At 38.6% G+C, this 144,179-nt stretch overlaps 1 pseudogene; it reads right to left on the bottom strand.

The window, feature by feature from the left end:
* Positions 1 to 3,431: 3,431 nt before the first annotated feature.
* Positions 3,432 to 3,722, bottom strand: LOC134486697 (ubiquitin-ribosomal protein eL40 fusion protein-like; annotated as a pseudogene).
* Between the last annotated feature and the right edge of the window lie 140,457 nt (positions 3,723 to 144,179).

Genomic DNA, 144,179 nt, shown 5'->3' on the forward strand with positions numbered 1-144,179 from the left:
ACATACACAGCAGAGAACATTTTTGGATTTGTCAAAGAAGGTCAGGAAAGGGCCATAATTGTCAGTCTAGAAAGGGTATCACTGAATTACCCCTTTGTGTTGGTTGCCTCTTATACCAGCTCTATCTACTCTTCCTGGGTCTAGTCTCTGGAATGAATGAGTAATTTGTCTTGTGGGTTGGTGAAGATATCTGGAAATTTTAATTTTTATATAGTTTTAGCTATGAACTCCCTGACTGAAGACTTATCTGCTGTGATGATTTGAATAGGAATGACCACCATAGGCTCATATGCTTGAATGCTTGTCCTATAAGGAGTGGCACTATTAGGAAGTGGGGCCTTGTTGGAGTATGTGTGGCCATGTTGGAGGAAGTAGGTCACTGGGAAAGTGGGCTGTGAGGTCTTTATATTCAAGCTATGACCAGTGTCGACACAGTCTCCTGCTCCTGCCTTCAGATGAAGATGTAGAACTCTCAGCCCCTTCTCCAGCACGATGCCTCCCTGAATGCTGCCGTGCTTCCCACCATGGTGATAACGGACTAAATTTCTGAGAGTGTAAGCCAGTCCAATGTCAGTTTTCCTTATCAAAGTTGACTCAGTAACAGTGTCTCTTCACAGCAATAAAACTGTAAGACACCTACTCACCTACTTTTGTCTTGCCCAGTGAGATTGTTCCATCTGTTTCTGGCCCCCAATTATTTATTTATTTAATTAATTTTATTTTCCTTTTTTTTTGATACCAAATAATTTCTTTCTGAGTTTTCATTTACCCAATCTAGATTTATTCCTTTCTGAACATTTTAGCACTTGCCTTTCTTTATTGAGTACTACTACCCAAATCTTTCTTAATTTTGAGTCTTCTTGATGGTCATAGTTGTGTATGTTTGCCCCCAATTGACAGCAAATTGCTGTCAATATGTATGTCCGTGTCATTTTTTTAACCCGTGCAGTTGACTGATACATATTTGTCACTTAACATCTCTTCATATATCACTGTGCTTGATTGCCTGGTTGTCTTCATACTGGTTTAGATGATTTCACCTTGTTTCTCTGGGTCCATGGCTAATTAATTAATTAATTAGTTAATTAATCAATTAACATGAGTACACTGTAGCTGTCTTCAGACACATCAGGATAGGGCATCAGATCCCATTACAGATGGTTGTGAGCCACCATGTGGTTGTTGGGAATTGAACTCAGGACCTCTTATCCACTGAGCTCTCTCTCCTGCCCAGGTCCATGCCTCTTAAGGTATGTGCAATATTAGCCCTCTTTAGTCCTTACTATAGTTCCTTGTTATATAGACACAAGGTAAAGCTACATTTTCATTACTGTATTAATTGTACTGTTGTTGTCTCTGTGATGACTGAATCTAACTATTTTATTTATTCGTTGAGTTAAAGTTAAGTACTAATCAATCAAGATATTTGATTAACGAGAGCAGATCATACTGTTTATAATTACACGTTTTGCTGGTAAAGTGTTACTTCAGAGTGGATCCTGGTACAGCTTTTAGAGTTAGCCTATAGAAAATGCAAAAATTTTCCTCAACATACCTTGGCAAATTTAATTTCTTAGACTTTGGTCATATATACTCTGAGAAGCTAAGAATGTTAAAAACAAAATCACCGCTTTTTATATTCACTACTTAAAAAACTCCTCAATTCTCTATAGCACCTTATGTGGGAAAAAGCAAAGGAGATAAAGAGTACAGTGGTACTATTTTAATTCTTATATTTGGTCTGAAGTTTCTTTTATTTTTGTTTCCTTCTGGTGTTTGATTTAGGACATTAAGGTCCTTTCAGATTCTTTCACTAGTAGGGAGGGGCTGACTGTACAAAGACCCTTGGCTTTTGTATTTTGAGCCCTTTAGGTCTTTTGACTGTCCTGTATAGCCTTCAGCCTGTGTATTGATCTTACACAGCCTGCAGTGTAAGCAGTTGAGAGAGCTGGTCTTGCTGCCTGTGCTCCCTGTTTAGAAGTGGAGGGATGTCGGAAATCAAAGTGTGCACAGGAAGGTTGACTTGGGAGAGAGATGCCTAGATCAGCCCATGGTTATCTGTGAGAAAGCTTTGGAAAGATACCTGCTGTGTTTTCAGTTGCTAATTTTAAGTTGTGAAGGCCTCATCTCAGGCAACCTTGACTTCCTGTCCTTTTTTTTCTCTCAGACTCAGGGAACCCCAAATATGTTGTGGCATTGGCGCCACCTTGTGTCCCAGCTCAGGGCTGGTGTGCTACCTCTGGTTGCCTAGGTTTGCTTGGGGCTTGGGCAGGGAGCCTCTCAGTTAGCTCTCTGTACACCCTTTAGACTCATGCTTAATTTCCACCCTGAAGCAGCTTTAGAGTGAAGCCCTAGTTGTTAATATTGAGTGGATGGGGTTGGATTTCCGTATCAGGTTATTTCGGTTCTAAGCCAGACATGGGTTTGTCAATTTGTTACTAAAATTTCCAACCCTAACAGCCCATGTAAAAGACACACAATTCAAATATTTTAATTATAAGTTATATGCCTAGATTGGCCATATCTAATACAATACTAACTTATTTCCCAATTCTAAGACTTCTTATTACTTCTGGTTTCTCCCAGCCACATATTCTGGTGCATAGGAGCTTCCTTCTCTCCTCTTCCTTCTCTCTTTTTCTCCTTCTACCTGCCACCCCCTCCTGAGCCTCCAGTCCCACCTTTCCTATCCACTACCCAATCATAGGCTCTAACCTTTTATTGACCTATTAAAGTGGAGAGAAGGTTCACATAGCATCACCTAAGTACATGATGCTCTGCTTGTGGGGTGGGGGCAACCCCTCTTGAGGAACCAATATGAACAATAATATACAAGCAGCATCAAGCCAAACCACTACAGTTTACTCGTAAGATCTCAGTTTTTAGTACAAAATCCAATAATGTTAGTTGTTTAAATGTGTGTCTTACTATATTTCTTACACAGCTGTTTTCCAAATGTGGGTTTGTCTGGTGTGCTGTACCAGCATAGAGTATTCATAGTTAACAGTGTATTTTCTTGCCACCAATACATGAATTTTTGTTGGATATGCTAAAGAGTCATAATGGTTTTACACAGGAAAGCTAATTGTCAGAATTTTGTTTTGTTTTACAGTCAGGGTTTTCTGTATAGCCCTGGCTGTCCTGGAACTCACTTTGTAAACCAGGCTGCCTTCAGACTTACAGAGATGTGCCTGCCCTCTCTCTCTGAATGCTAGGGTTTAAGTCCTGTGCCCAGCTTGATATTTTTCTTTATTTCTTTCATATTCTCTCTCTCTCTCTCTCTCTCTCTCTCTCTCTCTCTCTCTCTTTTGCCCCAGTCAATGGATTTTATTTGGTCACAGGGTCACAGGCCAGGTATGGCCTCAGCTTTATTTGACCTTCTTCTGTGGGGCTCAGGTTGTTGGTGTGGCTGAACTTCTTGTAGCAGTTGACTACACTGTGTGCAGGCATGAGTAGCACTTGTGGCAGATCATCTTGTCACAATTGTAAGTCTGGACAAGGTTACAAAGGGATGACTCGATGATGCCACTGTGCAGACGCAGCAGCAGGTGCAAGGTGGACTCTTTCTGGATATTGTAGTTGGACAGGGTGTGGTCAGCGAATATCAGCTCTGCTGGTTGGTGGGATGCCTTCCTTGTCTTGGATCATTATTGATGGTGTCACTGGGCTCGATCTCAAGAGTAATGGGTCTTGCCCATTAGGGTCTTCATGAAGATCTGCATGCTGGCATCTGCCACTTGGCCACCTTGTTGAAGAGAAAGAGTGGTTTGGGGTTTTTGGGGTTTTTTGTTTGTTTTGTTTTTTCTTTTTAATACTTAGATCATTTTGTTGACTTCTCGGTGTTTGTTGAGGGCTGGTATAATTTGCATTTTAAATATATTTACCTGGATCTTCACTGCTTGCTCTGTCCTTTATCTTAACAGGCAGGTGTCCTTTGATTTGGGACTGAATAGACTTTCTTTTAATTGTTTCCAGTCTGTGTTCTTTCACTGGCCTTTTATGAGTCAGTTGTTCACAGAATTGGCTGTCACAGTGCACGAAAGATTCGGCCAGAGCTTGAGACAAGTAGTAATGGGTGGCAGTTTTAGGACCTGTACTATCATATTTTGGAACACCAGGGGGATTATTAGAAGTAATATTATTATAAAGTAGTGTTATCCTAATAGTTGGGTTATAATAATCCTTATTAACAATCTCTGGTTATTCTAAGTCAGTAATTTTCCTTATGAGATAATATTTACTTTCATCTCCATAAATATAATAGTCATGCGGCAGAACTAGTAACAGCTAATGATGAAAGAAAAATTCCCTGTGTATATAGACTTTGGTTTTTTTTTTTTTTTTGTGAACTACTTTTTGAAATATGTCGAATTATAACAGCAGTATTGTTGGTATCAGGAATTGCTTTGAGCAGCGACACCATTTGGTAATTGTTGACATGGCAACAGCCCTACATTCCCAGTATTCCTTTGGTCCAAATCCCAACTCCACCTAGGAGTAGTTATGTCGTATTCCAAATGAAAGGCAGACTTCTTCTGCCCTCATGCTCTCTCTTCTCTTCATTCTTTTCTCTTCTTTCTCTCGCCCCTTTCCCTTGTCTTGTTCTCCCATTAAATCTCACCAAGTGGAACTGTGTTAGTTTTGTGTGCTCTATTTGGATGGGTGTGGTGGGTATTTTATTACAATGAGATTTTAATAACAACAAGTATGATAATTTAAGAGCTTGGAAATCAGACTGACTGGAAATAAATTCCAATTTGGGCACTCACCAACTGTTGAACATATATTACTAATATAAAAGGTGTGGGTGATAGTAATTTTTCCCTATAGTGTTGTGAGAATTAATCGAACTCCTTGTAAACCTCTTGTGTTTTATTACTTATCAGGAACATTGGGTAGTAGTAGCCATTGTAATTGTTTCATTAAATAAAGTTTGTAGAGTTGTGCAGAATGGAGTTTATCAAAGCTAAATAGGTGAAACTACACATAACTAAATTGTATAATGTATGGCGTACAGTCCATAATATATTCTATATTATGTTAACATTATTCTTAAATGTGATTTTTTAAAAATTGACAACATATGTTTCTAATGAGAATTAGTTTGGGTTTGAATGCTCTTTTTTTCCGTTTAGGCAATATGTCAGTATTGAGGGCACCCAGACATCAGAGCTCTGGAAGGCATGTTGATACTGTTTTCTGCTTTGTCTCCTGGGTGTAAGAAGTGTAACAGATCTTAAAAATCTGTATTTTTGTTTGTTTAAAAAAATTGATACATAAGAGTGTGTGTGTGTGTGTGTGTGTGTATGTGTCTGTGTGTACGTCTGTGTGTGTGTGTGTGTGTATCTGAATTGATAACAATATATTCTTTGGAAAGTATTTTGTTTTTTCTCAATTAAATTTATTCATTTGTTCAAATTGGCTACCCTTTATTATCACAGGTATAGGGAAATTAGAACACTACTGCTTTAGTGTAAGTTGAAATATACAGAGAAGGGTATCTTAAATTGAGGACTCTGTTATCTCACATAGATGAGAGTTTCTGGATATTTTCTATATCTTTTTATTGCTCATTAAGGGGAATTTTCTGCTATACTGTGTCTTCAGACTTTCTCTTCTGCTCAAATAACTCTCCTCCCTTAATGTAGGTAAACATACTAACTTCTGGGTTTTGAATAATTCTGTATCATTGAGTTGAGTCAACTGGGCAGTCTGTTTTGCAAATGAAATTTCAGGTTTATGTGTGTACTACTTACTAGTATTAGAAGCATTTGTTTAGCATTTTATTTAGTTCTTTCTGGACAAGATACCTACATTTGCAGTTTCATTTGAAAGTCAGTTTTTCTCTTATGTGAAAATACTAGAAAATTCTAGATTCCCAACAAGGCTTTATTTTTGTTTTGTAGTTTTGACTCAGCTCTGAAAGGGATTTTTTTTGAATGTAAAGGAATTGATTTTAGGCTAGGGACACTTACCTTCTGGTCTATTGTTCTATTGTCTGGCTTATGTAGTGAGGCAGGAGAGCTTGTGTGTTATGTGTTTCTTTGTTTTGAGCCTCCTCCTCTCTAAACCTATTTATACCTACTTATACCAGAATTACAAAAGTCTGATTGTAGTTTTTTGTCTCATTTTCTTCTCCTACAATCTGAACCTAATATCTGAGTTGCCTGTTTTTCATTGTAAGAAATCAAAGGCCACAGAAAACTGACTCTGCTGCTGTTAGATTGAGTTAGTTCATCAGAGCCTTGTTTGGTGGAGCAAGCTTTTAATCCTAGCAGGTGAACCTCTACGAGTTCCCGGCCAGCCTGATCTACATAGAACACCTTTTCATCCTGATGCTAACACCCAGCTGGAGTGGCATTATTACCAGAATAAACTGAAAGGAAAAGCAGGTGCACATAAGTTCTTTAAACCAATAGTCCTCCCATGGATGGCCTCTGAAGGTTGTTGTTGGTGTAGGTGCATTAGAAGTAAAAGTAGAATTGGAATAATTAGCTCTTTGAAGGCTTTAAGAATGCTAGTGACTGTAGAGAGAGTATCTTGTGTATTTGTATGGATATATCACCTTTCAGTTAAAAAAAATTATGGCCTATAGGAAAGGGTAGAACAGAAGGTGGGACATCCAGGAGGCAGAAAGAATTCTGGGATAGAGCCAGGTCGGAGAGATTTGCCCTGGAAAATGTGACCAGACAGACCCGTGGTTCCTGGGCACAGGTAATGAGCCACATCGCGGAATGTAGATTTGAGTAAGTGGGTTAGAATTTGTCAGAAAAGAGTCTAGCTCTATGGCCAAGGTATTTGTTAATATATTTTGAGTCTCCGTCTTATTTCTGGGATCATGGGGCTGGGAGGAAGAACCAGGTCCAAACTTCCACAAGTGACAACATGAATCCAAACAAAATCTAAATCTGAGCAATGACCAGTGTATACTTTTGATTTCTGGAACTGGATGATGATGTTCACCTGGAACTTAATCCCAACTTAGGTTGGGAGTGAAAGCATGATTTTTTCATATTAACTAGATGAGCTATTAGCGATGTGGCTTATGTCACCGTGCAGACACTGAAGTTTATGTTCTTCAGTATTTTTTAGAACTTAAAAGCAGACACCATGGTACCTAATCTCGGCTTTCAGGAGATGACACCAAGAGAACAGAACTTTCAAGGGAAGGCTACAGAGCAGGGAACCCTGACTCAAGGAAGGACACAACCACTATAGGAACCAGAGTCTAAATGCCTCATTTGAGTGAGCTGGTTTCTTAGAAAAAATATTTCCATAACTGTGTTGGAAAATTAGTCTCTTTACAATCACAAGATCTTCATTTGTTTTACTACCCTGCATTACAGTTCCAAAGAAATTGGCAAGTCTTTCCCATTGGTTTCCTTGTAGAATAAATTGTAAAACCACAAATATTAAAAAAAAATAATTGTTTTAGGAACACATTAACAAGAAGAAAGACATATAGCACAGTAGAAAGTATCTAGATTTTGGTTTTATCCCAGTTACTTCTGTTTCCTGTTTTGTCAGATTTTAAAAAAAAACAATGGTTATTTTAGAAACGACCCTGTTGAGGCAGAACAGAATCTGGCCATCTGGATTTCTTTTCTGGAATTAGTCTTTCTTGGTTGCCATCATCTGCTTACACGGTGCACCAGGAAGGGTGATTGTAGACACACATTTATATTTTATATGTGTATCAGTTTTTCAAGTTTTCTAGGGTCTTATTAGCTGCTAAATGTTTTCAGAAGATTTTGAGTTTAGTGATTTGTGTTAGTAGATCTTGGGATAACTTCCTGAGCTTGTTGAGTCTTTGTTTCATTGTCTCTGGTCAGTTTCTTCCTCATACTTGTGTACCAGGTTGCTTTTTCTTTCTGAATTTCCTACTTCGTATTATTAAACAGATAGAAATTTAAGTTCTAGAAGGCAAGGGATGTGTAACTGAAGGAAGTACACAGTACGTGTCCCATGCTGAACACTAAGAAAATACTTAGTGAACATCTGTCAAAATGAGGGAAAAAAAAACAGTTGTGCATGTTTGTTGGTGTTTCTAAGTTCCTTTGTTGCTCAGTCCGGTGGGTAGACTCAGTGTCAGCTGCTTGTTTTAGTAGTCTGCATCTAGATTTTGACCTGGGTAGGTGCTTGTTCTTTGAAAGTAGCAGGGAACTAATCTTCCTTTGTCTTGCTTACCATCACTGGCTGGCCAAGCCTGGTTTTGCAGCAGAATATTTTCTTTGCTTACTTCATTAGCTGCATCTTACTAGCCACTGGATTTTTAAAATATTTAACATCCTTTTATAATCCACATCTTCATTTCTTTTGGATGGGCCACCAGAAGTCACATATTAGAGGAAATGTTTAAGTTCCACTTGCTATTGAAAAGTGACAAAATGAAATATTCCTTTCCTTTAAAAAACTGGTCATAATACCTTGATACTATATTCTTGTTTTAACTTTATGACATTGACTTTTGTATCTTAAGGTCTTTGACCCATTTGGAGCCTGTAAAAGTATTTGCTAGATGTAAAAGGACTAGATTGTCTTTTACTAAATTTACAGCCAAACCTGTGCCTAAAACTCCTTTTCCAATGCCTTTCTTCTACTTTTTTCCAATATCACATTCTCTGAGTCATTATTAGACGTCGCACAAAAATTAAATGTACTAAGAGTCATTTTAGAAGTTAGTATCTTTGGCTTCTACACATTAGCTCTATAAAAATCAGGTCTAATATTGACTTGTATTGTTAGACGAAGCATCTTTCGTGTTTTTTGGAAACTGATTTCTTGTTCCTTATATTAAGAAATTAGGTCAATGTAACCAGAGCATTTGATCCATCTGTGACTTCCTTTGTGTGCTGTTTCCTGAATCATCTCTTTGATGATTCCGTTTAGAGATATTTAATCTCTGCACATGTTTGGGGCCTTTTACAAACCCTTCCTGAATTCCCAGGATGCAGATGTTTTCTACCCTGTTAGCCACTTTACTTTTCATTCTACAAGAGCAACAGTTTAAAAATTCTATTAGTCACAGACTGACTCTCAGCGATTTCTCTTTCACTATCTTGTGTCCTGGTCTCTGATTTCTCCAACTATTCCTCCACATCCTTTCTCCATGTGCTTCTCTAGTTTGCCCTCCAGTGAGGACCGTGTATCCTTGCATTTCCATGAAGCTCACATGGAGTAGCTCACTCTGCTTGTGGAGAGACCCATGCACTCTGCTGCACTGTGGAGCAGGTCAGCTAGCCCAGTGAAGAGGAACACTCTGGTGTTGCCTCTCAGGCCAGGGCAGTGAGGGTGCATGGCCCACACTCAGTGGTCAAAGATGAACTTTGCATAATTTCCAAGTGAGACTCTTATTTTAAAAGTCCTTAAAATATAAAGGTTATGTAACTTCCTTTTAAAGCTTAATTCATGGTTGTAACTTTGGAATATAATATATCATGGCTGTTGTCTTTGTTTAGTGGCATTTTCTGTTGGTTTGTTATTGATGACCCTTAAATTCTTGCAGACTAAATAGTGGACTGTTGTGGAAACACTGGATAATTTGCTCACTTTGTCTCGAGTTTGTAAGAATGTGACACATACATTTTACCAGAAGCCATAGCTATGGGTGCTAGGATCTGAAAATATCTGTATGGGCTGTGTATGAGGTAAAGATGTTGATGGTTATTGGTCAGATAAGGAAAAGTTATTGGTGGGGTTGGCGTGGTGCTGCTTGTATTTAAATGCTCCCTACATACTGGCTCCCAAGATCTGGAAGCCCTGAGGAGCAGATCCTCAAGTACCCCAAGTGATGCTTTGTAAACTTTGCTTCTTAGTTTAACTCATCAAAAATGGATAGAGTCTGTGATTAGGCAATAGAAGAAGAAAGGTGGGAATTGAGGATGGAGTGGAGGGTCTCAAGAGAGAGGAGAAGGGGGAACAAGAGAGGAGACCAAGGGAGGAGGAAGCCACCATGTGAGGAGATGGACCCTGAGCATATGGCCTGGAAAAAGAGCAAGTAACAAGGGACATTATGGCATGGAAATAGGTTAGTATAGCTGTAAACCTGCCCAATTAGGCTTATGACTTGTAAATAAAGTACCTGGACTGTGTGTCTTTTATTTGGACTAGTTAGAGTGTTTAATTCCTTTTATAATTGGTGCCCTTGACCCTGAGATTAAGTCTCATGCTCTACTGAAATGAAGTTAGATATTGTACTGTGTATTTTTGGTGGTGCAATAACTTTGCTGTTTTTCATAGAGCATTGAGGTGTTTCAATATGTGTGAAAAAGAGGCAGTGAGTAGTTTTTTAAACTATGTGCTACTGCAGTGTACACAGAATAGCTTTGTTTGGAATTAGCTAAAGTGATAGGTTTGGGTCTTGCTTTACTAACAGTGTTTTTTGTAGCAGAAAAAGTTCTATAACAGCACACATCATGCTTAACCTAATAGTATTATCCAGAGACAATGACCAATTTCTTTAATATACTTATCCATTATTAATGGACTTCTTTATGGTTCAGGTGCCGGGCACATTTATACATCTGGGTGAGATTGCAAATTTGGTTTGGATATTACAAATGCTGGTAAGCTGTTTTTCTATCGAAACTGGAATTATGTTCTGTAAAGCAGTTACTACTGAATAAAATTGAGCTCAGGTTTTTTAGTTGAAGGTGCACTTGTTTCATGACGAGTAGAAAATAATGCTGTTAGACTGTTTTTACCTGTGTGTAAAAGAAAAACCTTAATGTTTAAGATAAAGTGTCATTATAGTATATAAAATATTTATATGTGTATATATATTTGTGTGTGTGTGTGTGTGTGTGTGTGTATGCACGCATGTATGTATGGATGTAGTGTATAGATGAGATCATCTAGTTACACTGACTTAGTTTCTGGATATGGGAAACAGGAAACCAAACTTTCTAAAAAGTATTAGTAAGTTTTTGTTTAATCAAATGGCTGGCAGAAACTTGAAATTTCTTTAACATATTAGTTTTAAGTTCTATAGAAAGTTCTTTTAGGAAAGAAAAAATAACCATTCCAAGAAACTTCTTTTCTGTTTTTCCTATTATAGTGAACTGCAGAGTTCTCCTAAGCAAGGAGGTGGACTTTATCCTCCTTACCACTTTCATCCTTGCCTACCCCAGGGACTGTGTTACAAGGTAGCAGAATGGTTTACATTTATTAAAACATGATACCGTGAGTTTATTGTGACGCGTTTTTGTCTGAACACTGCTGAAGAATAAAAAAACAATTTTACTAGTTTTTGTACTAAGTATAGAAATAATGGCCATTCATGCAGGTGTTTGGAACCTAAATATTTGCACCTGAAAATAATAGAAACCATATTTCCTTAATAAAACTTAAGGAAAATATATTTTAACATAATGATTAAATCTTATTTTAATGCAGACCTAATATCAGATTCATCAGTGAGTAAGTATCCTGATTCTATGCAAAGAAATTGAATTGATTCTGTTTTTTTCAAGAGATGAAATTGCTTCTTGTGGCTATGAAGGCAGGTATGGAGAAGCTAAGCGAGTTCTATTTCTTAATGGATAGTTGATTTTTTTTAATATTTTTAGAAAGATTCAGCCTCACAAGTCAGTTCTACAATTTCCACATATGAAATATATATTACAAAAGGAAATATTTTAGTCTGAGTCCTTCATCTATACTACCATGCAAAGAATTTTAAATAACATAATAATCCCGAGTGATCCTCCAGTGAAAACCAAAATAATAATAATAATAATAATAATAATAATAATAATAATAATAGGCATTGTCATGTTTATCTTCCTTCAGGTATAAAATGGTAAGAAATTGAAAGCTACATTTTCCTTTTTCTTTTTCTTTTTTTAATTGAATGGCATTGACGGGGCCTTATTTGTCAGTCTTTACAAATAAGAAAAACTCGCCTCACAACTGTTCATAACTGCAGTTCTGGGCAGTCCGTCTCTTCACGGACACGGTCATATACATTCAAGAAAACACACAGAAAATTAAGCTGAAAGTCGATTTCCTTCTAAATTAAAAGTAAACTATTTTCTACCATTGCTGATGACCAATGTTGGCATCTGAGTGGTGGGTAAAATGAGGCAGGCAGCCGTTGGGGTCAGTGCTTAAAGCTATTGATGGGGGCGGATCCAGACTCCTATGGGGATGCTGCCACAGGCAGCCAGCCACTAGAGATGTTACTCAACAGACAGTTTTCTGAGGGAGCAAAGCTTAAGTTACTGGGGGGTTGGCACTCTCTATGATCAGCGAAAATCTATGAACTCTTAACTCTTTGGGGTCAGTGAGAAAGACCAGGGAAGAGAGAAAATTCACACACACACACACACACACACACACACACACACACACACACACACACACACACAGAGTTGATGGTAGAAGGAACAGTGTTCCAGCCCATCATACACAAGCCTTAACAGATACACATAGTTGATGGATGCCCTAACCCTTGTGCTTTATTCTTTGTTCCATCACTTATATATCCCAGCCAAATCTTTCAAGCAGCATTAAATTACAATGTAATTGTTTTAGTTTTCTTCTAGACAAAGACAGGAGTAATTATTTCATTATTTATCCTTAAAAAGTATTCTTAAAAGACTCATAGATCTAACCACTTATATAAAAATCAGTCATATCTACTTTAAATCCTCAGAATGAGTATCTACTCAAGAGCAACTCTTAATAAATCTCATCAGGAAGCTGAGGGCAAAAATTTGTATAAGAAATCAATTGTTAGTGCCAGAGATGTTGGCCAGTGATTTGAGGCCCCTTAGAGTTTTCCCATAATTCTTAGATTATGAGGAACATGCTGGCAGTGAACAGAGCAGAACTCCATAACAGCATCAAGTCCTCAGGACACATAGCTCTCGGGACACATAGTCCTTGGAGCTGTCACACTGAGTCGCACCCACACGACTATGGTAATCGGGGGGGGGTGCACACTAGATCCTATCTCCATTTTAAACTTGATACTTAAATGGTTTATTTTATTTACATGAAAAATGCATGAAGCTTGGGATTTGCTTCTCAATAACTTAAGAGGTTTCTTATTTGTTTGTAGTTCTCTGTGGTGATGTGTATGTTAAGAAAATCCCAGAAGCCACTGAGTACTAACAGAGTATTATTTATTCTGCTCTGAGCAAGAGGGCAAGAAACACCTGTAGCTGTTTCTTAAGCAGGAATATGTTCAGTGAATTTCTTTAGTGTTTTACAGTTTTCATGGCACACATTCCTTTGTCATATTTATTTCAAGTATTTTGTTGTTGTTTTGTTTTGTTTTAGTTTATTGAGAATAGTATTGTCCCCTTGCTTTCTGTGTTTGTCTTTTGTACATAAAAACTGGTCCTGCTAACACTGAACCCCCAGTAAACGTGATTGTTGGGGGGAGGGCGGCAATGGGGGGAGGATGGGGAGGGGAACACCCATAAGGAAGGGGAGGGGGAGGGATTAGGGGGATGTTTGCCCAGAAACCGGGAAAGGGAATAACATTTGAAATGTAAATAAGAAATACTCAAGTTAATAAAAAAAATAATAAAATAAAATAAAAAAAAGAAAAAAAAAGGATACTGATTCCTGTGCTTTAACTTTGTGTTTTTCAACTTTTATCAATATTTATCAGCTCTAGGAGTTTTTTTTTATGATTTAGTTTTTATGTATAGAATCTTAAAACCTGAAAATAAACATATATTGATTTCTTCCCTTCTCATTTGTATTTGCTTCATTACCTTGACTTGTTTAATTGCTTGACCTAACACTGTAAGAAGTTTGTTGAGAAGTGAGAAGAGTGAGCATCCTTGTCTTGGTCCTGATTCCAACACAAATACTTTGAATTCTTCTCTCTTTTGGATGACTTTTGCTGTATATTGCCTTTATCAAGTTGAGCTAAATCCCTTGTATCCCTATTCTCTGCAAGACTTTCATCACAAACGGAGGCTGTATTTTATCAAAGGTCTTTTATGTATGCAATAGGGTGATACTTGTACTTATGTGGTAGATTATGTTAATTCTCATGTATTGACGCTTTCCTCCATCTCTGGGATGAAGTGGCCTTAAGCCTAATGGGAAATGTGTTTGTGTTATTGCACATGGTTTACATGTATTTTATTAATGCCTTGTGCACGTATGGTCATCAGAGATGTTGGTGTATGACTTTCTTTTCCGATTGTTTGGTTTTAGCATCAGGATTTGACTCCCAATAAATGTTTTCTACCTGTTTTTGGAATATCTTACCTTTTCAACTGTGAGAATGTGGTGGCCGCCCTTTTCATACTTTTCTTCCCCTACCTTTATGTCGACTCAAATAGGATTCAGGAAGTAATATTGACTTATTTTCAATACAGATTACAGTACTGTGCACACTCAAAAGGTATACTTCTTGGTTCTGAACCATGTATGAGCTTGGTTCCATTACTATAGGCGGAAATATTTTCAGAACGAAATCTGCTTCCTAAATGTCATAGTTTAGGGCTCACCTGCTTTGTTTTGCAACATACCCTGTTTTTGCTTTTTGTTTGTTTGTTTTGTTTTGTTTTTTGAAAAACTGCTTTTATTTGTTGTAGCACAAAACTGTTATTTAGCCTATTAATTTAAAGTTAATATTTTGTAATCACATCCTTGATTTATATGAAAACAAGTCACTAGACCATTTATTTCACTTCTTAGTGTGTTTTTATTGAATTTCACCAGGTCCATTAATGAACATAAGAGGAAGGACCATGGAAAGGAGTATATCTCTTACATATTCACAGAAGATTATGCCAAGCAGGAATACTGCGTATAAGACCTAAATTTCATTAGAAGAACCTGACTGAGGAAGTGAAAAGGAAAGGATGGGAAATAGGAAAACATTTGAAAATAAGGCTGTTGACAGGCTGGAGAGGAAGGAGGAGATTGAAAATTTAAATTGTGCTACCTGAAACAATGTATTTTCATGGATACAAATATGTCTTTGCCTATTTAAAAAAGTACTAGTTACTATGAGGTAGGATTTATCCATGTCAGTTATGGCACAATATGCTTTAGGAATTTAATTCCTGGGGACTTAAATTGAAAGTTAGTGGTATGGTTATTTAAAAACTCATTAAAAACAATTTAAAAAGAGATAATTTCTCACTATAATTGTGTACTTTTCTCCATTTCCATTGCTTATATAGATACGTATTACTTCTTCTTACCATCTTTTAAATGATGTTTAGTTACTTATAATAGTTTTTCTTTATGTGAGCATAGTTATAAATACACATGATAGTATAAAATAATACCAAGAATAGTGAATAGTGTACTCTATCTTACTTATCTGTTTGTAAATACTCATTTGTGTGTGTGTGTGAATATGTGTGTGTGTGTGTGTGTGTGTGTGTATTTTTAATGTGAGTGTGTGTGTATTTTTAATGTGAGTGAGGCATGTGCCTTGAGAGTGTGGCGGTTGCTGTGGCAACAGAAGCGAGCAGGTCTTTGTTACCTAAGGATGATGTCATTGCTGGATTCAGAGGCTAGCTGTAAACCACTTCTGATGATAACATACCTCCCTTTTTCTTATCATAGAAAGAAGAAAAAAGGGAAAAAGGGGAAGCCGATGCTAAAAGGGAAATAGGGGCTTTAGACCTCTTAAACTGCTCCCTGCTGTCTAGGAGCATTATCAGTTTTGGGGAGTAGCTGACTTTCACCATCCGGGCCCACTTGATAGTTGTGTAAAAGGAACTGTTCGACTTTTTGGTTAGAAAATTTTGAATTTGTCTTTGAAGGAATGTGGAAACAAGATTCATGAGGCAGGGAGGAAATAGTAGGTCCAGGAAAATGGGGAGAAGAGGCATTAAGAAGGGCAGTATCCTATTTCCATGTAGGGTTTTGAGAAACCCAGGAATTGGAAGCCTCATGCTATTCCCTGCATTTCTGGATGTCTGATTGCAGCTGATGGAATGTATTTCATACTGCCCCAGATTCGTTGACATAGAAACAGCATTCTTCCTGGAGAAACAGACAAAGACCACCTTCTTTAACTGTCAGGACATCTAGTCCCTGTCAGTTCTGAAGCACAACTGCTGCCAAAGAATCAACCTTTTTCTGGATGATGAGCATGGTTTCATACATTCCTTGGAAACTGTTGTAAAGCTGGGATAAGAACTTCTTGTATAGGGTTAGGGAAGTCGTCGGCCCTGCTGTTCCAGTGACAGCACCTGTAGCTACTCCTGCAGCAACCAGGAATGGCACAACCTGCAGTGCCCTCTTATGCTGGACAGGTATATGACAAAAACTGGAATTGGTAGAGATTCTTTGCCATGTATTACTCCTAGCTCAGGGAAGGAACACCAGTCTGCAAACTCCTCCTGACCAGCTGGCAGGTAGGTGATGATATATACCAGTGCCACAGAGAATTGATGTGTTTTGGACTGCAGGGCACTGCGGCAGAGATGGGGTATCAAGGATTGTGGTTCTATTGCAGTCTAGGGAACTGAGTTTTCCTTCAGAACATGTCGTGGATGTCATAAAACTGCCACACCAAAAAGAGGGATGTAAAAAAGTATGGGGCAATGGCAGCATCAGAGTCAGGGCAGCTGATAAAAGCTGAGGTAAGGTTATTGGGCAGTATCACTAAAGAGGCTGTAATTGGCAATTGTGAATTAGTTTCAGGGGGGTACTGCGTAGCTAGCAGTCTTTAAAGTGACCAGGTTGGGTGCCAAAAGGAGTTGGTACACCAAGGTCAGGGTCTGAATCAAAAGGCTGAATGACAAGTTAGTACCATTTGTGAGGGGGGATGTCAAGGACGTAAGGACCTTGGAGGAGTGTTTGATTATTTCTCCTATTTTTCCGATATCTAGAGTTTGGGAAATTGGACAAAATTTCTCTGGATGTGGATAGTACTCACTGGAGTCCCTGCTTGGTTTTTACATTAGAGCTTACCAACAACTCCTGTTTTCTACTTGGGATTCCATGGGTCTGGTATATAGAAGAACAGGGTCTTGCATTGCTGACAGAAGTGATTGGTCCTTGATCCTAACATATGTATCTGGAACGACCAATGTGGGCAGCCCCCATATTTGTCTGGCCATTTTTTGCAATCATCTTTTGTCTGGTCAAAGAGGAAGCAGACAAAGAGAACATAATATGTAGAAGGAATGACAGATATAGGGATGACAGCAATTTGGATTGGCTCCCAGCATGGAGCGGTTTCCTGATCCTATTGGGAAAGTCTGTTTGTTATCAGTGGGGATTCCTTGAACCTCGAATCGCTAGATGTAAGTGATACCATGGATGGAAACGATCAGATGAGAAGCCCAGGTCTAATCCAGTGGAGTGGAGCGCAGATGCTAGAGTGGAGTCTCATTCTTCTGGGATTGGGGACAAGGTGGGTGGTCTCAACATCTTGTGGAGCTTAAGAGAGCAGGGTCCATGAAGGGCCCTACCATTTAGGAGAGACAGCTAAGAGATGCTGATCTGGAGGGGACAAAAGAACTTGGTCTCAAATGTTGATAGGTAGTGGAAGGAGACAGCGTGTGGTCTTAGTCAGTGTTGGTCAGTAAAGTTCCATAGGAGAGAAAGGGGGTGACAAAGTAATGGGGTAAGTAAATGGTCTAGGAGGGGAGCACATTTAGTTGAAAGACCAGGAGTTAGTACTGACATCCGTACATGAGTTTGAAAGGTGAGACAAAGAGAGGTCACTTGGGGAGAGCTTGTAGCCTAAAATGAGCCAGAGGTAGGAGTTTTGCCCAATCGAAGTTCCTGTGACAGTTTGACAAGAGTGGTTTTTAGGGAGCAGTTAGTTCTTTCTATTTTACCTGAAGATTGAGGGTGGTATGGAATATGAAAATGTGAGGTGATGTCTAGGGCCTTAGACAGAATTTGAGAAATTTGGGAAGTAAATTCGGAACCATTGTCTCACTGAAGGGAGGCTGAGATACCAAATTGGGGATGATCTCTTGGAAGAGGAGCTCAGAAACTGTCTGAACCCTTTTGTTAGTTGTGGGATATGCCTTCCCCCACCCCGAGAATGTGTCAATCAAAACTAGGAAGTACTTGGCACATTTGGCTTGTGGGTAAAGACAAGTTGCCAGTCAGTTCCAGGAAGGGAACCTCTGGCCTGATGGGTAGAAAAAGGGGTGCTACAATACCAGAGGTTGAAGTCTGACATTTGACAGACTTTGGAAGAGGCAGTGATGGATTTTAAGAAACTTAAGTCCTTAGGAGTAGGCTTCAGATGGGTTTTAACAAAATAAAACAATGCCTTGCTGTTAGGATGAAAGATGTGGTGAAGATAGGACAGAATTTGATGAGTGTTAGGAAGTGAGAGTGGGGATGTGGGTTGCAGTGTAAGAATGTCCTGGGGAGGGTGCTACATGTGTAGGCCCCTAAGGGCCTCAACTCTGGCTGCCTCTTCAGCTCCCTTGTTTCCCTTGGAGACAATAGAGTCATTCGTCAGGTGGGATCGGCAGTGGACAAACCCAATAGCTGTGTGGAGATGGGAGGCCTTTAGCATGGCCATAATTTGGTTTGCATTAGTTACTGATCCTCCTTTAGTCATAAGTACCCCATGCCCCTTCCAGTTAATGGCATGGGTCAGGATGATATGGAAAGCATGTTTAGAATCTGTGTAGATGTTGAGGGATTGTCCCTGTGCCAGTTGAAAGGCATGGATAAGGACTACTACTTCAGCCTGTTGATTGGTGGTATGAGCAGGAAGGGCCTGTGCCTCAGTGTCTGACACTATGGGGCAGCTGGCTCTTATGGCTCCTTCACGTAGAAAGGAGCTTCCATCTTGTATACCAGGTATAGATGGTCTGAGGCAAATTGCCCTCCTGTATGTGTGAAGGGTGACGTAATAATTCCTCTAAGGTTTTAGTGCAAGGGGTGAGATAAGGAGTGGTTAGTATTTGGTGGAGAAAGAAGATTGGAAAGGCAGGTGTGACTGAAAGGTTAGTGTGGAGTCTTCAATTAGTGCTACCTGAAGAGAAAGAACCTTGGAGGGAGGTAGATTCTGTAAACCTTTGAAAGGTAGGAGCTGTGACATGGTATAAGAGGAGAAGACCATTATAGGCAACCCAAATGTTAGGTTTTCTTATTCTTGAATAAGGAGTTCAGCAGCTGCTAAGGTACAAACACAAGGTGCCATCCCTGCATAGTTAGATATAGTTTTTTTGACAGGTATGCTACAGGTACAAAGGAGGGTCCCAGTTTGTGACCTAAATTTCCAAATGTTGGTATCAGGAACTGCTTTTGCCTCCAGCAATGATGTCATCTGGTCACCTGAGCATCTGTTGTCAAGGCAACAGTCATCCATTTCCAGCATACATTTCATGTTACAGTCACACCACATTTCACATAAAAGGCAGATCCTTTCTGCCCTCTTCCATTCTCTCTCTTCTCTTCCCTTTTTCTCCTCTCTTTCTCTCCTACCCCTCTTCATCCCTTGGCCTTTGTCTCTACCATTCCAATAAACCTCTCCACGTGGAGCCCTGTTGGCCTGGTGTGGTTTGTCCAGACGTGAGCCATAGAGCCTCTCTGTAAAAGACAATGTAAAAGGTGGTATGTGTATGGCTACTTAAAAAGACAACCAAAAGCCATTAGTGGCTGAACAAAGAGGAAAGTGAAAGGAAATGGATTCATTGGATTTCAATCAACCTGATAACATTTTACATTTTATGCCTAGGTTTGGTGCCATAGGAGAACAGCCTATAGTATAGTTGGTGACCTCCAAAGGAGCTGGGAGTTGGGTTGAATCTTGTGAAAAGATCAAATACAGAGAACTCATTCTGAACCATACAGATCCCATAGGATGCTTTATGCTAAGAAATATAATGTCAGTGCTGGAATATTGTTATTGGTTAAAACTTAGGCTTTAATACCAAAGTACTCATTTTGGTTCAAACTGAATTTGAACACCTGCAGCATGAAATACCGAAGAGGGCACCATCCCATATTACCCCATGTACCAGCAGGTCACATGGCACCAATGGGTCATTTGGCCCTGGTGGGCTGTTCTCATCTTGACAGACTTTCTGGCCTGTAGCTCCAGCAATCTCTTCCCCCAATTTGCTAAGTAACCTTAGAAATTCACTACCATGACAAACCTCAGACTCGAGCATCCAAATTTATCGGCTGGCTGGGGGGTGGGGTGGGTGGGAGTGGGGCTGTACCTATCTCTGGAAATCAGTTGAGAAGCTGTGTGAAGGCAAACACCACACAAACTTAGTTTAGAATCAACAGGTAATTCAATCACTGGGTACAACTACTAACATCCTTATTAGTAAGCCATAGTAAATGAAATCCTTCAGTGGCTGATCCTGAGTGATCGGAAATCTAAGTGGGAGGCTCTAGTTCATTATATCACCTACCCCAAGTTCTCCCACAATCCAACAATCCCAAGTCCCTTTTCTCATCCTCTCTTTCTCCCTCCAACCTGGAAGTCTAACCTGGAAGTATATGTCCAGTGATTGGTGCCCTGAAACCTTTATTCATTAAGGAAAAGACCTTGCTGCAAACACCCACCATATCAAAAACTAATCCATATGAAATAAGCATGGGCATGGTTGATGTGGATACCACAGGTCACATGGTAAGGTGGAAAGAGAAAAGAAGATAAGTCTTGGATGCTTCTGATCAAGGTAGCCTTGACTACTCAGTGGTAGTAGTAATAGAGCCTGCCCAGGACAAGGTAAGGGGTGAGAACCTACACATGACCTTTTCCTCTGACTTTCACATGTGTTTCCACACAAAAGGGTGTGCATTCACACATAAATACATACACATCACACACATGCCACCCCCCCACAGACCACATACATTTATAAAGACAGATGTGCAAAAAAGACACCTAACCTGTGGGTATATACCAGGCACACTTGTATATGTGTATATGTGTAGGCATGTGTGTACATATGTCTACTTGAATATTGTAAAATGTTTTTGAGTAATTTAGTAAATATGTAATTTATTTACATGGGTATATAGATGTCTGTCTGACACACAGTTAGATACACATAATAAATGCATAGGTTCTTTGTATATTTGGTTTTGTCATGGAGTATATTGGTTTCTCCATCTTTGTTAATTGACAGTTTTGCTGGATAGAGTAGCCTAGATTTGTGTTCTCTTAGGGTCTGTATGACATCTGCCAAGGATCTTCTGGCTTTAATAGTCTCTGGTGAAAAGTCTGGTGTAATTCTGATAGGTCTGCCTTTATATGTTACTTGGTATTTTCCCTTACTGCTTTTAATATTCTTTCTTTGTTTTGTGCATTTGGTGTTTTGACTATTATGTGATGGGACAGATTTCCTTTCTGGTCAATCTATTTGGAGTTCTGTAAACTTCTTGTATGTTTATGGGCATGTCTTTCTTTTCTTTAGGGAAGTTTCCTTCTATAATTTTGTTGAAGATATTTACTGGACATTTATTTTGGAAATCTTAGCTCTCTTCTATACCTACTATCCTTAGGGTTGATCTTTTCATTGTGTCTTGGATTTCCTCAATGTTTTGGGTTAGGAGCTTTTTGCGTTTTACATTATCTTTGATGGTTGTGTCAGTGTTTTCTGTTATCTTCTGCCGATGAGATTCTCTCCTCTATCTCTTGATTTCTGATTGAAAATACTTGTGTTTCTGACTCCTGATCTCCTTCCTTCTTTTTCCATCTCCAGGGTTGTCATCCTTTGTGCTTTCTTTATTGTCTCTATTTCCATTTTTAATTCCTGGATGACTTTGTTCAATTCCTTTACCTGTTAGTTTGTGCTTTCCTGTAGTTCTTCAGGAGATTTCTGTGTTTCCTTTTTAAGGGCTTCTATTCCTTACCTGTGTTGTGCTGTATTTCTTTAAGATAGGTATTTATGTCCTACAAAGAATAATAGATCGAAAACTCAAACACAAGGAGGAAAACTAACCCTAGAAAAAGCACAAAAGTAATCTTCTTGCAACAAAACCAAAGGAAGAGAAATACACAAATATAATTCCACCTCTAACAACAAAAAATAACAGGAAACAACAATCCTTCTTTAATATCTCTTAATATCAATGGACTCACTTCTCTAATAAAAAGACATGGACAGAGTGGATACTTAAAGAGGACTCAGTATTTGCTGCAAACAGGAAACCCACATAAGTGACAATGACAGGCATTACCTCAGAGTAAATTGCTGGAAAATAATTTCCCAAGCAAATGGTCCAAAGAAAAAAGCTGGAGTAGCCATTCTCATATCGAATAAAATCAACTTTCAACTAAAAGTTTTCAGAAAAGATAAGGAAGGACACTTCATATTCATTGAAGGAAAAGTCCAACAAGATGAACTCTCAGTCCTGAATATCTATGCTCCAAATGCAAGGGCACTTGCATTCATAAAAGAAACCTTACTAAAGCTCAAAGCATATATTGCATGTCACACAATAAGAGTGGGAGATTTCAACACCCCACTTTCATCAATGGACAGCTCATAGAAACAGAAATTAAACAGAGACACAGAGAAACTAACCTAAGTTATGAACCAAATGGACTTAACAGATATTAATAGGACATTTCATCCTAAAACAAAAGAATATACCTTCTTCTTACAACCTCATGGTACCTTCTCCAGAACTGACCATATAATTGATCACAAAACAGACCTCAACAGATATAAGATTGACATTGCATGCATCCTATCAGATTACCAAGGACTAAGGCTTGTTTTCAATAACAACAATAGTGACAGAAAGCTCACATATACATGGAAGCTGAAAAACACTCTACTCAATGATAACTTGGTCATGGAAGAAATAAAGAAATAAATTAAAGACTTTTTAGGATTTAATGAAAATAAATGTACAATGTACCCAAACTTATGGAACACAATGAAAGCAGTGCTAAGAGGAAAACTCACAGCTCAAAAAGAAATTGGAGCGAGCATACATTAGCACCTTGACAGAACACCTAAAACCTCTAGAACTAAAAGAATCAAATGCACCCAAGAAGAGTAGAAGGTAGGAAATTGTATTAAACTCAGGGCTGAAATCAACCAAGTAGAAACCAAAAAGGAATATACAAAGAATCAACAAAAGTGGGAGTTGATTTCTTGAGAAAATCAACAAGATAGATAATAAACCCTTAGCCTGGCTAACCAGAGGGCACAGGGTATCCAAATTAACAAATCAGAAATGAAAAGTAAGATATAACAAGAGAATCTGAGGAAATTCAGAAAATAATCAGATCCTACTACAAAAGCTTATATTCAACAATACTGGAAAATCTGTATTCAATGGATAATTTTCTAGACAGATACCAGGTACCAAAGTTAAGTCAGGATCACACAAAGCATCTAAACAGTCCCATAACTACTAAAGAAATAGAAGCGGTTATTAAAAGTCTCCCAACAAAATAAAGCCCAGGACCAGATGTGTTTAATGCAGAATTCTATCAGATCTTCATAGAAGATATCATACCAATATGGTGCAAACTATTCCACAAAATAGAAAAAGAAGGAACATTACCCAATTCCTTCTATGAAACCATCATTATGCTTGTTGCTATTAAATATTGGCTGCGCCCGTCCAGAAAGAACACACCAAACCAATACCAACACGGTTCCATGTGGTGAGATTTAATAATTCCCTTATTAAATACAAGGGGAAGGGGCCAGAGAAAGAACAGAAAAGAGAGTGAGGGTGGAGGGAGTCTGCTTTTATTTGTACTGTGAGGTAAAGATGCCCATGTGGAGGTGAGACTTGAGCCAAAATGTCTTCTGGGAATGTATGGTGTTACTGCTAAAGGCAACACTTGATACCAACAATGCTTATACCTAAACCACACAAAAAACCAAGAAAGAGAACTTCAGAACAATTTCCCTTATGAATATCAAAGCAAAAATACTCAATAAAATTCTTACAAACCAAATCAAAGCAACCATCAAAATGATAATCCATCATGATGAAGTAGATTTCATCCCAAGTATGCAGAGATGGTTCAATATATGGAAATCCATCAATGTAATTCACTAGAGGGGCAGGCAGTGAAAGGTACCCTGATTCCTGCTAGAGATAGATTGAATCCCCAGGACACTTAAAGGGGACTGTCGGTGCCTTCCCAATTTCCCAGGATATCAGGTCCCCCCAAAGACCCCTTTACAGAGGTTTGAGACAGACCAGTCATGTAGGGCAATGCTGCAAGCCCCTTCACCACAGATCAGAGGTAGAAGCAGGACCACACCTACAAATAAGTATATGAGGAGGTCTTCCCAAGCTCTCAGGACAAACCAATAGGAAGTACCTTCTGTCAGACACTGACCCATTCACAAAACTATTTAAGCACAGTGAAAGGCGTGCAGGAATTATTCCATTGTCTACGAGCTTCTGTTATAAGAGCTGTTACTCTGCCACTTGGAGATGAGATCTGCTCTCCGGAAATCATCACTGCCAGAATCTCCCTTGCACTCCTCACTGCTAGTCAGTCCCCTGCTGGTTCAGCCCAGCCCAGGTAACCAAAGTGGCAGGCAGTTGGGGTGGCAAAAAAATGTTCCCCCTCCCTGCCTGAGATCTTTTTCCCTTTACCTGTACCCACACAACTAGCCAGCCTGGTAAGAGATCACTGCGGAGAGCACTCTGGCACCAGAGCCCTACAATGTAGTGCTCTAACAATGATCAACAAAACTGCAGTGCGGGAAGGCGAGTCACCTCCCCCAACTCTGGAGACTAGCAACCTATCTTTTCCTGCTGAGTTTTCAGTCAGCACCATCTCAAGCTTAGGTCAAGCTGAAGGGGCAACTGAAGGCTCCTGGCCAGAGCTACTCTCTGGGGTTGGCTGAAGGTACCTCTAGTCCCTGTCTAAATCCTGATAGCCTGCAAAACAGCCTGCAATCGGTTTTGGCAGACTCCCTGCCTTACCTCTAACCTTGTAACGCAGCAGACACATAAAGCCACAGGGCACCTGCTCCTTCTTTAATCTTCAGGAAGTCTTAACCTTTTGGACTTCTGTGGAATCCCCCAAGGCTGATAGGCCAAGGGAATGTTCCCATTGGACAAACCGTTTCTCCTCTTTTCTGTAACAGTCAGTACACTGACACACACAAAAACACAACATTAAAAAAAAATTCCTCAGTTCCTGCACCCCCCCTCCAGGGCAGTGTTCTTGCAGCTTTCCACAGCCCAACACCCACCCTGTGGCAGTGTGGGATAAGTGTGGTCAAACTTCCAAGTCCTGTATCACCTAGGGGATGTGCCCTGTGGCTGAGCTGATGCAGAAAACCCCCAAGGCTTCAAAGGAGACACTAAACAGACTGTCTGCTCCTCCCTCTCCCACCCAGGGCAGGACTCCACTAAAAAAAACAAAGGAGCTTCCACCTACCTCTCCCCTTATTCCACCTCCCCGCATCCAAGTAAGGAGACCTCTCCTTAGAGGTAGGTGTTAAAACAGCCAACCAGATAAAGACCACATTAGGACAGAAGATATCACCTATAAGGACAATGGAATACCCAAGGAGACCCAGAACCCCCCCTCCAAATCACCCCCAATTCTAAGGGCCACTGTTGACAGCACACCTAAAAGCTCTAGAACAAAAAGAAATAAATAAACCCAAGAGGAGTAGAAGGCAGGGAATAATCAAAATCAGAGCTGAAATCAACCAAGTACAAACAAAAATGAGTATACAAAGAATCAGCAAAACCAGGAGCTGGTTCTTTGAGAAAATCAACATGATAGATAAACCCTTAGACTAACCAGAGGTCACAGAGGGTGTATTCAAATTAACAAAATCAGAAATGAATAGGGAGGCATAACAGCAGCATGTGAAGAAATTAAAAAAAAAATAGATCCTACTAAAAAGCCTATATTCAACAAAACTGGAAAATCTGGAGGAAATGGACAATTTTCTAGACAGATACCATGTACCAAAGCTAAATCAGGAACAAATAAACCATTTAAACACCATAACTCCTAAAGAAATGGAAGCAGTTATTGTTATTAAGAGTCTCCCAACCAAAAAGAGCCCAGGTCCAGATGGATTCACAGAAGACCACATACTTACACTGTTCAAACTGTTCTACAGAATTGAAACAGATGGAACACACCTGCATTCCTTCTATGAATTAATAATTGTATAATAAGATTATACAATTAATCTTATACTGAAACCACACAAAGACCCAACAAAGAAAAAGAAGTTCAGACCAATTTCCCTTCTGATTATTGATGCAAAAATACATTTGTCTTACAAACGGAATCCAAGAACACATCGAAATGATCATCCATCATAATCAAGTAGGCTTCATTCCAGGGATGCAGGGATTGTTTAATATACGAAAATCCATCAATGTAATCCACTATATAAACTAACCCAAAGATAAGAATGACATGGTCATTTGATTAGATGCTGTAAAAGCATTTGACAAAGTTCAACACCCCTTCATGATAAAAGTCCTGGAAAAATCAGGAATTCAAGGCCCATATCTGTACATAGTAAAAGCAATATACAGCAAACCAGTAGCTAACATCAAACTAAATGGAGAGAAAATTGAAGCAATCCAACTAAATTGAAGCAATCAGGAACTAAACAAGACTGCCCACACTCTCCCTACTTATTCAATCTAATAGTTGAAGTCATAGCCAGGGCAATCAGACAGTGAAAAGAGGAAAAAGGGATACAAAATTGAAAGGAAGAAATCAAATTATCACTATTTGCAGATGATACGATAGTATAGTTAAGTGACCCCAAAAGTTCTACCAGAGAACTACTTAACCTGATAAACAACTTCAGCAAAGTGCCGGGGTATAAAATTAACTCAGACAATTCAGTAGCCTTCTTCTACTCAAAGGATAAACAGGCTGAGAAAAAAATTAAGGAAATGACACCCTTCACAATATTCCCAAGTAATATAAAATATTAACCTGATAAACAACTTCAGCAAAGTGCCGGGGTATAAAATTAACTCAAACAATTCAGTAGCCTTCTTCTACTCAAAGGATAAACAGGCTGAGAAAAAAATTAAGGAAATGACACCCTTCACAATATTCCCAAGTAATATAAAATATTAACCTGATAAACAACTTCAGCAAAGTGCCGGGGTATAAAATTAACTCAAACAATTCAGTAGCCTTCTTCTACTCAAAGGATAAACAGGCTGAGAAAAAATTAAGGAAATGACACCCTTCACAATATTCCCAAGTAATATAAAATATCTTGGTGTGACTTTAACCAAGCAAATGAAAGCTCTGTATGACAATAAGTTCAAGTCTCTTAAGAAAAAAATTGAGGAAGAACTGAGAAGATGGAAAGATCTTCCATGCTCATGGATTGGCAGGATTAATATAGTAAAGATGGCCATTTTGCCAAAAGCAATCTAGAGATTCAATACAATCTCCATCAATATCCCTACTCAATTCTTTATAGAGATAAAAAGAGCAATTTGCAAAACCCAGGATAGCGAAAACTATACTCAACATTAAAAGAACTTCTGTGAGAATCACCATCCCTGACTTCAAGCAGTATTACAGAGGAATCGTCATAAAAACTGTAAGGGATTGGTACAGAGACAGACAGATAGATCAGTGGAATAGAATTGAAGACCCAGAAATAAACCCACACATCTATAGTCACTTGATCTTTGACAAAGGAGCTAAAACCATCCAATGGCAGAAAGATAACATTTTCAACAAATGGTGCTGGTACAATTGGAGGTCAGCATGAAGAAGAATGCAAATTGATCCATTCTTATTACCATGTACAAAGCTTAAGTCCAAGTGGATCAAGGCCCTCCACATCAAACCAGATACACTCATACTAAGAGAAGAAAAAATGGGGAAGTGCCTGGAACACATGGGCACTGGGCAAAATTTCCTGAACAAAATGCCAATGGCTCATGCTCTAATATAAAGAATCGACAAATGGGACCTCATAAAGCTGCAAAGCTTTTGTAAAGCAAAAGACACTGTCAATAGGATGAAATGGCAACCAACAGATGGGGAAAAGATCTTTACCAATCCTCCATCTGATACAGGGCTAATATCTAAAACATACAAAGAACTCAAGAAGTTAGAATCCAGAGAGTGAAATAACCCTATTAAAAATGGGGTACAGGATCCAGCTATATCTCTCTTGGGCATATACCCAAAAGATGCCCCAACATATAAAAAAGACACGTGCTCCACTATGTTCATCGCAGCCTTATTTATAATAGCCAGAAGCTGGAAAGAATCCAGATGGCCTTCAACAGAGGAATGGATACAGAAAATGTGGTACATCTACACAATGGAATATTACTCAGCTATCAAAAACAATGACTTTATGAAATTCATAGGCAAATGGATGGAACTGGAAAATATCATCTTGAGTGAGGTAACCCACTCACAGAAAAACACACGTGGTATGTACTCATTGATAAGTGGATATTAGCCCAAATGCTCGAATTACCCTAGATGCACAGAACACATGAAACTCAAGACGGATGATCAAAATGCAAATGCTTCACTCCTTCTTTAAAAGTGGAACAAGAATACCCTTGGGAGGGAATAGGGAGGCAAAGTTTAGAACAGAGGCAGAAGGAACACCCATTGAGGGCCTGCCCCACATGTGACCCATACATATACAGCCACCAAACTAGATAAGATGGATGAAGCAAAGAAGTGCAGGCCTACAGGAACCAGATGTAGATCTCTTCTGAGAGAAACAGCCAGAATAGAGCAAATACATAGGCAAATGCCATCATTAAACCACTGAACTGAGAATGGGACCCCTGTTGAAGGAATCAGTGAAAGGACTGGAAGAGCTTGAAGGGGCTCGAGACCCCATATGTACAACAATGCCAAGCAACCAGAGCTTCCAGGGACTAAGCCACTACCTAAAGACTATACATGGACTGACCCTGGACTCTGACCTCATAGGTAGCAATGAATATCCTAGTAAGAGCACCATTGGAAGGGGAAGCCCTGGGTCCTGCTAAGACTGAACCCCCAGTGAACTAGATTGTGGGGGGAGAGTGGCAATGGGGGGAGGATGGGGAGGGGAACACCCATAAAGAAGGAGAGGGGGAGGAATTAGGGGGATGTTTGCCCAGAAACCGGGAAAGGGAATAACACTCGAAATGTATATAAGAAATACTCAAGTTAATAAAAAAAAGGGGTACAGAGCTAAACAAATCATTCTCAGCTGAAGATTATCAAATGGCCAAAAAAACATCTAAAGAAATGTTCAACATCCTTAGTCATCAGGGAAATGCAAATCAAAACAACCCTGAAATTCTACCTCACACCATTCAGAAAAGCTAATATAAAAAACTCAGTTGACAGCAGATGCTGGGGAGGATGTGGAAAAAGAAGAACACTCTTCCATTGTTGGTGGGATTGCAAACTGGTACAACCACTTTGGAAATCAGTCTGGAGTTTCCTCAGAAAATTGGAGATTGCACTACCTGAGAACCCAGCTATACCTCTCTTGAGCATATACCCAAAAGGTGCTCCAACATACAACAAAGACACATGCTCCACTATGTTCATATCAGCCTTATTAATAATAGCCAGAAACTGGAAAGAACCCATATGCCCTTCGACAGAGGAATGGATTCAAAAAAGTGATACTTCTACACAGTGGCGTACTACTCAGCTATCAAAAACAATGACTTCATGAAATTCATAGGCAAATGGAATGAACTAGAAAATATCATCCTGTGTGAGGTTACTCAATCACAGGAAAACACACTTGGTATGCACTCATTGATAAGTGGATATTAGCCAAAAAGCTCGAATTACCCAAGATGCAATCCACAGACCACAGGAAGCTCAAGAAGAAGGATGACCAAAATTCACTCCTTCTTAAAAGGGGATATATATATATATATGTATATATATATGTATATATGTAAGTGTATATATATGTATACTAGATAAAATTGATGAAGTTATAAAATGCATTTTGAAAGTAACCGGATATAGATCTCTCCTGAGAGGCACATCTAGAGCATGTCCAATACAGAAGTCAATGCTAGCAGCAAACCACTGACATGAGAACAAGACCCTTGGAGGGAATTAGACGAAATATTGAAAGAGTTGAAGGAGCATGTAACCCCATCAAAACAACAATGCCAACCAAACAGAGCTTCCAGTGCCCAAACCAGTACCAAAAGACTATACATGGAATAATCCAGGGCTCCAACTGCATATATAGCAGAGAACAGATTTGTTGGGGCACCAGGGGAAGGGGAAGCCCCTTGTCTTGCCAAGGTTGGACCACCAGTGCAGGGGAATATGGGGGGGAATAAAGTGGATGTACAGGGGGAATACCTGTATGGGGGAGGGGGATGGGAGGGAATAGGGGCTTATATACAGGAAATTGGGAAGGGGAATAATGTTTGACATGTAAGTAAAGAAATATATCTAATAAAAATTTTTTAAAAATTAAAATTTAGGAACGAAGAAGATGCCAATGTCAGTTCTGGCTATAATGTTTAGGTCCTGAAATGGAGAAGGGGAGTTAACAAAAGTGAAGACACTGACCACCTTTTGATTTTCAGGCAAGTGGCCACAAATAACTTGAGCCTTTTATATTTATGCAATGACAATTGTGCTTACCCAAGCAGTGATATCATTGCTTATATTATTAAAAGAAATCATAATATCCACATTTCAAAAGATCTATCTTTACACAAAACCCCCAATAGTTCCCCTTCCTCCTTCTCCCATTCCTTGGATCAGTTACCACCTAAACTTATTTCCATTAAAAAGCGCAATTTCAGCAAGACAAAAGAGATGTCTGGCCAGGCATGTCCTGTAAACAGGAAGACATACCCGTCTGGTAGCAAACATGGTTACATAGTTATGCATGGTGAGAGGCCGAATTAAACATTTGTTGATAAACTATCTTTAGTTATTATCTCCTATCTTAATTCCCTTTTAATTGCAGACAAACAAGTTCATTTTACAAAGCAGATCTTCTAGACATCTTTCTAATATATAGATCTTTGTAAGATGTAATCATTCTAAGAGCCATTTTCAAGTCTGTATCAATCCAACATAATCTCTGCATTTTCCATGTCTCTATTGATCAGATATAGCTTCTTAAAAACAGTTATGTAAGCAGGACCTACCTCTCTCCACAACTGACACAGACTTGCTCAGTGTGACTGGGTACTTCTTATCATATAATAATAGAGATATGATTATAAGTCTCAAATTCCCAGGATTTATGGTAACATCTGGAGGATTGATACATACAAAAAGAGGTGAAAAACATTTTATCCCTTGAAAGAGTTTTGAGAAAAATGTAGAATCATCCACAGGGACTTAGCCTGTGTGACTCCAGATGGCCTTGTCCATGACTGATGAAGTGATACAATTTTGATAATGACTATATGCAGTACAATGAAGGAAAGGAGAGCTTGTAGGGCATGCAAACTTGGTACTAAATATAAAGACCACCAAATTTACCTTGTCAACTGAGAAGCGGTTTCCATGGACTTGCCACAGTAGAATCCTGTCACTGAAGCACTCATATGCTATTCCCTGCAGCAGCTACATGGCCACTGCCAGAAAGAGGTAGCACCTCTGCTAAATTATTTCTGATACATGCATGAGGATCTGGGTGCAGTCTCCAGAGAACATGTAAAAACTCATGGGACTGTGTTCCAAGCTAATCATCCTGGTGCCTGTGAAATGAAGAAGAAAGAAACCCTGTGGCTTGACAGAGCCCCAGTCTAGCTATATTGGTAATTCCATGGTCAGCTGGAGACCATGTCACAAAATCAATACAGTAGACAGTGACTGAGAATGATACCCAGTATTGACCTTTGACCTCCTTATTCACACCTGTGGACATGCACCTGCAGACACATGAACCCCCACACAAACATGTACACACAAAGTACTGCGACCTTATAAGCAGACTCAAGCCTCTTTAGAAAGTTTCATGTCATTTTTTACCCTGTAACATCTCTCATACAGCACACTGTTCCTTATTGTTTGCACTTTATCTTTTCTTAGTTTTAGACATATTATGCCCATTGTCTATCATAATGAATTTCATCTTTAAAAATAACCTCAGAATCATGATATTCATTCAGCTTCCTTGTCTTTAGGCAACAGAAATCATTTTTTTAAACTTATTTTTACAGGAAACTGGAGAGATGATGGAGAAGTTAAGAACATGTACTACTTTTGAAGAAGACCCATGTTAGATTCAAAGAACAAGATGATTCATAATCACTGGTAATTTCAGTTTCAGGCACCCAATATCCTTCCTTTTCTAGCCTTCACAGGCAACCCTATGCAGGCAAATACTCACACATAATTTAATAAAGACACACACCCCCACATACACACGTTTACAATTTAAATTATTTTCTGGCCTTATTTTTTTTCTAGGACAAAGAGGGTAAAATTATTCAATCTACTTCAAATTTCTGAAGGGGAACAACATTTTGCCTTCTCAATAGGAGACAAACCCCTCCAGATTTAGAGGCATCTAAATCCAAGTTGACACAAGTGTCCATCATATACATTAATGTGCCTTTTGAATTGTCTTTTACTTTTCCGTAATGGGTATTGCTTACAATTGTGTTGCTGCAGATTTGGTTTTACTACAGGCTTCTTTGATGCTCTGAGCTGCTTTGATTTTAATTTCTGCTCCTCTCTCAATTAGCTTCTTTCCCTACAATGTTATTCTATCTTATCATTCATTTTATAACATCCATGCTCCATAAATTTGAAGAAGATAACAATTGCTGCTTAAAGTGTACTTCTTTTCCTTATAGTCACTCTATTGAAAAACATAGACTTTTGCCTTTAATTGTTGTTTTGTTTCTTTGACACAAGCTTTTTCTTTGAGTATAATAATATTGTTTTACTCTTTTAAATTTATCCTTTCCAAGTAAGACAATAGAAAACTTGTGGGGGTGCTTTGTAAATGAATATGAGGATGATCCCTCTTGTCTATATTTTGATGTCTTCTAAATTTGAAAAATGAGTGCTGATTCCCAACTAAATCCTGCACAGGCAACCACTGCGGAGAGACCAGTGGAAGTATTCCATGACTCCTGATGGATGTCAGATCCCCTTGGACTCATACACTTGACATTTTTAACTAATTTATTACCCTAAACCGAGGTTGTTGGGGTATTTTCTTTCATCCTCTACCTCATATCTCAGAAAGAATGAAGAATATCATATTGGAACAAGGTCACTTGATTCTATTTCACGATGTGAGTAAGAAACCTGGAATCTCCTAGTAGTATTCCTGATTTGGTTATAAAGGAGAACATTTTGTTTTATTTCTCTAGTTATATATAGTACATTTCAGTGTAGATGCCTATTCCTCCACCATGCAAGGAAAGGTCCCTATAAATCTAAGTGATACAAATACAAGTGCTATTGTCTGGTCACCCTGGTTACACAATTCCACTGTGGAAAAGTCTCTGGAATCTACATGCCCCATATTTAAGTTTTTTGATTCACCAGTCTGAGTAATACATGTTCATGAGTCTGAACTTATAGTATCCAGGAGTTGTTTAACTTATCTCTGCAAGACCAAGTTGCCTTCATATGAACTATATATGTATTCTTTTTAAAATTCTCAATAATATGTTCTGTTGCTCTGTAATACTAGGCAGAAATTCCATGTATGTAATTTTTTTCTTGCTTCAGAAATGGGAGAAATGGAAGACACATATGTATAGGGATACTTTCTCTAAGTTTGGGTATTTATCAGCTTTACAGAATTCTTACCATCTCTCATGTCAATCTATTTCCTTACTTTAATTTATGCATATATTTTAAGTCCTATATTTATAGAATTCTAATTTTCTGATTCTTTTAGTTGAGTATTTGCTTGTTTCTGCATGTGATTGCACACATGTGGATGACGGAGTACAATTTATGGCATTCATTTCCTCCTTCCATTGTGTATGTTCCAAGGTTAACAGCCTTGGCAACAAATATCTTTACCTACTGAGCTATTTCACTCTTCCTAGTATATTTCATAATTTATTGTTGCAAGCCCAATTGCTACCCCATGCCAAAAAAGGAATGTTTTCTTGCTGGTGTGTGCTATAATCTAAAGCATTTCTTTAGATTAAATATTTGTCCTCTTTAATACCCTATTATGATACATATTATCTGTGGGCATGTAGAAACACATATACACACATAATTTCACTGACATACACTGTCGGTGCCCAATGCCTGCACCGACACGGTACCGAGAATCGGGCGAAAGCCTGCGGAATTAAAGAAACACACACACACACACACACACACACACACACACACACACACACACAGAGGTTATTATTAGCCACTCTTTTGTAAAATTTTTAATGATATCACTTCAATACACAAACTTAGAGATATACACCCACAAACTCTCACCTACAAACTATATAGGAAGGTTTTTTTATCAATGTGATATAAAACTAGAGATAACTTGGAAGAAGAAATCGTTTTTTTTTTCATTATGTATATTTACCCATTGACACAGGGTTCCATACTCTTTTTTTTTTTTATTAACTTGAGTATTTCTTATATACATTTCGAGTGTTATTCCCTTTCCCAGTATCCGGGCAAACATCCCCCTCCCCCCTCCCCTTCCTTATGGGTGTTCCCCTCCCAACCCTCCCCCCATTGCCGCCCTCCCCCCACCAGTCTAGTTCACTGGGGGTTCAGTCTTAGCAGGACCCAGGGCTTCCCCTTCCACTGGTGCTCTTACTAGGATATTCATTGCTACCTATGGGGTCAGAGTCCAGGGTCAGTCCATGTATAGTCTTTAGGTAGTGGCTTAGTCCCTGGAAGCTCTGGTTGCTGGGCATTGTTGTACTTTTGGGGTCTCGAGCCCCTTCAAGCTCTTCCAGTTCTTTCTCTGATTCCTTCAATAGGGGACCTATTGTCAGTTCAGTGGTTTGCTGCTGGCATTCGCCTCTGTATTTGCTGTATTCTGGCTGTGTCTCTCAGGAGAGATCTACATCCGGCTCCTGTCGGTCTGCACTTCTTTGCTTCATCCATCTTGTCTAATTGGGTGGCTGTATATGTATGGGCCGCATGTGGGGCAGGCTCTGAATGGGTGTTCCTTCAGTCTCTGTTTTAATCTTTGCCTCTCCCTTCCCTGCCAAGGGTATTCTTTTTCCTCATTTAAAGAAGGAGTGAAGCATTCACATTTTGATCATCCGTCTTGAGTTTCGTTTGTTCTAGGGATCTAGGGTAATTCAAGCATTTGGTCTAATAGCCACTTATCAATGAGTGCATACCATGTATGTCTTTCTGTGATTGGGTTAGCTCACTCAGGATGATATTTTCCAGTTCCAACCATTTGCCTACGAATTTCATAAACTCGTTGTTTTTGATAGCTGAGTAATATTCCATTGTGTAGATGTACCACATTTTCTGTATCCATTCCTCTGTTGAAGGGCATCTGGGTTCTTTCCATTTTCTGGCTATTATAAATAAGGCTGCGATGAACATAGTGGAGCACGTGTCTCTTTTATATGTTGAGGCATCTTTTGGGTATATGCCCAAGAGAGGTATAGCTGGATCCTCAGGCAGTTCAATGTCCAATTTTCTGAGGAACCTCCAGACTGACTTCCAGAATGGTTTTACCAGTCTGTAATCCCACCAACAATGGAGGAGTGTTCCTCTTTCTCCACATCCTCGCCAGCATCTGCTGTCACCTGAGTTTTTGATCTTAGCCATTCTCACTGGTGTGAGGTGAAATCTCAGGGTTGTTTTGATTTGCATTTCCCTTATGACTAAAGATGTTGAACATTTCTTTAGGTGTTTCTCAGCCATTCGGCATTCCTCAGCTGTGAATTCTTTGTTTAGCTCTGAACCCCATTTTTTAATAGGGTTATTTGTTTCCCTGCGGTCTAACTTCTTGAGTTCTTTGTATATTTTGGATATAAGGCCTCTATCTGTTGTAGGATTGGTAAAGATCTTTTCCCAATCTGTTGGTTACCGTTTTGTCCTAACCACAGTGTCCTTTGCCTTACAGAAGCTTTGCAGTTTTATGAGATCCCATTTGTCGATTCTTGATCTTAGAGCATAAGCCATTGGTGTTTTGTTCAGGAAATTTTTGACAGTGTCCATGTGTTCCAGATGCTTCCCTAGTTTTTCTTCTATTAGTTTGAGTGTGTCTGGTTTGATGTGGAGGTCCTTGATCCACTTGGACTTAAGCTTTGTACAGGGTGATAAGCATGGATCGATCTGCATTCTTCTACATGTTGCCCTCCAGTTGAACCAGCACCATTTGCTGAAAATGCTATCTTTTTTCCATTGGATGGTTTTGGCTCCTTTGTCAAAAATCAAGTGACCATAGGTGTGTGGGTTCATTTCTGGGTCTTCAATTCTATTCCATTGGTCTATCTGTCTGTCTCTGTACCAATACCATGCAGTTTTTATCACTATTGCTCTGTAATACTGCTTGAGTTCAGGGATAGTGATTCCCCCTGAAGTCCTTTTATTGTTGAGGATAGCTTTAGCTATCCTGGGTTTTTTGTTATTCCAGATGAATTTGCAAATTGTTCTGTCTAACTCTTTGAAGAATTGGATTGGTATTTTGATGGGGATTGCATTGAATCTGTAGATTGCTTTTGGTAAAATGGCCATTTTTACTATATTAATCCTGCCAATCCATGAGCATGGGAGATCTTTCCATCTTCTGAGGTCTTCTTCAATTTCTTTCCTCAGTGTCTTGAAGTTCTTATTGTACAGATCTTTTACTTGCTTGGTTAAAGTCACACCGAGGTACTTTATATTATTTGGGTCTATTATGAAGGGTGTCGTTTCCCTAATTTCTTTCTCGGCTTGTTTCTCTTTTGTATAGAGGAAGGCAACTGATTTATTTGAGTTAATTTTATACCCAGCCACTTTGCTGAAGTTGTTTATCAGCTTTAGTAGTTCTCTGGTGCAACTTTTGGGATCACTTAAATATACTATCATGTCATCTGCAAATAGTGATATTTTGACCTCTTCTTTTCCGATCTGTATCCCCTTGATCTCCTTTTGTTGTCTGATTGCTCTGGCTAGAACTTCAAGAACTATATTGAATAAGTAGGGAGAGAGTGGGCAGCCTTGTCTAGTCCCTGATTTTAGTGGGATTGCTTCAAGTTTCTCTCCATTTAGTTTAATGTTAGCAACTGGTTTGCTGTATATGGCTTTTACTATGTTTAGGTCTGGGCCTTGAATTCCTATTCTTTCCAGGACTTTTATCATGAAGGGGTGTTGAATTTTGTCAAATGCTTTCTCAGCATCTAATGAAATGATCATGTGGTTCTGTTCTTTCAGTTTGTTTATATAATGGATCACGTTGATGGTTTTCCGTATATTAAACCATCCCTGCATGCCTGGGATGAAGCCTACTTGATCATGGTGGATGATTGTTTTGATGTGCTCTTGAATTCGGTTTGCCAGAATTTTATTGAGTATTTTTGCGTTGATATTCATAAGGGAAATTGGTCTGAAGTTCTCTTTCTTTGTTGTGTCTTTATGTGGTTTAGGTATAAGAGTAATTGTGGCTTCGTAGAAGGAATTTGGTAGTGCTCCATCTGTTTCAATTTTGTGGAATAGTTTGGATAATATTGGTATGAGGTCTTCTATGAAGGTTTGATAGAATTCTGCACTAAACCCGTCTGGACCTGGGCTCTTTTTGGTTGGGAGACCTTTAATGACTGCTTCTATTTCCTTAGGAGTTATGGGTTGTTTAACTGGTTTATCTGTTCCTGATTTAACTTCGATACCTGGTATCTGTCTAGGAAATTGTCCATTTCCTGAAGATTTTCAAATTTTGTTGAATATAGGTTTTTATAGTACGATCTGATGATTTTTTAATTTCCTCTGAATCTGTAGTTATGTCTCCCTTTTCATTTCTGATTTTGTTAATTTGGACACACTCTCTGTGTCCTCTCGTTAGTCTGGCTAATGGTTTATCTATCTTGTTGATTTTCTCAAAGAACCAACTTTTGGTTCTGTTGATTCTTTCTATGGTCCTTTTTGTTTCTACTTGGTTGATTTCAGCTCTGAGTTTGATTATTTCCTGCCTTCTACTCCTCCTGGGTGTATTTGCTTCTTTTTGTTCTAGAGCTTTTAGGTGTGCTGTCAAGCTGCTGACATATGCTCTTTCCTGTTTCTTTCTGCAGGCACTCAGCGCTATGAGTTTTCCTCTTAGCACAGCTTTCATTGTGTCCCATAAGTTTGGGTATGTTGTACCTTCATTTTCATTAAATTCTAAAAAGTTTTTAATTTCTTTCTTTATTTCTTCCTTGACCAGGTTACCATTGAGTAGAGCATTGTTCAATTTCCAAGTATATGTGGGCATTCTTCCTTGATTGTTATTGAAGACCAGTTTTAGGCCGTGGTGGTCCGATAGCACGCATGGGATTATTTCTATCTTTCTGTACCTGTTGAGGCCCGTTTTTTGACCAATTATATGGTCAAATTTGGAGAAGGTACCATGAGGAGCTGAGAAGAAGGTATATCCTTTTGCTTTAGGATAGAATGTTCTATAAATATCCGTTAAGTCCATTTGGCTCATGACTTCTCTTAGTCTGTCTACATCTCTGTTTAATTTCTGTTTCCATGATCTGTCCATTGATGAGAGTGGGGTGTTGAAATCTCCCACTATTATTGTGTGAGGTGCAATGGGTGTTTTGAGCTTTAGTAAGGTTTCTTTTACATATGTAGTTGCCCTTGTATTTGGGGCATAGATATTTAGGATTGAGAGTTCATCTTGGTGGATTTTTCCTTTGATGAATATGAAGTGTCCTTCCTTATCTTTTTTGATGACTTTTAGTTGAAAATTGATTTTATTTGATATTAGAATGGCTACTCCAGCTTGCTTCTTCTGACCATTTGCTTGGAAATTTGTTTTCCAGCCTTTCACTCTGAGGTAGTGTCTGTCTTTGTCTCTGAGGTGTGTTTCCTGTAGGCAGCAGAATGCAGGGTCCTCGTTGCGTATCCAGTTTGTTAATCTATGTCTTTTTCTTAGGGAGTTGAGGCCATTGATGTTGAGAGATATTAAGGAATCGTGATTATTGCTTCCCGTTATATTCATATTTGGATGTGAGGTTATGTTTGTGTGCTTTCATTCTCTTTGTTTTGTTGCCAAGACGATTAGTTTCTTGCCTCTTCTAGGGTATAGTTTGCCTCCTTATGTTGGGCTTTACCATTTATTATCCTTTGTAGTGCTGGATTTGTAGAAAGATATTGTGTAAATTTGGTTTTGTCATTTAATATCTTGGTTTCTCCATCTATGTTAATTGAGAGTTTTGCAGGATACAGTAACCTGGGCTGGCATTTGTGTTCTCTTAGGGTCTGTATGACATCAGTCCAGGATCTTCTGGCCTTCATAGTTTCTGGCGAGAAGTCTGGTGTGATTCTGATAGGTCTGCCTTTATATGTTACTTGACATTTTCCCTTACTGCTTTTATATTCTTTCTTTATTTTGTGCATTTGGTGTTTTGACAATTATGTGACGGGAGGTGTTTCTTTTCTGGTCTAATCTATTTGGAGTTCTGTAGGCATCTTGTATGCCTATGGGTATCTCTTTTTTTAGGTTAGGGAAGTTTTCTTCTATGATTTTGTTGAAGATATTTACTGGTCCTTTGAGCTGGGAGTCTTCACTCTCTTCTATACCTGTTATCCTTAGGTTTGATCTTCTCATTGAGTCCTGGATTTCCTGTATGTTTTGGACCAGTAGCTTTTTCCGCTTTACATTATCTTTGACAGTTGAGTCAACGATTTCTATGGAATCTTCTGCTCCTGAGATTCTCTCTTCCATCTCTTGAATTCTGTTGGTGAGGCTTGTATCTACAGCTCCTTGTCTCTTCTTTTGGTTTTCTATATCCAGGGTTGTTTCCATGTGTTCTTTCTTGATTGCTTCTATTTCCATTTTTAATTCCTTCAACTGTTTGATTGTGTTTTCCTGGAATTCTTTCAGGGATTTTTGCGATTCTTCTCTGTAGGCTTCTACTTGTTTATTAATGTTTTCCTGTGTTTCCTTAAGTGAGTTCATGTCTTTCTTGAAGTCCTCCAGCATCATGATCAAATATGATTTTGAAACTAGATCTTGCTTTTCTGGTGTGTTTGGATATTCCATGTTTGTTTTGGTGGGAGAATTGGGCTCCGATGATGGCATGTAGTCTTGGTTTCTGTTGCTTGGGTTCCTGCGCTTGCCTCTCGCCATCAGATTATCTCTAGTGTTACTTTGTTCTGCTATTTCTGACAGTGGCTAGACTGTCCTATAAGCCTGTGTGTCAGGAGTGTTGTAGACCTGTTTTCCTCTCTTTCAGTCAGTTATGGGGACAGAGTGTTCTGCTTTCGGGCGTGTAGTTTTTCCTCTCTACAGGTCTTCAGCTGTTCCTGTGGGCCTGTGTCTTGAGTTCACCAGGCAGCTTTCTTGCAGCAGAAAATTTGGTCTTACCTGTGGTCCCGAGGCTCAAGTTTGCTCGCGGGGTGCTGCCCAAGGGCTCTCTGCACCTTCAGCTACCAGGAAGACCTGTGCTGCCCCTTCCGGGAGCTTCAGTGCACCAGGGTTCCAGATGGCCTTTGGTGTTTTCCTCTGGCGTCCGAGATGTATGTACAGAGAGCAGTCTCTTCTGGTTTCCCAGGCTTGTCTGCCTCTCTGAAGGTTCAGCTCTCCCTCCCACGGGATTTGGGTGCAGAGAACTGTTATCCGGTCTGTTTCCCTCAGGTTCCGGCGGTGTCTCAGGCAGGGGTCCTGTCGCTCCTGGGCCCTCCCCCACGGGAGCCCAGAGGCCTTATACAGTTTCCTCTTGGGCCAGGGATGTGGGCAGGGGTGGGCAGTGTTGGTGGTCTCTTCCGCTCTGCAGCCTCAGGAGTGCCCACCTGATCAGGCGGTGAGGTCTCTTTCCCACAGGGTCTGGGAGCAGAGAGCTGCTGCGGGCCGGGATCCGCGGGTGTGGGACCTCCGGCAAACACAGGACGTGCCCGGTCCTAGATGAACTCTGCCTCTGTGTGTCCCGATCTCACCAGGCAGCTCTCTTGCAGCAGACAAGTTGGTCTTACCTGTGGTCCCGAGGCTCAAGTTTGCTCGCGGGGTGCTGCCCATGGGCTCTCTGCGGTGGCAGCAACCTCTCTGTCACTTTCTGTCTCTCTTCTCTCCTTCCCTCCCTCCTCTCTCAGACCTGAATGAACATTGGAACTAAAGTAAATGTACAGTGAAAAGAAGCCAGGTGTGGTGCTGCATGTCTTTAATTGCATCACATGAAAGGTGGAGGTGGTTAGAACTCTGTGAGCATGCTGCAGACCTGATCCAGGTAGTGATTTCCAGGGCTTATGTGCAAAGACCCCTGACTCAACTAAAGAAATGAAGAGGAAATTAAAGAAACAGATACAATTAACTTGGAATAAACCAAACAAACTAGGAAAAGGAAAGGCAGTAATGGGGTGGCCTGGCTTACAGAGGAGGGGCAAACATTTATTTGCCAGTGCCTCCTCAGTTGAACACACACACACACAGACACACACACACACAGACACACACACACACACACACACACACACACACACAGAGAGAGAGAGAGAGAGAGAGAGAGAGAGAGAGAGAGAGTGATCTGTTAATCTGTTTGTCTCCCTCCCCTAGTTTTTCAGACAGGGTTTCTCTATGAATTCCTCTGTAGACTGGTGGCTCAGAGGGCAAAGCTGCTGGCTCTTAAAGGTCTAGGTAAAACATGAAGGCCTAGATGCAATATGAAGTCCTGAGGGAACTGTTAAGGCCTAGATGCCCTGTGAAGGAGGCCTACATCATGTATACATATATACACACATATTCATATATATGAATGTGTATACTCTCAGGTATCCTTTATTTTATTAGCTTATTTTGAATATAATTTTCATGCTAAGCAAAAAGAGGACATTTTCTTTGGCATCGGATTCTTCTTGAACAAAAAATGGATATAAATAATCACATATTCAGATGTTATGTCTAATATTGAGAAGATATTCCCAGATATGGTGTTAATCCATCATTGTCCATGTGTGAACACAAAACAGACTTTGTAAGAATTTTGACAAATGGATTTTAAAAACTTATATAGGGTTATTAAGAGCAGTGGTAGCATTTTTTAACTTGATATTTTATATATTTACATTGCAAATGTTATTCCCTTGCCGAGTTACCCACTCTCCCACACCCCACCCCCTGCTTCCATGAGGATGTTTTTCCTCCCATCCACCCATTCGCACCTCAATAGCATGCCATTCCCCTGCACTGGAGAAAGGAACATTCACAAGACCAAGGGCTTCTCCTCCTATTGATGACAGACAATGCCATCCTCTGCTCCATATGCAACTGAAGCAATAGGCTTTTACATGGGTACTATTTGGTTAGTAGTTTAATCCCTGGGAGCACTGGTTAGTCTAGTTGGTTGATATTGTTGTTCTTCCTATGGGTTTGCAAACCGATTCAGCTCTTCCTTCACTCCTTCATTGGAGTCCCCATGGAGTCCGATGGTTAGCTTCAAGCATGCTTGTCTAAATCAGTGAGGTTCTGGCAGAGTCTCTCAGGAGACATCCACATCAAGCTCCCATCAATAAGGACTTCTTGGCATCAGCAATACTGCCTAAGTTTGGTGGCTGCATATGTGATAGATCCCCAGATGGGGCAGTATCTAGATGGCCTTTCCTTAAGTGTCTGCTCCATGCTGTGTCCCTATATTCCCCTCCCTCTTGAGTATTTTGTTTCCCCTTCTAGGAAGGACTGAAGTGTACACATTTTGTTCTTCCTCCTTTTTCAGCATCATATGGTCTATGAATTGTATCTTGGGTATTCCAAGCTTTAGACTAGTATCTACTAACTGTGTTAATTCACTCAGGATGATATTTCCTAGTTCTATCCATTTATCTAGGAATTTCATGAAGTCATTGTTTTTAAAAGCTGAGTAGTACTTCATTGTGCAAATATGCCACATTTTCTGTATCCATTCCTCTGTTGAAGGGCATCTGGGTTCCAGGTTCTGGCTGGAGGGCCTTTGCACTAGAACTCTTCCAGTCTGATGTCTCTCTCTCAGACATGCTCAAAAGTTTTTGTCCTGGGTGATTCTAGAATCCCATAAATCTGGATATAATATTTTGTGTAAAATTACAAAAGCATTTTAATTAAATTAAAATAAAGCAAAAGTTAAAACTATGGATAAACTCTCTTCCAGCTTAATCTTTTCTTGGTTATTGTCAGTATCTAAGATACATGCTGGGTGACAACAGCAAATTAAGAATTACCCTGCAGTCCCTTAACCGTTTTCTATGTATCTGTGGTGTTGTGTGTTGTATGAATGTTGGTGGACGTGAGTGTGTAGTGCATGTCTGTAACTGTGTGGCTTTACCCATCTGTGCATGTGTTTTTGGAGTTCTGAGAAGGATTTCAAGCGTCTTCTTTAGTGCTGTTCACTGGTCTTGACATAAGTTCTCTTGTTGAACTAGAAATTAAGTGTGGGATTGGAGAATTGGTCAGTGAGCCCTCAGGATTCAGAGGTAATAGTTATGTGTAGCTATCCCTTATGCCTGGCATTATGTATACATGCTGAATATTCACACCCAGGTCCATATATTTCTACCCACTGAGCAATTTTCTAGTCCTAGAGTGGTGAATGTTTGCTTAAGATTTGATCACAGACCTTAATTGTTTTCTGTTTTTGCTTTTGTTTCTAATTTTCCATAGGTAATTCTGTAGGTGGATATTATAAAACACACCTGAATAGACCAGAAGATAAAAATAGGAGTAGATGCACTATAAGCAATTCTATAAAACCGTATTTTGCATACTTACCTTGTGAAGCACAGTTGATATTTCTGGGTTTGCCTGTTATATACACAGCATAGTTTGATATAAAGACAGTTGAGACTCTATAAATAGAAAAGGAATAAGAGAGATACATCTCTTGAAATAGTATAGAGAATTTGATACTTTATCACATGAGAATTAAAATTGAGCCACATAGCCTTCAGTAGAGGAAATGACGGAGAAGTGTGTATATACCTTTAGCAGCACCGTCTCTGGAATAAAACAAACAAGGACATTTAAATAAATATATAGCAGTGTTTAAGACTTCATTTCTCTTCCAATGTTTGCAATTACATAGTCAAACATTATATCTTGGAGTCATAGATCACTGTGCTATCTAGGATTGCACAATGAGGATGGCATAGTGGCAGTAGAGCAAAATAACTGATAGGAAAAGCAGAGCATTCATATTAGGATTCATATGAATTGCATTTCCTCCCTGCTGGGAACTAAGCAAAAATGGGTGAAACTGTACAAGTACATCTGTAGTAATTTGGTGTCTTGGGGTTATGTCCCGAGGATATACAGCTGGAGCACATGGTGTTCTATTTATTTTTAGTTTGTCTGATTTAAAATGTGACTGCTGTTAGTAAACATTTTTGTGATGATTGCTTGAAATTTATTTGCTCTTTATTAGAAATTGTCGAATCATATTTATAATTTGCAGTCCTGGGGGTACTGCTGGTTGTACATGGGGAACAACTAAGTCAGCAAATGATTAAGTCAGGCAATGCTGACGAAAAGAACATGGATACCACAGTTACAGCTGCCTAAGAACTGATAACCACAACCTAAGGGAAGAGTCTCTTCCCTCAACCTTGACTCCTTTAAGACATTGGCTTCAGCATCAGACAGGCCTTGACAAGTGTGATCCTGGGTAAGGGCACAGAACTAGTGTTCCAGTTATTCTTTTGTCCAGGTCTTTCAGACAGCCTTGGGCAGTCCTGGCTCCCCACATTAATAGGTACTTCATAGTATTCATAAGACTTTCCAGCTGGATGTGACTTTTGAATTTTCTTTCATAAGCAGGGAAGTGTTAGATCACAGTCCTGTCTAACTGGCTGCTTTCCTCAGACCTGCCATCCCTTTGTAACCTCTCAATATAATTGATAAGCAACATATTCTGTGGTCTTGTAGTCTCTCTGTCCCTTGCATCTGATTCCCAGGCCCCAAAAACCTTTAATGGTAACTCTGCTTCCACCTTTTTTCTTTCTGTGATTCATCTATTATTCTAGATCACAAGATATATATCCTACACCAAAAAATCATATGATTGAGAAACACCAAAATCCTATAATTTCTTGGAAATTAAAAATCCTCACTCTCCTATCTTTGTCTTTAGTATCTCATCATGGTTATATGTGGCCATGATGCAATAAATCACTTCATACTCAAGGATTTAAGCATGTTTTCCCTTCAGGACACTCGACACATAGTATATGTGCTGCAGTAAAAATAAAAACAACAAAACAAAACAAAAAACCCAACAGAACTGGTTCCCAGGTATACCCTAGCTGTCTCACTCCCTTAATATTTCTGGTGCCATTGGAAATAGCAATAACTTATCTCAGTGGCTCCATGCTGCCCCATCTACTTTCTGACACACTGTTCTTCCCAGCACAGCACCCTGTCAGGCTGCTCCTCCCTCATTCACAGCCCTCTTTGTTGGGTTTCCACCACACCAGGCATACACATCCCAATTCTTTGGTAGGCCCATGCATCTGGCCACCATGCACTCTCTTAAACTCAGTTAAGTTGCCTTATGAAAGAACACATCAAGCAATATTTTCTGATCCAATTGATAAGATATAATTTGCCAATCTAGATGGCACAAAATCCTGTACACACCCATCCCTTGAGAATAGTCATAACAGCCTGTAATATGTACAGAGAGACATCTAAACATCTACTGCCATGTTCTCTGTGCTCTCACTTTCTCACTCTGGCTTCCTCAGCCTCTCTAAAACTTTTCTCCCACCCATCCTTCCTTCTTATCCAATGACAGGCCTGGTCCTATCCTGTACCTCCCTTCACCTTAATAATGACATCCATCTACTCTTTTACCCTTTTAATTAAAAAAAAAAAACAGAAACTTTTCTCTCAAATATAAGTTGAGCACAACCATTATCATTTTGTAATTTAAAAGTATAAGATGTACCTAACACCCAGCCCAACTTTTATCAGTTAAACAGAACATTTAGTTATATATTTTAGCTTTTAAAAGGCTTAAAATCTGTTATATCCTGGCTAGCTTATGTATTATCTGATAACTAGCTAATTAAATATGTATTCTCAAAGTTAAATAGTCTGAGTGGGTTATAAGATTATACTAAGTTTTCAACCCCGCCAGTAATCTGAGAATGACCCACATATCTGTAAATATAGGAAGCCTAGCATGGCTTCTAGAACTGAGACAGGTTATAGAGACAATTTTCTATTTGCACAGTCCCCTGTGAGCAACACGTGAGAGCAAGTCTTCAGACTTCTGGCCTAGGATCATCAGACAGACTTTTGAAACACTGAATTTGAACGGCTAATAATTCTGGCTTGGCAGAAATTTTCACCCCACTTATTCTGCAATGTTTCCTTTTCTGGACAGTAATTAGTCTGTAGAAGAATTGGAGCAATTTTTGCATAGCGCCTGTCTGTCACAATAAATCACCTCACCTGGAGGTGGAGATTTTCAGTTTCTTCTTTGAATATACCAAAGGGGAGCTGGTGGGAGCGGACATGTCTCAATAAAAGTTAAAGAACATTAAATGTCATATTTTGTGGACTTCTGGTGTTTTTTAGAAACCATCTAACTATATAAGTAATCTGGACTGTTGTCCATTAATTATCTTAATAAATTATCTTGAAAGCATTTTAACAATAAACTTAGAGACATGAATTTGCTATTTTACCTTAAACTCACGTGCTTAATCATCTCAGCTTCATTTTTTAATAGCAGAAAAGGACTGGGTATAAGCCATCTATGCTGAAATGTGTTGTATAGGCACAATACGTGTACATCAGAGTAACAATATTAATTTTAAATCAGTGAGAAATTTATATTAAAGAAAATCTTAAAAATCTAAATTTGTATCAAAAAATTCTGTGCCAATGTAAAAGATTGTAATTTTAGTTTAGTAATAAATATAAAAATAATTATGTACAGCTTGAAGAAACCATTGAAGAGTTTTTGCCCCAATTCCCGGGAATTTGCGGGACTAAAGGTAGTTATTCTAAGGTTGTTTTTCTGAGGAATTTAGAAATGTTTATAATTTAACAGGGAGGAATAGCTCAAACTGATTATACATAATCTCAGTCGGTGGAAAACCTTGTATTTATTACTAAGCTAAAGTTATAATCTTTTACATTTGAAAGTATATTATAATACATTACATTCTCTCTCATGATCTTTTAAGGTGATCTCTTAAACAGTGAAGAAAATTTGTACATCTTTTAAACTCATCTATTATTTCTAGCTATATGCTTATAAGCTATTTAGAATTTGTCTATAGAGATATTCTCTCTTCTGTAAACATTTCTTAAGTAAACATTTGTTCTTTCGTATTTTTCTTTATTTTTTATGTAAAGAAATATACTTGTATACACTCTACATTCTCTTTACCAAATCTCACCAGATTTCCTATAATACATCTCCTGACACCCTGTCTTCATCTGTTTACCTTTTAGATCTCATCAAAGAATCAGAATCTAGTGTCACTCGTGAAGGGAATCTATTAAAACACAAGCAAATTACCAAGGCAATACCCCCCCAAAATGAATGATTCTTCATTCACCAGTAGCCATCAAACGCCAAAAGTCCCTCAATATGGCATTGGCAAGGGTTGGTCACCCCATCTAAGCCCTGACTCTAGCTGGCTTGATCATGTGAAAGTATTGTGTTAACACAGGTGCTGTGGGTTCATGAGTGTGATAACCATGAGCTGTCCAGAGGACAGCTTTTCATTCTCTGTACCTAACAGCTATCACAATTTTCTTGATACAATAGAGATCAATTCAATGTTCATTGCAAGAAGGCAGGAACATACCCATCTAATTATGATGGAGATGCTATTAAAAATTTTAGTTTCTAAATGCCTTTTATTTATGTAAAATTCCAGAAAATTTTATTTCTGTTTATGGTCTGAAACATCTTCCTTTCATTCATAACAAACACAATAATAGTTCTAACTTTTGAAATTACATTATAATATAATGTATATGTATCAAACTTTTCTAAATTTGTGTGCATGTGTATCCCATTTTTAAGAGTATAAATTTTTTTCTTAATGTTTTCTAGCTGTATTAATACATCATAAAATTTTCTTTTTAAGTAAAATAACTTATGCATTATTTTACTAACATAAGTCTTTTTTTTTTTTTTTTTTTTTTTATTAACTTGAGTATTTCTTATATACATTTCGAGTGTTATTCCCTTTCCCGGTTTCCGGGCAAAATCCCCCTCCCCCCTCCCCTTCCTTATGGGTGTTCCCCTCTCAACCCTCCCCCCATTGCCGCCCTCCCCCCCACAATCTAGTTCACTGGGGGTTCAGTCTTAGCAGGACCCAGGGCTTCCCCTTCCACTGATGCTCTTACTAGGATATTCATTGCTACCTATGGGGTCAGAGTCCAGGGTCAGTCCATGTATAGTCTTTAGGTAGTGGCTTAGTCCCTGGAAGCTCTGGTTGCTTGGCATTGTTGTACTTTTGGAGTCTCGAGCCCCTTCAAGCTCTTCCAGTTCTTTCTCTGATTCCTTCAATAGGGGACCTATTCTCAGTTCAGTGGTTTGCTGCTGGCATTCGCCTCTATATTTGCTGTATTCTGGCTGTGTCTCTCAGGAGCGATCTACATCCGGCTCCTGTCGGTCTGCACTTCTTTGCTTCATCCATCTTGTCTAATTGGGTGGCCTAACATAAGTCTTAATTTTATATCTTAAATATTATTTTCTATTGCATACATAGATGAATTTTAGTTGTTAACATTTGGTTGATCAATTAGTTCCTTGTTTATTAAATTGTAAATTTATACTTTTGTGTTGAAACTAACTTTTGTAAAGTTTGCATACATAATTTTCATATTTATTCAGTTGATATCACATTATTCATAAAATTCTTTCTCTTCAAATAACTACAAAATAAATTTTGATTAGTTTAATGAACAAAGACTATTAAGTGCACCTGTAGAAATTATTGATTTGAAAACTATAGAGAATAATTTGATATTAAATACTGGATAGGAGTGTGGGACTGCATTTTAACTATCTGAATTATGCTGTTTCACGGTTATGTTAAATGACTTTTTTATAGATATGTACAGTATTAACATGAATTGCATTCAAATCATTGTTCTTTGTCCTTCATTTTCTTTTTGACTTTTTTTAGTTTTTCATATTTAAAAGCGGTTTTAAATATTTACTTCATGCATCTGTACATGTGTGCACAAATGAGTACAGGTACTTGCAAAATGTAAGAGAGGGTACCCAATTTCCAGAGCTAGATTGACAAGTAGTAATGACCCACCAAGTATAGATACTGGACACTGAACTTAGGTTCTCTACTAGAGACCAAGGAAAACCCATGAGCCTTTTCTATAGGTCCTGATTTTAATTTTTGTTAAGGGTTTAGTTCTGTGTGCCTTTCTTTTTTTTTATTATTTTTGTTTTTATTAACTTGAGTATTTCTTATATACCTTTCGAGTGTTATTCCCTTTCCCGGTTTCTGGGCAAACATCCCCCTAATCCCTCCCCTTCCCCTTCCTTATGGGTGTTCCCCTCCCCACCCTCCCCCCATTGCCGCCCTCTCCCCAACAGTCTAGTTCACTGGGGGTTCAGTCTTAGCAAGACCCAGGGCTTCCCCTTCCACTGGTGCTCTTACTAGGATATTCATTGCTACCTATGAGGTCAGAGTCCAGGGTCAGTCCATGTATAGTCTTTAGGTAGTGGCTTAGTCCCTGGAAGCTCTGGTTGCTTGGCATTGTTGTACATATGGGGTCTCGAGCCCTTTCAAGCTCTTCCAGTTTTTCTCTGATTCCTTCAACGGGGGTCCCGTTCTCAGTTCAGTGGTTTGCTGCTGGCATTCGCCTCTGTGTTTGCTGTATTCTGGCTGTGTCTATCAAAGAGATCTACATCCGGCACCTGTCGGCCTGCACTTCTTTGCTTCATCCATCTTGTATAATTGGATGGCTGTATATGTATGGGCCACATGTGGGGCAGGCTCTGAATGGGTGTTCCTTCTGTGTCTGTTTTAATCTTTGCCTCTCTATTCCCTGCCAAGGGTATTCTTGTTCCCCTTTTAAAGAAGGAGTGAAGCATTCACATTTTGATCATCCGCCTTGAGTTTCATTTGTTCTAGGCATCTAGGGTAATTCAAGCATTTGGGCTGATAGCCACTTATCAATGAGTGCATACCATGTGTGTTTTTCTGTGATTGGGTTACCTCACTCAGGATGATAGTTTCCAGTTCCATACAATTGGCTACGAATTTCATAAAGCCATTGTTTTTGAGAGCTGAGTAATATTACATTGTGTAGATGTACCACATTTTCTGTATCCATTGCTCTGTTGAAGGGCATCTGGGTTCTTTCCAGTTTCTGGCTATTATAAATAAGGCTGTGATGAACATAGTGGAGCACGTGTCTTTTTTATATGTTGGAGCATCTTTTGGGTATATGCCCAAGAGAGGTATAGCTGTATGCTCAGGCAGTTCAATGTCCAATTTTCTGAGGAACCTCCAGACTGATTTCCAGAATGGTTGTACCAGTCTGCAACCCCACCAACAATGGAGGAGTGTTCCTCTTTTTCTGCATCCTCGCCAGCATCTGCTGTCACCAGAGTTTTTGATCTTAGCCATTCTCACTGGTGTGAGGTGAAATCTCAGGGTTGTTTTGATTTGCATTTCCCTTATGACTAAAGATGTTGAACAATTTTTTAGGTGTTTCTCAGCCATTTGTCATTCCTCAGCTGTGAATTCTTTGTTTAGCTCTGAACCCCATTTTTTAACAGGGTTATTTGTCTCCCTGCGGTCTAACGTCTTGAGTTTTTTGTATATTTTGGATATAAGCCCTCTATCTGTTGTAGGATTGGTAAAGATCTTTTCCCAATCTGTTGGTTACCGTTTTGTCCTAACCACAGTGTCCTTTGCCTTACAGAAGCTTTGCAGTTTTATGAGATCCCATTTGTCGATTCTTGATCTTAGAGCATAAGCCATTGGTGTTTTGTTCAGGAAAATTTTTTCCAGTGCCCATGTGTTCCAGATGCTTCCCTAGTTTTTCTTCTATTAGTTTGAGTGTGTCTGGTTTGATGTGGAGGTCCTTGATCCACTTGGACTTAAGCTTTGTACAGGGTGATAAGCATGGATCGATCTGCATTCTTCTACATGTTGACCTCCAGTTGGACCAGCACCATTTGCTGAAAATGCTATCTTTTTTCCATTTGAAGGTTTTGGCTCCTTTGTCAAAAATCAAGTGCCCATAGGTGTGTGGGTTCATTTCTGGGTCTTCAATTCTGTTTCATTGGTCCATCTGTCTGTCTCTGTACCAATACCATGCAGTTTTTATCAGTATTGCTCTGTAATACTGCTTGAGTTCAGGGATAGTGATTCCCCCTGAAGTCCTTTTATTGTTGAGGATAGCTTTAGCTATCCTGGGTTTTTTGTTATTCCAGATGAATTTGCAAATTGTTCTGTCTAACTCTTTGAAGAATTGGATTGGTATTTTGATGGGGATTGCATTGAATCTGTAGATTGCTTTTGGTAAAATGGCCATTTTTACTATATTAATCCTGCCAATCCATGAGCATGGGAGATCTTTCCATCTTCTGAGGTCTTCTTCAATTTCTTTCTTCAGAGTCTTGAAGTTCTTATTGTACACATCTTTTACTTGCTTGGTTAAAGTCACACCGAGGTACTTTATATTATTTGGGTCTATTATGAATGGTGTTGTTTCCCTAATTTCTTTCTCGGCTTTTTTTTCTTTTGTGTAGAGGAAGGCTACTGATTTATTTGAGTTAATTTTATACCCAGCCACTTTGTTGAAGTTGTTTATCAGCTTTAGTAGTTCTCTGGTGGAACTTTTGGGATCACTTAAATATACTATCATATCATCTGCAACTAATGATATTTTGACTTCTTCTTTACCAATCTGTATCCCCTTGTCCTCCTTTTGTTGTCTGATTGCTCTGACTAGGACTTCAAGAACTATATTGAATAAGTAGGGAGAGAGTGGGCAGCCTTGTCTAGTCCCTGATTTTAGTGAGATTGCTTCAAGTTTCTCTCCATTTAGTTTAATGTTAGCAACCGGTTTGCTGTATATGGCTTTTACTATGTTTAGGTATGGGCCTTGAATTCCTATTCTTTCTAGAACTTTTATCATGAAGGGGTGTTGAATTTTGTCAAATGCTTTCTCAGCATCTAATGAAATGATCATATGGTTTTGTTCTTTCAATTTGTTTATATAATGGATCACATTGATGGTTTTCCATATATTAAACCATCCCTGCATGCCTGGGACGAAGCCTTCTTGATTATGGTGGATGATTGTTTTGATGTGCTCTTGGATTCGGTTTTCCAGAATTATATTGAGTATTTTTGTGTTAATATTCATAAGGTAAATTGGTCTGAAGTTCTCTTTCTTTGTTGGGTCTTTGTGTGGTTTAGGTATAAGAGTAATTGTGACTTCATAGAAGGAATTTGGTAGTGCTCCATCTGTTTCAATTGTGTGGAATAGTTTAGATAATATTGGTATGAGGTCTATGAAGGTCTGATCGAATTTCGCACTAAACCCTTCTGGACCTGGGCTCTTTTCGGTTGGGAGACCTTCAATGACGTCTATTCCCTTAGGAGTTATGGAGTTGTTTAACTGGTTTATCTGTTCCTGATTTAACTTCGGTACCTGGTATCTGTCTAGGAAATTGTCCATTTCCTGCAGATTTTCAAGTTTGTTCAATATAGGCTTTTATAGTAAGATCTGATGACTTTTTGAATTTCCTCTGAATCTGTAGTTATGTCTCCCTTTTCATTTCTGATTTTGTTAATTTGGACGCACTCTCTGTGTCCTCTCGTTAGTCTGGCTAAGGGTTTATCTATCTTGTTGATTTTCTCAAAGAACCAACTTTTGGTTCTGTTGATTCTTTCTATGGTCCTTTTTGTTTCTACTTGGTTGATTTCAGCTCTGAGTTTCCTGCCTTCTACTCCTCCTGGGTGTATTTGCTTCATTTTGTTCTAGAGCTTTTAGGTGTGCTGTCAAGCAGGTGACATATGCTGTTTCCTGTTTCTTTCTGCAGGCACTCAGCGCTATGAGTTTTCCTCTTAGCACAGCTTTCATTGTGTCCCATAAGTTTGGGTATGCTGTACCTTCATTTTCATTAAATTCTAAAAAGTCTTTAATTTCTTTCACTATTTCTTCCTTGACCAGGTTATCGTTGAGTAGAGCATTGTTCAACTTCCACGTATATGTGGGCATTCTTCCCTTATTGTTATTGAAGACCAGCTTTAGGCCGTGGTTGTCTGATAGCAGGCATGGGAATATTTCTATCTTTCTGTACCTGTTGAGACCCATTTTTTACCAATTATATGGTCAATTTTGGAGAAAGTACCATGAGGAGCTGAGAAGAAGGTATATCCTTTTGCTTTAGGATAGAATGTTCTATAAATATCTGTTAAGTCCATTTGGCTCATGACTTCTCTTAGTCTGTCTACGTCTCTGTTTAATTTCTGTTTCCATGATCTGTCCATTGATGAGAGTGGGGTGTTGAAATCTCCTACTCTTATTGTGTGAGGTGCAATGGGTGTTTTGAGCTTTAGTAAGGTTTCTTTTACGTATGTAGGTGCCCTTGTATTTGGGGCATAGGTATTTAGGATTGAGAGTTCATCTTGGTGGATTTTTCCTTTGATGAATATGAAGTGTCCTTCTTTATCTTTTTTGATGACTTTTAGTTGAAAATTGATTTTATTTGATATTAGAATGGCTACTCCAGCTTGCTTCTTCTGACCATTTGCTTTGAACGTTGTTTTCCAGCCTTTCACTCTGAAGTAGTGTCTGCCTTTGTCTCTGAGGTATGTTTCCTGTAGGCAGCAGAATGCAAGGTCCTCATTGCGTATCCAGTTTGTTAATCTATGTCTTTTTATTGGGGAGTTGAGACCATTGATGTTGAGAGATATTAAGGAATAGTGATTATTGCTTCCTGTTATATTCATATTTGGATGTGAGGTTATGTTTGTGTGCTTTTCTTCTCTTTGTTTTGTTGCCAAGACGATTAGTTTCTTGCTTCTTCTAGGGTGTAGCTTGCCTCCTTATGTTGGGCTTTACCATTTATTATCCTTTGTAGTGCTGGATTTGTAGAAAGATATTGTGTAAATTTGGTTTTGTCATGGAATATCTTGGTTTCTCCATCTATGTTAATTGAGAGTTTTGCAGGATACAGTAACCTGGGCTGGCATTTGTGTTCTCTGTCATGTCTGTATGACATCTGTCCAGGATCTCCTGGCTTTCATAGTTTCTGGCGAAAAGTCTGGTGTGATTCTGATAGGTCTGCCTTTATATATTACTTGGCCTTTTTCCCTTACTGCTTTTAATATTCTTTCTTTATATTGTGCGTTTGGTGTTTTGAATATTATGTGACGGGAAGTGTTTCTTTTCTGGTCCAATCTATTTGGAGTTCTGTAGGCATCTTGTATGCCTCTGGGTATCTCTTTTTTTAGGTTAGGGAAGTTTTCTTCTATGATTTTGTTGAAGATATTTACTGGTACTTTGAGCTGGGAGTCTTCACTCTCTTCTATACCTATTATCCTTAGGTTTGATCTTCTCATTGAGTCCTGGATTTCCTGTATGTTTTGGACCAGTAGCTTTTTCTGCTTTACATTATCTTTGACAGTTGTGTCGATGATTTTTATGGAATCTTCTGCTCCTAAGATTCTCTCTTCCATCTCTTGTATTCTCTTGGTGAAGCTCATATCTACAGCTCCTTGTCTCTTCTTTGGTTTTCTATATCCAGGGTTGTTTCCATGTGTTCTTTCTTGATTGCTTCTATTTCCATTTTTAATTCCTTCAACTGTTTGATTGTGTTTTCCTGGAATTCTTTCAGGGATTTTTGTGACTCCTCTCTATGGCCTTCTACTTGTTTATTTATGTTTTCCTGGAATTCTTTCAGGCATTTTTGTGATTCCTGTCTGTAGGCTTCTACTTGTTTATTAATGTTTTCCTGTGTTTCTGTAACGGAGTTCTTCATGTCTTTTTTGGAAGTCCTCCAGCATCATTATCAAATATGATTTTGAAACTAGATCTTGCTTTTCTGGTGTGTTTGGATATTCCGTGTTTGCTTTGGTGGGAGAATTGGGCTCCGATGATGCCATGTAGTCTTGGTTTCTGTAGCTTGGGTTCCTGCGCTTGCCTCTCGCCATCATATTATCTCTAGTGTTACTTTGTTCTGATATTTCTGACAGTGGCTAGACTTTCTTATAAGCCTGTGTGTCAGGAGTGCTATAGACCTGTTTTCCTGTTTTCTTTCAGCCAGTTATGGGGACAGAGTGTTCTGCTTTTGGGCGTGTAGTTTTTCATATCTACAGGTCTTCAGCTGTTCCTGTGGGCCTGTCTCTTGAGTTCACCAGGCAGGTCACTTGCAGTAGAAAAGTTGGTCTTACCTGTGGTTATGAGGCTCAAGTTTGCTCATGCGGTGTTGCTTACGAGCTCTCCGTGGTGGCAGCAACCAGGAAGATCTGCGCCGCCCTTTCCGGGAGCTTCTGTGCACCAGGGTTCCAGATGGCGTTTGGTGTTTTCCTCAGGCGTCAGAGATATGTGCAGAGTGCATTCTCTTCTGGTTTCCCAGGCGTGTCTGCCTCTCTAAAGGTTTAGCTCTCCCTCCCATGGGATTTGGGTGCAGAGAACTGTTTATCCGGTAGGTCCCTTCATGTTCTGGTGGTGTCTCAGACGCAGCAGACCCGCTGCTCCTGGGCCCTCCTCTACGGGAACCCAGAGGCCGTATACAGTTTCCTCTTGGGCGAGAGATGTGAGCAGGGGTGGGCAGTGTTGGTGGTCTCTTCCGCTCTGCAGCCTCGGGAGTGCCCACCTGACCAGGCGGTGAGGTCTCTCTCCCAGGGGGTTTGGGAGCAGAGAGCTGCTTCTGGCAGGGATCCACGGGTTTGGGACTCCGGCTAACCTCTGTGTGCCTTTCTTATTCACGAAAACAACTTTGTCCAATTTGATACAAATAATTTTGCATAAATATTCATCTTTAATTAATTGGGATTAAAAATTTGGACTGTATTTCCTATTGATTTTAGTAAGTTGATATCATACTTATATATACTATCAGAAAATCCTGCATGAAGTCACCATGACTGAAAATAGGAATAGAGAAGGCTTAAAAAATTGTACTTCATTAAAGGTTGACATGTCCACCATTCCTCTCATTAAAGTAAGCTCATATGTGGGAAAAGATACTTCAAATCAATCAGTTGAGGATTTGCGTTATTCTTATGCTATCAACTCAGCTCATTTACATTCTACCACTGTGAGCAAATTCCCTCCCCAGGTGACTGCCATGTGGTTATTATCACTGTCTTTTTGAATTTTGCTGTACATATGGCTAGCTTGAAAAATTTGAAACTTAATGAGGCTTGAATGGACTAAGAAAGAATCACCAGTGTTTCATTTGCTCAGTCCTTTTTTTTTTCCCTCTTTGCAACACCTCGAATTGCCTTTATTTCTGTATGCATCCACATTTCAATATTTAGTGGTCCTGAACAGAGTGGGGAGCTTGTCAATGAGCCAGGAACCAGGCCCACCTATCTGCAAACGATCTGTGAGCATGTAACAGGAACTACTATCACTCATACAAAAATCATTTGGCCTGCAAGTGGGGGACTTGAAGTTTCTGCTTAAAAGTTTATGACATATATTAAAACACGTTGCTGCTGTTTTTTTTTTTAAAATCTGTCTAGTTAGGAAATGATTTAGAAACAAAGATATCTCAATGCCAGTTAGTTCCCTTAGACTCCAGATTGTACATTCTAAATTTCCAATCTCTTTAAAAGCAAATATCTGTTGTTATAACAAGGAAAGATGGACCCTAAGCATTGCTCTGTTTGTTTGTCTCATCTTCACTTTCTATGTCCTGCTCTTGTTGCCAAGCATTGTTGACATTCTCAGAAAAGAACCATCACACTGAATTTCTATGTACATGTGTAATTCTTACTTTGTACTACAATTATGATTCAGTGCATATATGGGTAGACAGTTAAATCAGCTAAGATCATCGCTAACGCAACCCCATACTCCTCCATTTATTTTCTTTCTGTTTTGACAGTTTAGAGAGAGAATTTATTTCCTAATCTGTAGGGAAATACTTATATTTCACTATTAGGGCTGGTTTCTCCTTCTAGTTGACATTCTTTGTGTTTTAAAGAATAATTTCCCTCCACCTGATATTCTAAGATATTTTATCATGAATGGATTTCCTCCTTTACTTCACACTTTGCAGTATGCACTGAAGTGACTTTTCTCCTTCCTTCTTTACTATACAGAATTACTAACAACTAATTTTCAAATATTAGCCTAACATCAAAATTCTTCAATAAATAAAATAATAATAAATTATCATTTTATTCTTGAAATAGTAGTTTACTCCAAAGACTAATCTCTTCTAATGAACAGCTTCAGAACTGAGTAATTAGCTTTAGATTTTAATAATGAAAATAGGTTTTATCTTTTCCCCAAATTTAGCTCATTTCCTAAGTACTTTTATGGGTCTCAGCTCTCCTGAGGAAAAAATATGTTAGTAAGTTTAGAGGCAAATGGGTATTGACACCAAGGCTCTATTGGAGCACAGTAAGAGACTGCTATTTCCTATGGATCTAAAGAATAAAAACTCTTTCTGGCCCTCTGTGAACATATTGTATTCTGATCTCTTCCAAAGGTTAGTACATTGTATATCATTATCTCCATAATTAAGAGTTAATGAAGCTAGGCCTATCAATTATCTAACCAGGTGTCTACATCCTTATAAAACTGATTTACCTAATATTAAGGAGATGGGAGGAATAATTATTTAATTTATTAAATCATGTATTTAGTCTTCCCTTGCAGAGCTTAGTTCATGCACCACTGAAGCCTGTTTTCATTCTTCTACCCTTTGTCTTTTCATTCTGCCTCAAACCTGGGCATGGCTTTGCTGGTACTGTGGGGGATTTCTCATGATCTTTTGGAAGTTATCCTCCCTGTCTGCCATTCTTTTTTATTTGTATTCTTATTTTCATTTTTATTGTTCTTGCTGAACTTGCAGGCCTAACTTATTTTTTTCTTCTCCATTTTCCTCATTTCTTACAGTACCAAAGTTTATAGCTTCTTTTCACTGTTCTCCTTAGAATCTAATAATATTGTCTTCCAGCCTTCTTCCCAACCCGTTTATGAATTTATTTAAAAAATTAAGGACTCTAAAGAGGGAGCTGCTTATAACATTTACAACAGATATGTGATTAAATTTCATAAGGGCCTATGTTATTTTGATAATTTTATATTTTATAATGAGAGTGTGTGCTGTTCTCTATATATCAATCGCACCAAAATTTCTGATTTTCTGAAATATACCTCATTTGATGATAGCAAAGGGCAACATTAACTCTATGAGACTATCTCAAAACACCTTTTTCCCCTATAATAAACAAACCTCTTTCATTATTTTTGTTTGTTTTGCCAGTTACATAGTTATTAAAAGGCACTGCTATAATAGTATTTCACTTACTACAAATTAAAGTTTTTTCTTGTTTTGCGTATTGTATTTTCAAGTCATATTCATGTTACAAATAGTTCTTGATACATAAGTTTGTTTTTTTCCCCCCGCCCAACAAGGTTTCTGAGGGCTGTTTTGAACTAAGCTTCTTCAGGAAACCCCAAAGGATTGGACCAAATCAGAATGTAGTCACTGGTGTTAATTTATGCACAAGGAAAATTGAACTCATTTGTGTAGTGATTAAAACAATAACAAAGAAAAAAACCCCAAAACATGAAATTTTAACAAACAATCACAAAAGGCCTTTCTTCTTGACTAAACAAGAAAAGAGATTTAAAAACAAATCCTTTTTGTTCTTTTTTTCTGCATTTGTAACTGAGTGCAATGGATCTGTATCTTGAGTGTACAAAGCCGGAACAATCATAGTCAGGACATGAATGAGTGGAGTAGAATTTTTTCCTTCAGTACACAAGGAGACCTTCAGAATCATTTCCAGAGAGATGTGTTCTGTGAAAAAAATGGAACGGTAAGGGATTTGTTAGGGAAGCCCAAACATATTCATACGTGGGAGATATTTTGGGAAAGAACATTCCTCTTCTATAACCAGTCCCAATAAGTTAGTTGGTTCACCAATGTGTACTTTGGTGGAAACATGTTATTTTGTCATCACCACCTATCTGACACCCTATGAGCCCTGCTTAGTTGATTCTATGGACCCTGTTATTATGTTTTGGTATAGAGTTCTTTGTACTTTGCTCCTCTGGCTCATACAATCTTTCCCCACCTACTGCAGTGTTCCCCTGGCTCACCTAATGTTTGGCTGTGTCTCTGCCTTCTGTTTCCATCAGTTACTTGGTAAAGTCTGTCTAATGACAATGGGGCTTGGCAGTGATCTATGAGCATAGCAGAATATTACTAAAAATCATTTCATTGATTTTTTTTTGCCAGTTATATTTGATTCTATCCTAGGTCTCTAGGCTGACCTGTCTGGGTTACTGGAAATCCAAGCCATATCAGCCACAGATCCCTTTTATACCATGGACTACAAGCAGAACAGTCATTAGTTGGCAACTCCCACAAGTGTCTGAACAGATTGTTGATTGAAGGTATTGATGGTAGGTTGACGTTACAGTTTAGTTCCTAGTATGCTTGTCTGGTTATAGAAGATGGCCAGTTCAGGCTCCGTATCTCCCATTAGAAGGTGACTTCACTGGGGTTCTCTGATAGATTCCAAGGATTTTTCAGTGCACCCAATGCTAGTCATCTCTTGCAGTACTCTCTCTCCAGTCATTCTACCACCCCACCTCATCCTTATCTACCCCAGTCCACCTGCAAATTTGTTTTATTTCCCCTTTCCATGGAGGAATTTGTATCACCCATTGAATCCTCCTTATTATTAAGCCTCTTTGAGTCTCTTGATCATAGCACAAGTATCCTTTACATAGTGGTTAATATTCTCTTAAGTGAGTGCATATCATGTTTGTCTTTTTGGGTCTGAATGACTTCACTCAGGATGATTGTCCATTGTCTAGTTCCATCCACTTGCTTGTAAATGTCATGATGTCATTGTTTGTAACAGTTGATTAATGTTCCACTGTGCAAAGATGCCACATTGTTTTTAATCCATTTCTTAACTGAGGGACACCTAGGTTGCTTTTAGTTTAAGACCATTATGAATAAAGCCAAAATTAACTTGGTTGAGCTTGTGTCCTTGTTTTAAGCTGGAGGATCCTTTGGGTATATGTTCAAGAGTAGCATAGCTGGGACTTGAGATACCAGTTTTATAAGGAAACTACAGTATTTATTTCCATAGTGCCTGTATAAATTTGCACTCCCACCAGCAACAGAGGGGTATTCCCTTTGCTCCACATCCTCACCAGCATGAGCTGTCACTTATGTTTTTGACCTTTGACCTTCTGACAGGTGTAAGATGGAGTCTCATAACAGTTTTGATTTGCATTTTCAAGATTATTAAGGTTGCTGAACATTTTTCACGTGTCTCAGCCATTAGAGATTCCTCTAATAAGAATTCTCTCATTGTATCTGTACCCCATTTTTAATTGGATTGTTTGGTTTGTTAATGTCTAGTTACTTAAATTCTTCATATATATTCAATCTTAGCTCTCTATTCAATGTGAAGTTGGTTAAAACATTTTCCTATTCTGTAGGCTGTCATTTTGTACTACTAGTGCTGTCCTTTTTCCTTATAGAAGTGGGTCAGTTTCATGAGGTTGCATTTATTGATTGATGTTCTAAGTGTCCTGTTCAGAAAGCTGTCATCTGTGACAGTATGTTCAAAGCCACTACATCCTTAGTCTGTTATTAGATTCAATGTATTTGCTTTTATTCTGAGGTACTTGATCCACTTGGACTTGAATTTTGTACAGTAGAATAAATATGGACCAATTTTCATTCTTCTATATGGTGAAATCTAGGTAATGACTTGGGGGAGTCCGATTCATCAATTCCTTTGTCAGAGTCATTCTATTTGAAAGCAAAATAATCTTGACTTTTGGGGACTAAATGGATGCTAAAGAAAACATCCTTTAAGTCTAGTACTATAGACCAAACATGGTCTGGTAGCAGAGCACTCCGCATTAGGGTGAATGGCCATCATCCGTTTGTTAACTTCTCTCAGATCTTCCACTTGAGTGTAGTCAATGGAATTAGGCTTGCAGACCAGTAACAGGTGTATTCCAGGTTGAATGGCAAATTGGTAAGATCCGAAATCTAATAGCCATCTGATGTGAGGTGTGACCCCTTCTTGGGTTTCCTTAGATAATGGGGTACTGCCAGACCCACACTAGAGTTGCCCCTTGTTTGAACTCAGTGAACACAAGGTGAGTAGAGTCATTGTTTAGCTAGTCACCTCCATCCTGTTTTAGTCCAGACAGACAGAAATTGCAGTAGTCAGACCTTGACATCATGGCTTGGTTCTCTGGGAGTTTCAAGCAATCTGTATTGATCAATCAATTTCACAATCAGCACAGGAATTTAATATTTTGGCTCTTTCAAGGGTAAAATGTATCTGTGCCCCCATTTTGGTAAATAAATTCTGCCCTAATAGTGGGTGTGGACAGTTAGGGATTACTAAAAAGCCCTCTCCCCAGGGATTCATCTAATTGACAAACATAATGGTAAATAAATGTTAAAGAGGCAAGTGTTATGTAAATGTCCTCAATTCAGTGCTTCCCAGCCACCTCCCAGGCTCCTGTTTGCCTCTTTTAATTAATTCAGCTGTTCATACATTTATTTCCAATGCTGTGTCTATGATGTAATTATCCACATGTATGTAATTTTGGCATACAAGAGAATTTGAAGTTCTCTGACCTGAGCTCATTGTTATACACTAAGTAATTATTTCTTGTTTTGTATACTTGTCAGAACCCATAGCAACCTTCCTCTGACCTTCTGACCTTTCTCACTTTTTCACTGACTTCATGTTTGTCTTTTTTATAGTTTTTTCTTTTATCGAATATTTTTTAATTTACATTTCAAATGTTATTCCCTTTCCTGGTTTCCTTGACATAAGCCCATCCCCCTTCCCTTCTTCTATAAGGGTGTTCCCCTCCCTAGACTCCCCCTGTTACACACACACACACACACACACACACACACACACACACACATTTCCCTATATTGGGGGTTCAACCTTGGCAGGACCAAGGTCTTTTCCTTCCATTGGTGCCCAACCATGCCATCCTCTGCTACATATGCAGCTGGAGTCATGGGTCAGTCCATGTTTATTTTAAAATACAACACCTTCTCACTATCTTGTTCCTTCTCCAAGCTGCTGGAATCTACATCTTGTTTACACTGCTGAAGTTTCTCTCAAATATGGATAGAATTGGGCTTGAGCTTTTTTTGAAATCTGTTTTGAAATATTTTTTATGAAGAAGACTAAAGGTCCAAAGGTGAATTCAGAATTCCATTGATAATAAACCATAAATTTATCAGACTTTTTTACAAAGTACTGGGGAGAAGCTTCTTACAGAAGCATAGGACATACAAACAGCTACATCACCACAGAGTACTACCATGGAGGATGACCTTAAGGAAGCTGCATGTTGGAATTTCTTTTAGTCAACTTTTCATTTTTTTATATTTTCTAACATTTTTTCTAACATATTTTCTAACAATTACCAAGATTACCGGTAGTTGAAGTAGTGGCCAGAAACCCAGGTGAGCGTCCTGTTGTTCTGCTCTATCTGCTTCTGCTAGAGATTGTGGACAGTTTTTACTACCATCATAGACTTAGCTACATCTATATTGTTTTGTGTAATTAGTTAGCCTAGCTAGGGGACCAAGGAAGTTTTTTTTCTCTAAAATGGCAATGAGTTAAAAGGTTATGCCTAACAGGAAAAAAAAAATCTCATGCAATACTGTGTAAGATTATATAATGCTAGGTTTCTTAAGAGATATCATTTAATATTTGTGTATTTTAAGAGAGCTCTGAAACAAACGTTGAATAATTCCTTTCTTTCACTTAATGCCATATATGATGGTACAGGAAGTTGGAAGTTGGAGAGAGTGAGGAGGTTTTCTCACATCAGGTTCATCAGTAGCTGGGGGGACTCTCAAAAATCAATGTCTCAAAACACCATGGGGCTGTAACTTTCAGGACTTTTGTCTCATGGACTTAAACAATGACTTTCTTGGACATCCTGGATGGTAATCTTTTAGAAAAAACTTAAAAGCTGATAGTGAAGAGAGAGGAACAAGTAGAGTTCCTGTATAGCAAAGACATGTTCTAAGCATGATGCCATTGGGATTCTAGCCTAGGTGCTTTCTATAGGACTTATGAAAAATAGTGAGTAGGGAATAGGTGGATAGGTGATCACTCCACTTGGCCCACATGTGAGGAGTCAATGCACTCAGGTGTTTGAAATGAAAATTTGTTTAAACCCTGATATACATCTTCCACTAATCTGTGCTATGAAAAACAAGACGACACTGTTAGACCATGGGTCTGAACCATTGGCCTGATCTCATAGCCTGAACCAAGCCACACCTCCTTGTTGTTGCTGTTCTTTCAAGAACACACTCTTAAGAAGTAGTCTGAGCTGTGAATGGATATCTCAATTTAAGGTACTTGACTCATCCATGCTCTCTGTCATGTATATTTTCCATTCTCAATAATTATGTTACAGCAAGCTTTCCACAATTCGCAATGTTATGAAAATGTCAGCCATTTTCTTTTTCTGGGCTTTTAGTTCAGGGGGACTCCTCATGCATATTTTATGGGAAAGATTTCTGAAGGCTGCTCTCTGGCTTTCCTCTCCTTCTCATCCTTTGCATAAGAGTTTCTAGCCCGCCCATATCTATCTATCTATCTATCTATCTATCTATCTATCTATCTATCTATCTATCTAGATATAGATATAGATATAGATATAGATATAGATATAGATATAGATATAGATATAGATATAGATATAGATAGATATACTAGTTTTTGTGCAATCATCTTCCTCTGAACTCAAGGTCCAATCATGGTCTCAAGGTCCTCTCCTTCCAATAAATCTCACTGAACAACGATTTTCATGGACAGCCTTGTTTTCTGGTACCTTTTTTATTTTTATTTTTTTGATTACTGATTTTTTTTATCTTTATTAACTTGAGTATTTCTTATTTACAGTTCAATTGTTATTCCCCTTCCCGGTTTCCGGGCCAACATCTCACTTACCCCTCCCCCTCCCCTTCTATATGGGTGTTCCCCTCCCCATCCTCCCCCCATTAACGCCCTCTCCCCAACAATCAAGTTCACTGGGTGTTCAGTCTTGTCAGGATCAAGGGCTTCCCCTTCCACTGCTGCTCTTACTAGGATATTCATTGCTACCTATGAGGTTGGAGCCCAGGGGCAGTCTGTGTATAGTCTTTGGGTAGTGGCTTAGTCCCTGGAAGTGCTGGTTTCTTGGCATTGTTGTTCATATGGGGTCTCGAGCCCCTTCAAGCTCTTCCAGTCCTTTCTCTGATTCCTTCAACAGGGGTCCCTTTTCAGTTCAGTGGTTTGCTGCTGGCATTCACCTATGTATTTGCTGTATTCTGGCTTTGTCTCTCAGGAGAGATCTACATCTGGTTCCTGTCAGCCTGCACTTCTTTGCTTCATTCATCTTATCTAATTGGGTGGCTGTATATGTAAGGGCCATATGTGGGACAGGCACTGAATGGGTGTTCCTTCTGCCTCTGTTCTAAACTTTGCCTCCCTATTCTCTGCCAAGGGTATTCTTGTTCCCCTTTTAGAGAAGGAATGAAGAATTCTCATTTTGGTCATCCTTGAGTTTCATGTGTTCTGTGCATCTAGGGTAATTTGAGCATTTGGGCTAATAGCCACTTATCAATGAGTGCATACCATGTGTGTTTTTCTGTGGTTGGGTTACCTCACTCAGGATGATATTTTCTAGTTCCATCCATTTGCTTATGAATTTCATAAAGTCATTGTTTTTGATAGCTGAGTAATATTCCATTGTGTAGATGTACCACATTTTCTGTATCCATTGCTCTGTTGAAAAGCATCTGGGTTCTTTCAAGCTTCTTGCTATTATAAATAAGGCTGCTATGAACATAGTGGAGCATGTGTCTTTGTTATATGTTGGGGCATCTTTTGGGTATATGCCCAAGAGAGGTATAGCTGGGTCCTCAGGTAGTTCAATGTCCAATTTAATGAGGAACCTCCAGACTGATTTCCAGAATGGTTGTACCAGTCTGCAATCCCACCAACAATGGAGGAGTGTTCCTCTTTTTCTACATCCTCGCCAGCATTTGCTGTCACCTGAGTTTTTGATCTTAGCCATTCTCACTGGTGTGAGGTGAAATCTCAGGGTTGTTTTGATTTCCATTTCTCTTATGACTAAGGATGTTGAACATTTCTTTAGGTGTTTCTCAGCCATTCAGCATTCCTCAGCTGTGAATTCTTTGTTTAGCTCTGAACCCCATTTTTAATGGGGTTATTTGTCTCCTTGCAGTCTAACTTCTTGAGTTCTTTGTATATTTTGGATATAAGCCCTCTATTATAGGATTTGTTAAAATCTTTTCCAAATTAGTGTTTTGCCATTTTGTTCTATTGACTATTGTGTGATGGGAGGAGTTTCTTTTCTGGACCAATCTATTTGGAGTTCTGTAGGTTTCTTGTATGTTTATGGGTTTTTCTTTCTTTAGTTTAGGGAAGTTTTCTTCTTTGATTTTGTTGAAGGTATTTACTGGTCCTTTGAGCTGGGAGTCTTCACTGTCTTCTATACCTATTATCTTAGGTTTGATCTTCTCATTGAGTCCTGGATTTCCTGTATGTTTTGGACCAGTAGTCTTTTCTGTTTTACATTATCTTTGACAGTTGAGTCGATGATTTTTATGGAATCTTCTGCTCCTGAGATTCTCTCTTCTATCTCTTGTATTCTGCTGGTGATGCTTTGTATCTGCGGCTCCTTGTCTCTTCCTTTGTTTTTCTATATCCAAGGTTGTTTCCCTGTGTTCTTTCTTTATTGCTTCTATTTCCACCTTTATTTCCTTCAACTGTTTGATTGTGTTTTCCTGGAATTCTTTCATGGATTTTTGTGATTCCTCTCTATAGGCTTCTTTTTGCTTATGTATGTTTTCCTGGAGTTCTTTCAGGGATTTTTGTGTCTCCTCTCTATAGGCTTCTACTTGTTTATTTATGTTTTCCTGTTTTTCTCTAAGGGAGTTCTTCATGTCTTCCTTGAAGTCCTCCAGGATCATGATCAAATATGATTTTAAATCTAGATCTTGCTTTTCTGGTGTGTTTGGATATTCAGTGTTTGCTTTGGTGGGAGAATTGGGCTCCAATGATGCCATGTAGTCTTGGTTTCTGTTGCTTGGTTTCCTGCACTTGCCTCCTGCCATCAGATTTTCTCTGGTGTTACTTTGTTCTGCTATTTCTGACAGTGGCTAGACACTCCTATAGGCCTGTATGTCAGGAGTGTTGAAGACCTGTTTTCCTGTTTTCTTTCAGTCAGTTATGGGAACAGAGTGTTCTGCTTTCGGGCATGTAGTATTCCCTGTCTACTGGTCTTCAGCTGTTCCTGTGGGCCTGTGTCCTGTTTCCAACAAGCAAGTCGCTAGGAGCAGAAAGGTTGTTCTTGCCTGTGGTCCCGTGGCTCATGTTTGCTCATGTGGAATTGCTTTTGAGCTCTCTGTGATTGCGGCAACCAGGAGGGCCTGTACCGCCTTTTCCGGGAGCCCTGGTGCACCAGTGTACCAGATGATGTCAGGTGTTTTCCTCTGGAGTCATAAATATGGGCAGTGAAGTTCTGGCTTCCCAGGCATGTCTGCCCCTCTGAAGGTTTAGCTCTCCCTCCCACAGGATTTTGACGAATAGAACTGTTGATCAGGTCCCTTCAGGTCCCAGTGGTGTCTGGAGCGCAGGAGACCTGCAGCTCCAGTGCCCCTATCTTCCAGGTAGCAGAGGCTGTATACAGTTTCCTCTTGGGCCAGGGATGTGGGCAGGGGTGGGTAGTATTGGTGGTCTCTCCTGCTCTGCAGTCTCAGGAGTGCCCACCTGTCTGGGCTGTGAGCTCTCTCTCTCAAGGGGTTTGGGAGCAGTGAGCTGTGGGCCGGGATCAGCGAGGTTGGGGCTTCAGCTAAAAACCGGAAGTGTCCAGTCCCAGAGGAATTTTGCCTCTGTGTGTTGTGAGACCACCAGGCAGGTCGCTTGGAGCAGAAAAGTTGGTCCTACCTGTGGTCCCGAGGTTCAAGTTTGCTCGTGTGGGGTTCCTTTTGAGCTCTCCTTTTGAGAGTGGCAAACAGGAGGGCCTGTGCAGCCTTTTCCGGGAGCCCCCGTGCACCAGGGTCCCAGATGGCATTAGGTGTTTTCCTCTGGAGTCAGAAATGTGGGCAGAGTGTAGTCTCTTCTGGCTTCCCAAGCATGTCTGCCCCTCTGAAGGTTTAGCTCTCCTTCCCACGGGATTTGGGTGCAGAGAACTGTTAATAGATCCAGTCCTTTCAGGTCTGGTCAGTGTCTGGAGCGCCCTGTTAGCTTCTTTAAAGGTTGGCCTAGGCTACTCGTTTCCCAGTACGAAAATGTTGTTGTAAAAATATAAAAAAATAAATAAAGTATTGATTGTCTTTGATCCCGCTAGGTCCACACCATAGTGCTCCAAGATATCTGCTAGATATCTTGGCGACAACACATCCCAACTCTGAGGCAGCCCAGTGTCTCCTGTCGCCACACATTTTCCTACACTCAAACCGTCACATAAAAGAACACACAACACAGTAATCTTTGACCAAATTGATAAGATATAATTACCCACTTAAACCTACCAAGCCCAGTGCCATCCATCCCTTAAGAACAATAATAACAACCTGTAAATACACAGAGCAGAATCTTAATGTTAGCCTCCATTGTCCTACCATGGCTTCTCTCTTCTCCCTCCTCTCTCCTCCGTTCCATTCCAATCTCCTCCTCTTCCTTCAAACTTCTCTCCTGCCCATCCTTCTTTCTCCTCCAATGACAGGCCTCCTTCTATCTTGTACCTTCCCCTTACTTATATTTTACAAATTCAACTGGAAGAAGGTTCTGGTGAAGTCACCTGATTCCTGAGTACATGACTAGGCAGATGTCCTTGGGGCAGTGGAATTAGCATCAAAATACAGATAACTCCAGGGCAAACCACAACAGGAAAACTAGTATATAAATCATTAGGAACATTTAACATTTCTTACCTCAAGAAAGGCCAGAACAAAGGACATTTGAGGGTTGACAATAAGAAGAATTAAACTGCTCACTTTTTTTTAGAGATTTCTCTTTAAGATTGCCTTTCCTGCCTCTGTTTCCAGTTTCTGTGACTACTAACTATGCTCAAATATTTCTACTAGTTTTGAGTTTGTTTAGATTTCAGCTTATATTATAAATGATGGTGAATTGAGAGAGAAAAACTTTGTATTTAAATTTTTTTAATCTTTACTACTGGGAAGCTTAACCCTTTAATGAAATTGAGTAATAGTATTGCCATTAACAGAGTATGTTTCTAATGGATCCCAGTCACATCTTGCCTTGTAGTCCAAAACTCTCAGCAATAGCTGTGCATTTGCTAAGGGACTAAGTGCTCATCATTGAACCTGGTTACAGATGATTCATGTAGAATACTCTATCATCTTACACTCATTCTTCTCACACTTTCCCTTCAGCAATTCTGCTTCACTCTCAGAGAACTATGAGTTTCTCAAAGCACACTGTTTGACTCCTTTGTTTTATTTTTTTGCTAGAAACAGAGAATATATTTCTCATAAGCAATAGAGAAGCATTTTATACTTCCCAAAATATCATACACAGAGTCTGAGTGTACTTTAATGCAGGTAAATATTATCTAGTCAATAGGATGTTGGTAAAGAATGGCTGAGAAGCTATATTACACCTATGGCCAGTCAGGTTTTGTGATACAGGTTTTGTGATTATTGTTAGACAGAGAAGTAGCAGAGGAGTTTGTTCCATAAAGAAACTCTCATAAAATGACCTTTTGGGAATGATTATTACTGGGAGAAAGGGACATGAGACCATGGCAGGCATGATCAGACTTTGAGGAAGTAGATCATTGAAATAGGCAAAACATCACATCAGAGAAAACATGTGTGGATCCTGAAGCAGAGAGACAGGTTTTTCAATTAAACAAAAATCTAGGATATCTTGGTTAATAGGCATAGCTTAAAGTAAAACAAAGATAATAGCCATGAAATACATGACAACAGAATCCCAGAAGAGCAGAGAAACCAAACAAGAGAAAATATGTAGTTTTAATATCCTCTCGGGGAGTGGAGGAAAATGGTTACTTTCACTTTCCTATGTATGATTTATCTTGGGGAAGCAAACATGAGAAAGAACATGTATGAGCCAAATACTGGGTAGAATCATACACTAACCACAGCCCAGAAAGACTTCTCTACTCACTGTCTCAGAAAGAAAGCTGTTGGTGGATATGGTCTTTATTCTTGGGCTACAGAATCTGGATACTTACAATTACCAGTGTTTTAAAGGGGAAGACCTGTGTTTCCCAGCTATCACTCATAAAAGTGACATGATTTTGCCAAGAAATCATGTGCACTGAAAAGAAGCAAGACATCTTTTCTTTTAGCCTTCAACTGTTTGTCCTTCTTCCTTGGAAGATATGGAAAGGCCATGGGGACTGGAGACTACAACATCAAAACTAACAATGAAATGAATAAGCAAAGACAGAAAAAAGACAGAGAAAGTCCACAAAGGAGACATGTAACTTTTATACCTCTTTAATGGGTAGCAGGAGGAAGTTCCATGCTATGTGAGATAGCCTGAGATATCCTACATCACATAGAGCATGAAAGACGCTACTACTGAATAGGATCATAAATTAGGGGCTGCTTCTTATCTGTCTCAGTGACTGAGTTGAGGTGGGACAAGTTCTGATTTCTTAAGTCATGGACTTTGTACACTTGGACTTATCACTAGTGTAAAAGGCCAGCTTGTAACCTAACAGACAATACTTTCTCGTTCTTAGTAAATGGTATTTCTAACCACATGTGGCCATTGTCTAAGGAGAATCTGGATAATTCTAGAGGTTAAATTTATAACAGGGAACATTGCTATTCTGCTGTTCACAATGTGAATGTAATTTATGGAGAAAAAAACAAATGAGGGGTTGGGGATTTGGCTCAGTGGTAGAGCGCTTACCTAGGAAGCGCAAGGTCCTGGGTTCGGTCCCCAGCCCCGGGGGGGAAAAAAAACAAATGAAATAGATCACTTCACTACCACACATGGAGCAGGGCACATTACTCTACATTAGTCTTTCTAAATCCTAACTAATGTCAGCTTTTTATTGACTTTGTTTGGCTTTACTTGCTGCATTATGCATCATTACTTGTCTATATTACTAATTCTTTTTCTAACAGCACTTTCTCTAGTGCTGAGAAAGGAGTTTGAAAGTCATTGGTTGTAGGATGATGCCATTATGCAGGTGAAGGCAGGAACAAGAGAGGGGCCTGTCATTGGAAGAAAAGGAAGGATGGATGGGAGAAAAGTTTTATAGAGGAGGAGGAGACTGGATCAAGAGAAAGGGAGGAGCAGCTGAGAGAACATGGAGGCAGATGTTAAGATTCTTCTCTGCATATTTACAGATTGTTATGAATATTCTTAAGGGATGGATGTGTACAGAGTTTTGTATGTCTAGGTGGGCAATTATATATTATCAATTGGATCAGAGGTTATTGTGTTGTATGTCCTTTCGTGTGGAGATTTAATTGAATTCAAGACAGTATGTGGTAGCTGGAGACACTAGGCCTCCATAGAGTTGGGATGTGTTTGCCTGGCATGGTGGCAACCTGCGTTTGGAAATAGATGGATAAAGAGATTGTTGCCAGCTCAGAGAGTAGCCATCGGCAGTGTGGCATGGGACAGAGCAAAGCAGGTGATACACTTTGCTGACTGGGATGAAGATATCTACCAGATATCTTGGAACACTGTGGTGCCAGACCTAGAGCAGAATAAAAGGCAGCATTTTTTATAATTTTACAGCAACAATATGTCATTTCACTTACAGTATCAGCAGCAAGCTTTTGAAGAGGTGTTTTTGAAGCCTTCATTAATGGTAAAGCAATGTTTAGCTCTTTGTCTTTTAAGATAACCATGTAATTTCTCACAATTATCTTGATGTGTTAATGAAGACAGAAGAGAAGGGTACCACTGTAGGTTAACACAATGACAGTTTATATCACATTGCCCATTTTGAGGTATTTACAGTAGCTTCAATGACTAATATTTTACATTTTCTTCCTTCAGGTGTCCTTGAACATCAAGATTAAAAGAAGAGGTTTTGGAAAGAGCTCTACTGGTAACATGCTTACTACATAATCTGGGGACTTGAATTTGATCCCTAGAGCCTGTGTAAACAGCCAGGCATGGTGGTGGTGCACGTTTTTAATCCAAGTACTAGAAAGGTAGCTGCAGAAAGATTCCTCTGGGATGGCTTGCCAGACATGCTAGGATAATAGGTAAGCCACAGACTAAAGACAGACCCTGTTTTATTGGAAGTAGAGAGTATTCATGAAGATTATGCCAGAGTGTGAACTTTGTTCTCTGGGAACGCATATATACACACACACAAACATACACACAAATACACACACATTCTCATGTGAGCTTATTTATCCACACACACACCATGAATGCATAAAGATTTATTAATTGTTCAACTTACTTGATATTGTATTTATATACTATGTTATTGTTGAGAGTTCATCCAGTCACATGTAAGAATGCTTGTGTCATTGCACACATATTGTTGTCAGAAGACAACTCTGGGTATCAGTTCTTTCCTTTCACCAACTGAGTCTCAAGGCTCAATCTCAAATTGTGAGGCTTCTTGGCACACAATTTTCCTAACTGGGCCATCTCATATCACTTATAATGATGAGTTTACAAATACACGGAATATAGAGCTGGCTCTACTAAGTTTTTAGTTCAAGATCCAGCTAGGAATAATTATAAATGTTTTACTCTGATGGCCCAGCTTCAAATCGTGGGTTTTGTATTAATTAACTTTGTGGTTTAAATCCAAATTATTAGTCCATTTTAAACATACTAGTACAATCTGAAATCTATTAGAATTGTGCAAATGTGATGTAACTTGTCATAGTACTTGTTTCCTTTTTTTCTTCCATCTTTATTAACTTGAGTATTTCTTATTTACATTTCAATTGTTATTCCCCTTCCCGATTTCCTGGCCAATATCCCCCTAACCCCTCCCCCTACCCTTTTATATGGGTGTTCCTCTCCCCATCTTCCCCCATTACCGACCTCCCCTCGACAATCACATTCACAGGGCGTTCAGTCTTGGCAGAACCAAGGGCTTCCCCTTCCCCTGGTGCTCTTACTAGGGTATTCATTGCTACCTATGAGGTTGGAGCCCAGGGGCAATCCATGTATAGTCTTTGGGTAGTGGCTTAGTCCCTGGAGGCTCTGGTTGCTTGGCATAGTTGTTCATATGGGGTCCCAAGCCCCTTCAAGCTCTTCCGGTCCTTTCTCTGATTCCTTCAACGGAGGTCCCGTTCTCAGGTCAGTGGTTTGCTGCTGGCATTCGCCTACGTATTTGCTGTATTCTGGCTTTGTTTCTCAGGAGAGATCTACATCTGGTTCCTGTCGGCCTGCACTTCTTTTCTTCATCAATTTTGTCTAATTGGGTGGCTGAATATGTATGGGCCAAATGTGGGGCAGGGTGTTCCTTCTGCCTCTGTTCTAAACTTTGCCTCCCTATTCCCTGCCAAGGGTATTCTTGTTCCCCTTTAAAGAAGTAGTCAAGCATTCGCATTTTGATCATCACTCTAGACTTTCCTGTGTTCTGTGCATCTAGGGCAATTCAAGCATTTGGGCTAATATCCACTTAACAATGAGTGCATACCATGTGTGTTTTTCTGTGATTGCGTTACCTCACTCAGGATGATATTTTCCAGTTCCATCCGTTTGCTTGTGAATTTCATAAAGTCATTGTTATTGACAGCTGAGTAATTGTGTAGATGTACCACATTTTCTGTATCCATTGCTCTGTTGAAGGGCATCTGGGTTCTTTCCAGCTTCTTGCTATTATAAATAAGGCTGCTATGAACATAGTGGAGCATGTGTCTTTGTTATATGTTGGGGCATCTTTTGGGTATATGCCCAAGAGAGGTATAGCTGGATCCTCAGGTAGTTCAATGTCCAATTTAATGAGGAACCTACAGACTGATCTCCAGAATGGTTGTACCAGTCTGCAATCCCACCAACAATTGAGGAGTGTTCCTCTTTTTCCACAACCTCGCCAGCATTTGCTGTCACATGAGTTTTTGATCTTAGCCATTCTCTCTGGTGTAAGGTGAAATCTCAGGGTTGTTTTGATTTGCATTTCCCTATGACTAAAGATGTTGAACATTTCTTTAGGTGTTTCTCAGCCATTCGGCATTCCTCAGCTGTGAATTCTTTGTTTAGCTCTGAACCCTATTTTTTAATAGGGTTATTTGTCTCCCTGCGGTCTTACTTCTTGAGTTCTTTGTATATTTTGGATATAAGGCCTCTATCTGTTGTAGGATTGGTAAAGATCTTTTCCCAATCTGTTGGTTGCTGTTTTGTCCTAACCACAGTGTCTTTTGCCTTACAGAAGCTTTGCAGTTTTCTGAGATCCCATTTGTTGATTCTTGATCTTAGAGCATAAGCCATTGATGTTTTGTTCAGGAAATTTTCTCCAGTGCCCATGTGCTCGAGATGCTGCCCTAGTTTTTCTTCTATTAGTTTGAGTGTATCTGGTTTGATGTGGAGGTCCTTTATCCACTTAGACTTAAGCTTTGTACAGGGTGATAAGCATGAATCGATCTGCATTCTTCTACATGTTGACCTCCAGTTGAACCAGCACCATTTGCTGAAAATGCTATCTTTTTTCCATTTGATGGTTTTGGCTCCTTTGTCAAAAATGAAGTGCCCGTAGGTATGTGGGTTCATTTCTGGGTCTTCAATTCTATTCCACTGGTCTATCTGTCTGTCTCTGTACCACTATTGCTCTGTAATACTGCTTGAGTTCAGGGATAGTGATTCCCCTGGAAGTCCTTTTATTGTTGAGGATAGTTTTAGATATCCTGGGTTTTTTATTATTCCAGATGAATTTCCAAATTGTTCTGTCTAACTTTCTGAAGAATTGGATTGGTATTTTGATGGGTATTGCATTGAATCTATACATCATTTTTCGTAAAATGGCCATTTTTACTATGGTAAGTCTGCTAATTGTGTAGAGGAAGGCTACTGATTTATTTGAGTTAATTTTATGCCCAGTCACTTTGCTGAGGTGTTTATTAGGTTTAGTAGTTCTCTGGTGGAACTTTTGGGATCACTTAAACATACTATCATATCATCTGAAAATAGTGATATTTTGAATTCTTCCTTGCCAATCTGTATCCCCTTGATCTCCTTTTGTTGTCTGATTGCTCTGGCTAGAACTTCAAGAACTTTATTGAATAAGTAGGGAGAGAGTGGGCAGCCTTGTCTAGTCCCTGATTTTCATGGGATTGCTTCAAGTTTCTCTCCATTTAGTTTAATGTTAGCTACTGATTTGCTGTACATGGCTTTTCCTATGTTTAGGTATGGGCCTTGAATTCCTATTCTTTCCATGACCTTTATCATGCAGGGGTTTTGAATTTTGTCATATGCTTTCTCGGCATGTAATTAAATGATCATGTGGTTTTTATCTTTCAGTTTATGTATATAATGGATTACGTTGGTGGTTTTCAATATATTTAACCATCCCTGGATGCCTGGGATGAAGCCTACTTGGTCATGGTGGATGATTGTTTTGATGTGCTCTTGGATTCGGTTTGCCAGAATTTTATTGCGTATTTTTGTGTCGATATTCATAAGGGAAATTGTTCTGAAATTCTCTTTCTTTGTTGGTTCTTTGTGTGGTTTAGGTATAAAAGTAATTATGGCTTCATAGGAGGAATTCAGTAGTGCTCCATGTGTTTCAATATTGTGGAATAGTTTGGATGGTATTGGTATGAGGTCTTCTATGAAGATCTGATAGAATTCTGTACTGAACTCATCTGGACCTGGGCTCTTTTTGGTTGGGAGACCTTTAATGACTGCTTCTATTTCTTTAGGAGTTATGGGGTTGTTTAAATGGTTTATCTGTTCCTGATTTAACTTCAGTACCTGGTATTTGTCTCAGAAATTGTCCATTTCCTGCAGATTTTCAAGATTTGTGATATATAGGCTTTTGTAGTAGGATGTGATGATTTTTTGAATTTTCTCTGATTCCCTTTTCATTTTTGATTTTGTTAATTTGGGCACACTCCCAGTATCCTCTTATTAACCTGGCTAAGGGTTCATCTGTTTTGTTGATTTTCTCAAAGAACCAGCTTTTGGTTCTGTTAATTCTTTGTATAGTACATTTTTTTTTCTACTTGATTGATTTCAGCTCTGGGTTTGATTATTTCCTGCCTTCTCCTCCTCCTGGGTGTATTTGCTTCTTTTTATTCTAGAGCTTTTAGATGAGCTGTCAAGCTGCTGGTATATGCTCTCTCCTGTTTCTTTCAGCAGGCACTCAGAGCTATGAATTTTCTTCTTAGCATAACTTTTATTGAGTCCCATAAGTTTGGGTATGTTGTACCTTCATTTTCATTAAATTCTAAGAGGTCTTTAATTTCTTTCTTTATTTCTTCCTTGATCAGGTTATCGTTGAGTAGAGCATTGTTCAACTTCCACGTATATGTGGGCATTCTTCCCTTATTGTTATTGAAGACCAGTTTTAGGCCGTGGTGGTCTGATAGCACACATGGGATTATTTCTATCATTCTGTACCTGTTGAGGCCTGTTTTTTGAACAATTATATGGTCAATTTTGGAGAAAGGACCATGAGGTGATGAGAAGAATGTATATCCTTTTGCTTTAGGATAGAATGTTCTATAAATATTTGTTAAGTCCATTTGATTCATGACTTCTCTTAGTCTGTCTATGTCTCTGTTTAATTTCTGTTTCCATGGTCTTTCCATTGATGAGAGTGGGGTGTTGAAATCTCCCACTATTATTGTGTGAGGTGCAATTTGTGTTTTGAGCTTTAGTAAGGTTTCTTTTACATATGTAGGTGCCCTTGTATTTGGGGCATAGGTATTTAGGATTGAGAGTTCATCTTGGTGGATTTTTCCTTTGATGAATATGAAGTGTCCTTCCTTATCTTTTTTGATGACTTTTAGTTGAAAATTGATTTTATTTGATATTAGAATGGCTACTCCAGCTTGCTTCTTCTGACCATTTGCTTGGAGAGTTGTTTTCCAGCCTTTCACTCTGAGGTAGTGTCTGTCTATGTCTCTGAGGTGTGTTTCCTGTAGGCAGCAGAATGCAGGGTCCTCCTTGCGTATCCAGTTTGTTAATCTATGTTTTTTATTGGGGAGTTGAGACCACTGATGTTGAGAGATATTAAGGAATAGTGATTATTGCTTCCTCTTATATTTATATTTGGATATGAGGTTATGTTTCTGTGCTTTCTTCTCCTTGTTTTGTTGCCCAGACGATTAGTTTCTTGCTTTTTCTAGGGTGTTGCTTGCCTCCTTATGTTGGGCTTTACCATTTATTATTCTTTGTAGTGCTGGATTTGTAGAAAGATATTGTGTAAATTTGGTTTTGTCATGGAATATCTTGGTTTCTCCATCTATGTTAATTGAGAGTTTTTCAGGACACAGTAACCTGGGCTGGCATTTGTGTTCTCTTAGGGTCTGTATCACATCTGACCAGGATCTTCTGGCTTTCATAGTCTCTGGCGAAAAGTCTGGTTTGATTCTGATAGGTCTGCCTTTATGTTACTTGACCTTTTTACCTTACTGCTTTTAATATTCTTTCTTTATTTTGTGCATTTGGTGTTTTGACTATTATGTGTCGGGAGGTGTTTCTTTTCTGGTCCAATCTATTCGAAGCTCTGTAGGCTCTTGTATGCCTATGGGTATCTCTTTTTTTTAGGTTAGGGAAGTTTTCTTCTATGATTTTGTTGAAGATATTTACTGGTCCTTTGAGCTGCGATTCTTCACTTTATTCTATATCTGTTATCCTTAGGTTTGATCTTCTCATCGTGTCCTGCATTTCCTGTATGTTTTGGACCAATAGCTTTTTCCACTTTACATTTTTTTGACTGTTGGGTCGATGATTTCTATGGAATCTTCTGCTCCTGAGATTCTCTCTTCTATCTCTTGTATTCTGTTGATGATGCTTGTATCTACAGTTCCTTGTGTCTTCCTTTGGTTTTCTATATCCAGGGTTGTTTCCATGTGTTCTTTCTTGATTGGTCCTATTTCCATTTTTAATTCCTTCACTTGTTTGATTGTGTTTTTCTGGAATTCTTTCAGGGATTTTTGTGACTCCTCTCTATAGGCTTCTACTTGTTTATTTATGTTTTCCTGGAATTGTTTCAGGAATTTTTGTGATTCCTCTCTGTAGGCTTCTACTTGTTTATTTATGTTTTCCTGTGTTTCTCTAAGGGAGTTCTTCATGTCTTTCTTGAAGTCCTCCAGCATCATGATCAAATATGATTTTGAAACCTGATCTTGCTTTTCTGGTGTGTTTGGATATTCCGTGTTTGCTTTGGTGGGAGAAATGGACTCTGATGATGCCATGTAGTCTTGGTTTCTGTTGCTTGGGTTCCTGTGCTTGTCTCTCGCCATCAGATTATCTCTAGTGTTACTTTGTTCTGCTATTTCTGACAGTGGCTAGACTGCCCTATAAGCCTGTGTGTCAGGGGTGCTGTAGACCTGTTTTCCTGTTTTCTTTCAGCCAGTTATGGGGACAGAGTGTTCTGCTTTCAGGTGTGTAGTTTTTCCTATCTACAAGTCTTCAGCTGTTCCTGTGGTCCTGTGTCTTGAGTTCACCAGTCAGGTCGCTTGCAGGAGAAGAGTTGGTGTTACCTATGGTCCCGAGGCTCATGTTTACTCGTGGGGTGTTGCTTTTGAGCTCTCCGTGGTGGCAGCAACCAGGAAGATCTGCATTGTCCTTTCTGGGAGCTTCCGTGCACCAGGGTTCCAGATGGCGTTTGGTGTTTTCCTCTGGAGTCAGAGATGTGGGCCGAGTGTAGACTCTTCTGGTTTCCCAGTCGTGACTGCCTCTCTGAAGGTTTAGCTCTCCCTCCCATGGGATTTGGGTGCAGAGAACTGTTTATCTGGTCGGTCTCTTCAGGTTCTGGCGGTGTCTCAGACACAGTGGATTTCCTGCTCCTGTGCCCTTATCCAAGGGAACCCAGAGGCTGTATACAGTTTCCTCTTGGGCCAGGGATGTGGGCAGCGGTGGGCAGTGTTGGTGGTCTCTTCCGCTCTGCAGTCTCAGGAGTGCCCACCTGTCTCGGTGGTGAGCTCTCTCTCTCCCATGGGGTTTGGGAGAAGTGAGGTGGAGGCAGGGAGCATGAGATTTGGACTCCTGCTAAAAACAACTCCTGGTTTTTTTGAGTTAATTTTATTCTATAAACCTTAGCAGAATTTGTTTATCAGGTTAAGTAGTTCTCTGGTGGAACTTCTAGGGTCACTTAAATACACTATCATATCATCTTCAAATAGTGATATTTTTATTTCTTCCTTTCCAATTTGTAGCCCTTTGACCTCCTTTTAGTGTCTGTTTGCTCTAGCTAGGACTTCAAGTACTATATTGAATAAGTAGGGAGAGAGTGGGCAGCCTTCTCTAGTCCCTGATTTTAGTGGGATTGCTTCAAGTTTCTCTCCATTTAGTTTAATGTTAGCAACTGGTTTGCTGTATATTGCTTTTCTATGGTTAGATATAGGCCTTGAATTCCTGATCTTTCCAGGGCTTTTATCATGAAGGGGTGTTGAATTTTGTCAAGTGCTTTCTCAGTATATAATGAAATGATCATGTGGTTCTTATCTTTGAGTTTATTTATATAGTGGATTACATTGATGGATTTTTGTATATTTAACCATCCCTGCATCCCTGGGATGAAGCCTACTCGATCATGATGAGTGATCGTTTTGATGTTTTCTTGGATTTGGTGTGCAAAAATTTTATATAGTATTTTTGCAACAATATTCATAAGAGAAATTTGTCTGAAATTCTCTTTCTTTGTTGGGTCTTTCTGTGGTTTAGGTATAAGAGTAATTGTGGCTTCATAGAAGGAATTTGGTACTGCTCCATCTGTTTCTATTTTGTGGAATAGTTTGTACAGTATTGATATGAGGTCTTCTATGAAGGTCTGATAGGATTCTGCGCTGAACTCATCTGGACCTGGGCTCTTTTTGGTTGGGAGACTTTTGATGTCTGTTTCTATTTTTTAGGAGTTATCCGGTGGTTTAGATGGCTTATTTGTTCCTGATTCAAGTTTGGTACCTGGTATCTGTCTAGAAAATTGTGCATTTCCTTCATATTTTCCAGTTCTGTTGAATATAGGCTTTTGTAGTAGGATTTTATGATTTTTGTAATGTCTTCAGATTTTGTTGTTATGTTTCCCTTTTCCTTTATGATTTTGTTATTTTGGATGTATTCTCTGTGACCTCTGGTTAGTGTGGATAAGGGTTTATCTATCTTGTTTTTCTCAAAGAACCACCTTCTGGTTTTCTTGATTTTTTGCATAGTCCTTTTTGTTTCTACTTGGTTGATTTCAACCCTGAGTTTGATCGTTTCCTGCCTTCTACTCCTATGGGTTTATTTATTTCATTTTGCTCTTAAGTTTTTAGGTGGGCTGTCATGCTGCTGACATATGCTCTCTCCTTTTTCTTTTTGCAGGCACTCAGAGCTATGAGATTTCCTCTTAGAACTACTTTCATTGTGTTTCATATTTGGGAATGTTGTATCTTCATTTTCATTAAATTCTAAGAAGTCTTTAATTTCTTTCTTTATTTCTTCCTTGACCAAGTTTTCATTGAGTAGAGCATTGCTCAACTTCCATATATACGTGGGCTTTCTGTCATTATTGTTTTTATTGAAGACCAGTCTTAGTACGTGGTGATCTGATAGGTTGCATGGGATTATTTCTATTTTCCTGTATCTGTTGAAGGCTGTTTTATGATTATATGTGCAATTTTGGAGAAAGTACCATGAGGTTGTGAGAAGAAGGTATATCCTTTTGATTTAGAATGGAATGTTCTACAAATATCTGTTAAACACATTTGCTTCATAACGTCTGTTAGTTTTTCTATGTCTCTGTTTAATTTCTGTTTCCATGATCTGACCATGGATGAGAGTGTGGTGTTGAAATCTCGTGTGAGGTGCAATGTGTGCTTTGAGCTTTAGTAAGGTTTCTTTCATGGATGTAGGTGCCCATGCTTTTGGAGGATAGTTATTTAGGTTTGAGAGTTCATCTTGGTAGATTTTGCCTTTGATGGATATGAAGTGTCCTTCCTTATCTTTTTAAATGACTTTTGGTTGAAAGTCAGTTTTATTTGATATTAGAATGGCAATTCCAGCTTGTTTCTTCAGGCCGTTTGCTTGGAGGTTCGTTTTCCAGCCATTTACTCTGAGGTAGTGTCTGTCTTTGTCTCTGATGTGTGTTTCCTGCATGCAGGAAAATGCTGTGTCCTCTTTTCGTATCCAGTCTGTTAGTCTATGTCTTTATATTGGGTAATTGACTCTGTTGATGTTGAGAGGTACTAAGGAATAGTGATTGCCACTGCCTGTTATTTTGATTGTTAGAGGTTGAATTAGGTTTATTTGTCTCTCTTTTGGTTTCATTGCAAGGAAACTATGTTATTGGTATCTGTATAGTTTAGATTCTCTCCTTGTGTTGGAGTTTTCCATCCATTATCCTTTGTAGGGCTAGATTTGTAGAAAGATATTGTGTAAATTTGGTTTTGTCATGGAATATCTTGGTTTCTCAATCCATGTTAATTGAGAGTTTTGGATCCTCTGGCTTTTGTACTCTCTGGTGAGAAGTTTGGTGCAATTGTTATAGGTCTGCATCTATATGTCACTTGACCTTTTTGCCTTACTGCTTTTAATAGTCTTTCTTTGTTTTGTATATTTGGTGTTTTAACTATTAATGTAGCAGGAGGAATTTCTCTTCTTGTCCAATCTATTTGGAGTTCTGTAGGCTTCTTGTATGTTTATAGGCATCTCTTTCTTTAGGTTAGGTAAGTTTTCTTCTATAATTTTGTTGAATATATTTACTGGGTCTTTAAGTTGGGAGTCTTCACTTTCTTTTATACCTATTATACTTAGATTTGATCTTCTCATTGTGTCCTGGATTTCCTGTATGTTTTGAGCTAGGAGCCTTTTACATTATCTTTGACAGTTGTGTTGATATTTTCTATGATATCTTCTGCCCCTGAAATTCTCTCTTCTATCTCTTATATTCTGTTGGTGATGCTTGTATCTATGGCTCCTTGTCTCTTCCTTAGGTTTTCTTTACCCAGGGTTGTCTCTGTTTGTGCTTTCTTTATTGTTTCTATTTACATTTTTAGTTCATTTATCTGTTTTGTTGTGTTTTCCTCTAATTCAGGGATTTTTGTGTTTCCTCTCTAAGGGCTTATACTTTTTAACTTGCGTTTTCCTGCCTTTCACTAAGGGAGTTCTTTATGTCTTTCTTAAAGTCCTCCATCAAAAATGTGATTTTAAACTTAAATGTTGCTTTTCTCCTGTGTTTGGATATACAATACTTTCTTTGGTGTGAGAACTGGGCTCTGATGATGCCAAGTAGTCTTGATTTCTGTTGGTTAGGTTCCTGTGCTTGCCTCTAACCATTGGTTGTCTCTCATGTTTGCTTGTCTTGCTGTTTTTGAGGGTGACGTGACCCTTCTGCAGGCTCCAACGATGCCATGTAGTCTTGCTTTCTGTTGCTTGGGTTCCTGCGCTTGCCTCTCACCATTAGGTTGTCTCTGTTGTTACCTTGTTCTGCTATTTCTGACAATGGCCAGATCATCTTATAGGCCTGTGTGTCAGGAGCGCTGTATACCTGCTTCCCTGTTTTCTTTCAGCCAATTATGGGAACAGAGTGTTCTGCTTTCAGGCGTGTAGTGTTTCCTGTCTACTGGTCTTCAGCTGTTCCTGTGGGCGTGTGTCCTGAGCCCACCAAGCAGGTCACTTGGAGCTGAAAACTTGGTCTTACCTCTGGTCCCTGGCCTGAAGTTGCTCTTGGGGGCTTGCATTTCAGTTCTCTGTGAGGGTGGCAACCAGAAGCGCCTGTGCCGCCTTTTCTTGGGTCCCCATGCACCCAGGTCCCAGATGTTGTTAGGTGTTTTCCTCTGGAGTCATAAATGTGAGCAGAGTGTAGTCTCTTCTCACTCTGCAGCATGTCTGCCCCTCTGAATGTTTAGCTCTTCCTCCCATGGGAATTTGGGTGCAGGGAGCTGTTGACCTGGTCCCTTCAGATTGTGGTGGTGTCTGAACCACAGGAGACCTGCTGCTGAGTGCTCTGGAGTCTAACTTCTTGAATCATTTGTATATTTTGGATATTAGCCCTTTATCAGATGTAGGATTGATAAAAAAAATCTTTCCCCAATCTGTTGGTTGTAATTTTGTCCTAAAAACAGTGTCTAAACTTTTGAGAAGCTTTGTAATTTTATGAGGTCCCATTTTTCAATTCTTGATCTTGGAGCATTAGTATTTGGTTCAGAAAATTTTCCCCAGTGCACATGTGATCGAGACTCTTCCCCACTTTTTCTTCTATTAGTTCTGAATGTATCTGGTTTTATGTGGAGGTTCTTGATCCACTTAAGATCAAGCTGTGTACATCGCTATAGGAATGGTTTGATTTGCATTCTTCTACATGTTGATCCCAGTTGAACCAGCATCATTTGTTGAAAATGCTGTCTTTTTTTCTACTGGATAGTTTAGCTCCTTTGTTAAAGATCAAGTGACCATAGGTTGTGGGTTCATTTCTGGGTCTTCAATTCTATTCCATTCGTCAAACTGACTGTCTCTCTATCAATGCCATACAGTTTTTTTTTTTTTATCACTATTGCTCTTTAATATAGCTTGAGGTCAGGGATGGTGATTCCCCCAGACATTCGTTATTGTTGAGGATAGTTTTTGCTATCCTGGGTTTTTGTTATTCCAAATGAATTTTTAAATTTGTCTAACTCTATGAAGTATTGAATTGGAATTTTGATGGGGATTGCGTTGTATCTGAAGATTGGTTTTGGCAAGGTTGCCAATCTTATTATATTAATCTTGCCAATCCATGAGCATGGGAGATCTTTCCATCTTCTTAGATCCTCTTCGATTTCTTTCTTCAGAGTCTTGAAGTTCATGTCATACAGACCTTTCTCATCTGCTTGGTTGGTATCGCTCTGAGGTATTTTATGTTATTTGTCACTATTGTGAGGGGTGTCATTTCTCTTATTTTTTTCTCAGCCTGTTTATCCTTTGAGAAGAAGAAGGCTCCTGATTTCTTTGAGTTAATTTTATATCCAGCCATTTTACTGAAATTGTTTATCTGGTGAAACTTTTGGCATCACTTAAATATACTATCATATCATGTGCAAATAGTAATATTTTGACTTCTTCCTTTTCAATTTGTATCTCTTTGACCTCCTTTTGTTGTCTAATTGCTCTGGCTATGTCTTTGAGTACTATATTTAATAGGTAGAAAGAGAGTAGGCAGCCTTGTCTTGTTCCTGATTTTAGTGGGATTGCCCTAAGTTTCTCTCCATTTAGTTTGATGTTGGTTACTGGTTTGCTTTATATTGCTTTTATTGTACTTAGGGATTGGCCTTGAATTCCTGATCATTCCAAGACTTTTAACATGAATGGGTGTTGAATTTTGTCAATGTTTTCTCAGCATCTAATGAGATAATTATTTTTTTATTGAATGTGTTTACATAGTGGATTATGGTAATGGATTTCAGTACATTGAACCATCCCAGGAATGAAGCCTACCTGATTCTGATGGAGGACCATTTTGATGTGTTCTTGGATTAAATTTTCAAGATTTTTATTGAGTATTTTTCTGTTGATATTCATAACAGAAATTGGTCTGAAGTTCTCTTTGTTGGGTGTTTGTGTGGCTTATGTATAAACTAATTATGGCTTCAAAAATGAATTAGGTAAGGTTCTTTCTGTTTCTATTTTGTGGAATAGTTTGGATAGTATTGGTATTAGGTCTTCTATGAAGGTCTGATAGAATTTCTGCACTAAACCCATCTGGTCCTGGGCTTTTATTGGTTGGGAGAATTTTAATAACTGCTTCTATATCTATAGGATTTATAGGACTATTTAGATGGGTTTCTGTCCCTGATTTAACTTTGGTACCTGATATCTGTCTAGACCCTTGTCCATTTCTTCCAGATTTCCCAGTTTTGTTGAATATAGGCTTTTGTAGTAGGATCTGATGATTTTTTTTAATTTCCTCAGATTCTGTTGTTATATCTCCCCTTTCATCTCTGATTTTGTTAATTTGAATACACTCTCTCTGCCCCCTTGTTAGTCTGGCTAAGGGTTTATCTATCTTGATGAATTTCTCAAAGAACCAACTCATGATTTTGTTGATTCTTTACAAAGTTCTATGTGTTTTTACTTGTTTGATTTCAGCCCCAAGTTTGATTATTTCCTGCCTTCTAGTCCTCATGGGTATATTTGCTTCATTTTGTTCTAGAGATTTTAGGTGTGTTGTCAAGCTGCTAATGTATGCTCTCTCCTATTCCTTTTTGGAGGCACTCAGAGCTACAAGTTTTCCTCTTAGCGCTGCTTTCATTGTATCCCCTAAGTTTGGGTATGTTGTGCCTTCATTTTTATTAAATTCTAAAATGTCTCTAATTTCTTTCTTTATTTTTTCCCTGGTATCCTTTTGTCTGCTTCTTTATTGAAGAAATAATGCAGTCAGATGTTTTATTCCTCTGTCTTTGTGACTTCCATGGTATGACGGAAGATACCTTGGAATAATGAGCCAAAATAAAACATTTATTTTTAAGTTGTTTTTGTCAGAACAATAATACTGGTGAATAAGACAGGAGCAAATTTCCTTAATATGGTAGTGGGAAATTTTAAAAAATAGCAATCTTGAAGAGGAATTGTTAAAGTTGGAAGCTAAGATAAAAAAAAGATTAGGAAAACATACTCTATTAATCTTTCAAGGTTGAGTTATCTACCTTACTCAAGTATGCTTTTTTTTTTTTCTGGCTCCATTTATTTATCTGAAAATTTTATTATTCTCGACATCGGAATAATCTACTGTATAAATATATGATATTTTTACTATCCATTTGATGAACATCTATGCTATTTCTTTTTTTTTTATTAACTTGAGTAGTTCTTATTTACATTTCGAGTGTTATTCCCTATCTCGGTTTACAGGCCAAAATCTCCCTAGCCCCTCCCCCTCCCCTTCTTTATGGGTGTTCCCCTCCTCATCCTTCCCCCAATGCTGCCCTCCCCCCAACTATCATGTTCACTGGGGGTTCAGTCTTAGCAGGACCCAGGGCTTACCCTTACACTGGTGATCTTACTGGGATATTCAATGCTACCTAAGAGGTCAGAGTCCAGGGTCAGTCCATGTATAGTCTTTAGGTAGTGGCTTAGTCCCTGGAAGTTCTGATTGCTTAGCATTGTTGTTCATATGGGGTCTCCAGCCCCTTCAAGCTCTTCCAGTTCTTTCTCTGATTCCTTCAACGGGGGTCCTGTTCTCAGTTCAGTGGTTTGCTGCTGGCATTCGCATCTGTATTTCCTGTATTCTGGCTGTGTCTCTCAGGAGAGATCTTCATCTGGCTCCTGTCTGCCTGCACTTCTTTGCTTCATCCATCTTGTGAAATTGGGTGGCTGTATATGTATGGGCCACATGTGGGGCAGGCTCTGAATGGGTGTTCCTTCTGTGTCTGTTTTAATCTTTGCCTCTCTATTCCCTGCCAAGGGTATTCTTGTTCCCCCTTTAAAGAACGAGTGAAGCATTCACATTTTGATCATCCCTCTTGAGTTTCATGTGTTCTAGGCATCTGGGTAATTCAAGCATTTGGGCTAATAGCCATTTATCAATGAGTGCATACCATGTGTGTTTTTCTGTGATTGCGTTACCTCACTCAGGATGATAGTTTCCAGTTCCATACAATTGGCTACGAATTTCATAAAGCCATTGTTTTTGATAGCTGAGTAATATTCCATTGTGTAGATGTACCACATTTTCTGTATCCATTCCTCTGTTGAAGGGCATCTGGGTTCTTTCCAGCTTCTGCCTATTATAAATAAGGCTGCTATGAAAATAGTGGAGCACCTGTCTTTTTTATATGTTGGGGCATCTTTTGGGTATATGCCCAAGAGGTATAGCTGGATCCTCAGGCAGTTCAATGTCCAATTTAATGAGGAACCTCCAGACTGATTTCCAGAATGGTTGTATTAGTCTGCAATTCCACCAACAATGGAGGAGTGTTCCTCTTTCTCCACATCCTCGCCAGCATCTGCTGTCACCTGAGTTTTTGATCTTAGCCATTCTCACTGGTGTGAGGTGAAATCTCAGGGTTGTTTTGATTTGCATTTCCCTAATGACTAAAGATGTTGAACATTTCTTTCAGTGTTTCTCAGCCATTCGGCATTCCTCAGCTGTGAATTCTTTGTTTAGCTCTGAACCCTATTTTTTAATAGGGTTATTTGTCTCCCTGCGGTCTTACTTCTTGAGTTCTTTGTATATTTTGGATATAAGGCCTCTATCTGTTGTAGGATTGGTAAAGATCTTTTCCCAATCTGTTGGTTGCTGTTTTGTCCTAACCACAGTGTCTTTTGCCTTACAGAAGCTTTGCAGTTTTCTGAGATCCCATTTGTTGATTCTTGATCTTAGAGCATAAGCCATTGATGTTTTGTTCAGGAAATTTTCTCCAGTGCCCATGTGCTCGAGATGCTGCCCTAGTTTTTCTTCTATTAGTTTGAGTGTATCTGGTTTGATGTGGAGGTCCTTTATCCACTTAGACTTAAGCTTTGTACAGAGTGATAAGCATGAATAGATCTGCATTCTTCTACATGTTGACCTCCAGTTGAACCAGCACCATTTGCTGAAAATGCTATCTTTTTTCCATTTGATGGTTTTGGCTCCTTTGTCAAAAATCAAGTGCCCATAAGTGTGTGGGTTCATTTCTGGGTCTTCAATTCTGTTCCATTGGTCCATCTGTCTGTCTCTGTACCAGTACCATGCAGTTTTTATCACTATTGCTCTGTAATACTGCTTGAGTTCAGCGATAGTGATTCCCCCTGAAGTTCTTTTATTGTTGAGGATAGTTTTAGCTATCCTGGGTTTTTTGTTATTCCAGATGAATTTGCAAATTGTTCTGTCTAACTCTTTGAAGAAATGGATTGGTATTTTGATGGGGATTGCATTGAATTTGTAGATCGTTTTTGGTAAAATGGCCATTGTTACTATGTTAATCCTGCCAATCCATGAGCATGGGAGATCTTTCCATCTTCTGAGGTCTTCTTCAATTTCTTTCTTCAGAGGCTTGAAGTTCTTATTGTACAGATGTTTTACTTGCTTGGTTAAAGTCACACTGAGTTACTTTATATTATTTGGATCTATTATGAAGGGTGTCGTTTCCCTAATTTCTTTCTCGGCTTGTTTCTCTTTTGTGTAGAGGAAGGCTACTGATTTATTTGAGTTAATTTTATACCCAGACACTTTGCTGAAGTTGTTTATCAGCTTTAGTAGTTCTCTGATGGAACTTTTGGGATCACTTAAATATACTATCATAGCATCTGCAAAGAGTGATATTTTGACTTCTTCTTTACCAATCTGTATCCCCTTGACTTCCTTTTGTTGTCTGATTCCTCTGGCTAGAACTTCAAGAACTATATTGAATAAATAGGGAGAGAGTGGGCAGCCTTGGCCAGTCCCTGATTTTAGTGGGATTGCTTCAATTTCTCTCCATTTAGTTTAATGTTAGCAACTGGTTTGCTGTATATGGCTTTTACTTTGTTTAGGTATGGGCCTTGAATTCCTATTCTTTCTAGAACTTTTATCATGAAGGGGTGTTGAATTTTGTCAAATGCTTTCTCAGCATCTAATGAAATGATCATGTGGTTTTGTTCTTTCAGTTTGTTTATATAATGGATCACGTTGATGGTTTTCCTTATATTGAACCATCCCTGCATGCCTGGGATGAAGCCTACTTGATCATGGTGGATGATTGTTTTGATGTGCTCTTGAATTCGGTTTGCCAGAATTTTATTGAGTATTTTTGTGTCGATATTCATAAGGGAAATTGGTCTTCTGAAGTTCTCTTTCTTTGTTGTCTCTTTGTGTGGTAGAGGTATAAGAGTAATTGTGGCTTCAGAGTAGGAATTCGGTAGTGCTCCATCTGTTTCAATTTTGTGGAATAGTTTGGATAATATTGGTATGAGGTCTTCTATGAAGGTCTGATAGAAGTCTGAACTAAACCCGTCTGGACCTGGGCTCCTTTTGGTTGGGAGACCTTTACTGACTGCTTCTATTTCCTTAGGAGTTATGGGGTTGTTTAACTGGTTTATCTGTTCCTGATTTAACCTCGGTACCTGGTATCTGTCTAGGAAATTGTCCATTTCCTGCAGATTTTCAAGTTTTCTTGAATATAGCCTTTTATAGTAAGATCTGATTTTTTTTGGATTTCCTCTCAATCTGTAGTTATGTCTCCCTTTTCATTTCTGATTTTGTTAATTTGGACACACTCTCTGTGTCCTCTCGTTAGTCTGGCTAAGGGTTTATCTATCTTGTTGATTTTCTCAAAGAACCAACTTTTGGTTCTGTTGATTCTTTCTATGGTCTTTTTTGTTTCTACTTGGTTGATTTCAGCTCTGAGTTTGGTTATTTCCTGCCTTCTATTCCTCCTGGGTGTATTTGCTTCATTTTGTTCTAGAGCTTTTAGGTGTGCTGTCAAGCTGGTGACATATGCTCTTTCCTGTTTCTTTCTGCAGGCACTCAGCGCTATGAGTTTTCCTCTTAGCACAGCTTTCATTGTGTCCTATAAGTTTGGGTATGTTGTACCTTCATTTTCATTAAATTCTAAAAAGTCTTTAATTTCTTTCACTATTTCTTCCTTGACCAGGTTATCGTTGAGTAGAGCATTGTTCAACTTCCACGTATATGTGGGCATTCTTCCCTTATTGTTATTGAAGACCAGCTTTAGGCCGTGGTGGTTTGATAGCACACATGGGATTATTTCTATCTTTCTCTACCTGTTGAGGCCCATTTTTTTTACCAATTATATGGTCAATTTTGGAGAAAGAACCATGAGAAGAAGGTATATCCTTTTGCTTTAGGATAGAATGTTCTATAAATATCTGTTAAGTCCATTTGGCTCATGACTTCTCTTAGTCTGTCTACATCTCTGTTTAATTTCTGTTTCCATGATCTGTCCATTGATGAGAGTGGGGTGTTGAAATCTCCTCCTGTTATTGTGTGAGGTGCAATGTGTGCTTTGAGCTTAATAAGGTTTCTTTTACGTATGTAGGTGCCCCTGTATTTGGGGCATAGGTATTTAGGATTGAGAGTTCATCTTGGTGGATTTTTCCTTGATGAATATCAAGTGTCCTCCCTTATCTTTTTTGATGAATTTTAGTTGAAAATTGATTTTATTTGATATTAGAATGGCTACTCCAGCTTGCTTCTTCTGACCATTTGCTTGGAATGTTGTTTTCCAGCCTTTCATTCTGAGGTAGTGTCTGTCTTTGTCTCTGAGGTGTGTTTCCTGTAGGCAGAAGAATGCAGGGTCCTTGTTGCGTATCCAGTTTGTTAATCTATGTCTTTTTATTGGAGAGTTGAGACCATTGATGTGGAGAGATATTAAGGAATAGTGATTATTGCTTCCTGTTATAATCATATTTGGATATGAGGTTATGTTTTTGTCCTTTTCTTGTCTTTGTTTTGTTGCCAAGACGATTAGTTTCTTGCTCTTCTAGGGTATAGCTTGCCTCCTTATTTTGGGCTTTACCATTTATTATCCTTTGTAGTGCTGGATTTGTAGAAAGATATTGTGTAAACTTGGTTTTGTCTTGGAATATCTTGGTTTCTCCATCTATGTTAATTGAGGATTTTACTGTTTTTCAGGATACAGTAACCTGGGCTGGCATTTGTGTTCTCTTAGGGTCTCTATGACATCTGTCCAAGATCTTCTGGCTTTCATAGTCTCTAGTGAGAAGTCTGGTGTGATTCTGGTAGGTCTGCCTTTATATGTTACCTGACCTTTTTCCCTTTCTGCTTTTAATATTCTTTCTTTATTTTGTGCATTTGGTGTTTTGACTATTACGTGATGGGAGGAGTTTCTTTTCTGGTCCAATCTATTTGGAGTTCTTTAGGCTTCTTGTATGCTTATGGGTATCTCTTTCTTTAGGTTAGGGAAGTTTTCTTCTATGATTTGGTGAAGATATTTACTGGTCCTTTGAACTGGGAGTCTTCACTCTCTTCTATAACTATTATCCTTAGGTTTGATCTTCTCATTGAGTCCTGGATTTTCTGTATGTTTTGGACCAGTAGATTTTTCCGCTTTACATTATCTTTGACAATTGAGTCGATGATTTCTATGGAATCTTCTGCTCCTGAGATTCTCTCTTCTATCTCTTGTATTCTGTTGGTGAAGCTTGTATCTATGGCTCCTTTTCTCTTCTTTTTGTTTTCTGTATCCAGGGTTGTTTCCATGTGTTCTTTCTTGATTGCTTCTATTTCCATTTTTAATTCCTTCAACTGTTTGATTGTGTTTTCCTGGAATTCTTTCAGGGATTTTTATGTTTCCTCTCTGTAGGCTTCTACTTGTTTATTTATGTTTTCCTATGTTTCTCTAAGGGAGTTCTTCACATCTTTCTTGAAGTCCTCCAGCATCATGATCAAATATGATTTTGAAACTAGATCTTGCTTTTCTGGTGTGTTTGGATATTCTATGTTTGCTTTGGTGGGAGAATTGGGCTATGATGATACCATGTAATCTTGTTTCTGTTTTTTGTATTCCTGCGTTTGCCTCTCACCATCAGATTATCTCTAGTGTTACTTTGTTCTTCTATTTCTGACAGTGGCTAGACTGTCCTATAAGCCTGTGTGTCAGGGGTGCTGTAGGCCTGTTTTCCTGTTTTCTTTCAGCCAGTTATGTGAACAGCGTGTTCTGCTTTCGGGCAGGTAGTTTTCCTATCTACAGGTCTGAATTTGTTCCTGTGGGCCTGTGTCCTGAGTTCACTAGGCAGGTCGCTTGGAGCAGGACTGTTTGTCTTACCTGTGGTCTCGAGGCTCAAGTTTGCTTGTGTGGTGTTACTTACGATCTCTCCGTGGGGGCAGCAACCAGGAAGATTTGTGACGCCCTTTCTAGGAGCTTCCGTGCACCAGGGTTCCAGATGGCGATTGGTGTTTTTCTCTGGGATGTGGGCAAAGTGCAGTCTCTTCTGGTTTCCCAGACATGTCTGCCTCTCTGAAGGTTTAGCTCTCCCTCCCACAAGATTTGGGTGCCGAGAAGGTCGGTCTCTTCAAGTTCCAGTGTTGTCTTAGACGCAGGGGTCCTGCTGCTGCTGTGCCCTTATCCAAGGGAACCCAGAGGCTGTATACAGTTTCCTCTTGGGCCAGGGATGTGGGCAGGGGTGGGCAGTGTTGGTGGTCTCTTCTGCTCTGCAGTCTCAGGAGTGCCCACCTGTCCAGGTGGTGAGGTCTCTCCCACGGGGTTTGGGAGCAGCGAGCTGCTGCGGGCAGGGATCCGCGGATTTGGGAATCCTGCTAAAAACCCATCTATGCTATTTCTAATTTCTGAAAATTGTGAATAGGGTACCCATGAATATGGATCAATGAGGAAAATATAAAGTCCTTGGGTTTTTTACTAAGTTGCATAGTCGAATATTGAGGTAGATGAATTCTAAATTTCCTGGTTATTGACCACACTTATTTTATTAATGGCTTCCGCTTCTACCAGTGATAAATAAATGTACCTCTTTCCTGGTTTGCCAGTGTTTATTGGTTTAGGGGATTCTAAGTGGTGAAATAATAGTAGAAGTTGTTGAAATAACCAGCCACTTCTAAAAAAATTAGATATTAAGTCCAATTCACGTGATGGAGCCCATATGTATAGCTTCTAAACTAAGCAAGTATCAGAGACTTGTAGGTCATGGATCCTAGAGAAAAGCCTAATATTATTTTGCTTCTAAAGGAATGTAGTAATAAAATGACTCTAAATGACATACTTCTATACCTATAGATCAGCATCTTGTTCAAAGCTTATTTTTCTTTAACATGGAACAAAAGAATAAGCTATTTTAGAAAGAAAAAGTAATTACTATAGTGTTTTTAAAGGATAAATATAAAAACTTTCTTTATCATTAATAATTTGTAAATGGTATTATTGTCTATGCAAAACAAGAAAAACAAACAATGCTTCTTAAATAAATGACAAAACATTCTTGAAATGAGGAAGTATAGAAAAATATTAGAAAGAGATAATATAACAAAAAATTGCGTCTCTGTAGTCAATAACAAATCCAGGAAAACATACATGAATATAACCAACAGATATTTGATAAAATAGTGAATATTTAAAAAGAAAACATTACCAAATGATAGCAATCATTTTTTAATTTTTAATGATTATTAACTTGTGCTTATTGATGTATATAGGCAAATATGCCATGTTACATATGTGGGAGTCAATCCACAACTTATAGGCACTAGGTCCCTTGTTCTATAATGTAGGTCCAGGGTGTAGATCTCAGGTTAACAGGTTTGATAGCAGCAATTATTGCTTGCTGGGGTATCAATTCTGCTGATCTATATAGCATATCTTTAAAGATACAGTTCATTTTCATTCATTTGCTTATATATATTGTCGATTTAAGTTTATTTCTTCTGTATAAACGTAGCCATGAAGGCCAGTAGAAGGTGACAGATCCCTTTGTGCTGGAGTAAAGGGTAGTTATACTATACCTGACTTTGTGCTAGTAATTTTACTTGGGATATCTAGAAGTAGAGCAGGCAGTATTAAGTGAGAAATATCTCTAGTTTCAAGGCACCTTTATTTTAGCACTACATATTTTTTAACACTGTATATATTCAAATAAATTGAAAAATTTAAAAGAAGTGGATACTTTTATTGATGTATAGCATCAACAAAGATAAATCAAGATTATAAATGTAAACAGTCATGTAACATCTAATGAAATATAAACAGTAATTAAAACCTCACAACCTCCAACATACACAAAGAACTAAAGAAGTTACACTCCACAAAATCAAATAACCATATTAAAAATGAAGTACAGAGCTAAACAAAGAATTCTCAACCGAGGAATCTGAATGGCTGAGAAACACCTAAAGAAATATTCAACATCCTTAGTCATGAGGGGAATGCAAATCAAAACAGCACTGAGGTTCCATGTAACACCAGTCAGAATGGCTAAGATCAAAACTCAGGTGACACCAGATGCTGGTGAAGATGTGGAGAAAGGGTACCATTCCTCCATTGTTGGTGGTATTGCAAGTCATTACAGCCACTCTGGGAATCAGTCTGGAGGTTGCTCAGAAAATTGGACATAGTAATACCTGAGGACCCAGCTCTAACACTCCTGGGCATATACCCAAAAGATGCTCCAACATATAACAAGGACACATTCTGCACTATATTCCTAGCAGCCTTATTTATAATAACCAGTAGCTGGAAAGAACCCAGATATCCTTCAACGGAGGAATGGATACAGTAAAGTATTCACACAATGAATTACTACTCAGCTATCAAAAACAATGGCTTCATGAAATTCATAGGCAAATGGATGGAACTAGAAAATATCCTGAGTGAAGTAACTCAATCACAAAAGAACCCACACATTGTATGCATTCATTGATGAATGGATATTATCCTAAAAGCTTGGAATACCCAAGATACAATTCATAGACTACATGAATTTTCACAAGAAGGAAGACCAAATTGTGGATGGTTCAATCATTCTTAGAAGGGGAACAAAAATACTTACAGGAAGAAATATTGAGATAAGATATGGAGCAGAGAATGAATGAAAGGCCAACCAAAAGTGCCCCACTGGGGATCCATCCCATATACAGACACCAAACTCAGACAATGTTAATAATACCAAGAAGTGCATGCTGACAGGAGCCTGATATAGTATATGCTCTTTCCAGTTTCTCTTTGGAGGCACTCAGAGCTATGAATTTTCCTCTTGTCATTGTTTTCATTATATCCCATAATTTTGTTTATGTTATGCCTTCATTTCCATTAAATTCTAAAAAGTCTCTAATTTCTTTCTTTATTTCTTCCTTGACCAAGTTATCATTGAGTAGAGTGTTGTTCAGTTTTCATGTGGGATTTCTGTTACTTTCTGTTGTTAGTGAAGAACAGCTTTAGTCTGTGGTGATCCAATAGGATGTACGGGATTATTTCAGTCTTCTTGTACCTGTTGAGACCTGTTTTGTAACTGATTATAAGGTCAGTTTTGAAGAAGGTATCATGAGGTTCTGAGAAGAAGGTATATTCTTTTGTTTTAGGATGAAACACTCTATAAATATCTGTTAAATCTAATTGGTTCACAGTTTCTGTTAGTTTCTTTGGGTCTATTTATTATTATTATTATTATTATTATTATTATTATTATTATTATTATTATTATTGGCTTCCATAATCTGTCCATTTCTGACAGTGAGGTTTTGAAGTCTTCTAATATTATTGTGTGAGGTGCAATGTGTGCTTTGAGAAAAGTAAGGTTTCTTTTATGAATGTAGGTACCCTTGCATTTGGATCATAGATATTCAGGATTGAGAATTCATCTTGGTAGATTTTTCCTTTGATGAATATGAAGTGTCCTCCTTTATATTTTTTGATAATTTATACCTGAAACTTGATTTTATTTCATATTAGAATGGCTACTCAAGCTTGTTTCTTGGGACCACATGCTTGGAAAATTGTTTTCCAGCCTTTGATTTTGAGATAGTGTCTTTTTTTTTGTCACCGATGTATGTTTCCTGTTTGCAGCAAAATCTAGGCCCTCTGTATGTAGCTAGTCTGTTAGTCTAGGTCATTTTATTGAGAAATTGAGTTCATTGTTGTTAAAAGATATTAAGGAATAGTGATTGTTTTCTCCTGTTTTTTAGATGTTTTGTTAGAGGTGAAATTATGTTTGTTTGCCTCAATTTCTTTTGGTTTTGTTGCAAGATAATTATTTTTTTTCCCTTTTCTGCAGTGTAGTTTCCCTTTTTGTGTTGGGGTTTTCCATCTATTATCCATTGTAGGCTGGATTTGTGAGAAAATATTATATAAATTTGGTTTTTTCATGGAATAGCTTGGTGTCTCCATCTATGTTAATTGAGAGTTCGCTGGATACAGTAGGCTGGGCTGGCATTTGTGTTCTCTTAGGGTCTGTATGACATCTGTCCAGAATCTAGTTTTCATAGTCTCTAATGAGAAGTCTGGTGTAATTCTGATAGGTCTGCATTTATATGTTAGTGACTTTTCCCCCTACTCCTTTTAATATTCTTTTTTGTTTTGTGCATTTGGTGTTTTGACTATTACGTGACAGGAGAAATTTCTTTTCTGGTCTTATCTATTTGGAGTTCTGAAGGCTTCTTATATGTTTCTGTCCTCTCTTTAGGTTAGAGAAGTTTTCTTCTATAATTTTGCTGGAGTTATTTACTAGACTTTAAGTTGGGAATCTTTGCTCTCTTGTATACCTATTATCTTTACGATTGATCTTCTCACTGTGTCTTGGATTTCCTGGATGTTTTGGGTAAGAGCCTTTTGCGATTTATATTTTCTTTCATGGTTGTGTTGATGTTTTCTATGGTATCTTCTGCCCCTGAAATTCTCTCTTCTATGTCTTGTATTCTGTTGGTAACGCTTATGTCTATGACTCCTGATCTCTTTCCTAGGATTTTTATCTCCAGGGTTGTTTCCTCTTGTGATTTCTTTATTTATTTTATATTTCCATTTTTAGATCCTGTATGGTATTGTTAAATTCCTTCACCTGTTTGGTAGTGTTTTCCTATAATTCTTTAAGGAATTTTTGTGTTTCCTCTTCAAGAGCTTCTACCTATTTACCTGTGTTGTCCTATATTTCTTTAAGGGAGCTGTTTTTATGTCCTTCTTAAAGACCTCTAACATCATCATATGTTGTGATTTTTAAATCCAAATTTTGATTTTCCGGTGTGTTCGGATATCCAGTATTTGCTTTGGTGCAAGAACTGGGATTTGATGATTCCAAGTAGTCTTGGTTACTGTTGTTTAGGTTCCTGTTCTTGCCTCTCACCATATGGCTATCACTGGTGTTAGCTGGTCTTGTCTCTGACAATGGCTTGACCCTCCTCTAAGCCTGTGTATCAGCACTCCTGGAGAAAGACTTTCTCCCAGTGGGATCTAGGTACAGAGATCTGTGTCACAGGTTCAACTCCGGGCACAGGCAGAAACTGGAAGGATCCTGTTCTAGACTACTCCTTGGTTCCTGTGTCTTGTGATCTTTAGGCAGGTCCCCTCAAATAGATGTGGTGGTCTTCCTCTTCTGTCAGTTGTGTCTGCACTCCTGGAGACTGGCTTTCAGTTCTGTGCATAGGCAGAAACCTTTTTTTTTTAAATTTTTTATTTATTTGTATTACCATCATTGCTCCCCCTTTCAATGTCCCCTCATACAGTTTCTCATCCCATTTCTCCTTGTTCTTGCCTTCAATTGTATTTCTTATTATACAGACTTTACTTATTATGAGGAATGAGGACATTATAGCTTTGATTCTAACTTTATTACATCTTTCTAGCAAAACAACTAAAATCATCTCTTTAAATTTTTTCCTAAGATCATTTAAATTAAATAAGGAATTCTACAAAATCATTCATTCATGTTAACATCATTAACTTATGAAATTTTATCTTTTTGTTGATCTGCAGGAAATATGCCCAAATAGTATGGGCTGATGTCCAAGAATCCTTACGCTAACTAGTGGCAGGAAAGAATTACAGGAAAAACATAACAGTTGCAAGAAGATATCTTGGCATGAAGTCTGTTGGGACTTTGCCTATCAGAGGTCCCCTATCTTAGACCATGCAAAACAGTGTACCATCTCTGGGAAAGTAACCTGCTAGACTTAACCTTTCTTAGATTGCCTCTGACAAAATAATATGAAAACAAAACAAAATAAACAAAACAGCTCCAAATCAGGAAGCAATTGAGTTGAGGATTCCAAGTCTTTGATTATCTGGGAAGGTTTAAAGTCTTAACATAGTCATGTACCATACAGCATTTTGATCATTGATGATACTTATGCAGAGACAGTCATGAGATACTGTCATGGAGCTGAAGAAAGAAGTTCCTTGACTTAGGTCCAGACTAACAGTGGATGTTATAAAAAATGCTATTTTATAGCCAAATGCCCAGAGCTGCCAAGCACGGAAGAGAATGTCAACATAGTAAAAATTCATTCTAGAGTTATTTCTACAGGGTTTGAATATTTTTACATGTATATAAAATTGAAAAGCATAAATGTTGGAGAAATGACTTAGTAGTAAAAATCACCTGTTGTACTTCAATATGAGCACATTAAAACAAATGAACAAACAAACAAACAAACCTCCACAAGGAAGCAGCCTTAATAGCTGTGTACTGTGGCACAGGCCTGTAGTACCTACAATGAATCAAAAGAAATATGCAGCAAGCATAGACTACAGAGATTCTATCTCAAAAGACAAAGCAAACTAAACAAATATTTCTAAATAGTTCTACTTCTACCTTATCCCAACAACTTTTCTTTTCCATTACCTGTGGAGATGGTGGGCAAGAGGGAACTTTGAGTGTTTATTAAAGTAAGTTGACAAAAATTTATGCCTATAAGTGGTGACTAATGTGGCTTAGACATAACGGGAAACTGCTTCTAATGTGCTGGAGGAAATGGCATCTTATTAGGGGTTAGCCATGTTGCTTAAGGATATTGACAAAATGACAGTTTCTGCTGCTGGCTGTTTTCCTACTGTGTTCCTGTGTTACTGTGTTTTTGGTTTTGCTTTATACTCCTCATGTATATCATTTTGAAAAAGACTGTAGTGAGGGAGACTGAAAACTCAGAAAATTCACTCAATTCCCTTAGAAAGGATTGCAGTGTTAGCTATGCACATTGAGTGTTTGCAATATAGGTCAAAATGCTTGAAAAATTACAAGCATCAAGGAAAGGAGAACAACAAGGTCCATTGTTGGTGAATGAAAACCAGAATTTATCACTAGATGAAAAGAGGAAGCAAACTAGGCTGAAAGATAAATAGCCACTCCTCCCTGATCCATGTATTTTCATTACCAGGTACCCAAAGCACCTCAGTGAGATAAGAGGTGGGGAAGAAAAGGAGGCAGCATAGGGACAACAGGATAATGTGCTACCAAATAAATCACCAGTGGATTTGCTTGGGCCTATACAGACAGCTTAAGTTTTGCCAGCCTTTTGTAGCATATGCCTGCTAATGATGGTATTCCTGCCTATAATGTATTGGCATGGATTCTGATAGAAATATTAGACCTAAAGCATTTTAAAGAGGCTATTGAGTCATATGGCTTGCATTCTCCTTTTGCTAAATTTTAATAATACAGCAAAGGGTTGTCCCACAAGATAAGAAGGGATTGGTGTCATCTGCTCTAGAAGCTGGTCAACAATTTTAATGTCTGTCATGGTGGAAGCATGGAGCCACACACATAGCATGATGCAATTTAGCAAGGGGAATGTTACTAAAGATCAGCTGCTTCGTAGAGGACATTCTGCTGACTAACAAGGATTTATTGTATATCCAGGTATGGACTTCCTTTAAGTTCTTTCTTACCAAAATCAAGACCTGTAATAACAATTAATTTGAAATGTTGGGGTTTTTGTTTGCTTGTTTTGTTTTGTTTCAATATCCTTTCCTGAAAAAAAAATAGGGTAAGGTTTGCTTTCTCAGTGCCTACATTGAATAATATACATCCACTAAAGAGATACCACTTCCACAGAAAATGTTAAATAGTTCCCAACTGTATGCCAGTATTCTGTGCAACAACCACTAGAAATTATTAATAAGCAATTTTCTCAATCTATCACTTATTATTATGTGAATGACATTTTGCTGACAAATTCTAACAAAGATGTTTTAGAGAATACATTTATCATAACACAAAGAATTTTAAGATAGGAACATAGTTATGTTTATGTATCTACAGGGGATAAAAAATATGAATATCAACAAAACTTAGAACGATTATATGTGATCAGGCAAAACCTCTTATCTGTTGAGACTTATATGTCTTCACAAAGCAAATAGCCTAGTCAATTTACAGAGTGTCTCAGTTTCTGATTTCTTCAAAGTATACATGCAAATTAACTTCAAAATGGCTATCCCTAGTGAATGACCACATAGAGACTGGATAAATACAACTATTGGGAAATACATAGACTGGACAGACAATCATGAGTCTGGACACAGGGACTAGGCAACAAATTATACAGCTATCTTTTGTCAGACTATTTTTTACTCTTGGGGGTTCATAAAGTCATTTTCACCCCAATTCATCAGGAAGCAACTATAAGAAGAATATCAACCTAGTTCATTAAATTGGAGTGGGTAGGTTTGATCTTTTAATATGTTATAGCTATCATCAAGGATGGTAGGTTGTTACTGGTTATGATCAAAGATTGATAAAAAAATTAAATAATTTTGTTGAATTACTGTATATTTATAAAAATTAAAGGTTTTTGTTTGAATTATTACATATTTATAGAAATTTAAGGGTTTTACTTGAATAATCTTTTACTGAAAGAAATTTAAGACTGCTTTGTTAAGAACATTGTACATATGCTATTTATTAAAAATGTGATGCTTCTTACAGTTATTTCTACTGTGTGCAGATTGTTAATGTTAGAGAAAAGAACAGTTCTTTTTATAAATTGCACTTGTTCATTTACATTTTAAATGTTATGTCATTTCCCAGTTTCTCCTTCAGAAATCCACTATCCTACCCCCTGCAACCCCCTGCTTCTATAAGGGTGCTCCCTCACCCACCCAACCAATCTCTCTCACCTCCCAGGCCTGACATTTCCCTATACTGGAGCATCAAGCCTTAGCATCACCAAGGGCCTCTACTCCCATTGATGACCGACAAGGTCATCCTCTGCTACATATGTGGATGGAACCATAGATCAATCCCTGTATTCTTTTGGGATGGTAGTTTAGTCCCTGAGAGCTCTTGGAGTGGGGAGAGGGGGTCTGGTTGACTGATTTTGTGTTCTTCTTAGGGGGCTGCACACGACTTCACCTACTTCAGTCCTTTTCTAACTCCTCCACTGGGGACCCTGTTCTCAGTTCAGTGGTTGGCTTTGAGCATCTGCCTCTTTATTTGTAAGGCTTCAGCAGAGCCTCTTTAAAAACAGCTATATGAGGTTCAGGTCAGCATGCACTTCTTGGCATCCTCAATATTGTCTGGGTTTGGTGGTTATATATGGGATGAATCCCCATGTTGGGCAGTCTTCGGAAGGCTTTTCAGTCTTTGTTCTACACTTCGTCTTCGTATTTCCTCCTGAGAGTGTTTTTATTCCCCATTCTAAGAAGGTGTGAAGCATCTACACCTTGGTCTTCCTTCTTCTTGAGTTTCATGTGGTCTGTGGATTGTATCTTGTGTATTCTGAACTTTTGGTCTAATGTCTTATTATCATTGAGGGATAGCATGTGATTATCACTGAGTGTATACTTTGGTGATTTGGTTACCTCACTCAGGATATTTTCACATTCCATCCATTTGCCTAAGAATTTCACAAAGTCACTGTTTTTAATAGCTGAGTAGTATTTCGTTTTATAAATATGCCCCATTTCCTGTATCCTTTCTTCTCTCAAAGGACATCTGGGTTCTTTTCAGCCCCTGGCTATTATAAATAAGGCTGCTATAAGTGTAGTGGAGCTGGAACATGTATCCTTGTTATCTGTTGGGGTATCTTTTGAATATATGATCAGGAGAGGGACAGCTGAATCCTCAGATATATCCAATTTTCTGAGGAACCTCCAGACTGATTTCCTGAGTGGTTGAACCAGCTTGCAATCCCACCAACAATGGAGGAATGTCCTTCTGTTGTCACTTGAGGTTTTTTTGTTTTTTTTGTTTTTGTTTTTGTTTTTGTTTTGTGTTTTATCTTAGACATTCTGACTGGTGTGAGGTTGGATCTTAGGTTTGTTTTGATTTGCATTTCCCTGATGACTAAGTATGTTGACCATTTCTTTAGGTATTTCTCAGCCATTCGGTATTCCTCAGTTGAGAATTCTTTGTTTAGCTCTCTATCCCATTTTTAGTAGGATTATTTGACTCTCTGGAGTCTAACTTCTTGAGTTCTTTGTATATATTGAATATTAGCCCTCTATTGGATGTAGGATTGGTGAAGATCTTTTCTCAAACTGTTGGTAGCCATTTTGTCCTTGACACTATCCTTTGACTTACAGAAGCTTTGCACTTTTTTGAGGTCTCATTTGATGATTCTTGATCTTAGAGCATATGGCCATTGGTTTTCTGTTCAGAAAAATTTTCCTTGCGCCCATGTGATGGAGGCTCTTGCCCACTTTCTCTTCTAATGGGTTCAAGAAAGAACAATTCCAAAGCATAAAGGTAAAAATGAAAAAGAAAACTCTGGTTCCTTTCAAAAGTCAGTTATGTCAAATGAACTTTTACTAGGGGACACAGGTTATAGGATATTTTGCTAAATGGATGTACGAAAGAATAGTTTTGGCCCATAACCTCACCTGAGTGCAGATTAGGTACTCAAGCAGCTGCCTGCCCCCTAGAGACAACTTGACTCCCAGGATTTCCATCATAACTAGGCTCAAAGATGATACATTCTCCCCACCTCTGCCCTAATATCTGACCAAACTAGGAATCCCATGAGGCCCAGCAGATATGGGACTTAGTCACACTGCTGGAGAAACATTTTCCTTCTGGCCCACAACACTGCCTGGAACTTCAGACCCACTCCCACACCACTGAATCAACTAAGTCCATCATAACCAGACTCATAGGAGGGAGAGTCTCATGTCAGAGGTAGAAAGGGCAGTTAATACCAAAGAACACCAGATAGCGAAAGTGAAACAAAAGAATATAAGCAATAGAAAACAATGCAATCAGGCACCATCACAACCGAGTTCTCTAATGACAATCAGACCTGCATAGTATAACATATCTGAGAAGAGGGAATCTGACCTAAAATCCCACCACATAAAGATGATAGAAGACTTTAAGAAGGACATAAGTAAGTCCCTTAAAGAAATTTAAGAGAACACAGATACACAGATAGAAGCCCTTAGAGAGGAAACACATAAATGTCATAAAGAAATACAGGAAACACAAACACAGAGATGAAGAATTTGAACAAAACCATCCATGACCTAAACATGGGTATGGAAACAATAAAGAAATCACAAAGAAAGACAATCTTGCAGATAGAAAACATAGAAAAGAGATCAGGGATTACAGATGCAATGTTCACCAACAAAATATAAGATATAGAAGAGAGAATCTGAGACCAAGAAGATTCCATGTAAGTATTGACACGACAGTCAAAAAAAAAAACCAAAACAAAACAAAACAAAAAAAAAAGTGAAAAAACTTATAACTGAAAATATCCAGGAAATTTAAGGCACAGTGAAAAGATTGAACCTAAGAATAGTAGGAATCGAAAAGAGTGAAAATTCCCAATTCAAAGAGCCAGAAAACATCTTCAACAAAACCACAAAAGGAATCCTATGTAACCTAAAGAATGATATGGCCATAAATGAATGAGGATCCTAAAGAGCACCAAATAGATTGGACTGGAAAAGAAATCCCTCCTGTCACATAATAATCAAAATACACAGAACAAAGAAAGAATGTTACAAGTTTAAGGGGAAAAGACCAAGTAATATATGAAGGCAGACCTATCAGAATTATACAAGATATCTCAACAGAGACGAAAAGCCGGAAGATCTCAGAAAGAAGTCATACAGACACTAAGAAAAATAAAAAGCCAGCCAAAGCTACAATACCTAGCAAAACTCTTGATTACAATAGATAGACAAAGCAGGATAGTCCATGAAAAATATTAAATAGCTTTCCACATACAAAGACCTACAGAGGATGATAATAAGAAAACTCCAACATGCCCGGCCCGCAGCAGCTCTCTGCTCCCAAACCCCGTGGGAGAGAGATCTCACTGCCTGGTCAGGTGGGCGCTCCTGAGGCTGCAGAGCGGAGGAGACCACCAACACTGCCCACCCCTGCCCACATCCCTGGCCCAAGAGGAAACTGTATAAGGCCTCTGGGTTCCCATAGGGGAGGGCCCAGGAGCGGCAGGACCCCTGCGCCTGAGAGACCGCCAGAACCTGAATGAAACAGACCGGATAAACAGTTCTCTGCACCCAAATCCCATGGGAGGGAGAGCTAAACCTACAGAGAGGCAGACACGCCTGGGAAACCAGAAGAGACTGCACTCTGCAAACACATCTCGGACGCCAGAGGAAAACACCAAATGCCATCTGGAACCCTAGTGCATGGAAGCTACCGGAAAGGGCGGCGCATATCTTCCTGGTTGCTGACTCCGCAGAGGGCTAGTGGGCAGCACCCCGCCAGCGAACGTGAGCCTCGGAACCACAGGTAAGACCAACTTTTCTGCTGCAAGTGACCTGCCTGGTGAACTCAAGACACAGAACCACAGGAACAGCTGAAGACCTGTAGAGAGGAAAAACTACACGCCCGAAAGCAGAACACTCTGTCCCCATAACTGGCTGAAAGAAAACAGGAAAACAGGTCTACACTCCTGACACACAGGCTTATAGGACAGTCTAGCCACTGTCAGAAATAGCAGAACAAAGTAACACTAGAGATAATCTGATGGCGAGAGGAAAGCGCAGGAACCCAAGCAACAGAAACCAAGACTACATGGCATCATCGGAGCTCAATTCTCCCACCAAAATAAACATGGAATATCCAAACAAACCAGAAAAGCAAGATCTAGTTTCAAAATCATATTTGATCATGATGCTGAAGGACTTCAAGAAAGATATGAAGAACTCCCTTACAGAACAAGTAGAAGCCTACAGAGAGGAATCACAAAAATGCCTGAAAGAATTCCAGGAAAACATAACTAACAAGTAGAAATCCATAGAGAGGAGACACAAAAATCCATGAAAGAATTCCAGGAAAACACAATCAAACAGTTGAAGGAATTAAAAATGGAAATAGAAGCAATCAAGAAAGAACACATGGAAACAACCCTGGATATAGAAAATCAAAAGAGGAGACAAGGAGCTGTAGATACAAGCTTCACCAACAGAATACAAGAGATGGAAGAGAGAATCTCGGGAGCAGAAGATTCCATAGAAATCATTGACTCAACTGGCAAAGATAATGTAAAGCAGAAAAAGCTACTGGTCCAAAACATACAGGAAATACAGGACTCAATAAGAAGATCAAACCTAAGGATAATAGGTATAGAAGAGAGTGAAGACTCCCAGCTCAAAGGACCAGTAAGTATCTTGAACAAAATCATAGAAGAAAACTTCCCTAACCTAAAAAAAGAGATACCCATAGGCATACAAGAAGCCTACAGAACTCCAAATAGATTGGACTAGAAAAGAAACACCTCCCGTCACATAATAGTCAAAACACCAAACGCACAAAATAAAGAAAGAATATTAAAAGCAGTAAGGGAAAAAGGTCAAGTAACATATAAAGGCAGACCTATCAGAATCACACCAGACTTTTCGCCAGAAACTATGAAGGCCAGAAGATCCTGGACTGATGTCATACAGACCCTAAGAGAACACAAGTGCCAGCCCAGGTTACTGTATCCTGCAAAACTCTCAATTCACATAGATGGAAAAACCAAGATATTCCATGACAAAACCAAATTTACACAATATCTTTCTACAAATCCAGCACTACAAAGGATAATAAAGGGTAAAGCCCAACATAAGGAGGCAAGCTATACCCTAGAAGAAGCAAGAAACTAATCGTCTTGGCAACAAAACAAAGAGAAGAAAAGCACACAAACATAACCTCACATCCAAATATGAATATAACAGGAGGCAATAATCACTATTCCTTAATATCTCTCAACATCAATGGCCTCAACTCCCCAATAAAAAGACATAGATTAACAAACTGGATACGCAACGAGGACCCTGCATTCTGCTGCCTACAGGAAACACACCTCAGAGACAAAGACAGACAGTACCTCAGAGTGAAAGGGTGGAAAACAACTTTCCAAGCAAATGGTCAGAAGAAGCAAGCTGGAGTAGCCATTCTAATATCAAATAAAATCAATTTTCAATTAAAAGTCATCAAAAAAGATAAGGAAGGACACTTCATATTCATCAAAGGAAAAATCCACCAAGATGAACTCTCAATCCTAAATATCTATGCCCCAAATACAAGGGCACCTACATATGTAAAAGAAACCTTACTAAAGCTCAAAACACCCATTGCACCTCACACAAAAATAGTGGGAGATTTCAACACCCCACTCTCATCAATGGACAGATCATGGAAACAGGAATTAAACAGAGACGTAGACAGACTAAGAGAAGTCATCTGCCAAATGGATTTAACAGATATTTATAGAACATTCTATCCTAAAGCAAAAGGATATACCTTCTTCTCAGCTCCTCATGGTACTTTCTCCAAAATTGACCATATAGTTGGTGAAAAAACGGGCCTCAACAGGTACAGAAAGATAGAAATAATCCCATGCGTGCTATCAGACAACCACGGCCTAAAACTGGTCTTCAATAACAATAAGGGAAGAATGCCCACATATACGTGGAAATTGAACAATGCTCTACTCAATGATAACCTAGTCAAGGAAGAAATAAAGAAAGAAATTAAAAACTTTTTAGAATTTAATGAAAATGAAGGTACAACATACCCAAACTTATGGGACACAATGAAAGCTGTGCTAAGAGGAAAACTCATAGCGCTGTGTGCCTGCAGAAAGAAACAGGAAAGAGCATATGTCAGCAGCTTGACAGCACACCTAAAAGCTCTAGAGCCAAAAGAAGCAAATACACCCAGGAGGAGTAGAAGGCAGGAAATAATCAAACTCAGAGCTGAAATCAACCAAGTAGAAACCAAAAGGACCATAGAAAGAATCAACAGAACCAAAAGTTGGTTCTTTGAGAAAATCAACAAGATAGATAAACCCTTAGCCAGACTAACGAGAGGACACAGAGAAAGTGTCCAAATTAACAAAATCAGAAATGAAAAGGGAGACATAACTGCAGATTCAGAGGAAATTCAAAAAATCATCAGATCTTACTATAAAAGCCTATATTCAACAAAACTTGAAAATCTTCAGGAAATGGACAATTTCCTAGACAAATATCAGGTACTGAAGTTAAATCAGGAACAGATAAACCAGTTAATCAACCCCATATCTCCTAAGGAAATAGAAGCAGTCATTAAAGGTCTCCCAACCAAAAAGAGCCCAGGTCCAGACGGGTTTAGTGCAGAATTCTATCAAACATTCATAGAAGACCTCATACCAATATTATCCAAACTATTCCACATAATTGAAACAGATGGATCACTCCCAAATTCCTTCTATGAAGCCAAAATTACTCTTATACCTAAACCACACAATGACCCAACAAAGAAAGAGAACTTCAGACCAATTTCTCTTATGAATATCGACGCAAAAATACTCAATAAAATTCTGGCAAACGAAATCCAAGAGCACATCAAAACAGTCATCCACCATGATCAGGTAGGCTTCATCCCAGGCATGCAGGGATGGTTTAATATACGGAAAACCATCAACGTGATCCATTATATAAACAAACTGAAAGAACAAAACCACATGATCATTTCATTAGATGCTGAGAAAGCATTTGACAAAATTCAACACCCTTTCATGATAAAAGGCCTGGAAAGAATAGGTATTCAAGGCCCATACCTAAACAAAGTAAAAGGCATTACTAACATTAAATTGCTAACATTAAAGTAAATGGAGAGAAACTTGAAGCAATCCCACTAAAATCGGGGCATAGACAAGGCTGCCCACTCTCTCCCTACTTATTCATTATAGTTCTTGAAGTTCTAGCCAGTGCAATCAGGCAACAAAAGGAGGTCAAGGGGATACAGATCAGAAAAGAAGAAGTCAAAATATCACTATTTGCAGATGATATGATAGTTTATTTAAGTGATCCCAAAAGTTCCACCAGAGAACTACTAAAGCTGATAAACAACTTCAGCAAAGTGGCTGTGTATAAAATTAACTCAAATAAATCAGTAGCCTTCCTCTACACAAAAGAGAAACAAGCTGAGAAAGAAATTAGGGAAACGACACCCTTCATAATAGACCCAAATAATATAAAGTACCTCGGTGTGACTTTAACCAACCAAGTAAAAGATCTGTACAATAAGAACTTCAAGACACTGAAGAAAGAAATTGAAGAAGACCTCAGAAGATGGAAAGATCTCCCATGCTCATGGATTGGCAGGATTAATAAAGTAAAAATGTCCATTTTACCAACAGCGATCTACAGATTCAATGCAATCCCCATCAAAATACCAATCCAATTCATCAAAGAGGTAGACAGAACAATTTGCAAATTCATCTGGAATAACAAAAGACCCAGGATAGCTAAAACTATCCTCAACAATAAAAGGACTTCAGGGGGAATCACTATCCCTGAACTCAAGCAGTATTACAGAGCAATAGTGATAAAAACTGCATGGTATTGGTACAGAGACAGACAGATAGACCAATGGAATAGAATTGAAGACCCAGAAATGAACCCACACACCTATGGTCACTTGATTTTTGACAAAGGAGCCAAAACCATCCAATGGAAAAAAGATAGCATTTTCAGCAAATGGTGCTGGTTCAACTGGAGGGCAACATGTAGAAGAATGCAGATCGATCCATGCTTATCACCCTGTACAAAGCTTAAGTCCAAGTGGATCAAGGACCTCCACATCAAACCTGATACACTCAAACTAATAGAAGAAAAACTAGGGAAGCATCTGGAACACATGGGCACTGGAAAAAATTTCCTGAATAAAACACCAATGGCTTATGCTCTAAGATCAAGAATTGACAAGTCTCATAAAACTGCAAAGCTTCTGTAAGGCAAAGGACACTGTGGTTAGGACAAATCGGCAACCAACAGACTGGGAAAAGATCTTTACCAATCCTACAACAGATAGAGGCCTTATATCCAAAATATACAAAGAACTCAAGAAGTTAGACTGCAGGGAGACAAATAACCCTATTAAAAAATGGGGTTCAGAGCTAAACAAAGAATTCACAGCTGAGGAATGCCGAATGGCTGAGAAACACCTAAAGAAATGTTCAACATCTTTAGTCATAAGGGAAATGCAAATCAAAACAACCCTGAGATTTCACCTCACACCAGTGAGAATGGCTAAGGTCAAAAACTCAGGTGACAGCAGATGCTGGCGAGGATGCGGAGAAAGAGGAACACTCCTCCATTGTTGGTGGGATTGCAGACTGGTACAACCATTCTGGAAATCAGTCTGGAGGTTCCTCAGAAAATTGGACATTGAACTGCCTGAGGATCCAGCTATACCTCTCTTAGGCATATACCCAAAAGATGCCCCAACATATAAAAAAGACACGTGCTCCAATATGTTTATTGCAGCCTTATTTATAATAGCCAGAAGCTGGAAAGAACTCAGATGCCCTTCAACAGAGGAATGGATACAGAAAATGTGGTATATCTACACAATGGAATATTACTCAGCTATCAAAAACAACGGCTTTATGAAATTCGTAGGCAAATGGTTGGAACTGGAAAATATCATCCTGAGTGAGCTAACCCAATCACAGAAAGACATACATGGCATGCACTCACTGATAAGTGGCTATTAGCCCAAATGCTTGAATTATCCTAGATGCCTAGAACAAATGAAATTCAAGATGGATGATCAAAATGTGAATGCTTTACTCCTTCTCTAAAAGGGGAACAAGAATACCCTTGGCAGGGAAGAGAGAGGCAAAGATTAAAACAGAGACTGAAGGAACACCCATTCAGAGCCTGCCCCACATGTGGCCCATATATATACAGCCACCCAATTAGACAAGATGGATGAAGGAAAGAAGTGCAGACCGACAGGAGCCGGATGTAGATCGCTCCTGAGAGACACAGCCAGAATACAGCCAATACAGAGGCGAATGCCAGCAGCAAACCACTGAACTGAGAATAGGACCCCCGTTGAAGGAATCAGAGAAAGAACTGGAAGAGCTTGAAGGGGCTCGAGACCCCATATGTACAGCAATGCCAAGCAACTAGAGCTTCCAGGGACTAAGCCACTACCTAAAGACTATACATGGACTGACCCTGGACTCTGACCTCATAGGTAGCAATGAATATCCTAGTAAGAGCACCAGTGGAACGGGAAGCCCTGGGTCCTGCTAAGACTGAACCCCCAGTGAACTAGTCTATGGGGGGAGGGCGGCAATGGGGGGAGGGTTGGGAGGGGAACACCCATATGGAAGGGGAGGGGGGAGGGGCATGTTTGCCCGGAAACCAAAGAATTATTATTAAGTATTAAATAAATTAAAAAAAAAAGAAAACTCCAACACAAGGAGGACAACTACACCAATAAAAAACAAAAATTAGCCTTCACAGAGAGCTCAACAGGTGCCCCGTACGAGCAACTTGTGCTGCGGGACCACAGGTAAGACCAACTTTTCTGTTCCAAGAGACCTGCCTGGTGGACTCAGGACACAGGCCCACAGGAACAGCTGAAGACCAGTAGACAGGGAAGACTACATGCCTAAAAGCAGAACACTCTGCTTCCATAACTGGCTGAAAGAAAACAGGAAAACAGGTCTTCAACACTCCTGACACACAGGCCTATAGGAAGGTCTAGACACTGTCACAAATAGCAGAACAAGGTAACACCAGAGACAACTTGATGGTGAGAGGCAAGTGCAGGAAACCAAGCAACAGAAACCAAGACTACATGGCATCATCGGAGCCCATTCTCACACCAAAGCAAACACACCAGAAAAGCAAGATTTAGATTTACAATCACATTTGATCATGATGCTGGAGGACTTCAAGAAAGACATGAAGAACTCCCTTAGAGAAACTCAGGAAAACATAAACAAACAAGTAAAAGCTTATAGAGAAGAATCACAAAAATCCCTGAAAGAATTCCAGGAAAATAAAATAAACAGGAAAAGGAATTAAAAATGGGAATAGAAGCAATAAAGAAAACACAGAGGGAAACAACCTTGGACACAGAAACCAAAGGAAGAGACAAGGAGCCGCATATACAAGCATCACCAACAGAATACAAGACATAGAAGAGAGAATATCAGGAGCAGAAGATTCCATAGAAATCATCGACACAACCGTCAAAGATAATGTAAAACAGAAAAAGCTACTGGTCCAAAACATACAGGAAATCCAGGACTCAATGAGAAGATCAAACCTAAGGATAATACGTATTGAAGAGAGTGAAGACTCCCAGCTCAAAGGACCAGTAAATATCTTCAACAAAATCATAGAAGAAAACTTCCCTCACCTAAAGAAAGAGATGCCCATAATCATAAAGAAGCCTACAGAACCCCAAATAGATTGAACCAGAAAAGAAACTCCTCCCATCACATAATAGTCAAAACACCAAATGCACAAAACAAAGAAAGAATATTAAAAGCAGAAAGGGAAAAAGGTCAAGTAACATATAAAGGCAGACCTATCAGAATCACACCAGACTTCTCACAAGAGACTATGAAAGCCAGAAGATCCTGCAGAGATTGCATACAGACCCTAAGAGAACACAAATGCCAGCCCAGGTTACTGTATCCTGCAAAACTCTCAATTAACATAGATGGAGAATCCAAGATATTCCATGACAAAACCAAATTTATACAATATCTTTCTGAAATCCAGCACTACAAAGGATGATAAATGGTAAAGCCCAACATAAGGAGGCAAGCTACACCCTAGAAAAAGCAAGAAACTAATCGTCTTGGAAACAAAACAAAGAGGAGAAAAGCACAGAAACATAATCTCATATGAATATAACAGGGAGCAACAATCACTGTTCCTTAATACCTCTCAACATCAATGGACTCAACTCCCCAATAAAAAGACATAGATTAACAAACTGGATACGCAATGAGGGACCTGAATTCTGCTGCCTACAGGAACCACACCTCAGACACAAAGACAGACATTACCTCAGAGTGAAAGGCTGGAAAAAAATTTTCCGAGCAAATGGTCTGAAGAAGCAAGCTGGAGTAGCCATTCTAATATCGAATAAAATCGATTTTTCAACTAAAAGTCATCAAAAAAGATAAGGAATGACACTTCATATTCATCAATGGAAAAATCGACCAAGATGATCTCTCAATCCTAAATATCTATGCTCCAAATACAAGGGCACCTACATACATAAAAGAAACCTTACTAAAGCTCAAAGCACACATTGCACCTCACACAATAATAGGAGATTTCAACACCCCATTCTCATCAAAGGTTCTTTGAGAAAACAAACAAGATAAGATAAGCCCTTAGCCAGAGAGCTCGTGGGCAGCACCCCGCGAGCAAACTTGAGCCTCGGGACCACAGGTAAGACCAACTTTTCTGCTGCAAGTGACCTGCCTGGTGAACTCAAGACACAGGCCTACAGGAACAGCTGAAGACCTGTAGAGAGAAAAAACTACACGCCCGAAAGCAGAACACTCTGTCCCCATAACTGGCTGAAAGAAAACAGGAAAACAGGTCTACAGAACTCCTGGCACACAGGCTTATAGGACAGTCTAGCCACTGCCAGAAATAGCAGAACAAAGTAACACGACAGATAATCTGATGGCGAGAGGCAAGCGCAGGAACCCAAGCAACAGAAACCAAGAGTACATGGCATCATCGGAGCCCAATTCTCCCACCAAAATAAACATGGAATATCCAAACACACCAGAAAAGCAAGATCTAGTTTCAAAATCATATTTGATCATGATGCTGGAGGACTTCAAGAAAGACATGAAGAACTCCCTTAGAGAAAAAGTAGAAGCCTACAGAGAGGAATCGCAAAAATCCATGAAAGAATTCCAGGAAAACACAATCAAACAGTTGAAGGAATTAAAAATGGAAATAGAAGCAATCAAGAAAGAACACATGGAAACAACCCTGGGTATAGAAAATCAAAAGAAGAGACAAGGAGCTGTAGATACAAGCTTCACCAACAGAATACAAGAGATGGAAGAGAGAATCTCGGGAGCAGAAGATTCCATAGAAATCATTGACTCAACTGGCAAAGATAATGTAAAGCAGAAAAAGCTACTGGTCCAAAACATACAGGAAATCCAGGACTCAATGAGAAGATCAAACCTAAGGATAATAGGTATAGAAGAGAGTGAAGACTCCCAGCTCAAAGGACCAGTAAATATCTTCAACAAAATCATAGAAGAAAACTTCCCTAACCTAAAAAAAGAGATACCCATAGGCATACAAGAAGCCTACAGAACTCCAAATAGATTGGACCAGAAAAGAAACACCTCCCGTCACATAATAGTCAAAACACCAAACGCACAAAATAAAGAAAGAATATTAAAAGCAGTAAGGGAAAAAGGTCAAATAACATATAAAGGCAGACCTATCAGAATCACACCAGACTTTTCGCCAGAAACTATGAAGGCCAGAAAATCCTGGACTGATGACATACAGACCCTAAGAGAACACAAATGCCAGCCCAGGTTACTGTATCCTGCAAAACTCTCAATTAACATAGATGGAGAAACCAAGATATTCCATGACAAAACCAAATTTACACAATATCTTTCTACAAATCCAGCACTACAAAGGATAATAAAGGGTAAAGCCCAACATAAGTAGGCAAGCCATACCTCAGAAGAGCAAGAAACTAATCTTTTGGCAACAAAACAAAGAGAAGCACACAAACATAACCTCACATCCAAATATGAATATAACAGGAAGCAATAAGCACTATTCCTTAATATCTCTCAACATCAATGGCCTCAACTCCCCAATAAAAAGACATAGATTAACAGACTGGATACGCATCGAGGACCCTGTATTCTGCTGCCTACAGGAAACACACCTCAGAGACAAAGACAGACACTACCTCAGAGTGAAAGGCTGGAAAACAACTTTCCAAGCAAATGGTCAGAAGAAGCAAGCTGGAGTAGCCATTCTAATATCAAATAAAATCAATTTTCAATTAAAAGTCATCAAAAAAGATAAGGAAGGACACTTCATATTCATCAAAGGAAAAATCCACCAAGATGAACTCTCAATCCTAAATATCTATGCCTCAAATACAAGGGCACCTACATACGTAAAAGAAACCTTACTAAAGCTCAAAACACCCATTGCACCTCACACAATAATAGTCGGAGATTTCAACACCCCACACTCATCAATGGACAGATTATGGAAACAGAAATTACGCAGAGACGTAGACAGACTAAGAGAAGTCATCAGCCAAATGGACTTAACGGATATTTATAGAACATTGTACCCTAAAGCAAAAGGATATATCTTCTTCTCAGCTCCTCATGGTACTTTCTCCAAAATAGACCATATAGGTGGTCAAAAAACGGGCCTCAACAGGTACAGAAAGATAGAAATAATCCCATGCGTGCTATCAGACCACCACGGTCTAAAGTGGTCTTCAATAACAATAAGGGAAGAATGCCCACATATACGTGGAAATTGAACAATGCTCTACTCAATGATAACCTAATCAAGTAAGAAATAAAGAAAGAAATTAAAAACTTTTTAGAATTTAATGAAAATGAAGGTACAACATACCCAAACTTATGGGACACAATGAAAGCTGTGCTAAGAGGAAAACTCATAGCGCTGTATGCCTGCAGAAAGAAACAGGAAAGAGTACATGTCAGCAGCTTGACAGCACACCTAAAAGCCCTAGAGCCAAAAGATGCAAATACACCCAGGAGGAGTAGAAGGCAGGAAATAATCAAACTCAGAGCTGAAATCAACCAAGTAGAAACAAAAAGGACCATAGAAAGAATCAACAGAACCAAAAGTTGGTTCTTTGAGAAAATCAACAAGATAGATAAACCCTTAGCCAGACCAACGAGAGGACCCAGAGAGTGTGTCCAAATTAACAAAATCAGAAATGAAAAGGGAGACATAACTACAGATTCAGAAGAAATTCAAAAAATCATCAGATCTTACTATAAAAGCCTATATTCAACAAAACATGAAAATCTAAAGGAAATGGACAATTTCCTAGACAAATACCAGGTACCGAAGTTAAATCAGGAACAGATAAACCAGTTCAACAACCCCATAACTCCTAAGGAAATAGAAGCAGTCATTAAAGGTCTCCAAACCAAAAAGAGCCCAGGTCCAGACGGGTTTAGTGCAGAATTCTATCAAACCTTCATAGAAGACCTCATACCAATATTATCCAAACTATTCCACAAAATTGAAACAGATGGAGCACTACTGAATTCCTTCTACGAAGCCACAATTACTCTTATACCTAAACCACACAAAGACACAACAAAGAAAGAGAACTTCAGACCAATTTCCCTTATGAATATCGACGCAAAAATACTCAATAAAATTCTGGCAAACCGAATTCAAGAGCACATCAAAACAATCATCCACCATGATCAAGTAGGCTTCATCCCAGGCATGGAGGGATGGTTTAATATACGGAAAACCATCAACGTGATCCATTATATAAACAAACTGAAAGAACAAAACCACATGATCATTTCATCAGATGCTGAGAAAGCATTTGACAAAATTCAACACCCCTTCATGATAAAAGTTCTAGAAAGAATAGGAATTCAAGGCCCATACCTAAACGCAGTAAAAGCCATATACAGCAAACCAGTTGCTAACATTAAACTAAATGGAGAGAAACTTGAAGCAATCCCACTAAAATCAGGGACTAGACAAGGCTGCCCACTCTCTCCCTACTTATTCAATATAGTTCTTGAAGTTCTAGCTAGAGCAATCAGACAACAAAAGGAGATCAAGTGGATACAGATCGGAAAAGAAGAGGTCAAAATATCACTATTTGCAGATGATATGATAGTATATTAAAGTGATCCCAAAAGTTCCACCAGAGAACTACTAAAGCTGATAAACAACTTCAGCAAAGTGGCTGGGTATAAAATTAACTCGAATAAATCAGTTGCCTTCCTCTATACAAAAGAGAAACAAGTCGAGAAAGAAATTAGGGAAACGACACCCTTCATAATAGACCCAAATAATATAATGTATCTCGGTGTGACTTTAACCAAGCAAGTAAAAGATCTGTACAATAAGAACTTCAAGACACTGAGGAAAGAAATTGAAGAAGACCTCAGAAGATGGAAAGATCTCCCATGCTCATGGACTGGCAGGATTAATATAGTAAAAATGTCCATTTTACCAAAAGCAATCTACAGATTCAATGCAATCCCCATCAAAATACCAATCCAATTCTTCAAAGAGTTAGACAGAACAATTTGCAAATTCATGTGGAATAACAAAAAACCCAGGATAGCCAAAGCTATCCTCAACAATAAAAGGACTTCAGGGGGAATCACTATCCCTGAACTCAAGCAGTATTACAGAGCAATAGTGATAAAAACTGCATGGTATTGGTACAGAGACAGACAGATAGACCAATGGAACAGAATTGAAGACCCAGAAATGAACCCACACACCTATGGACACTTGATTTTTGACAAAGGAGCCAAAACCTTCTGTTGGAAAAAAGATAGCATTTTCAGCAAATGGTGCTGGTTCAACTGGAGGTCAACATGTAGAAGAATGCAGATCGATCCATGCTTATCACCCTGTACAAAGCTTAAGTCCAAGTGGATCAAGGACCTCCACATCAAACCAGACACTCTCAAACTAATAGAAGAAAAACTAGGGAAGCATCTGGAACACATGGGCACTGGAAAAAATTTCCTGAACAAAACACCAATGGGTTACACTCTAAGATCAAGAATCGACAAATGGGATCTCATAAAACTGCAAAGCTTCTGTAAGGCAAAGGACACTGTGGTTAGGACAAAACGGCAACCAACAGATTGGGAAAAGATCTTTACCAATCCTTCAACAGATAGAGGCCTTATATCCAAAATATACAAAGAACTCAAGAAGTTAGACCGCAGGGAAACAAATAACCCTATTAAAAAATGGGGTTCAGAGCTAAACAAAGAATTCACAGCTGAGGAATGCCGAATGGCTGAGAAACACCTAAAGAAATGTTCAACATCTTTAGTCATAAGGGAAATGCAAATCAAAACAACCCTGAGATTTCACCTCACACCAGTGAGAATGGCTAAGATCAAAAACTCAAGTTACAGCAGATGCTGGCGAGGATGTGGAGAAAGAGGAACACTCCTCCATTGTTGGTGGGATTGCAGACTGGTAAAACCATTCTGGAAATCAGTCTGGAGGTTCCTCAGAAAATTGGACATTGAACTGCCTGAGGATCCAGCTATACCTCTCTTGGGCATATACCCAAAACATTCCTCAACATACAAAAGAGACATGTGCTCCACTATGTTCATCGCAGCCTTATTTATAATAGCCAGAAACTGGAAAGAACCCAGATGCCCTTCAACAGAGGAATGGATACAGAAAATGTAGTATATCTACACAATGGAATATTACTCAGCTATCAAAAACAACGAGTTTATGAAATTCGTAGGCAAATGGTTGGAACTGGAAAATATCATCCTGAGTGAGCTAACCCAATCACAGAAAGACATACATGGTATGCACTCATTGATAAGTGGCTATTAGCCCAAATGCTTGAATTACCCTAGATCCCTAGAACAAACGAAACTCAAGACAGATGATCAAAATGTGAATGCTTCACTCCTTCTTTAAATGAGGAAAAAGAATACCCTTGGCAGTGAAGGGAGAGGCAAAGATTACAACAGAGACTGAAGGAACACCCATTCAGAGCCTGCCCCACATATGACCCATACATATACAGCCACCCAATTAGAGAAGATGGACGAAGCAAAGAAGTGCAGGCCTACAGGAACCGGATGTAGATCGCTCCTGAGAGACACAGCCAGAATACAGCAAATACAGAGGCGAATGCCAGCAGCAAACCACTGAACTGAGAATAGGCCCCCGTTGAAGGAATCAGAGAAAGAATTGGAAGAGCTTGAAGGGGTTCGAGACCCCAAAAGTACAACAATGTCAAGCAACCAGAGCTTCCAGGGACTAAGCCACTACCTAAAGACTATACATGGACTGACCCTGGACTCTGACCCCATAGGTAGCAATGAATATCCTAGTAAGAGCACCAGTGGAAGGGGAAGCCCTGGGTCCTGCTAAGACTAAACCCCCAGTGAACTAGACTATGGGGGGAGGGCGGCAATGGGGGGAGGGTTGGGAGGGGAACACCCATAAGGAAAGGGAGGGGGGAGGGGGATGTTTGCCCGGAAACCGGGAAAGGGAATAACACTCGAAATGTATATAAGAAATACTCAAGTTAATAATAAAAAAAAAATTCTGGCAAATCGAATCCAAGAGCACATCAAAACGATCATCCACCATGATCAAGTAGGCTTCATCCCAGGCATGCAGGGATGGTTTAATATATGGAAAACCATCGATGTAATCCATTATATAAACAAACTGAAGGAACAAAACCACATGATCCTTTCAGTAGATGTTCAGAAAGCATATGACAAAATTCAACACCCCTTCATGACAAAAGTCCTGGAAAGAATAGGAATTCAAGGCTCATACCTAAACATAGTAAAAGTCATATACAGCAAACCAGTAGGTAACATTAAAGTATATGGACAGAAAGTTGAAGCAATCCCATTAAAATCAGGGACTAGACAAGGCTGCCCACTCTCTCCCTACTTATTCAATATAGTTCTTGAAGTTCTAACCAGAGCAATCAGACAACAAAAGGAGATCAAAGGGATACAGATTGGAAAAGAAGAATTCAAAATATCACTATTTGCAGATGATATGATAGTATATTTAAGTGATTCCTAAAGGTCCACAAGAGGAGAACTACTGAACCTGATAAACACCTGTATCAAAGTGGCTGGGTATAAAATTAACTCAAATAAATCAGTATCCTTCATCTGCACAAAAGAGAAACAAGCCGAGAAAGAACTTAGGCAAACGACACGGTTTATAATAGTCCCAAATAATATAAAATACCTCGGTGTGAATTTAATCAAGCAAGTGAAATGTCTATATGATAAGAACTTCAAGCCTCTGAAGAAAGAAATTGAGGAAGACCTCAGAAGATGGAAAGATCTCCCATGCTCATGGATTGGCAGGATTAATATAGTAGAAATGGCCATTTTACCAAAAGCTATCTACAGATTCAATGCAATCCCCGTCAAAATACCAATCCAATTCTTCACAGAGTTATAGAGAACAATTTGCAAATTCATGTGGAATAACAAAAAACCCAGGATAGCTAAAACTATCCTCAACAATAAAAGGAATTCTGGGAGAATCTCTATCCCTGAACTCAAGCAGTATTACAGTGAATAGTGATTAAAAACTACATGGTATTGGTACAGGGACAGAGAGATAAACCAGTGGAATAGAAATGAAGGCCCAGAAATTAATCCACACACCCATGGTCACTTGATTTTTGACAAAGGTGCCTAAAATATCCAATAGAAATAAGATAGTATTTTCAGCAAATGGTCCTGGTTCAACTGGAAGTCAGCATGTAGAAGAATGCAGATTGGTCCACGCTTATCACCCTGTACAAAGCTTAAGTCCAAGTGGATCAAGGACCTCCACATCAAACCAGATATAATCAAACTAATAGAAGAAAAACTGGGGCAGCATCTGGAACACATGGGCACTGGAAAAAATTTCCTGAACAAAACACCAATGGCTTAATGTGTAAGATCAAGAATCGACAAATGGGATCTCATAAAACTGCAAAGCTTCTGTAAGGCAAAGGACACTGTGGTTAGAACAAATTGGCAACCAACAGATAGGGCAAAGATCTTTACCAATCCTACAACAGATAGAGGGCTTATGTCCAAAATATACAAAGAACTCAAGAAGTTAGACTGCAGGGAGACAAATAACCCTATTGAAAAATGGCGTTCAAACCTAAACAAAGAATTCACAGCTGAGGAATGCCGAATGGCTGAGAAACACCTAAAGAAATGTTCAACATCTTTAGTCATAAGGGAAATGCAAATCAAAACAACCCTGAGATTTCACCTCACACCAGTGAGAATGGCTAAGATCAAAAACTCAGGTGACAGCAAATGCTGATGAGGATGTGGAAAAAGAGGAACACTCCTCCATTGTTGGTGGGATTGCAGACTGGTACAACCATTCTGGAAATCAGTCTGGAGGTTCCTCAGAAAATTGGACATTGAACTACCTGAGGACCCAGCTATACCTCTCTTGGGCATATACCCAAAAGATGCCCCAACATATAACAAAGACACATGCTCCAGTATGTTCATAGCAGCCTTATTTGTAACAACAAGAAGCTGGAAAGAACCCAGATGCCCTACAACAGAGGAATGGATACAGAAATTGTAGTATATCTAGATAGTGGAATATTACTCAGCTTTCAAAAACAATGAAATTCATTTATGAAATTCATAGGCAAATGGAGGGAACTGGAAAATATCATCCTGAGTGAGGTAACCCAATCACAGAAAAACACACATGGTATGCACTCATTGATAAGTGGCTATTAGCCGAAATGCTTGAATTACCCTAGATGCACAGAACACATGAAACTCAAGAAGGATGATTAATATGCGAATGCTCCACTCCTTTTTTTTTTTCTGTTTTTTGGAGCTGGGGACTGAACCCAGGGCCTTGCGCTTACTAGGCAAGCGCTCTACCACTGAGTCAAATCCTCAATCTGTTCCACTCCTTCTTTTAAAGGGGAACAAGAATACCCTTGGCAGGGAATAGGAAGGCAAAGAATAAAACAGGGGCAAAAGGAACACCCATTCAGAGCCTACCCCACATGTGGCCCATACATATACAGCCACCTAATTAGATAAGATGGATGAAGCAAATAAGTGCTGGCCGACAAGTGCTGGGTGCAGATCTCTCCTGAGAGACACAGCCAGAATACAGCAAATACATAGGCAAATGCCAGCAGCAAACCACTGAACTGAGAACAGGACTGCTGTTGAAGGAATCAAAGAAAGGACCGGAAGAGCTTGAAGGGGCTTGAGATCCCATATGAACAACAGTGTCAACAAACCAGAGCTTCCAGGGACTAAGCCACCACCCAAAGACTATACATGGACTGACCCTGGACTCTGTCCTCATAGGTAGCAATGAATAGCCTAGTAAGAGGGATGGGAAAAGCCATTGGTCCTGCTAAGACTGAACCCACAGTGAACTTGATTGTTGGGGGTAGGATGGGGAGGGGAACACCTATATAGAAGGGGATGGGGAGGGGTTAGGGGGATGTTGACCCTGAAACCGGGAAAGGGAATAACAAGCGAAATGTAAATAAGAAATACTCAAGTTATTAAAAAAAAAGAATTCAGAGGGAAAAGGTCATCCAAAAATATAAAAAAATTTTTTTCAAGAAACATTAAAGTATAAGTTACTGGTTGAAAAAACAGAGAAATACTCAAGTTAATAAAGACAAAATGGAAAAAAAAGAAGTTAGACCACAGGGAGACAAATGACCCTATTAAAAATGGGGTTCAGGGCTAAACAAAGAATTCACTGCTGAGGAATATTGAATGGCTGAGAAACACCTAAAGAAATGTTCAACATCTTTAGTCATAAGGGAAATGCAAATCAAAACAACCCTGAGATTTCGCCTTACACCAGTGAGAATGGCTAAGATCAAAAACTCAGGTGACAGCAAATGTTGGTGAGGATGTGGAGAAAGAGGAACACTCCTCCATTGTTGGTGGAATTGCAGACTGGTACAACCATTCTGGAAATCAGTCTGGAGGTTCCTCAGAAAATTGGACATTGAACTACCTGAGGATCCAGCTATACCTCTCTTGGGCATATACCCAAAAGATGCCCCAACATATAACAAAGACACATGCTCCACTATGTTCATAGCAGCCTTATTTATAATAGCAAGAAGCTGGAAAGAACCCAGATGCCCTTCAACAGAGCAATGGATACAGAAAATGTGGTACATCTACACAATTACTCAGCTGTCAATAACAATGACTTTATGAAATTCACAAGCAAATGGATGGAACTGGAAAATATCATCCTGAGTGAGGTAACCCAGTCACAGAAAAACACACATGGTATGTACTCATTGATAAGTGGATATTAGCCCAAATGCTTGAATTTCTCTAGATGCACAGAACACAGGAAAGTCTAGAGGGATGATCAAAATGCGAATGCTTCACTACTTCTTTAAAGGGGAACAAGAATACCCTTGGCAGGGAATAGGGAGGCAAAGTTTAGAACAGAGGCAGAAGGAACACCCTGCCCCATATGTCGCCCATACATATACAGCCACCCAATTAGACAAGATGGATGAAGCAAAGAAGTGCAGGCCGACAAGTGCCGGATGTAGATCTCTCCTGAGAGACAAAGCCAGAATGCAGCAGATACATAGGCGAATGCCAGCAGCAAACCACTGACCTGAGCAAGGGACCCCAGTTGAAGGAATCTTAGAAAGGCCTGGAAGAGCTTGAAGGGGCTTGAGACCTCATATGAACAACCATGCCAACCAACTAGAGCTTCCAGGTCTAAGCCACTATCCAAAGACTATACAGGGACTGACCCTGGGCTCCAACCTCATAGGTAGCAATGAATAGCCTAGTAAGAGCACCAGTGGAGGGAGAAGCCTTTGGTCCTGCCAAGACTGAACCCCCAGTGAATGTGATTGTTGGGAGGGAGGATGGTAATGGGGTGAGGATAGGGAGGGGAACACCCATACAGAATTGGATGGGGAGGGGTTAGGGGGATGTTGGCCTGGAATTCATGAAATCAAAATGTAAATAAGAAGTACTCAAGTTAATAAAGTTGGAAGAAAGAAAAAACAAAAATTAATCATCTCACAACAAACCGAAAAGAAGAGAATGACAGAAACATAATACTACTGCTAACAACTAAGGTAACAGTAATGGACAATGGACTTTGATATATCTTAACACTAATGGACTCAATTCCCCAATAAGATGGCACAGTCTAAAAGAATGGATACATAGACAGGATCCAACATCTTGTTGAATACAGGAAACACACTTCAGTGACAATGACAGACACTACCTCAAGTAAAAGGCTAGAAAAAAATTCTAAGCAAATGGTCCAAAGAAACAAGCTGGAGTAGCCATTTAATCCAACAAAAAAGACTTTGAACCATAAGTTATCAAAAGTGATAAGCGAGGATACTTCATACTCATCAAAGAAAAAAATCCACCAATCTTGATGATCTGTGAGTTCGGAATATCTATGCCATAAGTCCAACAGCACCCACCTTTGTGAAAGAAACGTTATAAATTCTCAAAACATACATTGAATGTCATACAATATTAGTGGGAGATTCTAATACCCCATTATCACTAATGGACTTGTCGTTGATATAGAATTTCAACAGAGACACAGTGAAATTTGGTTCATAAGTTATGAACCAAATGGATTTAACTGATATCTATAGAACATTTCACCCTAAAACAAAAGAAAAAACCTCCTCAGTACCTCCTGGTACCTCCTCCAAAAATGACCGTATAGTCAGACACAAAACATGCTTAAACAGATGCAGGAAGATTGAAATAATCCCTTGCTTTCTATCAGAATAAGACAGAGTAAGGCTGGTCTTCAATAACAACAAAAACAACAAAGCACACATACACATGGAAACTGAGCAATTCTCTACTCAATGTTAACTTGGCCAAGGAAGAAGTAAAGAAAGAAATCAAAAACTTTATAGAATTTAATGAAAACAAAGGCACAGCATACCCGAAATTTGTGAAACGATGAAAGACATGCTAAGACTAAAGTTCATATTACTGAATGCCTTCATATGGAAATTGGAGAGATTCTACACTAACAATGAAACAGTATACTAAATGCTCTAGAACAAATGAAATAAACACACCTTACATTAGTAGATGGAAGGAAATAATCAAGCTCGGGGCTGAAATCAAACAATTAGAAACAAAAGGACTGTACCATCCACCAAAGTTAAGAAATGGTTCTTTGCAGAGAAACAACGGATAAATATTTATCCAAATTAACTAAGGACACAATTAGAGTATCCAAATTCACAAATGAAATGGGAGACACATCAATAGAAACTGAGGAAATTCAAGAAATTTTAGCAAATCCTACTACAAAACTCTATACTCAGGAAAACTGCAAAATGTACATTAAATGGCTGATTTTTCTGGGCAGATACCAGGAGCCAAAGATAAAGCAGGGCCACATAAACTATATAAACAATCCCATAATACATAAGGAAATATAAGCAGTCATTTAATGTTTCCCATCCAAAAAAAAAGAAAAAAGAAAAAAGAAAAAAAAAAGAAAACCAAACCCTGGGCCAGATGGATTTTGTCCAGACCTTCAAAGAAGACATACTACCAATACATTTTAAACTATTCCACAAAATAGAAACAGAATGAACACTGACTAATTTGTCCTATGAAGCCACAGTTATGCTGATACCTATAACAGACAAAAATGAAAAGAAATTCAGACAAATTTTTCTTATGAATATGGATGCAAAACTACTCAATAAAATTTGACAAACTCAATCCAAGAATACATCAAAACGATTATTTGCCACAATCAAGTAGGTGTCATCTCTGGAATGTAGGGATGGTTCAATATACATAAATATATTATGGAAATATACTATATAAAGAAACTCAAAGGGAAAAAAACCACAGGATCATATCATTATATGCTGAAAAAGCATTTGACAAAATACAACACCCTCTATGTTAAAAGTCTTGGAAATGTAACAAAGTTAAGGCACATACTTAAACACAATAAAAGAGATATACAGCATATCAAGTTAATTGGGGGTAGGACTTGAAGCCATCTCAATATAATCAGGGAGAAGACAAGACTTTATTTAGTCAGTAAAGTACTGGAGGTTCTAGCTAGAGCAATTAGAAGCCTACAGAATTCCAAATAGATGGGACAAGAAAAGAAATTCTTCCCTTCACATAATAGTCAAAACACCAAATACAAAGAACAAGGAAGGTATATTAGAAGCAGTAACGGAAAAAGGTCAAGTAACATAGAAGGGCAGACCTATTAGAATTATTCCAGACTTTTCACCAGAGACTATGAAAGCCAGAAGAAACAGGGCAGACCCTAAGAGAATGCCAGCCCACGTTATTATATCCAGCAAAACTCTCAACTTCCACAGATGGAGACAACAAGTTATTCCGTGGCAAAACCAAATTTACACAATATCTTTCTAAAAATCCATCTCTAAAAAGGATAATGCATGGAAAAACTCTGACACAAAGATGGAAGTTACCCTCTAGAAAAAGCAAGAAAGTAATTATCTTGCAACAAATCCAAAAGAAGAGGACTAAACAAAAAAATTTCCACCTCGAACAAGAAAAATAACAGGAAACAATGATCGCTATTCCTTAATATCTCTTAACATGACTCAATTTCCCCAATAAAAAGACATAGACTAAGAGACTGTGTACATAAACAGGACCCAACATTTTGCTGCATACAGGAAACACACATCAGTGACAAAGACAGACACTAGACACTACCTCAGAGGAAAAGGCTGGAAAACAATTTTGTAAGCAAAGGGTCCCAAGGTTCAAGCTGGAGTATCCGTTCTAATATTGAATAAAATTGACACATGATCGTCTCATTATATGCTGAGAAAACATTTGACAAAATTCAACTCCCATTCATGTTAAAAATTTTGGAAAGAACAGGAATTCAAGACCCATGCCATGCTTTTGCTAATGCAATATAGAGCAAACCTGTAGCCAATATCAAACTAAATGGAGTGAAACTTGAAGCAATCCAATTAAAATCTGGGACAAATAAAATCTGGGAAACTTATTCACTCCCTATTTATTAAATATAGTATTCAAAGTCCTAACCAGAACAATTAGACAAGAAAAGGAGGTCAAAGTGATATATATTGGAAAGGAAGAAGTCAACATATCACTATTTACAAATTATATGATAGTATACTTAAATGACCCCCAAATTCCACCAGAGAATTCATACCACTGATAAACAACTTCAGCAAAGTGGCCAGATATAAAATTAACTTAAACAAATCAGTAGCCTTCTTCTACTCAAAGGATAAAATGGCTGAGAAAGAAAGTAGGGAAATAACACCTTTCACAGTAGTCACAAATAATATAAAATACCTCAGTGTGACTATAGTAGCCAGCACAGGTTACTACATCCAGCAAAACTTTCAATAAACATAGATGGAGAAACCAAAATATTTAAGGATAAAACCAAATTCAGACAGTATCTATCAAACAATTTAGCCCTACAGAGGATCCTAGAAGGAAAACTCCAATATAAGGAAAATACCTACACCAAAGGAAAAAACAAGCTGTTAAACATCTCACAACAAAGCCAAAAGGAGAAAACCACAAGCATGTAAAGCTACCTACAAAAACAGGAACCAACAATCATCTGTCTTTCATACCTCTCAATGTTAATGGACTCAATTCACCTTTAAAAAGACATAAGCTAGCAGATTAGACACACACACACACACACACACACACACACACACACACACACAAATCCACCATTTTCCTGCATACAAGAAACACACCACAATAACAGAGACTGACATTATCTCAGAGTAAAAGGATAGAAAAAGTTCTAAGCAAACAGTTCCAAGACACAAGCTGGAGTCACCATCCTAATAACCAATAAAATAGACTTTCAACCAAAAGTTATCAAGCATGAAGAGGAAGGACACTTCATAGTCATCAAAGGGAAGATCTACCAAGAGAAAGTCTCAATTTTGAACATCTCTGCCCCAAATTCAAGGGCACCCACATTCCTAAAAGAAATTTTACTAAAACTCAAAACAAATATTGAACTCCACACAATAATTGTGGGAAACTTCAACACCCAAATTTCAACAATGGACAGGTCATTTAAGTAGAAAATAAACAGATACACAGTGAAACTAATAGAGTTTAGTAACCAAATGAATTTAACAGATATCTACAGAATACTTCACCATAAACAAAAGAATACGCCTTCTGTTCAGCACCTTCTCCAAAATGGACCATATAATTGGTCACAAAACAATGCTCAACTGATACAAGAACATTGAAATAACCTCATGCTTCCTACCAAACCACCATGGCCTAAAGCTGGTCTTCGACAACAACAAAAACAACAGAAAACCCACATACAGGTGGAAACTGAACAACTCTGTACTCAATGATAATTTGGTCAGGGATAAAATAAAGACAGAAATGAAAGACTTCCTAGAATTTAATGAAATTGTTGACACCCTAAACCCAAACTTGTGGGACATAATGAAAGTAGAACTAAGAGGAAAATTTATAGTACTAAGTGCACTTAGTAAGGAAACCGGTAAGGAAACCAGGGAGGTCTTACACTAGCAACTTAACAGCATGCCTGAGAGCTCTAGAACAAAAAGAAGCAAACTCACCCAGGAGGAGTAGAAGGCAGGAAATAGTCAAAGTCAGGGCTAAAATCTACCAAGTCCAAACAAACAAACAAAAACAATACAAAGAATCAGCGAAACCAAAAGCTGGTTCTTTGATAGAATCAAAAGATAGAACCCCTAGCCAAACTAACTAAAGGCCCCAGAGGTAAATTAAAAAAAAATCAGAAATGAAAAAGGAAATGTACAAACAAACAGAGAAACAAAAACAGGAAATTAAAAAAATCTTCAGATCCTACTACAAACTGGAAAATCTTGATGAAATGGATGGATTTCCAGGCAGATACCATATACCAAGTCGAATTAAGAGCAGGAAAACTTTCTATACATGCCCATATCCCATAAAACCACCCAACCCGAAGAAGCTCCAGATAGATTTAGTTCAGAACTTTACCAAACCTTCAAAGAAGACCTGGTACCAATATTCTCAAACTATTTCATATAGTAGAAACAGAAGGAACACTACCTAAATAATTTTATGAAGACATAATTACTCTGATACCTAAAACACACAAGGTCCCAAACAAAAGAGAGAACTTCAGACAAATCTCACTTATGAATATTGATGCAAACATTCAATAAAATTCTTGCAAACCAAATCTAATGTAAAAAATTGCATGGTCACCTTCTTAGATATAGAAAAAACATATGACAAAATAAAACACTTCTTCATGTTAAAAGTATTGATAAAAACAGGAATTCAAGGCTCATAACTAAACATAACAAAAGCCTTTTACTACAAACCAACAGCCAATGTCAAATTCAATGGAGAGATACTTGAAGCAATCCCATTAAAATCTAGGATAAGACAAGGATGTCTGCCGCAGACTGCTCAGAGGTCTGGCGTTCTGCGGAGAGACCAGGCTTGGATATTCAGGTCAGGAATGAATTCGGCACGACAGACAGAGTCAAACACAGGAGAGAGGTTTGTTACTGCTGTGAATTTTGCTTAAGAGCATCAGGGTATATATACATTTATTTCAAGGACTTTGGCACAGGTTCAAATGATTACAATCTTATTCAGAAATCATCACACCATGATATAGAAACTTCAAGCACAGACTAAACAGGAAAAGAATTTCTATTTTACGCTCACCTGTGGTCATGCTGCCAGACATCTGATTTTTACTAGTTTCATTATTAGCCAACACAACCTCTCTCTAAACTTCCCATATTAATAATCTTAATATTTCTTCTTTTGATCTCAAGTGATCTAATATATTTCTCCCATAAAAGGAATCATCTTTTCCAAAAATAAGAAATTTATATACTTTTCACCTCAGCTGTCATTGCTGATCCTCTGAGAGAACACACCAGGGAGCTCGAGTTCGCCTGATCCTCTCCCAGGGAAATAGGGAACTACACTTGACTCTTTTACCATTAACCACCACTCATCTATCTAAATTATCATCATAAATTCCTGTCCAAGGTAAAGGTGCTTCTGTAGGATCATACTTGTAAGGGCCTTTCCATCTAGGGGGCTGCCACGATGTTCCTTGCACAAGGAACTGTATCTCGTCATTCTTCCTCCTAACAATTAATCCCATATTCTGTAAATCCTCCATTTCCTGGTCTAATTCATCCTTATCTTCTGTTTCTCCTATATTTTCTTTCTAGAAATTCCCTGGAGTCCTAATTCAAATTTCTGCAAAATGTCCATAATTTTTCCAAATGTCTCATTAGTAGTTTACAACATTTGAATCAGCATTTATGCTGCTGGGGGGCTATTTTCTGGCAAAACCATATCTCTAGCAAGTTTGCACAATTACTTCTCTTTTTGTAATTCTATTCCTGGAGTAGCTTCAGACGCTGAGGTCGAGGGCACTGAGGTCAAAGTCTGCTGACTCATGTCCTGTGATCCCTCAGTTCCTAAAACATCTAAAAATACAACTTGGTTCTCCTAATACGATGAGGTGCCACAAGCTATTGTTTCAAACACCAGCAAGATAATACACATCCAAGCAGCCATATACCCAATACCTGAGCCAAGAAAAAAGCTAATCACATGTTTCCTTATAGGGGTCTGCCAGGGACCTCCAGGAAGCCTAACCATGTGTGGTGCGAACCTCAAGACCGGCAGCCATTCATGCTGCTCCATGCTGCAGTGTCTCCACTGGAGTGGGTGTAGCAGATGTCCACTCTTTCCATATCTATTCAGTATACTGCTCGAAATGCTAGCTAGAACAGTAAGACAAGAAATAGAGATTAAGGGGAAAATGGCAAAGAAGGAATAAAGGTATCACTATTTGCAGATGACATGATAGTATACATAAGCAACCCCAAAAATTCTACCAGAGAACTTCAAATGATAAACAACTTCAGCAAACTGGCTAGATATAAGATTAACTCAACAAATCAGTATTCTTCCTTTATACAAATGATAAACAGTCTGAGAAATAGGCACAGATAATGTAAAATATCTTGGGGGTAACTCTAACCAAGCAAGTAAAGTATCTGTATGACAAGAACATCAAGTCTCTAAAAAAATAAATTGAAGAAGGTCTCAGAAGATGTAAAGATCTCCTATGCTCATGGATTGGCAGAATTAATGAAAATGGACATCCCATCAAAGACAATCTACAGATTCAATGCAATTCCCATCAAAATTCCAACCTAATTCTTCAAAGACATGGAAAGAGCAATTCTCAAGTTCATCTGGAAAGGCAAAAAACCCAGAATAGTGAAAATAATTCTTAACAATAAAAGAATGGCTGGGGAAATCACCATCCCTGCCCTCAAGTTCTACTACAGAGCATTAGTGATAAAAACTGAATGGTATTAGTACAGAGACAGACAGGTTGATCAATGGAATAGAATTGACCCAGAAATTAAACCACAAACATATGCACATTTGATTTTTGACAAAGAAGCCAAAAATATACAATGAAAAAAAAGCATCTTCTATAAACAGTACTGGTCTAACTGGTTGTCTGTATGTAGAAAAATGAAAATAGACCCGTGTTTGTCACCATGCACAAAGCTCAAGTCTGAGTGGATCAAGGAACTCAACATAAAGCCAGATACACTGAATCTAATAGAAGACAAAGTGGGAAAGAGCCTTGAACTCATTGGCAGAGAGGAAAATTTACTAAACAGAACTCCAGTGGTTCATGCTCTAAGTTCAAGAATTGATAAATGGGAGCCCATGAAACTGGAAAGCATCTATAAGGCAAAGGACATATTCAACAAGACAAATCAGCATCCTACAGATTGGAAAAAAACTTCACTAACCCACATTTGATAGCGGGCTAATATCCAAAATATATAAAGAATGTAAGAAGCTAACCACCCCAAAAGCAAACAACACAATCAAAATACAGGGTGTAGAACTAAACAGAGAATTGGAATCTCGAATGGCTGAGAAGCACCTAAAGCAATGTTCAAAATCCTTAGTGATCAAAGAAATCCGAATCTAAAGGACTCTGAGATTCTACCTTATACCAGCCTGAATGGCTAAGATAAAAACCTCAGGTGACAACACATGTTGATAAAGATGTAGAGAAGGAAGAACACTCCTCCATTGCTGGTGGGATTGCAAACTGATAAACCCACTCTGGAAATCAATTTGGAGGTTCCTCATAAAATTGGAAATAGTACTACCTAAAGATCCAACAATACCAATCTTGGGAATATAACCAAAAGATGCCCCACTGTGCCACAGGGGCACATGTTCCACTATGTTCATAGCAGGCTTATTTGTGACAGCCAGAAGCTGGAAACAACCCAGATGTCCCATGACAGAAAAATGGATACAGAAAATGTGGTTCATTACACAATGGAATACTACTCAGCTCTTAAGAATGAGGACTTCCTGAGTTTTGCAAGCAAATGGATGGAAGTAGAAAATATCATTGTGAGTGAAGTATTTTAGCCCCAAAAGGATATGTACAGTATGAATATTAGCCAAAAATAAAGTACAGAATATCCAAGATATAGTCCACAAAACCCAAAAAGATCAACAAACTGAGGATACTTTAGTCGCACATGGGAGTGAGAAGAAAGCAACCACACGGGGGTAGGTAGGGAGGGACAGGGAAGAAAAAGGGGATGGGTGTGGGGGAGAGGGGAACATGATCTGGTATTGGGTGGGGGAAAAGGACTGAGGTCCTGAGGGCCAACAGAAGAATGAAAACAGGCGACTTCAAGAGGAAGGAGGTTGGGAAGACCCTCTAGAAGTTACTAGAGACCAGGGAAGTGAGAGTTTCTCAGGACTCAAAGTGGAGGATCCTAGATGAAATGCCATACAGTGAGCAGAGAGAACATATAGAGCCTTTCTAGCAGAAAGACAGCATCAAGGGAGGGATGCATTTGCTATCCCACAGTCAAAGCTCTGACCTATATTTCTTCCTGTCTGAAAGAAATACAGGGATGGAAAAGAAGGTGCAGAGACAGACCCAAAGTGGGATCCAGCTCAAGGGGAAGCCCCACTATATGACACCATTTAAGAGGCTATGGGACATTCACCAAAAGGGACCTATCATGACTGCTCTCCAAAAGACCCAACAAGCAGCTGAAAGATTCAGATGCACATATGGCCACCCTACCAGTGAACAGAAGTTCTTGACACCTCTGGTTAAATTTGGGAAAAACTTGAGGAAGTTGAGGAGGAGGGCAACCTTGTAGGAATACCAACAGTATCAATTATCCTGGATTCCCCAAGATCTCTAAGACACTGAATCACCAACCAGGCAGCATATTCCTGCTGAGAAGAGGCCTCCAACACATATACAGATGGTCTGGGTTAAGTCAGAGAAGAGGTACCTAACCCTGAAGAGACTAGAGACTTTTTAGAGGTCTGGTGGGGTGGGTGGGGTGGGGACATATTGCTGTAACCTCTACAGCCCGAATATGCCCTTGCAAAGAAAACACAACTCGAGTAATGTGAATACAAGCTTGTGTCTAGATTGGGCAGATCTACCACTGCACTATCCTCTTCCCAGCTGTGAAATTCCTCAGAACTTGAGGCTTCTTCATGTCGTGTGCTTCAGCTCCAACTTCTTCCTACTTCTCTGGCCCAGTCTCTCCCTCCTCTTTTGTTCCACCTTCCCTTACCCTGTCCTACCACCATCTGCTCTTGCCTTTATTTTAACAAATTAAATGGGGAGAAGGTTCTGATGAACCTTCTGAGTTCTGAGTCATGAGTAGGTGACTAGGCAGCTTTCCTTGTCGCAGAGGAACCATCATCAAAATACAGATAACTCCAGGGCAAATCACAGGGACATCCTTATGGAGACAGGGGGAGGTGGGAGGCAGTATGGCATGAAGAACTGTCAGTGGAGGGGGTAGGCCAGAGGGGAATAAAATCTGGAGTGTAAAAATAAATAAATTTTTAAAAATTTAAAACTTGAAAAAAAATAAAAATGGCAAACAGAAAGCAATCCACAGATTCAATGAAATACCAATCAAAATTCCAACTCAATTTGTCACAGAGATAGAAAGACCAATTCTCAACTTCATTTAGAATAACAAAACCCCCAGGATATTGAAAACAATTTTTAACAATAAGAGAATAATGGGATACAATCAAAGACCAAGAAACAAACCCATACACCTATGGACACTTAATCTTTGACAAAGAAGTCAAAACTGTACAGTGGAAAAGAAAGCATTTTCAACAAATGGTGCTGCTCTAACATGAGGTTTTCATATAGAAGAATGTAAATTGATCCATTTTTATCTCCTAGAAAGCTCAAATCCAAGTGGGACAAGGACCTCCACATAAAACATGATACTCTAAATAAAAGAGAAGATAAATTAGGAAAGAGGGTTGAATACATAGGCACAGAGGAAACTTTTCTGAACAAGAGAACAGTGGCTCAGTGTCTAATATCAATAATTAACAAATGGGATGTCATGAAATTGATAAGCGTCTGACAGTGTCAATAGGACAAAACAGCAACCTACAGATTTGGAGAAGATCTTTACCAACCCTACATCTGATAGAGTGCTAATGTTCAAAATATACAAAAAAATCAAGAATTTAGACTCCAGAGGATGAAATAACCATATTAAAAATAGGGGACAGAACTAAACAAAGAATTTTCAAGTGAGCATTTTGGAATGGGTGAGAATATCCTAAAGAAAATTCCAACATTGTCATCATTAAGGAAATGATAATTAAAATGACACTGAGATTTTACCTTATACCAATCAGAATGGATAGCATAAAAAACTCACGTGACAGCAGATTCTGGCAAAGATGTGGAGAAAGAGGAAAACTCCTTCACTGCTAGTGGGATTACAAGTTGTTTCAACCACTTTGGAAATCAACCTGGCAGTTTCTCAGAAAATTGGAAATAATTGTACCTGAAGGTCCAGCTGTACCACTACTGAACATATACCCAAAAGATGCTCCAACATATAAGGACACATGCTCCACTTGTTCATAGCATCCTTATTTATAATAACCAGAAGCTGGAAACAACCCACATGACCCTCAATCGAAGAACGGATACAGAACATATAGTATATATGTATATAGAACATATATATATATATATATATATATATGAGAGAGAGAGGACAGTTAAAATATTACAAAGTAATTTGATTCTAAGTATTATTAACATGAAGAATATATATGTATCAATATAAACATATATGTATATTGATTATCAATTAAAACAAGTCTGTTTTTGCTTCTTTTCCTGTGGGTGTAATGACATATATTGACAAAAGCTACATAAGAGAATGCATTTATTTTGGTTCACAGATTCCAGTTTGTGCTGGTGAGGAAATGAGTGCTTGAAGCAGCTGGTCACATTGCATTCGCAATCAGAAAACAGACAGATATAATGGAACCATTCAGTCTCTGTCTTCATTTTATCCACTGCTCAGATGTTTTCTATTCCTCTTAGATTTCTTTTTGTTCTTCCATATTTTCTTTCAGAATTAATCTTAAGGTTATATATTTTAAGCTTAAAATATTTTATTTATTAAATTTATATATTTTAGTTACTCAAAATTATATATTTATGTAATTAATATTTTGTGATTATTTTATGTGCAATCTTTTTTTGTAAGTGCCATCATTTTAGTTGCTAGCAGTTTACATTAACTAACCCAACCATAAAACACAAATTTGGAATAAAAATATGGAACATAAAAATAAATTTTAAATGCTTCTCTAAGTGTGAGAGATTTCTAAATGGATATGTGTACCCACAAATAAAACATATCACTAAAATAAGATGCAGATTGATGATAACTAATAAAATTAAAAAATAGTTTATAGAACATTTACTCTGTTCTATAAAAGTGAATAATAGTAATTGATGATGTATTGTTTATAGAAAAAATGACTATCAGTTCACATTACTTCTCCCAAATTTAATTAGTTCATGACAAAAATGAATAAAGAGGTAATAGTTTGTTTTATGTTTGAATGTCAAGTAATTTATTATTAGTATTAAAAGTATCTGTTTTTAAAAATACGACAAGAATTTGCTGAGTAAACACCCTATTCTAGAAGTGTCACAACCGCAATAGGGGTGGAATCCCCCACTAACTCTTCTACAGTGCCAAAGATATCTCCCTGCCAGAGATTGAATGTATGTCCTACTTACTAGCCAATAGATTTAAAGGTCAGTATGCTTAGACAATAAGTTTAAACTATAACCTTGCTGATGTAATTTGTACCCCTAAAAAGTATAAAAAGTATGTGCCTTTGTTCCTGGGGGTCACCTCTACCCCGATTGCAGAAGGACTCCAGTGCACTGGATTAGTAAACCTCTTGTTTGTACAGATTTCCGTTTCTGTGTCTCTGTGAATGGGACATTCCAAATTCAGGACTCGGTGGGCTTTTCTCGAGTCTTACATTAATGCTTATAGTTTTTCTACTAGTTTTTAACGATGATGACTTGACTGAGTAATGTCCTCCGTAGACTCAGGTATTTAAACATTTCTCTCTAATTGGTGACACTTTTTGGAGAGATTGTACAACCTTTAGGAGGTAAAGTATATTTATTTTATTTTTTTCACCTTTATTAACTTGAGTATTTATTTACATTTCGATTGTTATTCCCCTTCCCGGTATCCAGGCCAACATGCCCCTAACCTCTCCCCCTCTCCTTCTCTATGGGTGTTCCCCTCCCCTCAACAATCACATTCACTGGGGGTTCAGTCTTGGTAGGACCAAGGGCTTCCCCTTCCACTGGTGCTCTTACTAGGCTATTCATTGCTACCTATGAGGTTGGAGCCCAGGGGCAATCCATGTATAGTCTTTAGGTAGTGGCTTGTTCCCTGGAAGCTCTGGTTGCTTGACATTGTTGTTCATATGGGGTCTTAAGCCCCTTCAAGGTCTTTCAGTCCTTTCTAAGATTCCTTCAACAGAGGTCCGGTTCTCAGTTCAGTGGTTGAATGATGGCACTCACCTACGTATTTGCTGTATTCTGGCTTTGTCTCTCAGGAGAGATCTACATCCGGTTCCTGTTGGCCTGCACTTATTTGCTTCATCCATCTTATCTAGTTGGGTGGCTGTATATGTATGGGCCACAGGTAGGGCAAGCTCTGAATGGGTGTTCCTTCTGCCTCTGTTCTACACTTTGACCCCTATTGCCTCCCAAAGGTATTCTTGTTCCCCTTTTAAAGAAGGAGTGAAACATTTGCATTTTAGACATCCTTCTTGAGTTTCATGTGTTCTGTGCACCTAGAGTAATTCGAGTATTTGGGCTAATAGTCAGTTCTCAATGAGTGCACACCATGAGTGTTTTTCTGTAATTGGGTTACCACACTCAGGATGATATTTTGCAGTTCCATCCATTTGCCTATGAATTTCATAAAGTCATTGTTTTTGATAGCTGAGTAATATTCCGTTGTGTAGATGTACCATATTTTCTGTATCCATTCCTCTGTTGAAGGGCATCTGGGTTCTTTCCAGCTTCTGGCTATTATAAATAAGACTGCGATGAACATAGTGGAGCATGTGTCTTTGTTATATGTTGGGGCATCTTTTGGGTCCTCAGATAGTATAATGTCCAATTTTATGAGGAACATCCAGACTGATTTCCAGAATGGTTGTACCAGTCTGCATTCCCACCAACAATGGAGGAGTGTTCCTCTTTCTCCACATCCTCACCAACATTTGCTGTCACCTGAGGTTTTGATCTTAGCCATTCTCACTGATGTGAGGCGAAATCTCAGGGTCGTTTCGATTCGCATTTCCCTGATGACTAAAGATGTTGTACATTTCTTTAGGTGTTTCTCAGCCATTTGGCATTCCTCAGCTCTGAATTCTTTGTTTAGCTCTGAACCCCATTTTTAATAGGGTTATTTGTCTCCCTGAAGTCTAACTTCTTGAGCTCTTTGTATATTTTGGATATAAGCCCTATATCAGTTGTAGGATTGGTAAAGAAAGATCTTTTCCCAATCTGTTGATTGCCCTTTTTCCTACCAACAGTGTCCTTTGCCTTACAGAAGCTTTGAATTTTTACAAGATCCCATTTGTCGATTCTTGATCTTACAGCATAAGCCATTGGTGTTTTGTTCAGGATATTTTCTCCATTGCCCATGTGTTCGAGATTCCTCCCCACCTTTTCTTCTATTAGTTTGAGTGTATCTGGTTTGATGTGGAGGTTCTTGATCCACTTGGACTAAAGCTTTGTACAGGGTGATAAGCATGGATCGATCTGCATTTTTGTACATGCCGACCTCCAGTTGAACCAGCACCATTTGCTGAAAATGCTATCTTTTTTTCCATTGGATGGTTTTGGCTCCTTTGTCAAAAATCTAGTGACCATGGGTGTGTGGGTTCATTTCTGGGTCTTCAATTCTATTCCACTGGTCTATCTGTATGTCTCTGTACCAATACCTTGCAGTTTTTATCACTATTGCTCTGTAATACTGCTTGAGTTCAGAGATAAAATTAACTCAAATAAATCCTCTACACAAAAGAGAAACAAGCCACGAAAAAATTAGGGAAATGACACCCTTCATAATAGTCCCAAATAATAAAAAGTACTTCGGTGTGACTTTAACCAAGCAAGTGAAAGATCTGTATGATAAGAACTTCAAGCCTCTGAAGAAAGAAATTGAAGAAGATCTCACAAGACGGAAAGATCTCCCATGCTCATGGATTGGCAGGATTAATATAGGAAAAATGGCCATTTTACCAAAAGTGATCTCCAGATTCAATGCAATCCCCATCAAAATACCAATCCAATTCTTCAGAGAGTTAGACAGAACAATTTGGAAATTCGTCTGGAATAACAAAATACCCAGGATAGCCAAAACTATCCTGAACAATAGAGTGACATAGAAGAACTATGTCACTCATGTATGCCACATTTCTTCCCATGTGTAGAAGAAATATAAAACTTCTTTATATTTAATAAAGTGTCTTAATTAAAACATCATTTTTATTGTTATTACTACATTTTAAGTATAACTTTTGTAATATTTTATTATCACATTGTGTTTAATATCCTTGCACATGGATGCTTATGGTGTTTCCAGAATAGAATATTGTAGTTGGTTTGAATTTGTTTACTTGACTGCCTATTGTATTTACTCTGCTTTTGTAATCACTGGAGCATAGGTTATCATTCATGCATTTGACCTTTGATTTAATAATGTACCAGTATTCCTATACCTTTAACTCCAGTGGATCTAATCCCCTCTCTGGCCTCTATAGGCACCTGTATACATAAAAACATATAAAATAAATACAAAATATAATAACTATGACTTTACTTTATAAACCCTTAATTTTCTTTTTTAGTAGCACTACCTTAAAACATACCAAAAAACCTTGTTTAATTATAGAATGTATTTGCATTTTCGTTACATAAAATTTTCTGTATATTTTTAAACTTTTAAAAGTTTTTCCTTTTCTTTTTTTTTTTTTTGCTGAAAAATAGGTTACATCCACACAGCAATTTAGACTTAAATTTTCTCAACCTAGTTCAACAAGCATTCAACCTTCCCTCTAGCCCACCATGTACCAGAGGTAGTGGAAAATAAAACATATTAGGACACAAGGGAAGTAGAGATATTTGGATATAGTTCTTGGGTGAATTGACTCTGTGTCAGTCTATAGTTAAGTCTAATAGCAAACACCAAACACAAATCAGAAGCTGTAGTCCAGTCTACTTGGGAGTGACCGCACATGAACCAGAAAGGGCAGGCAGTTGAATCCTGAAGTAACCACAAGTCTTGACAATTAGCTCAAGGCCAAGAAGCCCCAGGGACCTCAAGAGAAGGTCTTTGGCAAGTTTAGCTCAATGGCAACAAGCTGAACTCACCAATGTAATGTAAGGAAAACCAATATATGTGTGTCTACATGTGGATACCAAAGAATAGTGAGGCTAAGCAAAGCAAACCAGTGCTCAGGCTTCCCCTCTCTGTTGGGTCATATTTATATTCCTTCTTATCATCATGCATCTTTTAATGTGTTTGCTATAACAAAACATTCTTTCACATATGTTAGCTTCAGGAAAGCATTCTTTTTATATTAATCATTTTATTTATTTACATTTCAAATGTTCCATTTTCTGATCTTCCCTCCACAAACCCGGACCCATATTCCTCACCTTTCTTTCTAAGAGGGTGCTCCCCCACCCACCCACCAACTTCCACTTTACCCCTCTGGAATCGTCCTTTCCTGGGGAAAGAGCCTTCACAGGACCAAGTGCCTCCCCTCACTTTGATGCCAGATAGGGCAGTCCCCTGCTACTTATGTTACAGAGACCATGGATCCACTCATTCTTTGGTTGGTGGTTTAGGCCCTTGGAGCTCCGAGGGGTCCAGATAGTAGATATTGTTGTTATTCCTATGGGGTTGCAATACCTTCCAGCCTCTTCAGTACTTTGCTATGTCTTCCACTGGAGTTCCTGGGTTCCGTCCAATAATTGGCTATGAATGTCTGCATCTGTCTGATGTCGGATGCTGCAGAGCCTCTTAGAGGACAGCCCAACTGGTCTGCTGTCTGCAGGAAGTACATGGAATCAGCAATAGTGTCTGGGTTTGGTGTCTTTTGATGGGATGGATCCCAAGGTGGGGAGGTCTTTGGAGGGTCTTTCTTCAAACTCTGCTCTAATTTTTGTTTCTGCATTTCCTTTAGATAACAACTCTGAATTAAAATTTTGAGTTGGGTGACTGGTCCCTTTCCTCAACTATGTACCATGTGTATCTACTCATGTGGGAGGTCTCATTAGGTTATATCTCCCCTTTGTTGGGTATTTCTGCTAATGTCATTCTCATTGGGTCCTGGAATCCCCTGTCATCCCTGGTGTTTGGGACATTCTGGTGGTTCATTCTCTCTGTTCTCCACCCCCGCTGCTAAGTATTTCATCTCATTCTCCTGGCCATCTGCACTGACTTCTCTCCTATCTCTTCCCATACCTGAAACTGCCCTCACCTTTTGCAGCCCTCTCATCTCTGCCACCTAGGTTCCTTCCTTCCTCTGCTACCAAAAATTGTTTTGTTCTCCCTTTTAAGTATGATTGAAGCACTTTGGCTTCATGGGTTCTTCATAGGATACCCACATTGTATCATGGATATTCTGAGATTTTTGGGCTAATATTCAGTGAGTACATACCATGTATGTCTTTTTGGTTCTGTTACCTCCCCTAGGATGATATTTTCTAGTTCGATCCATTTACCTGCAAAATTTGTGAAGTTGTGCTTTTAATAGCTGAGTAGTATTCATTCCATTCTATACTATATGTATATACTATATATACTATATATATAGTATATATGTATATAGTATATATATAGTATATACTATATACTATATATATATATGATCCATAGCCTTATGTTATCCTGAAGCTCTCTACGGCATTATCCCTTATGTTTAAGTGTAATTTTCACTTCTTTTTCCAAATTCCTCTCAACACTCAACCACCCCATCACATTCGCACTGCCAGTAACCAGCATCATTCCTGCAAATGTGATTACTTTATATCCCAAGTTTAATACAAAACATGTAGTATTTTTCTGTGTCTGTTTTATCCTCTATGTTTTCTAAACTTTTACATGCGTTTTCACTTACATCATGTTTTTAATGTTGAATGAATTACACTTAATACTTGTATCAAGTTATCTTTATTTATTCATCTTGTGTTGGACATTCATGTTGCTTTCATGATTGCCAAAATAATCAAATATACCCACTCCTCCATATCGCCCCATATTCCCCCCCCCACACATACACAGAAATATATACATTTAGAAAAAATATTTAAAATGCAGACATGTAAAGTAGGACTAAAAAGTGAACCAACTGGTACCATGCTTGCTTTGTAAGCATGAGGACTGAGTGTATAAAGAAGCCCTGTAAAAATTCCAAACATGGTGTCATGTACTTCTGATAAGGGATATGGGGAAAAGTGTCTCTAGACATTGCTGACTAGTAAGCTTAGTTTGTCTTCTAAAATCTCAGCCCATGAAACCTTGTCTCAAAAATCTGTTGAAGAGTGTCCAGCAGAACATCAGAGGTTGGCCTTCAAATTCCATATGGATACATACCTACATGCTTACGTGTACAAATTTTGCAATCACATACTAAAGTTTCATAAAACCTAATCTGGAGATGAACCGATTTTATGATTTCAAATTAGTTTCAGTTGTCTAAGTAGTGGCCACTCATCTATGTTCTACATTTTAACACTTTCCACAGACCTGTTACTTTTACACGGTTGGCTTAAACATAATGACCTAGGAATACGTCAAGTCATCTTCATCTGCCTCCTTTTATGGACCTCATGGGCAATGCAGGTGGAAACCAACCCTCCATTGTTTATCAACTTTTCTGGTATGCTGGTACTTAACACTCAATCATCTAATTTTCTTTTCTGTTGTATTTAAGTAATTCATGTTCTTCGATGGTTTGTTTAGATTCTACAATAACACTTAACCATTGTACTATCTAGTTATATGTATACAGATATTGAGATAAGACTTTTAGAAAACCAGATGAAAAGGTTTGTCTGAGATTGACTTCACTAAAGAAAGTGTAGAAGGGGCTAGAGAGTTGGCTCAGAAGTTAAGAGCACTCCTTGTGCTTTCAGAGGGCCCAGGTTCAAGTGTAAGCCCTCACAATCGTTTGTTACTCCATTTCCACTGCATGCAATACTCTCTTCTGATGCCAGTAGATACTAGGCATGTATGTGATGTACATACATACATTCAGGCAAAGTATTAATACACATAAAATTATAAAAAATATTTAAAAACAGAAGAAACAATTGGAAAATTTGACATGTTATTTTTCTTACATATTTTCCCATATCCATAATAAGCCAGCCAGATCTATGCATGGACTGTGTCTACTGGCCTTCTGAACATGTAGTTATGTTGGTAGGATTAGAGATTCAAACAAATCCTAGATTAGTGAAAAAAAAGAGAGACTTTTTTCTCTAAATATTCTCAGATAAAGTATTTGTGTAAATATGAAATGATGGAAATGCCTCTGACCTTTCATTTTTTCAACTCTGCTCTCATCTCACTAGAAAACATTTTTTGAGTGTGTATGTTGAGAAATCTCAGGCTGGAGAGATGGTTCAGCCACTAAAGGGTAGACTCGCAACCAAAAATATAAGAAATCTCTCCATTTCATTTAGAATTTACAACATGACTTCAACTGATCCAGTTACCTCATTAACTAAAAGTTCTGAATACAACTGTGTTAAAAAATTCTGAAGTGATCAATTACAATATAGTCCAATAATAAACAGTTTTAATGCATTTAATCACGTTTTCTGCATATTCAATTATAATATATTCCTTTACTAAGAGACTTTCTTCAATATAAATTATGTACAAGAGCTGTTTTGCATAAATCACGTAACATTATTAGGAAAAATATGTGAAAAGGTGAGAAATACAAAGAGATATGGGGAAAGTAAAGTCCTACCAGAATAATGTAGCTGAATTTTGTCTAAGATTGAATTTTTATCTCCTAGTTGCCAAGCAAACAGCCTAAACAGAAAGAACAATGCAAGAGGATTCCTAATTTCTGGCTTCAATATTTAATTATAGAGTAATAATAACAAAACCCACATTGTTTGCATAGAAAAACAGACATGAAGAGTAGTGAAATGGACCAGAGAACTAGAGCTAAATCCATACAGATGCCCTCACTTCTTTGAAGAGAAGAAAGACTTTTTAACAAATGGTGCTTGAAAATCTAGATATTCAAGTGTAAAAAAATTAAATTAAATTTGTATTTCTTGACTTGCAGAATAAAATAAGTCAAAATAAAAGTCCTGAGCAATAGAATATAATAAAGAGAAGACTATAGAAAATACTTGAAGACACAGGCATAGACCAGAAATTTGTGACAAGACTCAGCCATGTACTACAGTAATTGTCAAATTGGATTACATAAAAATAAAAAGCTTTTGTACTGTAAAGAAGACAATCACTTGAGTGAAGAAGTACCGTCAAGAATGGGAGAATATAAAAAGAAAGAATGGGAGAATATCTTTGTCAAATATTTATCATTTATGGTATATATAACCAGAAAAGACTGTAAAAGTTGAACAACTTTTCTCAATTATTTATTAGTCTAATATACAGTTCCCAAAAAGGAGCTAGATATATGGGCCAGAAGTTAAGAGCATTTGCTGGTCTTTCAAAAGCCTTTGGGTCAATGTCCAGGACCCACATGGAAGCTTGCTATCATCTGTAACTACAGTTTTAGGTGTTCTATTATCCTGTCCTAGTCCTCATAGATATCAGTGTAGCCTGTGGTACAGAGACACATAAATAGATGAAATATCTATACATAAAAAATAAAATAGTAAAAACTCTTAATAAAAATAAGAAATAAGTACTTGAAAATGCTTAATACCTTTAGCTATCATCAAAATAATGCAATTTAAAGGTCATTTGGGTGGATGTTATATCCCAATCAGAAGAGTGAACATCAGGTTAACAAACAATACCAAACAATGGTGATATTGTGAGAAGAAAGAACCCTTAATTATTTTTGTTGGTAATTTAAACTGGCACAGACAGTATATAAATTGTGATAAAGGTATTTTCAGCAAATGAAAAGTAATGTTGACATATGACCCAAACATACCACCCCCAAACATATAGCTAAAGGAGTCTACACTTTACTGTGGAGCTAATTACACATCTATGTTTAATGATATTATTCACAGTAGCTAAGAAGTTGAACCATCCCAGATATCTAAAGACAAATGAGTGAATTAAAAATGTATACACAGAGTAAAATTTTATTCATTCATGAAGCAAAAGAAAATTATATTATATTATAATATTATATTCATTCAGGTGAATGAATGAAGCTAGAGTTCATTACCTTAAGTTAATAAGTTAGACTCAGAAAATGAAAATCCCATGTGTTTTTCTCTTAATGATAATTTAGGTTTGTGTGTATGTGTGCAAACCTAAATTATCATTAAACATGTGTAGGTATGTGCTTGTGTTCTGAAACAGAGGAAAAACATGAGAGGGGATTAAATGTCCTTCAGGATCAGGGAGCAAGTAAGGAGAGAGAAATGAAAGATATTTACATAAAAGCAAAAATACAATTACTCAAGGGAGAAAGCATAGATGAACGGACAATAAACAAAGGGAAAGGGAAACAGAGAAGAGAGACAAATAAAAGCAAAGTATGGGGCTGGGGAGATGGATAGTGTTTAAGATACATTGTTGACTGAATTCAAATTTCCAGCAACTACCTAAAAAGCTGGTCTTGGCTGCATGAAACTATATCTCCAGAGATAAGAGATGGGACTGATGACAGCAGGATTCTGAATCCTTGCTGGAGAACAGCCTAACTTCAAAATCAGTTGGAGACCCTTTCTAAAGGGAATAAGGTGGAGAATGGCAGAACACGATATATTATTATTCTTGTTATATTGTCCCTCAAGGTATGAATACATAAAAACACATGTATAAATTAATACACACACACACACACACAAAGACAGAGAGAGAGAGAATAATCAATCATTAAATATGTTATAATAAAACTAGTGCTCAACACAGGATATCTTAAATTAACAATGGGAAAAAATGTTGAACACTACTTGATTAAACAGTTTGCTCTTGGGAGAAAAAGGGAACTGTATAAACTAATATCAATAGGACAAATTTTATTCCAAGTCTCTGTAACTACAATTTATTCCTTTATTTTCATATTTATTAACTTGGGTACTTCGTATTTACATTTCGATTGTTATTTCCCTTCCCAGTTTCCGGGCCAACATCTCCCTAACCCTTCCCCTCCCATTCTCTATGGGTATTCCTGATCCCAAACCCCCCCATTACCGCCCTCCCCCCAACAATCATGTTCACTGGGGGGTTCAGTCTTGGCAGGATCAAGGGCTTCCCCTTCCAGTGGTGCTCTTATTAGGCTATTCATTGCTACCTATGAGGTTGGAGCCCAGGGTCAGTCCATGTATAGTCTTTGGGTAGTGGCTTAGTCCCTGGAAGCTCTGGTTGATTGGCATTGTTGTTCATATGGGGTCTCAAGCCCCTTCAAACTCTTTCAGTCCTTTATTTGATTGATTCAAAGGGGGTCCCGTTCTCAGTTCAGTGGTTTAATGATGGAATTCTCCTATGTATTTGCTGTATTCTGGCTGTGTCTCTCAGGAGAGATCTACATCCGGTTCCTGCACTTATTTGCTTCATCTGTCTTACCTAGTTTGGTGGCTGTATATGTATGGGTCACATGTGTGGCAGGCTCTGAATGGGCGTGCCTTCTGCCTCTGTTCTAAATTTTGCCTCCCTATTCCCTCCCAAAGGTATTCTTGTTCCCCTTTTAAAGAAGGAGTGAAGCATTCGCATTTTGGTCATCCTCCTTGAGTTTCATGTGTTCTGTGCATCTAGGGTAATTCAAGCATTTGGGTAATGTCCACTTATCAATGAGTGCATACCATGTGTGTTTTTCTGT

Source organism: Rattus norvegicus, chromosome 4, assembly GCF_036323735.1.
Source record: "Rattus norvegicus strain BN/NHsdMcwi chromosome 4, GRCr8, whole genome shotgun sequence".
Taxonomy (NCBI): Eukaryota; Metazoa; Chordata; class Mammalia; order Rodentia; family Muridae; genus Rattus; species Rattus norvegicus.